The sequence below is a fragment of the Dryas octopetala genome, chromosome 1, assembly GCF_963921425.1.
Source record: "Dryas octopetala chromosome 1, drDryOcto1.1, whole genome shotgun sequence".
Taxonomy (NCBI): Eukaryota; Viridiplantae; Streptophyta; class Magnoliopsida; order Rosales; family Rosaceae; genus Dryas; species Dryas octopetala.
Window position 1 is genome coordinate 12,574,920 of NC_141366.1, and position 112,545 is coordinate 12,687,464.

The following is a 112,545-nucleotide window of genomic DNA, read 5'->3' on the forward strand; positions in this document are numbered from 1 at the left end:
TTAATTTTATAAATGACTTATATATTATGTTAAGCTCAATTAGAGCATCTCTAAGAACTTAGCTAAATTTAAATTCTTACCTATTTTAGCTAGACTTTTCAGAAAAAATCACTTCAACAGCTTCTCTATCTAATTGGCTATTTTAACTTTTACTTTTTTATCACTCAAATCTAGCTCGCTAAAAGAGAGAGAATAGAGCTATTAGCTAAACCTCTATTAATTTCACATTAAAAAATGACATTGCTTTGGCTTTGTTGCCATTTTTGGGTATTTGTGACTTTTTTATATGTTAAAAATAATAAAATATTTTTAATTAGCTAATATAGAGAACATTGTTGGAGTGAATTTTAAAATTGATTGGCTAAAATAACTTTTCAACTATTTTAGAACAAATATAGCTAAAATTTTGCTATCCTTGTTGGAGATGCTCTTAATGTTCATTATGAAGAAATTTAGGCATTCATCTCAAAACCAATTGATAATAGGAGGAGTAGCTCAAACCCTATCTTATAAGCCACTATGTAAGATTATACTTTTCTAATGTGAGATAACACTCCACATTCTCACACGCCCCCGCACGTGTAGCATCACTTAAGCCAAACATGTGGATAACTCATATCGGGTGACATAGAGCACGTGTGGCCACTTGGCCTAACACACGTGGGTTATACTTTTTCAATGTGTGATAACACTTCAAATTCTCACACGCTCCGCATGTGTGGCATTACTAAAGCCAAACGCGTGGACAACTCATATTGGGTGACGTGGAGCATGTGTGGCTACTTGACCTAACACACGTGAGCGAACCTGCTCTTTTACCATGAAAGAATTAAGCATTCATCCTAAAACCAATTGGCAATAGGAGAAATAGCTAAAACCCTTATAAGCCACTATGTAAGGTTATACTTTTTCAATGTGGGATAATATTCCACATTCTCACATATTAAGACTCGAGGGCCCATCTTTATAATTTGCCTTGAGTTTCCAAAATCTAATTAGAATTGCATAAAAAATAATTCATTCTCTAAATTAAGATAATATTTTTACCACATAGTTTGACACACTACGGTAGGTTTGATTATTTACTAAAATCATGTGTTCATATGTAGCCTTATAATTTGTGTGGCTGGATATTACTCTCTCTCTCTCTCTCTCTCTCTCTCTCTACGTAATGACAAAGCTAAGTAGGATATTGTAATCCACACAATATATCTTTTACTATTTTCCCCCTTATTTTGAACCAAGAATGTTATTAAAACATAGGAATGAATGACTTTTACAAAATGCAGAGCATCGGTTCTTCTTCTGTCGTTTTGAGGATTGTAAAGAAAAAACAAAGGAATTGAATTGTTAGCATTTAGGTTAGGGTTTAGGGGTAGGTTTAGGAGGATTTAGCAGCGGGTCCCACAAAAGATCCGGTCATGGGTTTGGAGCGAGGCCTGGGCCGGTCAATGCGGACTACAGTGAGCCCAACGATTTAGATTGATGTATAAATTTTGTTATTTTCTGACACATCACTCCCACGCGCAGCATTTCTACACGCAGCGTTACTCTCAAGGTAGGCACTAGGCAGGAATAGTGCAGGACGTCCTACCAGTCTACCACTTTCAGTTTGTAGGGCGCGTGGATGTAGGGCGCGTGGAATGAGGGAGGAGGTTGTCGCACGTAGAGGACGCAAAGCCCGCAATTCGTGGGCTTGGCTTTCTTTAGCCCATTTCTTATAAAACTGGTTTTGTCTTTTTTTAACTTTTTTTTTGCTTGCTGTACAAAATTGGGTTGTTGGGGGAGCTTAGCTGTGAGAGTTGGTGTGATTGACCCATTCATTCATTCAAAGGATTGAAGAGCATGGTAATATATTAGGTCAGAGACAGTCAGACAGATGAACCCAACCTAACCTTGCCCCAAAACTGACAACAGTTTATTTATTTTTATTTAACAAACACTGTATAACATACAAATAGATTTAATTATATTTAAATATAAATTAAAATTGTTAAAAAGTGAACTTATCCTAATTTACAAATTATATAAGTGCACTTGCATGGTATGTGTGTTTGTTTTCCATGCATACAACGTGTGTATATAATTCTCTCTTTCATACATTTGATTCTTACATATACTAGTACTCATGTGACTAGGTTACTGTGAGGACATCTAATATTAGAGGAATTATATTTGTATATCACATTAATTAATCATATAATATTCTAGTTGATGTGTTAATTATAATAATTGACGTAATAAGGGTACATCAATTTGTGATCCTTTTGCATTTTGCAATACTTATTACAACCCAAAAACCCTAATGTCCCTCACTTTGCTGCTCTCCATTTAACCTTGACTTTGTCATTAATTTGTCAAAAGTACCAATCTTGACTCTGCTTGGATAAACAAAAACAAGAACAGTGAAGAAAGAGAGGCTTGCTAACAAAGTAAAATAAAATATAATCAAATCGAAGACAGAGATCATGAAGAAATGTGTTTTTTGGCTGGTGGCCGGTTAAGCAATGTGGAGGTGCCAAATAAGATAACAAATTTAAGTTCAGTAACTTCAGCTTAAGAAGAGTAATAGCAAAGTACCATACATATATAAAATCATAGAGAATTAGAGAGAAGGTAAAAAATAAAGCAACTCTTGCTCTGACTATAGCTTTGGTTAACTAATTTGATTTGAAGCTGTTTCCTTTTGGGGGTCTTCATTAATTTATTTTGTTGCGGGATCGGAATTGGCAATGGCTGCAAGGTTGGGGATGATAGCTTGCAAGTATATATGGTTGCTTATGTAACATAGGAATGAATAGAATATATGAAATATGATATTTTGAACTACTAAGCTAAACTTAATTATTTAGCTTTGTAGTTCAATTCTTTGAACTGTTTTCTTTTTTGCTTCTCTTGATTAGAAAGCAGAGAAATTAAAAGAACAAGAGGAGCCAAGGCCATGATATTGGTTTATATGAAGATGAATATTTTTTATTTTCAAATTGCATAAGAGGAAGTAGATCGAAAGTTTAATTCTTCTAGTGAGTGTGAAAATTGAATCTCTTCTCATGAATATGAGAATAAAGTGTTTTATCTATCATTATATTTACAAACCCTCAAACCGTTTGAAGTGTATTATAACTTTATAAATGATAATGAAAATACATTTTCAAAATGTACTTATATAATAGAATACATATAATTTACTTATAAATATGTGGCAATAAATGTGAATTCTTGTAAAGTCAATAGAATGCATATCATAAAAATGGGTAACTTTCAAATGTTTGGGCCCTAAGGGAGTCTAAAAGCTCGGGTCAAATTTTGTTTAATCCGTTTAGGATTTAGTGTTTTAGGTTTGGTTGTAGAGTTTAAGGAGTAAGAGTTTCTATATCCCAAATGATAAATTCATGTTGAGAAAAAATTATTAGAATAGTTTGGGTGTTCGAACGAGAGAAAAACTTTGCTATAACAGTATATACATCTTTTCTCTTACTATAAGTGGTCACAAAATTTGCGTGTGAGAATGTATTAATACAAGTGTATACTTTAGTCTCGTCCAAATGGACACTCTCATGCACCTGCATGCAAACTCATTCACACATGAGCTTATCCTATCGGTATACTCTAAATTTTTGTTTTATTAATATTTGAACAAAAAATGTTTTTAGAAGTGTTTAATCAAATTATTAAAAATGAGACTTAGAGTTCAGTTCATTTTATGAGTTGTTCTCAGTTCAATTAATTAAATTCTTTTATTTTTATTTTTTGATGGCTTTATGTTAGGTTTTAATTCATAAATTTTAGACTCGGAGTTAAAACCTAACATGCATACTTTACAAAGCCTACTCTATATCGTAGGAGGGAAAATACCTTCCAAAACGGAAAATGACTTTATTATAAATTAAAATTATTTTTTTATAAATTAAATTATTTTTATTATGAATTAAATTTTTTTTATAAATTATTATATTTTAAAATAAATTTTTTATAAATTTAAAAACACTCTCGATCTTTATCTAAAAATTATTTTTAAAAAAAATCAAAATTTAATTATCTCTTATCAAAACACTCCCTAAGTCACTAATAACTTAAAAAATTGCTGTTTCTAAATTCTAACAAAAAAAATCCTGAAAATTACTGTTGAGAAAATAAACAAATAAACAAATAAACATATAAGATTAATTTCTTTATCAAATTTCGTGCACACCCCGGCACCCCGCAATTCGTGCGCTTGGCTTTCTTTATGAGAAACGATGCACCGACTCACTGCCATGGCACGTGCGCACGTGACCCCTTAATCTCCCTTATTCTTTTTCTCAGTCTCACCTTTGCCAATTACTATTCTTTAAGTGCAAGTGTGAGTAGAGCACCGTCCCAAAATTTCAACTCCAGGGGCATTGTTTTGACTCAAAAGACAATATTACCCATTCTCTTGGCAACATAAAAATGAAATTATTAAAATTTATTGATTGTGAATTGAGGGGCAAATTTGAAATTTTGATTACCTTGGTTATGAAGAAAGGGAGTGCTCAAAATGTTTAAGCCCTTATTATACTTGTGACCGTACGATATTTATTATGATTACTCTATGCTTGTTCTTACAAACTGACATAACAACAATATCATATTGTCTTAAAATATTAATCCAAATCTAAGCATCAGTATCCACCTCATCACCTTTGACTGGTAAAGATGCTGTGCCATCCCATTGTTTTGGTTATCCTTCATCATTGATATTTGAAAAGTTATTAAGCAATTTTGGCCCAAAAAAAAAAAGTTATTAAGCAATGTTGGGTAACTTTTGTCGGCAAATTGATTTACCTTCATATACATTATTAACTTATAAGTTATCCAATAACTTAAATTTTTAGAATTAAATAATTATTTTTTATCAGAAGCGAAAGTACTTTTAAATTTGAAATATAACTTACTTTCTTTCTGATTTCATAAAATTTTGAATTTGAAATCTTCAATCTTCATCTTCACTTATTTGTTAACTTATAATATGAGGTTATACTCATGTTGTTTATATATTTATTTGTCTCTATATATGTGATGAGATTGCACACAAAATAGAGTAATAACTTGATATATATTGTTCATTCATTTTTAAACAGTCTACATTTTTTTATTTTAGTTAGCAAGTACCTAACTAGGATGTAACAGATATGTGTAATATACATAGATAGCCCAATTCAAGAAGCAAGAAAAAAGAGAGAAAAAACAAGAAAGAACAACCATGGCTTTGTCCTATACGCCTAGTTAGTCCAAATGCAAGCTAGCTAACTGGCAAACTCCAGCTTCAGAGCACATATAGGAGGCTTAGGAGCCCAATGTAGGTGAAATTGAAATTGAAACTTTTCCCAAGCATAAAGTTCAATTCAGTACTATTCACTATTCAAATTCACCGATATTTTCTGCTTAATCAGTGGCTTAAAGTGAAATTGCATTACAGCAAAATCATTAATGATGTCTCTTAGACTCTTACCACTTACCAGTACCACCCAAAATTAACTTTTTGAAATTTTTTTTGGTAAGGGCTCTTCTCATCTTTTCTATGCTTCCCTTTTCCTTTTTTTTGTTGTTGTCGTCGTCTATTGTGCAGTAATTTTCTACACACAGTTAATGGTGTAATGATAGGCCTATAATTTTGACATTATACAAGAAAAGTTTGATATGATGCTGAAATGTGGTTGGCTAATGTAGCATCATCAAATATATATGTATTAATAGATTACCAATAATGCTAATTGTCTCACATTTTTTTTCCACATCTGTATTTTATCTGATGTGTCATTATTTTACTGGAAGGATATATATTTTTTTTTTTAGGTTTTATTTTTTAATTTTTAGTGTCCAATGTATGAATCCCATGTAAGATGGTATAAAATTATGGTATAAAAATGTGGTAAGTATAGCATTACTGATAAATTACATACACAGCTTTAGTCCATTTAACAAAGATTTTCTTGTCTTAATTGTAATTATTTTTTCCTTTTTCATTAAGCCATAAAATCCTTACAAAAATGGGTTGTTGGGAGCTCAGTTGTTTGACCGAACCAATTCACATGTTTAAGCAGCATGGTAAAATATTAAGTCAAGTAAAGCTTTTTTACAAGAGGTGTATACGTTTTATATGATTATATCTAACTCTTTTATCACTAAATAATGTGAAATTTGACACAAAAAAAGAAAAAAATAATGTCATAAAAAAGATATACAACGAGCTGTTTACACTCATGATAATGAAACAAAATTTCGGTTAAAAATAGAGGAATGAGAAATGCTAGCTACTTTATTTCTTTTTTGGTTAATTTTACATTGTAATATCATGATTAGAACAATTCATTTTATAGATTTCTTTTTTAAAATCTTATATGTAAGAAATTAACTGAATGAAAAATTGTTGAGTTATTTAATTATTATCAAATTAATAGATGATTTTGATAATATTCATTGTATATTTATTTAATAATAATTAAATGACTTAATAATTTTCAATTTGACGTTAATTATTAATTTATGAATGTTTTTTGAATTTTAATTTAAAAGAATTTTTGAAGAGATAACTTTTAGAGGGTGATTTCGAAAAATTACCGAGAAACGACGATCCTAAGAGAGGGGTAAAATGGTAATTGGAGTATTAAAGATGACAGCCACACAAGCTCCTTTTACTTTTTCCCACGCACAGCACAACACAACACTCTATCTCTCACTGTTGTGCTTTGCAAGAGACAGAGGAGGAGGATAAAAGCTGACCCCACTGGTTTTTCAATGCCTAAATACTTACAACAGCAAAAGCCCCCCAAAACCCCCACTTTCTACTCCCTCTCCTTTTTACCTCTTCAACTCTGTCAAGAATACCAAACCTGACTACTTGGGACAAAACAAGAACAGTAATTAGTAAAGAAAGAGGAGGAGGAGAGAAGGTTGCTATTGCCTATTGCTAACCAAAATATATAAAAATAAAATAAATAAACTCGAGAGAGAGAGAGAGAGAGAGAGAGAGAGAGAGAGAGAGAGGGTGTGCTTTGTGGTGGTTAAGCAATGTGCAGGTGCCAAAGAAGATAAAAATAATTTGAGTTCAGTTCAGAAGAAGAAGAGTAGTGGGCTGGCTAGCTAGTAGCAGTGTTTCAGTTTCAGACATAGATAGATAGATAGATAGATGTGACTCACAGAGAGAAGGTAGAAAAAGGAGAAAGAGTGGTGGTCTAAAAATTGGCCAGGTGAAAGAAGAAAAGAAAAAAAAAAGTCATAGAGAGAGAGAGAGAGAAAGAGAGAGATAGAGATGGTGGGCTCAGGAGGAACAGATAGGAGCAAAGAAGCTGTTGGGATGATGGCCCTTCATGAGGCCCTCAGAAGCGTCTGTCTCAACACAGACTGGACTTACTCTGTCTTCTGGACCATCCGTCCTCGCCCGTATGTCCCCTTCTCCCTCTCTCTCTCTCTGCTGTTGTTGATCTCTGTCTCTAGCTTTGGACACTTTAATTTCAAGCTGTTTCTTTTTGGGGGTCTTCATGAATTTTATTTTTACTGTTGCAGGAGAGTCAGAGGTGGTAATGGCTGCAAGGTTGGGGATGATAATGGAAGCTTGTAAGTATATATGGTTGCAAAAGTGTTTATTTGAAGTTTGAACTGCTAAGCTCAACTTAATTAGCTTTGTAATTCAATATTTCTACTGTTTTCCCTTTGCTTCTCTTAGAAGCAGAGTGAAAACCAGAGGAGCTGACTTGAAGATGAGTTTTTAGTGTTTTATGACTTTGTAAATGAGTCAAATGACAGTAAGAAATGTTTTTTTTTTTTTTTTTTTCTAATTCTTTTTTTATAAATTTGGTGAAGGATGTTGATGTGGGAAGATGGGTTTTGCCGAGGAAGAGTTTCAGATTGTCTGGAAGATATTGATGGAGAAGATCCTGTCAGAAAAGCCTTCAGCAAAATGTCCATTCAGCTGTATAATTATGGAGAAGGGTGGGTACTGGGTATGTGTTTTTTTGTTGTGGTTTATCTCTCTCCCTCTCTCTCTCTCTATGACAATCTTGTAGGACATAAAGTATGGAGTTTTATGGGAAATACAGTCTTGTAAGTGTGCTCTGACTAGTTGCATTGGTCCTAAACAGGTTGATGGGGAAGGTTGCATCTGATAAGTGCCACAAATGGGTCTTCAAAGAACCCACAGAGTGTGAACCCAATATCTCCAACTACTGGCAAAGTTCCTTTGATGCTGTATGTAATAAAAGCCACATATTTAATTATTTATTTGTCAAAGTACACAAACTGGAACTAGCACAACTCTCTGCTTAAATGGTATTTATTAATAATTGATGGTAACCTTCCCTTTTTGATGCTATTTATTGCAGCTCCCTCCTGAATGGACTGATCAGTTTGAGTCAGGCATTCAGGTCAGCACACAAACAGTTAACTGTTCCTATTATTGGTCCCATTGTTTAGGAATTTTATTTCCTGGGTGTTCTTAGTTTTTTTAAACAGTTAATTTATTTCACCAGACAATTGCTGTAATTCAAGCTGGCCATGGGCTTCTGCAATTGGGCTCCTGCAAGATTGTGAGTCCTAGCTTTAATACTTGCTTTTATGTTATATGAAAAAATGTCCCACTGACTATTACAAGGACATGACCAATATACTTCATCAGATACCTGAAGACCTTCATTTTGTGCTAAGAATGAGGCACACCTTTGAATCTCTAGGCTACCAATCTGGTTTCTACCTCTCCCAGCTGTTTTCTTCAACCAGGAACAACTCTTCCTCCTCAGTACTTCCTTCAAAGCAGTCCCCAATTCCGATCCGCCCTCCTCCTCCTCTCTTCAATTGGGCTCAAAGGCCTCTTCCATCTGCCAATTCTATGCAGCTGCCTTCACCCAATTTTCAAAACTCTGCAGCCAGACTTGGATACCCTCAACCTAATAAAGATGAGACCCATATGTTTCTGCTGCCTCATTCAGCAGAAACCCAAATGGGAGACATGATGGGAGAGCATGAAAACGATATTAAATGGCCAAATGGGTTGTCTTTCTTCAATGCCCTCACCGGAAGGACCGATGATGCAAAGCTTCTGTTCAACCCAGATAGCTTGGGAAACAAGGCAGATGAAAATCACCACCACAACAACCCAAATCCAAATTCAGATGCCTCAAATAATCCCAATGAGTTCTTGAGCTTGGACTGCCATCCGGATAGCAGTGCAAGGAAAAACATGGAGAACAAGTACAAGCGGAGCTTTACTTTGCCTGCAAGAATGACTTCATCGTCTTCAACTTCAGTGGACCATCATCACCATCATCAGCAGCACCAACCTGTGGGGTATCGGAATTCTGAAGCTGGTATGTACTCTGATGTCATGGAGACCTTCTTAGAGTGAAATGCGAAGGACTAGTTGTATTAGAGGGACAGTGGGGTGAGAGGAGTTGTATCTAGGAAAAGCTTTTGAGCTCCTTTGCTGCTTATACTCCTCTGTTTGGTTTCATATGCTCTCAGCTCTTTATATCTTTGTGTTTCTTTCTACCAGTTAATGAGACTTAGTTATTGACCATTTGTACTTGCAGTTCATCCAAGAAGATTTTTTTTTTTTCAATTTTCCCCCCCAAATGTCACTAAAATCATGGAATATTAAATATAAAAATATGACATCAAGAAAAGCAACAAAATAGTTTTAAGGTGGTTCAACTAATCAAGCTTACATCAGTTCCCAGCTACAATGGGCTTGCACAAATCCATAATGTTACCCAAAATGGATTTGTATTTGAGTCTTTGACACTATGACCAATAGTATTTGAGTCATCCCCACACACGTACTTATAGTTGGTGGTGCGGTGGTGAAACCCCTCTTTCTCTATCTCTTTCTTTTATTTGATTGATGGCTTTATTACATTTTATTCACCTAAATTTTATGGTTGATTTCACTTTACCACCTAAAAAAAATTGTGTCAATTTATCATTTAAATTAAAAATTTGTTACAATGTATCACTTATGCTCATTTTGTCTAAACTTTTGTTTAAAATAAGGGTGTTTTAGTTTTTTTCAAGTTAGTTTTCTATTGTGTAAAAGCGGGTAAAGTGTAAAAAAACATTTTTTCCTAACAATAGAAACTTGAAAAGACCCAAACACCATTATTTTTGACAAAAGTTTAGACAAAATGAGCCAAAGGTGGTACATTACAATAAATTTTTAATTCAGGCAATAAATTTGCAAAATTTGTTTTTTAAGTGGTGAAGTAAGATTAACTTTAAAGTTCAGATGGATAAAATATAAAAAAGCCTTGATTGTTTTAGTTTTTATTTTTTACAATTTTGTTAGAATTATTTTACTATGTAGAGGTTATAGTCCAAAACTTTAGGTTTAGGGTGTCCGTCAAAGAGTTTTTAGCCCAAAGCCTAATATGGCCTCAACAACCCAGGCCCAATCAAAGTGGTGTATGTTTTCTTATTTTTTTGATCAGACAAGTGGTGTATGTTTAAATATTCGTAACATATTTTATCTGACCGTAATATTACATGGTGTGTGACGAATACTAACACTTATTATAATTTAAATTGATTAGTCACAACGTGGTCATCAAGTGTTGTTTTTCTTTCTGGAAGATATACGAATGATTGGGAGATTAACAATTTAACATGCTTGAATTTTAAAATTTATCTCATGCGATCGAATTTGTTTAATTTATGAAATAATTATCCTCTAAGTTTAAGATTAACGCTTGCTCTGAATTTGAAATAACTATCAAACACATTATGACAACAAAATCATTATCAACAAGCCCATGTCTTCTCTTCTCTGGTACTCAACGTTCCCAGAATATATACACCTTTTCCTTTCTTCAAAGTTCAAAGCCAAAAGCCAAAGCTCCAAAGCTCAAAGCTCAAAGCTACCCAGTTAATTACGTTTCTTCTAAAAACCCACATAATTAATAAACAAACTAAACAAATTAAATTACAAAAATTAACAACAACAAAAAAAAATCATTGTAACTTCACATTAATCCCATCTGCCTTTACATGATGATCATGCTCATGAGTAGTTTTCTTGGACGGTTCCATTGCGTGGCACTTTCTGCAGGCCGAAACCAGCCACCGGAAAAATCTCCGGCCAAATCTCCGCCTGACCACCCCCGTCTTCACCTGGTGGCGCCGCCCTTGTTTCTTCCCCTTGATGGGTTTTTCTTTCTCTGCAATTTGGTCCACCGCCTTCTTCCGTGACGTGTCGCGACTCAAAGCCGCCGCTGGCAAAGGCGTTATGAACTGCCATCTCTGAGAAGACCCATAAACTTGAGAAGCTGTTTTGTATCTATCCGATCTGCCCATGAACGACGTCGTTTTGGTTTGGTACACCAACTTCCTCTCGGAGTTGTCGCTGGAGCTGGTCCTGGCGCTGCTGGTGGCGCTGCAGCTGCTGCTCCTGCTGTTGGTGCTGTTGCTTCTGGAGGACATGAGAGAGTCCTTGCTGCTAATGCTGTTTGTTCGGCTTGTTTTACGTGAATTATCGAAGACGATGTTGATGTTGTTGTTGGTGTAATTGCTTGGTTGAAGAGGGAAAGCGTGAGGCAGGAGCCTGCCATTGAAGAAGAGATGGTCGGCTGGAGAGTCCTTGCAGGGGTCGCTGCTGGAGGCTGAGTCCGGGGTCAAGCACCCGAACTCAAAGTCCGAGTCTTGCTCCTCCGCCGGAGTGCTCGGAAACGAGAATGTGTCGCCGGAGGTGCTCTTTTTCCGGCGGGTTTCCATGGATGGTTTGTGGTGGTGGTGGGGGTTTGTGTAATGAGAGGTTGCATGGGGGAACATTGTTATATTTATAAGAAGCTTTAATTTCATGGGGGGGACACGTGGAGTGATCGGGACCCTTTGTTGGGTGGTAGGATTTGGTGCTGTGAATGATGAAGTCCTACTTGCCAACTCAATACAATTGGTGGGGTTGCAATAACACTCGATAGTCTCATAGTGCGGGATGCTAGCTTCAAGGAAGTGTGTCGAATCATAAATGATGTTAGTGAGGTTTAGCACTTTTAGTCAACATACAACCCACATTGTATAGAATGGCCCACAATAGTTATTAATGACCGTGACGAACTTAGAAATTTTTCTTCATAAGGTGTGATAAGAAAAAAATAATACAAGTCTCAGTCTCTTTGACACAATTGTCCAGCAACTATACCCCATCCTTAAAAAAAATGTTAAAGTAACACTGGGTTGTTACTTGTTAGCTAATTTAATGTGTAAAAAAATGTTGAATGAGGTCAACTGCCTTCATATGAATCAATCACTATTAAACGAGTATGATCTCCCTGAATATGAGTATGTTAACCAAAATTACTTCATTAGATAATGTAATAGACTTTTATATATATATATATATACCAATATCACATTTACTCATCGTAATAATAATTACTTTTCTTATATATATGTTACTTATATGAAATGTCTTTTATTTTTATTTTTTTATTTTATCAAATATGCAATTATTAACACGACCAGTAAACATGGTACATACAAAGATAAATCAAACCGCCAGAAATGATTCGTCCTTGGTACCATGTAGGGTAGGACCAATGGAGCGGCTAATACATTTAATCAAGAGGTTAGTAGATCAAAATTGTTGATTATCTTGTATCTTGGACACAAGATAGAAAATCTTAGAAACATATATAAAAATGAATACTCCAAAACCCTTGTTTGTTTATTCCTAACCCAATGGATTCCCCTTTAACCTTTGTCCACTTGCTTTTGTTTTTGGTTCAAGACACATCCCCCCAAAAATACTTCTTCCATATTTAAAGCAGAAAGGGGTTGTGATCGGGAGAGAAAGAAGCGACAATATATGATAACAAGCATATTGGGTTGTCTGGGCTTTTACAAAACCGAGCAATGATGGAATCACCAAGCATACATAACATAACATAGCATAGCCTTCTTTGTGCTGTTGAAGCAAAGGCTCCTCCTCCCTTCCCTAGTGACTTGAAGAGAGAGTGGAAGCTAGTTTATGGAGGAATTTGATCAAACACTTTGATTACTCTCAAACATGGAGACAAAGTGGCTCTTAGAAAATTCTTTGGTCTCCTATTTGGGTTTCTGTGGAGAAACCCATGGGCCCATTTCAGCTCATCATGCTGTTGGGACCACAGGTCAGCCAGATTTAGTCCTCCCTCCACCCCACACACACTGACACACACACACAAAGCAATGCATTTGCTACTCTTCATTCCTTGGATGATACTCTAATTATGCAATGTGGTAGGTCCATATATACTATTCCTTGATGAGTGGCTATTTTAGTTCTTTTTCTTGAGCTTAGGTTAGGTACCAAGTGGTTTTGAGTAAAAAAAAAAAAAAAACAGGAAAGTACCAAGTGATTTTGCTTTGTTGCTTTGATTTCAAAACTCTTTGTAAGCTGTGTTGGGTAGCATCTAGCCATTGTACTAGTTAGATTGACTCTTCGATCACTAAATATACAATTCATACCTATAGTCTAGCAAAAGGCATTACCCTATACACACAACTTTCTCCTCAAGCAACTAGAGTTTTCTATTTTGCTCTTTAAAAAAATCATTAGGGAGAGGCATCTTCAAAAGATTAAAGCATTCCTAAGGTCCATTTGAGGTAACAGTGCACATTGGAATAGTATTTTGGGCTCGGGTAACTTGCCCGGCCCAGGTATGATTTGACATGGTGGCATCGGTTGAATTCAAAATCCAAAATCTAAGTGGTCTTCTAGTCCCACACCAGTGGGCTTATAGGCCCAATTTCACGTTATACTATCACTCCTTTTAAATATGCCCCTATTATTTGGACCATGGACCCGAATTCCACCAAAACAAAACACAAACCTCAAGTTCAGACCCTACACATGATTTGATATGTCTTGAGAGGACTTGATGTATTATGAACAAAATTTAAAAGTCTCAACTTCCAACACATCCACATGTATTGCATGTGGCATACATTTTACTTGATTTAGAAAACAGGAAGTCAATAAGTGGCCAAAAATAAAAGAAAACAGAAAGTCAATAGTGTATAATTATAACTCTATATAAAATAAAATGTTGTATTGCTCATTTAAAATATGTTACTATGTTACCTACCATGTAATCCTTACGTGCGTGTCATCCATGCAAACGACCCACTTACACACTTTTTTTTTTTTTTGATAAAACCCAATTACCCACTTTGGCTAGTACTGTGGACCAGACTGCTAGAGGTGGCTGTTATATGCGCAGGACACTACTTGGGTCACCTCTTGGAGGTCACCATTCCCTTCAAAATAACAATTTCGGTAATAACGGTGCATGATCGAAATCGTTCACTTTTTAGATCACATATTTAGATCATCTTTGCAAAAAATCAACTCAATCGGAAATCGTTTGATTATATAACTGTTGTTGATTAAATAGAAAAAATCTACGATTTGGTCAAAAAATCACTCTTTAATTGAAAACCATCAATTTTTTCTACTTAATTGACAATAGTTATATAATCAAACGATTTTCGATTGATTTAATTTTTTGTAGAGATGATCTATAATAGGTGATCTAAAAAGTGAACGGTTCCGATCATGCGCCGACATTACCGAAATTGTTATTTTGGGAGAATGGGTAATCTTAGGATACCCCAAGGGGTGACCCAAATATTTTCCATATGGGTATGTGTGATTTTAAATTCGTATGTCTGATTCAAGTTCGTGTTATAAAAGTCTCCTTCATTTTTTAAGGAGATGGTTCTACCTAAAAGAAAAAAAAATTACTTAAAAGTATCTAAGGTATCATAATGATAATGATGATATATATGTTTGATACTAATTTTATTTATTTATTTATTATTTATATTTAATTTGTTATATTATATTTATTTTTATGTAAAAAAATAGTCACCAACCCAATAAATTAATTTAATACACAAAAACTGATTTTCGATTACCAAAAAAAAAAAATTAGTCAACTCAAATTCAGTAAGTTCATGTTAAATCGGTGTCATATAAAATTTTGTCACCTCTGGAGCGCCACTACCTACGTATTTACCATTATCCTAATCATCAAAAAAGGAAAAGAAAAGTATTTATTGTGAACAATAATGATATGAATGAACTCATTGAAGTCAGCACAAAAAGAAAAGGCAATAATTATAGGATGTGAAAAAAAAGAAAAATTTAGAAAAAGGAAAAAGAAAGACAAGTCGCGGCGCGAACGCGTCTTTGATTTAATGCAGAGAACGCGGCATAGAATTGGAAGAAGAGAAAACGCTGAAACAGAGGAGAGGAGGGCGTGTCAACGCAACCATCATCCTCATCCTCAACTCTGCACACTTGTCTCTCTCTCTCTCTCTCTCTGTGACTCTCTGTGTCATTGTCCCTCTCCTCCTCCTCCTCCACCTCCCTTTCTTGGCCACTGTGTTCCACTCCACAATTTTTATTAATATAATCTTATAAAGCAGCCTCCACATCAGGACAGCCATGACCGGCAGAGAAATCCTCCACAAGATGAAGGTATCTCACATGACTCACATCACATGTGTTTACTGTACTATACTGCTCCTCCATAAATATCATATCTCTTCTTTCATGGGTTTTTCAATTGCCTGACTGCTTTGCTCATAAATTGGCTACTTTTGGCTCTTCCCTGTCATCTTTCTGATCTACAATTTGATTACATCCACACCCATATGGTGAAATCTTGCAGATCTTTGTGTCATATATGTTATTGAAAAAATCCCATTTCTCCAAATTGTGTGCTGCAACTTCTTATTGTAATTTGTATGTATTTCTATCTTTTTTAGAGTTCAAATCTTAGATCTGAAACTCCACTCTTCCTCTTGGTCTTGCTACCTTGGGTTTATGGATGTTGCAATAGGAAGACCCTTTTTTATCTCAAACCCCACTCTTCCTTTTGCTCTTGCTACTTTGGGTTTTTGGGTATTGCAAGAGCAATAAGTTTTCTCTCAGTATGTACTATGTAGTCAATTTCATGAAGATCATGTTTTTTTTAGTTCACGTATGAAGATTAAAATGCAGTATGGAATTTTAGTGCTTTGATCACATATTCTTCATTAAATTAAAAGAGAGGAGTATGGGAGCTGGAGCCAAGACAGAACATTTAGAAAAGATAAATAATAAAATAAATGCATCTACTTTTTTGTTGTCTTGCTTTGATTAATTTGTGGTTTGTGGAAGTGAGTGACAGGGCTTGAGTTCTCAACTGCTAAAATTGAGTGGAACTATTTTATAGGCTTGCCTGAAATTTGATATTTCACAAATGATGAAATCTACTTTAGAAGCCACAATTTTTTTCCCCCTAGGACTAGGTAAGCTATATCAAATAATTGTAGTATGCTTTATGGCTAAGTTCATTATTTTATACCTGGCAATTTGAAAAATGGCTTCTCAAAATATGAAAGCTTTTGCTTTCTCTTCTTATCGTTTGTCTTTGTAATTTTCTTTCTTTTTCAGCTTAGTCTTGCTGGTTGTCTTTTAAAAATAAATACCTTGATATCTTTTGTTTAGTTTTCTGCTTGCGAACCTCAATTTGTGCTTGTTTATTGTAGGAAAAAGTTTTAGGTCCATCAGATCCTGACTCTGGAAAAGGAAAGAGCAAGATGTCAAATCATGTAACACATGGCTTCCACTTGGTAAAGGGAAAATCCCATCATGCCATGGAAGACTATGTTGTTGCACAGTTTAAGCAAATCGATGAGGGTGAGCTAGGCCTATTTGCAATATTTGATGGCCATTTGAGCCATGAAATTCCTGAATACTTGCAGTCTCATCTCTTTAATAATATCTTGAAAGAGGTAATATATGCAGTTAGCACAACAATATCACATTCGTTCATTTTGTAGTTCAATTGAAGCTCTTGTAGTTAAATGATGGTACACATCAAAATTCATATCTTTGTACTTTTGGTATTCCATTTTCCCTCTCCTCAGCCTAAATTCTGGACAGACCCAGAGAATGCAGTCAGGAGAGCTTATTGCATAACCGATACTAACATTCTGGAGAAAGCAGTTGATTTGGGAAAAGGGGGTTCAACTGCAGTTACAGCCATATTAATTAACTGCCAGAAGCTGGTGGTAGCCAATGTTGGAGATTCCCGGGCTATTATCTGCAAGAATGGCGTAGCTAAACAACTGTCAGTTGATCATGAGCCGAGCACGGAAAGAGAACAAATTGAAAACAGAGGTGGTTTCGTATCAAACTTTCCAGGTAAACATTCCTGATAATACAAATTAATCTGTTTGGACGCCACATGAAGAAACTATCTGTGTTTGTGTACCATATAAAATGGTTTAATGTTTGAGCTTGATGTTTAGAGTGAGGTCACTTGGCTTTTCATAGGATATACCAACTTACTCCATGCCGGACCAAGTGTTTAACTGCTTGGACTCGAAATTCACTCTATAAATACACTAGCTTGGTTTTGGTGATGAAATATGAGTTTCTATGGTCTTTGGACCTCAGGTGCTTGCAGCATAGCGGCCATAGTTGAGATTGATTACCAAGCCTAATCAAATTTATTGTTTTCTACTTCTCCCCATCCTCATCATAGCTTTGTTTCTTCCATCTATAGTTGTATTAAGATTATGGTTCTGATGAATTCAGGGGATGTTCCACGTGTTGATGGGCAGTTGGCAGTAGCGAGAGCATTTGGTGACAAGAGCTTGAAGAAACATCTCAGTTCTGAACCTTATGTGATGATGGAGACGATAGATGATCAGACAGAGTTCGCTGTCTTGGCAAGTGATGGACTTTGGAAGGTTGGTTTATTTGAAATTATGACAACAGTATATTCAATTACACACTATCAAGTATAATATAAGGCAGAAGCAACATATTAAATCCAAAGAATTGGAGTTCCTCATTTTTTGCACTTTGAATGAACCTAAAATTTGTTTATATGATCTGATGTCAGGTGATGACGAATGAAGAAGTTGTGGATGCTATCAGACAGATAAAGGATGCCCGGGCAGCAGCAAAGCACCTTACTGAAGAGGCAGTCAATAGGAAGAGCTCTGATGATATTTCTTGTGTAGTTGTAAGATTTCGGTGAATGTATAATTTCTCTTTGGTATGACTTTTGTCTGATTTTAACTTGGTTCAACTTTTGTATTAGATATGTTGTATTCATAAACACCTATGGCATTGAAGTGTGCTTGATGTGTATCTTGTGCCCTTTTCTACTGTACTCTTTCATCATTGTTATTGAGAATTCATACATGATGAAACCATTGGGAACTCAATCCCCTTTGAGTAAAACTAAAAGGGGGTTAAAAGCATAATATCTTCTAGAAAATAAAATAAAATATATCATACTAAATATTCTCTAATTTCATAAATATCGTCATAAAGTCCGTGACATGGTGACAAAGATAAAGTAGATAGTCCTCTAGTGTGCTGAATAACAAAAGGAAAGCTAATATTTGCAGACAATAAGACACCCAAGGAAGCTGAAGCTTTGCAAGCGAAAAATGTATGAAAACGAAGCTAACTTGTCGTTTGGTATGGAAAATATCTGAAATAAGACATCCCATAGACGATCTTGGTATGACAAATACAAAACATATCCTAGTGGTCGTAATATCCATAATGCAAGTCATATAAAAGAGCAGACTACCAGCCATGAGCTATGCACTCATTTTCAGCATCTTATTATCATAGACTTCAATTATGCTGAAAACCAAGTTCCAAATTAAAATGGCTTGTCTTGTCAATGGTCAAGACTCAAGAGTAACTTGGGGTAAAGTATTAACAAGAGGCATTTTAATGTTTTAAGTCGTCGCATAGATATTTCAGCAATTAATATGACACATTGACACCCGCTGTTGACTTACATTAATTAAAGGAGACTTACAGTTGTGTTCATAAGATGAACACTTTTTAGATAAACACCAATTTTACTCAAGTCCAATTTTTAAACATCCTAGCATGTAGATCCAACGGTTTACAGCACTACTCTTACATAAACCAATAGTTAAACTAAATAACTACATAATACAATAGCTCCAAAGGCTTACATAGTCCCCATGTAATGTCCTACATTCTACAAACTATGAGTTCAGAAACAAAGCACCAAGTAAACTTAAAGGCTTACACATATAGTACTTCCCTAGAACAATGTATAGGCATTATTCTCATTGTTAAGCCTATAGAAGAACAATCATATATAGAAAGCCATGGATGACAGAAGAGAGGGAGCATGCAATTATATATGGCCTCATCTGATCTGGAAATGCTTGGAAGCAGAACTTCCAGATGGGGGTGTAATCTGATATCTGACTCTTTGAGTTTGATCATCAGCCTGCAGTCTAGTCTGAGATTCTCTGTATTGAGGACCAACCCCTCTGCGGCTTGAGCCTTCTCCATAAGGTTCAGCTGAGCTCTTCCTGCGGCGCTCATTGTGGCCTGCCAAACGCCGGCGACAGCTTCTCTTTGCTTCGTCAAACTCGGTTAGCTCATGGAACCTGTGCAGCATCCCCACATTGAAAAGTACTTGTTGAGGAATATATATGAATCAAGGGTTACTAACAAATTCTGGAATCAAAGTACACAAGAAATAGCATTTCCCCAAGCAATTTCAGCTTGTGTGTCAAAGGAAAATAAAATGTTGCATGATTTAGCATGAACAATGCTAGTCAAAGGTTAATTTAACTAGAATTCAAGGCTCTATAGACTAGAATCTGAGTTTGTTTGTTTCCAAGGAAAAATGCTTTCAGAGAAGATAAAAAAACATTTCCAAGACAATAATTTGCTTAGAAATACTGTTGCGTAGCTGTAAACCCATGTTTTAAGTGTCATGATCTATAAAGGAAAAATAAATCCTTATGTACTAATGGAAAATATATAGGTTTTCAAGTACTTTCTCCATGGAAAATTAGTTAAAAGCTCTATTTTTATTTATTTATGTGGATAGATCTTTTGCTTTTTTGAGAGTGTATCAGTGTATCACTCATCTTACTTGCCTGGACAAAAACCCACAATTTTATTCCATCAAAATAAACAGAGAGACCATTTTACTAACAATCACTAGGGAAACAAGAAAGAAAGAAGTAGAAGAAGAAGAAGATGGGATGCAAAACCTGCTGCATTGCTGGCAAAACCGTTGTCGAAGCCCGGAGACGATCACAACAGCTGCCTTTGAATGGAACTCACAGACCTTATGGCGGCGATGGTACCTCTTTGCATCAATCAAATCAGCACCACACCTCTCTGCTTGACAACATGGTGGTGACACTCCACCTCCACCTCCACCAGCAGATCCTTTCCTTCCAGCAGAAGCTGCTGCTTTCTTCTGTTTCTCACTCTCTTCAAATCTCATCAACCCACCACCACCAGTCTCTTCTTCCTCTGAGTCATCCTCTGCTTCATCAAGATCTGCTGCTGCCTTGTTGTTGGTCACCTTTTCTTTCCAACTACTCTGCCTCCCTTCAAACTTCGTAGCCTCCATTGAGGAAGCTGCAGCTGATCACAATGAGGGTGCTAATTGTGGTGGTGATGGAGAGTGGTGTACTTGGTGAGCAAGATGGTGTGGAACATGGAGTTATGAAGGTGAAAGTGTAAGCAATTAATAGGTGAAAAAGGTGGAAGCAGAGGACCACAAACTACTCCAAATTTTTTGTGTCCGGGGGTGTCAATATCATATAAGGTGGTGGAAATTGGGATGGAACAGTGACTAACAAAGAGTTCAAAGATGGGAATTTGATTGCCATTAAAACATGGACAATGGTTTTTGAGCTTATAATTTGTCTCAATGACAACGCTAGTTAGAGGTTATGATTTATTGACATTAATGGGATGATTAATATGTTATACAACTATTAGATTCCGAAAACGTAAAAACCCGTTAGAGAATTAGATGTTTTTACACGCCTAGCTAATGTGTTACATGACGAAAGAGAGATAGACTCATAAACATATAAGACGGTTATGTGAAAGTTTTCCTCTTCACCCTCACGTGTAGCCTCCTCATCCTGTAAGTGAAGATGCTTACACAGAAAAAAAAAAGAGAAACATATATGTGCAAACAACTAACCCTACCCTGCACCTTGCAAATCAACAAAGAAGTTGAGATTTCAAACTCAACATTGCTTGCAAACAAAACTATATGCTAAAGAACCATTGAAAATTTGAAACGATTAGAGAATAGACAACATACTGTAGAGTTGTTCACATTGGTAAAGTGTATTAATTGAGAGGAAGATGTCGTTTCCAAGTGAACATTAAAGGAGTAGATAGCAGCAATTGCATGCTTTAATTAAATTCATCACGTACTGGGTGCATGAGTAAATTAACATGCAGTACAACTGACTACTTCAGTAGCTTTTTCCAATCCAACTGGCCTACGGAGGTAGTAGATCTTTAATCTCTGGTGCATGCCTTGTCTGCCATTTATAATTTACCTTTACAGTTACACATGCATAGTAAAATCATCCATTTTTAACCATGCATGGGTTAAGTTCTTTCTCTCAAGAGGACCATGTGTTATGTCAAAGATGAATATTGGGGGTACAAGCTCACGGGGCATTGGATATATATGTGTTATCTTGAGGTACATATATAGGCAGAGTTATTTAGCAAGGAAAAATCAAGTGTGATATGACCCTGCACCCTAATTCACATGGCCATAGTACCAAGTACTCCGATATGGTTGATGTAAGCGTTTAACAAGTCATGGTTTCTGTCCCCTGTGGTCCTAAAGATTTAATCTATAATCTGATCTTCAGGAAAAAAATAAAATAAAAAAGTGAAAGTGAAAGGAAGAGAATAGCAATACTACTTCCAACTGGTATGCAATAATATATGCTTTGGGTTCCTTTGCACTGTGTCTATTTCCAAGCTTCTACTGTGACTAAAGTTATTTTGAACTATTGTTGTCGCATTGTTGAGTTCATCATCTCTTATAATTCACAAAGACGGAACTTATTAGTTTAACATACATTATTGACTCATTTTCTAACAGTTTAAGTTTTGAAATTCAAGAGTTGTCTAACTTAATATCAAAACTTTTGTTGTAAAAGGTCCTAAGAGTTTATAACCTTGAATTCTCATTTTCCAAATTCTTTGTTGATCGATTCGTAAGTTACAAAATGACATTGCACATATATGTTTCTCTGTCTGCATCTGTTTGCCTCTCCACGTGCAGGATTGGAATGCTCGTGAGAGACAAAATAAGTGTTAGCTTGATACTTACACCCCTAACAATTTAAATTTTTAGAATCCAATGCTTGTCTAACACATACTTAAACACCATTTATATACCACTGTGACCTATACATGGTGTTCACTATACACAGTCTAGAAGTTATGACCTAACTGTTTGGTCTTTTCTTTCCTTTTCAAGTCGCTTATACCATGATTAAGGAATACATAAGACCACTGTGGTCCTTGCTAGCTAGCTTCATCAAGCATTCACCTCACCGGCTTCCGCGTCGCCTCTGTACTTTTCTTGCTAGCTTGTAAGAATCCATAATTATATGCGTCAGTCACACCAATTAAGTTATTTTCACCACAATATAGATTAATTGTGCCCATCATTCTCAGTACCCTTGAGTTGGGTTTTGGTCCCAAAAGTTCTGAATTCCTGGATTCCTCTCTTTGTCCTGGACTTCTAAAGCAGGGCCAAATCCTAATCATAAAGCCTTTATCATCAATCATTCCTCAATATTGAGTGGTCAACACATAAACAATACTTAAAGGCATACAGGTTTGCACCACACTATTACTCAAAAACATAAAAAAAGATTGTACATTTGTACTGGGTGAGACTAAGTTGTATGGACATTTATGCCATGTCTATGCAACATTAGACTAAGAACCTGAATTAGTTAAATGGTGTTATTTATGTGTTTGGTATATCATAAAACAAATTAGACAAGTACTAGTACTGCCTGATGAAATGGAGGTCACTAGTAGTAGGTCACTCTCAAGTTGCAATCTTGAGAATTACTTGGTCCCGTGGTTTTGGCCAAACATGTAAAGCACATCGTCCCTGCATGATTCCTTTCCCCCATGGATAAATTTGGTGATGAGTTTCAGTCCCTTTTCCGCACACTAAAATGGAAGCATTGGCTCTTCTCCTCAGACTGCTTTAATTTAATTCTATATATCGCATTCTCTTTTTCATCTTCTTTTCCCCTATCCTGAAACTTTATTGGATGCATTCATAGTAATGGGGAACAAATAGACTGAGCATTGGATTCCACAACACAAATATTTGACACATGCAAGTCCCACAACAAACGACCTAGGCACCTTCTATTGTGACTTGTGTGAGGCACAATATATGGAGATATTTCTGTTTTATATTTTGAGAAATGCTGGCTACATAGTAGTATAGTCCCTTATCTTTTTTATCTTCTTTTATGACTTTTTCTCTTATTATTTTTATTTTGCAGTGCATTATCATAATCGAAATTGTTCAATATTTTTAGACTCTACAAAAAAAAAAAAAATAATCAAATAAAAAATCATTTGTTTATATAACTTTTCAAATAAACAGACAATTTCTTGTGTCTATTTATTTGATAACATTACATGAGCAAATGATTTTCAATTTAACTGATTTTTACAAAGATGATTTTTCAAAACTGATCTAAAAAATGAACAATTTCAATTACACTATTGTAGCACGAGAAAATAAGAGAAGGTTAAAAAAAAAGGCAGAAAGAACTAATTGCTGATTATGGGCTTGGGCTTGGGCTATTCAATGGGCCCTTAAGCCCTCTCACTTTGGGTCAGGCCCATAACAATGTCTTACTTAATAGTTGGTACAGCTAGTCAAAAACATTATCTATCGATATTTGATCAAACTATTCTGATTTTGATCGGATGCTTTATAAACATCAATTTCACATCTGCTGGGTCTTCTGGGTCATTATATGTAACATGAAAACTGAATTTATGTGATATAAAATGTACCAAATATAATTTTATCAAATTTACAAGTACCAAAAGGTCCAAAACCTTTGAAAAGTCATATAACATAATTCTGTCTCCGAAACCAGAGTCGTAGTTTAGTACTACAAGTCTACAATATTACATTGTTCTCAATATTTCAAAGGCTTCAATTAATCATCTGATTAATTAAGCTGATGGTGATGAAGATGATGATAATCAGGATCATGATCTGCGAGCTTAGTTTGGTCCTCAATACTTCTATACTCAGTTGTATCAATAACGTTCTCATCTGCCTCTGCAACCAACGTGTCCTGGACCTTCTGGGTCTTGTTGTTGGCAGCGTCCCATGCACTGTCCATAGTCTCCTTGGCCAGGTCTGCCATGTCCTCTACAACCTCTGTTGCTTTCACAGGGCCTTGTCTTGCTGTGTCTGCTACGAATCCAGTGACACCACTCATACGGTCAATATTACTATCTGCTTGCCTCTCTTCTCTGCCTAGTTCATGCGTGCCTGCCTCTGTTGTTGTCCTGTTTCTTGGGTCCTGTTTCAAAGTCATAATGAGTGAGAATATAATTTTACCCAAAAAAAGAAAGAAAGAGAGACAAAAAAAAAAAAGATGTATATATAAAAGCTATAAATATATATACGTACTTGGGCACGTTCAAAAGCAGTGGAGAAGCAAGCCCTGGATAGATGCTGTTTAGGCAAAGAAATTGAGATATTGAAAAGAGCTCTCTTTGTCAAACTCAAACATATTGCTGCCATAGTTTGTTTGAAGCTGTTTTTTTCTCAATTTTCCTCTCTCTATTTTGTACTGATCTCCTGGTTCCTTCAACTATATCCTCAATACCCCAATATGCGTGGAGATTATATACAGTGCAAAACACAGCAAAGTGGTCTATTCATTGAGCACCACGTGCACATACTTTTGACACGTTTTGGGTTTCTTTAAAAATGACTCACTGTGGTGCTTTAGGTGTTCGACACTTGTCCCCCTGCGATATTTAATAATCAGGGCGGTCTTTGATTCATTAACCGACTCCATCAGGCCTCTTTGAGACCAAGACCATTGCTAAATTGAAGCACTAGTACTCCAAAGAGTTTAAGGGTTGGGTCTAAGAAGCTTGATTCCCCTGGCAGCTGGGATGCCAATGCTGTAACCATAAATCTTTTCACTATTAAATCTACTTTTGTATATATATATATATATACTGTATTCGTATTCGTACATAATAAGTGAACATTAATTACACTTTCTACACTTTCTTTGGTCGAGTACTGCAATTAAAGTTCATTCAAAAGCAAAACTAAAGACTCATATACAGCTCGATCAACACCATCTGAAACTAATTACCTCAGAACGTTCAAAAGCACCGGAGAAGAAAACCTTAGAGAATCTGCTGGAGGGTTGAGTCTGAGTCAAAGCTCTAGAGGCAATACTAGCTCTTGCTGCACTTCTTGCTATGAACATTGTTGCTGCTATGTTTGGTCACTAGCTAGCTTTTTTTTTTGGTTCTGGCCCTATTATTTTTCTTCCTCATTAACCATGCTGGCGGTCGATATAGTGCCAAATTAATATTATGGAAAGGTGGCACATCAAAGAAAGAGAAACGTGGAGGGGTTGGACACGTTTTGAAAGCACAAGAATCACCCCATTTTGCTGATTTAGCAGCTCAACACTTCTGTTTTTTATTTTTATTTTTTGGTCTCATGCAAAAGTGGGCCTAAATTAAGGCCCAAAATAGATTGGTCTTGGACTGGTCACTCACTGTTAACCTTTGCTCCATCACATTGAGTAAAACAAAATTCTGTATTTGCAATAATGAGACAATACATGACAGAGAGAATACATGACAAAGAGAAAAAAAAACACAGCATAAAAGATTAATGCTGTTTAAAAGCTCGTTAAATACATGACAGAGAGAATTCATTAAAAATATAGCATCAGTTTAAACTCTTTTATTCCATCTCTTCCTCATTTTGCATAGTCTTTGTAGTTTCTCATTTGCATCTGTTGGCACAAGCATTAATGCATTATGCAATAATATTGGATAAGCTAAGAAAAATGAGTTCACAGAATACAAGGCCACGATAAACAGACTATGAGTAATCCTGAAAGTTACTTATTCCACAGAAAAGATTTAGAGTAACACTTGTGGCCAGAGAAGATGAAAGAGTTTCAAAAAAGGTCCTTCTGATGCCACCTTGTTGCATTGAATTAGTCATGTACTTGTTCAAGTCATATATGTGCAATGAAACAAAATCAGTTCAAATACTAAGGAACACAAAAGTTAATGCATTCCAACTGCTCTGTCTTGCACAATGGAAACCTCATCATCAGAGAACACAGAAATGCCCAAAATTCAGAAAAAAAAAAAAAAAAAAAAAAAAAAGAAAAAAAAAGAGGACAGTTTCTAGAAATTTTGTAATGCTTATTTCAAGTAGAAGTGGCCAACATAGCCTTTGTATACATATTACATCTGTCAGTATATAGTACCAAAGGAGTTTTTTCTATATGAAACGAAAGGAATGGAGATTGCACCAGCCATAGACTTGCAATAGCATTGCTTTACAGGTATACCTTACCATTTTGGACCCCAACGGAACCTCAATTCCAAAAGATGGAATGCAGCAAGGATATTCATTGTTTAACACTCTCAAATCCAATACCATCAAGCCACGAGACAACTTCTTCAATATAAGGTCTCTGCCTTGGATTTGGATCCAGGCATTTACAGGCAATGCCAAGCACCTCTAAAAGCTGCTTCTCATGGTCCTTATTCCAAATTGATGAATCTATAATCTCCTCCTCTCTCTTCTCACATTTCATCTGAAACATCCATGATACCAAATCTCTGCAGTTTTTTCCTCTGCATACTTCTACCGGCCTCCTCCCAGTTAAAAGTTCAAGAAGAACAACACCAAAACTGTAAACATCACCCCTGCAGGTTGCAGTTAATGTCTGACTATACTCAGGAGGAATATAACCCAAAGTCCCAACCAGATCTGTTGTAACATGAGTGTCGTAAGGACGAAGTAACCTTGCAAGACCAAAATCTGCCAGATGAGCTTCAAATTTGTCATCTAGAAGAATGTTGCTTGTTTTTATATCTCGATGCACTATATTTGGCTGACAATCTTTATGCAAGTAAGCTAATCCATGAGCTGCACCTTGAGCTATCTTAAGTCTTACATCCCATTTTAGAAGTGAAACCCCATCAACACTTTCATGCAGCCAATAATCCAAGCTTCCATTCTCCATGTAGGAGTAAATTAACAACCTGTCATTACCATGACGGCAATAACCTTGAAGAGAGACAAGGTTCCTGTGCTGAGCTCTTGAGAGGGCCTCCACTTCAGCTTGAAATTCCCGTTCCACCTGTCCACAATCCCCAGAAAGTCTCTTGATTGCAGCTTTTGTGCCATTGGGTAGGTTGGCTTTGTAAACAAGACCATAACCACCACAACCAATTATGTTTGCTTGGTTGAAATTGTTTGTAGATTTTAACAAGTCTGCAACTGTGAGATCCTTACAATCTGAATTCTGAAAAGGCACCAATTTTGAAGATGCAAGTGCTCCAGATAACCTGTGCGGCAGGCCGAGTTCCTCATCAAAATCATCAATTTTATGCTCTACTTCCCTCCTTGACATTTTAAATAGACCAACTGCAAGAAGAAATGCAATCCCAATTCCTATGCTGATTGTTACACAAAGGATGCTGTTTCGACCAAATCTACTGTTTGAACTAGATGGCATTACAGGCTTGAGACCTGTATTGAGGTCACCACATGGAGAATACATTTCCCCACAAAGTCCAGGGTTACCCTCAAAGCTTGAGTTGGGAAAGCTTAAGAACTGTCCTTCGTTGGGAATTACTCCATGCAAGTGATTATTTGCCACACTAAACTTTGACAAGAATGTGAGCTTGCTAAGTGATGGAGGGATAGAACCATATAGATTATTGCCTGATAAATCCAATGTTTCCAAGTTCTCCATCTCTGAGATGGTGCTAGGGATGGTCCCTGTAATGTTGTTCCTGCTCCAATCCATAACATGGAGCTGTTTCAGCCGTCCAATTCCAGGCCAGATTGTTCCATTTATTCTATTATTGCTCAAGTATATTGAAGGAGGAAACTTCGATGCCTGGTTGTATTGCAGACCACTAGCACTCTGATTTCGCTTTACAAATAGTGGGATGCCAGCAGAGGCAGTAAGATGTGATTGACTGCAATTTGTAGATATGAGGCTTTTCAGCTCTGTCAGACTTTTCGGGATTTCTCCAGTGAGAGAGTTATTTGAGAAGTCCAGATAAAAAAGGTTCTCCATCTGACCAATCCATGGAGGGATACTGCCATCCAAGTGATTCCATGACAAATCAAGGACTTGCAACTTCCTGCAACTCAATAACCAAGCTGGAATCTGGCCTTTAAGAGCACAATTCCCAAGTGCTAAAACCATTAAGCTTTCAAACCCATTGGCATCTTTCGGAATCTCCTCACCAAGGAAATTTTTTGTAAGAATAAGAGTTGTGAGATTTTTGCACTGCTGCAGCACAGATAATGCCCCAGATAAGTTTACAAAACTGTTATTTGACAATGAGAGAAAGAACAGGGATGTGAGTTTTGCAAAATCTTCAGGGATTGAACCCCTCAATTCATTCCTGGCAAGGCTTAAAGTTGTCAACTCACGGCAATTAGACAGTGAATTTGGAAGGAAGCCAAAAAAACGATTAGTAGCAAGATCAAGTGTGCAGAGATTGGGAAGCCCAGTGAAATTTAGATCAATAGAACCTGATAAAGAATTGTTACGCAGATCAAGCACTCGAAGATTTGAGCAGAGTGACAAGGTTGAAGGTAATGGACCAGATAACATATTTGAATGTGCAACTAACTGTTCTAGTCCACTAAGATTCCCAAATACATTTGGAAGTTCACCCAAGAATTGGTTTCCAAAAATGACTAAGGTCTTGAGGTTAGAGAGCTTACTCAGATCCTTGCTTATCTGGCCGGAAAGATGGTTCCCAGAGAAAGAAAGCTGCTCCAAGGCTGAAAACGAATATATAGATTCAGGTAGATGGCCTGCAAATGAATTGAAGTCCAAGTGCAACTGTTGGAGAGACACGCTGCAATTGTCTAAGCCTTCAAGACTGCCCGTGAGACGGTTCCAAGATATATCAAGAATATGAATATCATTGGAAGAGCTACAAATTTGAGGATTAAACTGACCAGTGAATGAATTATTGCTTATGTTGAACACAAGAAGATGAGAGAATACTCCAAACTCAGATAAGCTGCCATTGATTGAGTTGCTTGAAATATTCAGTACTTCAATCGACTTCAAGCCAGCAAGCGCACCTGAAACTGGTCCTGACAGCATGTTATGGCTCAAATCAAGAACTTCTAGCTGCTTCAAGTTTGAGAGCTCTGCAGGCAATCCACCTTCCAGCTGATTCAGAGAAAGATTAAGCAATTTCAGCTGTTCTAATCGACCCAAAGAGCGTGAAATCATTCCTTTGAGACTCATGCTGGGCAGAATCAACTTGATGACTCTACTTGCAACTGTCCCATTATTCACATTCGCACAGACAACACCATCCCATTGGCAGCAAACTGATTTCTTGGACCATGCTGTGATAATAGAACCATTTGTAAGGTTTCCTGCAAACTCTTTCAGTGCAAGAAAATCATTTGGATCACAGGATCGGATTGGGGTATTAAGACCCAAAGAAGAACCAAGAAAGCAAGCCAAGAATATCCATTTGAGGAATGTCATTGGAAGAAACCCCAGTAGCACCATTACTGAAACCAAAGCAGATCCCCAACTCAAGCCAAGGCCAACACTCCCATGAAACTCAGCTGAATCAGATATTATATGGCATGCGCTGCTCTTCAGAAGAAAGGAAGAAATCCAAATGAAGAAACTTCCACACCCAAATTCCAAGAGAGCTTCCCTTTAAAATCCAGCTTACAACTTCAATTGAAGCAACATTTACAGTAAAACAAATGCAATCACCAGTGCCCACTTGGAATCAGATCCCTGGACCATAAAAATGGAAGCGCAGAAACTTACTTCAATCTGAAAATGTTGCGCAAACAGTGGCCCCTAATTGAGAGAGAGAGAGAGAGAGAGAGAGAGAGAGAGAGAGAGAGAGAGAACAGGGCCAAAAGAAGGAGCTTAAATACCCACATCCCAAAGCACCTCAAAAACCACAGAAAAGGGTTAACTAACAACTTGCAAGTGAAGCAATTAACACTGACCGCTTAAAAAACTGAAGCAGTAATTAACACCAGTTGAACGACTAAGATCCCCCAGTCCCCACCAGAACTCAAAACCCTTGACCAAAAATCACCAAACCCAACCAAAACCCCTTATTTTGCTGAACAAGCATCCTCCCCAATTTTACACATCAAGAGAAAGACGCAACTGCAGAAACTTCAAAACCCACATCCCAAAACCATTACAAAATACCAAACATGAAAGAGAAAGAGAGAAGCATAACAAAGGAGAGAGCTTTTCTGGCCAAAGTTCAATAGTGAAATGGAAAAAGGTTCAGGATTTCACAAGCATTGCCCATTTACTTTGACAGAAAAGTAAACAGAAGTCCCTTTACGTACCTAACATCAACAGTGAGTGACCACTTTTTCCACAAATGGGTGTTCTCCAATTTCAAAACCCAGACGTCTCCATCCCCTTAATTTTCAAAGCAAGAAAAAAAATAAGCAGGATGAGTGAGAATATAATAAAAGACGAAGAAATCAAGCAAAGCAGAGATACTTCAAAATCAAACAAACAGTAGGACAGAAAGAAACAAACTTGGGTAGAGTGGAGTACAGAAAAGGAAACTTCTTTTTCTTTCCTGAGAATCTTTATTTTATTAGACAAACACACTACTGGGTAAGTGGGTTTTTTGATTTTGAACTAGAGGGGGGGACACAGAGATTGAGAGAGCTGACTATTTGGGCAAAATTTTCTCTTGGATTTTCTCACACCCAGTAAAAGTCACAACTGATTTGTCAATACCCACTACCTACATTTGTCTCTTTGCTTCTAAAATAATCATTGAAAATTTGGGTTTGTGGGAATGCGGGTGGGTGGGACCCGGACCCGGTTTGATGAGGTTGGACATATCTGGTGCGGTCTAAACGAGGATGGGAGGGATCTCATTAGCTCACGCGTGCATGACGCGCGTGGAAGCACTCTATTTCTTTGTATGACAGATGTGTATAGAAGAAGATGCGGGTGTGGTGTGCACGCGTTGTGTGGGCGCGTGGGGAATGAAAATGGGGAGGTCAAAGAGCTGAGATTGGATGAGAGAAAGCGAGAGTGGATGGAGCCGGTGGATGAGCGGCGGTAGGCGGACGTCACGGGCCACTGCCGTGATCCATAACGTGTCAAATTTGCTCAGCACTGGATCTTCTGGTCAACTACTCAACCTTCCCTCACGTGAATTCACCCAACCCATCTTTTATTTTTGTTTTTTATTTTTTATTTGCTTTTCTTAAAAAAAGTTGGCATAATGCTTTTTTAGGCTTAATATTTTATTGTCTTCTTAATTATGATTCTTGTGTTGATTTGTCCCTAACATTAAAATTTCATAAATTCAAGCATCAAATTTTTAATGAGTCAAAGTGGTCATTTTCTTAGATTATAATTGAGGAGACAAACTGAATACTAATTTTTCAAAATATCAAATAGTCATTCGATCTTAAAACTCACCAATATTATGAAGATAAATATATCACTAAACAACAAGGTAATCGGTTATATTGGCATAAATCTTGCACATGATACTAAAATTGATATATATCGGTTAGAATTTAGAAAGTCATTTTATCTCAAAAAAAGTATTTAGAAAGTCATTATGTTATTTTGGCAGGTTACAATTTCTTTTTTGCTTTAGTGCTTATAACTTTTGGTAATCCTTCATGATTAAGCCTCACAAACTCACAAGGTGACAAGGATTCATCCTTAAATTGTTGACATACATTTCCCACGATACAGAACATTACTGATAGCTAATTGATGGCCCTTAATTAACTGTCAGCTTTAAACCTTTAAGTCTGTCGTTGACAAACACCCAAAGTAATGGTTTGGGTCCTTTGGGAAAAAGATACTACACTTTTCTTTTCCTTTTTTTTTTTTTGCCAGAAAAGCCATAGTAAAGTTTAAATATTGAATGGCTTTACTATTGAGTATCAACTTCACTAGCCATAGTAAACCTTTCTTTTCTAATTTTTTTATTAATTTATTATTTTTGGCCAGGGGTTGAGTGATCTATTTCCCTTTCTTTGATCGATGAGCTAGGATGAAGTTGGGGTTTGAGTAATCAACTTTGAGTATCACTTGTACTTATCATTAATTATATGAGTTTATAATGTAGTCCATCATCTCCATGTAATTAGTGATGAGTACAAAATTGAGTACCCAAGCATTTTTCTTTACTAATTGAAAAAACGCACGTAATAGCTTTTGCAAAAATCAAAGCGAGCAAATTATCAAATGTCAAAGAAAGGGTGCTGCTCATCTAACATTTTCAACACTAGCCAAAACTTATTGCATTCAACAATTATATTTAATATAATGAATCAGCAGTATTTACAAATTTAACCTAATAGTAATAAAACATGAGGAATGCTAATTGCATTCCCTCTTCTTTTGTCCATTACACAGTGTAATTAAATTATCGAAATTATTCATTTTCTAGATTATCTTTTTAATATTATATATATAAAAAATTAATCAAACTGAAAATTGCTTAGTCATATGACTATTCTCAAATAAATAAATAATAAATCTAACTGTTATTAAAATTGTCTCTTTATTCGATAATTGTTAGATGACTACACGATTTCTAATTTGGTTAAATATTTGCAGAGGTGATTCGGTTTTGATCATGAGACTATACTGTTGAATGAACATGAGGAAAGTATAAGCATAAAAAGACAAAGAAACTAACATTCCTCATTAAACAATATCCCACACATATAGCTCAAATTTGTCCATTATTTGAGGGACTTTGGTCAAAACATTTTCAGCATCTATTTGTCAAGAATGATTCGGGCCCTCCCCTCTTAAGCCTGGCTCAAATGATTCTAAGAGCGCGACGGACTTGGCCCGGCCCAATTGAAAGCCCAAAATTTCGGACTTGAGATCGGGCTGACCCAACATTAAGCAATCCTTTAGCTACCGCCAAAGGAAGATACCACCACGGACTTACCCAGCGCGTGAGGCACCCAAAGGCCATCCACTTCTCCCTGGCGAATCCATATTGACAGCTCGCGGTGGCGTTAATGGCGGAGATCAAGACCATTGGAGTGGTGGGCAGCGGCCAAATGGGCTCTGGAATCGCCCAACTCGCCGCCATGCATGGGTTCGACGCTTGGCTCCTAGACACCGACCCGGAGGCTCTCTCCAGAGCCACCAAGTCCATCTCCAGCTCCATCCAGCGTCTAGTTTCCAAAGGGCAACTTAGTCAGGTTTGAATTAAACTTTCTTCGTCTTTCACTTTCTGTTTGGTTACCTTTTGTATGTCTGTTGGCTTTACCTTTTGTTAAAAGTATGTATGTGCGTAGTTCAAGTTTTCGGAAGAACCCCCGATGTTTTTTCGTGGAGCGCAGAATTTGCCTTAATCTAGAGAGTATATACAATCTATGTCACTGGCAAGAGCATGATTGAGGGCTTATACTGTAGTCTGTAACTCTTCAATTGGTTATTGGCTCTACCCCCAGCCCCCAGAAATTTATAAGATAGAAGAAAAAGGGAGGACCAAGAAATGAAAAAGATACAGAATTTTGGTACTTGTTTGAGTTTGATTGGTTATATATATTCATCTGAGCTTCTGGTTGGTTCGTTGTTTGCCCTTTTCCAATTGAACTTTTTGAACATTTCTGCGTCAAAGTCTCATGCTTTATCCTTTTTCAATAAAATTAAAGTTCATAACATGTTCCATTTGTTGTTCCTCTTAATTGATCGTTGGCTTTTCTCATTTCCCAGTTGAAGATTAGTCTATTTGTTTTATGTAAATTTGTAGAATACCCATCTCACTTGTTCAGGGTTTTAACAATAGCATAGAATACATGTGTTTGAATGAGCTTCTTAGCAGTAGAATTCAAGCTGTTTCTAAGATTTGGTTTTATAACAGCCTTAGTGAGGTATTGTTGAAGAACAACATAGTTACAATCAATGCTACTTTCATCACATGTATAGAATGAAATGGAACCATACACATGTTCACATACAGACACACAAGGGGAGAGAGCTTTGTGGTCCAGTTGTGGAGAACTTTTTTATTTGCTACGTTTGTCCTAATGACTCTTGAGTAATCGTGCTTCATGGGCTAGTATCAGACACCAGTTGGTTGATTCTGTTATTTTGAATTGCAATCTTTATTATATACTTGAATTATAAAGGTTACGTAACCAATAACCATATACCTTAAATTTTGGCTTGGGCCAACTCATCAAGTTGTTTCTTCATGTAATATGACAGTGTTGGCAGTTGGAACCATGGTGAGAACTTGTTAGAATGTGTATGCATATATACTATAATAGTACAATTTTAAGCTGAATGGACTTCTGATAAGGAATTACATTTGAGAGCTTTACAGTGATAATGGTTTCCTTGAAAACTAATACCATCTTTCCATTTTTGACGCTGCATGGTGAGCTCTTGGCATACTGTTAATTTGAAATAAAAAACTACTAATGAGAAAAAATTTGGAACAAACAAAGAAACATTTCCTCTATCTTTCAAAGTTTGTCATGTGTGACTCACTTGCAAAAATTTTTCCCTCCTGGTTGGTGGATTCATGCAAGTAAGCTGTTCAATTCTTGATGTTTTGACAAATCATTCCATTTCCTTTTAACAGGCTGTAGGTAAAGATGCTTTGGGACGTCTATGGTATACCTCAAATTTGAAAAAGCTTTCTTCAGCAGATGTTGTTATTGAAGCTATTGTGGAATCTGAAGCTGTGAAGAAAACGTTATTTCTTGAACTAGATAAGATCACAAAAAGTTCGGCCATACTGGCATCTAATACAAGTTCCATACCCATTACTCGTCTAGCGTCAGCAACTAGCAGACCACACCAGGTTATGCTCGTAATATGCTTCTTCTTTTTTCCTGAGATTATGCTTATGATGTTTGTCATAGATTATCCTTTGGTTTAAAATTGTCTTGAGTTGATTCACTTTCTAGCAAAACCTGTGATTTCAGAAATCTGATTGTCAAATTAATATTGTAATCTGCAGGTCATTGGCATGCATTTTATGAATCCTCCTCCTATAATGAAACTTGTTGAGATTGTGCGAGGGGCAGACACATCAGATGAGACATTTAATGCCACGAAAGCCTTGGCAGAGAGGTCATTGACTTGGATACCTTGAATTGCATAGAGAAGGAGAATTTTCCTTCTGTTCCCCTAGCAGTTTTCCCTTCCCATTTGTGATAAAGCTACATTTCCCACCCATACACCCAAATAAATTTTCTCCCTGGCATCTTTTTAACTGCTGACCGTTGAATTTGCAGGTTTGGCAAGATAGTAATATGCTCTCGGGATTACGCTGGCTTTGTTGTAAACAGGATCCTAATGCCTATGATAAATGAAGCATTTTATGCACTCTATACAGGTGTGGCAACAAAGGAAGACATTGATACAGGAATGAAGCTGGGAACAAATCATCCAATGGGCCCTTTAGAGCTTGCAGATTTCATTGGATTGGATGTCTGCTTATCAATTATGAAAGTTCTTCATACTGGCCTTGGAGACAATAAATATGCTCCCTGCCCCATTCTTGTACAGTATGTTGATGCAGGTCGCCTTGGAAGAAAACGAGGTATTGGGGTATACGACTACCGTCGAGTTCCTGAATCAGTAAAACCTTCACCTAAACTTTGAAGTCCTGGCGTTTCCAGAATAGCTGCCTGCCTTTGTATATGGAGTACATTGCGGTTCACTTGAAATAATTGTGCAGCAAATTTCTGCAGCTAAGCAGGTTATCATAATGTTGATTATGATCTTGGGCACATTGAAATTGAAGTGGCATTTCAATCTTATCCTGCCAAACATAATGCAAAATGATGTTTGAAGGTTCCAAATTCTATTCAATGGGGACTCAATGATAGGTATCTTACAAAATTAATAGGAGAGGGGAAGAGGCCTCAGATTTTTTCCATCCCAAATTAAAAACAGGGGATCTTGATAGAAACTTGCTTTGATAGGTCTGTACACTGGTTGTGGCTTGTTTCCAATCAAAACATCAACCACCTTCCCTTTTCATCGCCCGGATTATTACCTTATCCCCTTTTTTTTTTTTCTTGTTTAAATTGTTTTTATGGTCGAGGCAGTGGTTGGTCATAATGTGAAGTGCAAGTGCAAAAGTAGCAATGCTAGGTAAAACGCATTTTAACTAGACAATTCACTGTGAAGTGGTAAATCAGACAATGTATTGTTCTTACAAGTTTCTTTAAACACTCTTTTGATTTGGGTTGGAAGCATTTTTCACCATCCATACGTTTAAAATCACAAAAGAATCAGTTACCATTTGGCTTAGGAAACCAATAGCATGGTTGTAGTCTTGTAGATAGGGCAGTGAAAATCACAACCCAATTGATCAATCACCTCCAAATACTTTATTTCCTCAAGCAGATTCACATGGCTCCCTCACCTTTACCCAAAAGCGGGGGAGCAAAAAGGGACCAATAGTCAAACCACATTATGAAAAGAAAACACTAAAAGTCTGCATTATTTGTTTGCCAAACATCATCCTAGGGTCTGCCTAAGGCCGCTCTAGAGAGTGCAGGAAATGACACTATAATTAGGTCATATAATAATAATTGTTTCTTTCATTCTAGGAATGAAATTCATACTCACTCTTTACTTAAAAGACTGTAAAGTGTCTTGATCATTCTATTGTAGAAAATTATAAATGCATTATCTATCTAATGTAAAATGTATTTGCTTTTACTGCTTGACAGCTCAGGAATCTTTAGTGTAAGAAAAAGATATCAAGAAAGAACAGTTCCTCTTCTTCATCATGCAGGCTTTACCATGACCCACAAAGGAGAGCCTAGTGAGAGATTTTAGCTTCATTGCTGATCATGGCCATTGGCCATCCCCACAGACCCTACTCCCACTCCAACTCTGGCATTATTAGGCAGGCATCTTCTTTATTGATAGCGATTGAAGTGGAATCCAATGGGTATTTATTTACTTATTATTATTATTTTTTTTTTAAAAAGCCCAACAACATTAATTATTAGACACAAAGAAGATAGAAAGGGGAAAGCAATTCAAAGCTGAGGTACTTTTGCTACACACAAGATTTTCAGTACAATTTGAGAGCAGAGAAGGTGAAGGTAGCTAGCAATGAAGTTCTTGTTCCAGTGCCCCTGCTGCTCTTGTTTCTGCTTCATGAAGCCCAAGAAGGGAAAAGCAAAGGTGCAGGCAGCAGCCAAGGTAGCAGCCAAGGAAGATAAGGTTGAAACCAAGGAAGCAGCCAAGGAAGAGAAGAAAGAATGATATCAATGCAGCTACCTACCCACCTCCATATTAGTACCAGATAATGCATATCACATGAAAGCATGTACTTTGATTGTTGACCCTTCTTTCTTTCTCTTCTTCTTGTTGATCCTATTAGTATGTACAACCAATTGTATGTAGCATTTTCAACCACTATGCTAATAAACGTTTGAGTGAGTGTGTCTACTTTTCAAATGCTTGCTACATTTGGATCATAAACAAGTGCCATATATACAATTTTTTACCTAATTAAGTTCCCCATAATGCAAGTGAATCCACTCATTTCCTAACTACATCGTTTAATGGGTCATAGCTAGATCTGTCTGTGTCACAAGATTTCCTTATATAATGATCTCGTGAAGGACCCTTTATGGTTTGCAGGATGTAGCTTATACTCTATATTTAGTGCATTCGATGATATATGTTGCCTGGATAATCTGGCATATGTTTTGAGCTAAATTTTCTTCAATTATATTACAGATCTGAAGGCTTAAGACAAAAACTCCAAATGGATTATCCGATCTACTTCAAAATTATGTTTAGAGAGTATAAATTTCACAAGTAATGTACATATCCTGCCCACTTATAAAATATGTACCACAAGAAATCTGTTCTTGCTAGCCTTACATGATGCAAGAGCAAATATGTGTGAGTGTGTACATTTGAGTGTAATGTATGCTTTGTTTTTTTTTTTTTTAATTATCTTGGAAGAGATTGAGTTCTCCACAGATCTTAATCCTAAATTACTTTTCACCTTTCCGTATCACTTGGACCACTTGGACTAGTTGGGATAACGCAAGGGCTTGTAATGTGTGTTTTTTTGGGTTTCATGTATCCTCCTTAGTAGAGGTAGGCGGCACAAGCATAGTTAATTGAATTTGGAGTAGATTTGCAACAAGGTGTTGGTGAATGCATTCAATATGGCTGGTGCAATCACTCACTGGACATGGATTAGCATTCATGCATTGTTGACTGGCTGGTAATAATAGGTGGCAGGCTTTGGCCTTGTTTGCATCAACTCATTTTGTGCAGTTTCAACTTGTATCACACATAGAGTTAAAAAATTAGACAGTTCGGATCGTAAGTCTTGATGCTTTTGTGATTTTTCTTATTTTTATTTCTTGGCTAATTGATAATGGTTGTAAGAGGAGATTTATTCCCAACAATTTGTTGCCACTTGCCAGCAGATGCAAAAAAAATTCATTTATTTGCTTTGATATTCTGCATATTCCACAATTATGTAAATTAGTAACTAAATTCAAAGTTTCACACAGTATCTGCTTTACAATCTTCTTCGATCTGCACGGTCGATCATTATCTGGGTTTGAGATTGAGTGATATCTTAGATATATAGAATGGTCAGATTGAATACTCAAAGAAAGATATACCTCAGCTCTTAGTCAGATTTCTATATATTTTTAAAGGGAAAATATAAAGTGTGGTGTAATAATTTATGTAGTAAGTTAAAAGGTACATGCATGTGATATTAGTGGATTTTTTACTTTATTGAATCTTTTACAATATCACAAAACCTTTTGGACCGTAAAAAGAGACAGATTTAGGTTACATGCAGTGTCATATCATAAGTCAATAATTCATCAGTACTATATTCATGTGGTCTCACTGGTGTTGGTAGACTCCATCCAATTCTGTGTCGCTGGGCATAGACCACTTACAAGGAAAAAAGAAAGAAAACAGAGGCAGCAATGACACAAACAAAACCTAAGCCCTATGTTTCTGACCATAATGAATGCATTGTGGCTGAGAGGCCACAAATATTTACTTGTCAATTAATTTTTAATCTTCAATAAAAACTAATATGGATTTTTCACAAAAGATGGATTATGAGATGATCAATCAGGTGAGATTTTCAGTTTCCTGCATGAAAATTTCCATTTATCAATAAATTTCTTACTCTTGAAGAAATCCACGTATATTCTTGATATGCATGATATATATATATATATAAGTGTTCTAGAGCTAACCAGTTAGCAAGATAATTCGATGCTAACTATTATTTTGAGCCCACTATACAATGTAATTTCATGATCTGGACCGTTTATTTTTTAGGCTCTCATTCAAAAATCATCCTTAAAAAAAAGTAATAAAATCAGAAATCATTTAGCCAACTATTAGTAAGCTAATTGTGCTCATGTAAATGGACGAACACAAATTTTTCAATAAAAGATGAAATGATTGTAATGATAATCAAATGGCTAAATGATTTCGGATTTGGTTGATTTTTTGCAAGGTTAATCTTTGAATGGAGACCTAAAATATGAACGGTTTGGATTATGAGATAACATTGTGTACTGAGCCCAAAATAGTGGTTAGTATTATATTATCTTACTAACTAGTTAACTCTAGAGCATTTTTGTATATATATATATATTTTATGTTTATATAAAAAGGGTGTTAGTTTTAGTTCTCACAGGTATCCCTCCATAAATTTCAAGATTGGCATTGACTATTTTGTATGGTTGATTGTAGGGATAGATCCATGAATTAGAATTTGGGGGGCTAAAAACAACCTCGAAGATATGAGGAAATTTCATTAATAAACATAAAAGATGCGCCTAATCAGGAAGGACATAGTGAGTCTTATCCCTCAAAATGCATATTTATACAAAAACATAGACGAGAAAAAAAAATACGACGAAAGAAAACAATGAAACATGCAATGCAAATACAAGATAAGTCTATGAAAATTGAACCATGCGCTTCTTCACAATATAGAAATTCTTAATTACTAAATATGTATCTATATTATTGATAATATATTATAAACATGACATGTAAGAATATTCTACAAAACAAAATCACACAATAGCTACCTATTTTTCTAGCATTAATATGCAACTACAATTTAATATTGAAATTTAGAGATTACTTGGTTTTCAAACTTGCACTTTCAATAATTGAGATTGAGCTTAAAAGCGATCACATGCACATCAACAAATTAAACGAGTTTTCCTTGAGTTTCTGAACAATTTGGATAATTAAATATTAATTCTCATTTAATTTTACAAACATTTAAGAGTAAATTAGAAATACCACAATTATTACATAAAAATTGAATCCCTAAATCTTTAAATCCCTAATTAAATAGCTAAATCCCTAAATGGCTACAAAAAATAAAATATAAGAGCTTAAATAGATATATTAGTAATTAGTATAATAGTATTACTGTTGGGCTTAATTTATAACATATCTTCTATCCCTAAATTATACATTTTAGTCATTATTTTTAGTATTTTAATTGTTGGTTTGATTATTTAGTTAATTATTGATTTTTACTAGTTTTTGTTTTATTTCATAGATTTTATTAGATTTTATTTCATTTTAAGTTTTAACTAAATTAGGGTGTGCTTTACTTTATTTGTTGTTGAGATTTTATTTTATTTTATTTTGATGTGTGTTCTTTTATTTTGTAGAATTAATTGTGGCCCAAAAAGAAACAAAGAATAAAAAAGGCCAAGAAAGGAAGCCCAAGCTGCATGCATGCCTCTCCAAGACTCCAACTCTCTCCAGTTCACTAGCCCACGTTGTTGAACAAAGCCAAGTTAGCCAACAACAAATTGATTAATCAAAGCAAATAGAGAGGGTTAGGCCTTTGCAGCCTAAATCTAATTCCCAAACTCATTTTTTGGGTATAGAATGAGTATAGTCCAGCTACAATGGATTGAAATATAATTTTTATAATTTTTTGAGACCCAAAAGCTATTCTTAATTTTGGGTTAATGATTTTATCAAATCAAATTAAATGGCTGGTCTATCAACAAATAAAAATTATTAAATAACTGGCCTACCAACAAATAAATAAGTTAAATATTAATATTATCATATTTTGACCTCAACACTATTGTGTTAATGATTCTCAAAATTTAGGGCCTGTTTGGTATTCTATTTAAAAAATATTTTTTGTTTTCAAAAACAAAAAAACAAGTTTTAGTCAAGAAAACGTGTTTGGTAGACCATTTTTAAAAACAATTTTTAGAAAAAAATTCAAAAACATGTCTCTTTTTAAAAATGATAAAATATTGTTTTTCTAAATTTTTTTTTATACTTCCTTTTTTCTTAGATGTCATCATTTTTTAAATTTCATACCAAACACATTTTTAAATTTTAAAAATTAATTTTGAAAACTCACATTTAAAAAAAAAAAAATCTTAATTTTTGAAAAAAAAAATTTGAATAGAATACCAAACAGGCCTTTATATTTTTCTATTTTTATATTTTTTAATACTTAAAATTGATTAAAATTGATTTGAATATTAGATATTTGAAAACCACCCTTGTAGAAGGGTCTTAGAGGAAACGAAAGGGAAGGGGGTGGGGACAAACTATTGTTTTTGGTCGAATAAAATGCTGGGGCCGCATCCAGGGAATCGAAGAGTGGGGACAAACTGACAAAGGAACTTTTTTTTTTTTTTTCTTCTGTCATTGGTGGGCTAGCTGGGCTATTAGCAGGTGTGTATATATATATATATATATATATATTTTTTTTTTTATAAAGATAGGGGGTGCTTTAGCCCTCCTAGCCCACAACGTGGTTCGGTTGATTGGTTGTTGTAGTTTATCTCTGGTGGAAAGTAAATTTTTGTTCCAACTTTAAAGTAATATAAAAAAGAATCAAAATCAAAAGGAAACAGAGAGGAAACACCAAAGAATCAAAACAAAATGTGCATATATTAAACCACTAAGATTTAAGACCATAAATCCCAGCCGGCAAAAGTCTCAGTTTCTGCCTTTCCTCTTGAAGGGTACATATATTTCTTCTAATTTAAGCCCTCAACTTGCCAAAAAATCTTCAATGCTTTGATAACTTTTCTCTCTCTCTCTCTCTCTCTCTCTCCTCCTTCCTCTTGTCTAGACTCGAACACAGGTGGAAGCAAGGAGGGAGTACAAGCACTAGAGATGTTATCAAACACAGGTTCAGATGGTAACACTACAACAGCCACCCCCTTATTGGAGGCAGGTGGTCAAGAAGGGAATAGGTGGTGGAAGAAAGTGTTGGACTTGGAGGAGGCCAAGAAACAGGTGTTGTTTTCATTGCCAATGATTCTTACCAATGTTTTCTATTACATGATCCCTTTGGTGTCAGTCATGTTTGCTGGACACCTTGGTGAGCTTGAGCTTGCTGGTGCAACCCTTGCCAATTCATGGGCCACCGTCACCGGCTTTGCTTTCATGGTAAGGTAACTCTCTCACGACTCACTCACTCTTGTCATGCATGTCATCCCTGCCGGCCTGTCCATTATGATAAATGTTTGTTCAAGCTTTTGAGATTAAGTTATGCTAGTAGGAAAAGTACTAATGGAACAGTGTTGGAGTACTATTCCTAGTACTAATCATATATAGGGATGTTGGTCATTACGCATTAGCTAGGCTCGAGCAGGTAAAGGGTTCAAGGATTTAGGGGTATTGGTTTTCCAAAAATGATTTATGTGCCCTTTTCAGTTGGCCCTTTTTTAACTTGTTTTTTTCTTTTGGTTGTCCAAGATAGTAACTACATTTCTTCTGTGAGAAAGAATGGAAGCCATTTTAATTTGTGTTATTCAAGTTGCATGTGTGGAAAACCGTATACAAGAATTGTGTATCTAGCAAGCAGTCTATCCAGTGCAGGAAATGATCACCAATCTGAAGTTGGACTAACATTTACCTTGTCTTTATATTTTGATATTCTAATAGCTAGAAATTCTGAAATAGATGTTCAAAGTTCTTGTACTTGTATCCCATATGACATAAAATTTAATAAGATCACAGGCCTTTTCTTTTAATTGTTTTCCTTGTCTATTATTTCTTGGTTCAGATTGGGTTAAGTGGAGCTCTTGAGACACTGTGTGGGCAAGGATTTGGTGCAAACTCATACAGAATGTTGGGGATTTATCTACAAGCTGCTTCCATCATATCCGTCCTCTTCTCTATCATCATATCTATAATCTGGTTCTATACAGAGCCCATACTTATCTTAATCCACCAAGATCCTCAAATTGCAAAATCTGCTGCTCTTTATATGAAGTTTCTGATTCCATCAGTGTTTGCATATGGCTTCCTGCATAACATCCTGAGATTTTTTCAGACACAATCTGTTGTCATGCCATTGATCTTCTTCTCGGGGATCCCTCTGGTTCTTCATATTGGCATTGCATATGGTTTGGTACATTGGACAGCTCTTGGTTTCAAGGGAGCTCCACTAGCAGCTTCGATTTCATTATGGATATCGATCCTTATGCTGGCCTTGTACATTATTTGTGGAAAGAAGTTCGAGCATACATGGAAAGGATTTTCATTTGAGTCATTCCATTATGTCCTTACTGACTTGAAACTTGCCCTCCCTTCTGCAGCAATGGTATGGTAAGTGTCCTTAGATTTTTTCATTACTTTTTTCTGTATGTTAGTGTTTAAAGCCCCACTAGAGGCATATAGCCTCATTCAGCTATATACAAATTACAAAGGCTATAAAAGTACTACAAATTCTCTGTCAAGTTCGATTACAAGAAAGACTAATTTCAATTTTCAAGATTAGTTCAGTAATCTAAATTTGTTAAGTTCACAACCCTCAATTAATTTGTAGTACTAAACACTTCGCATTTTAATCTTTCCAGTTTGGAGTACTGGGCTTTTGAGATTCTGGTGTTGATGGCAGGACTGATGCCAAAAGCTGAAGAAACCACTTCACTAATTGCAATTTGGTAAGCTCCCAATATATTTTCCCTTTCTTCTTTTCTGCTCTAAACATGTTATTTCTACCAGACTCAAGTAGCCTTCTTTTAATTACATCTTCAGTGTGAACACAGAAGCAGTTTGTTACATGATTACATATGGCCTCAGTGCTGCTGCAAGGTTGGTAGAACAATAATTCCCAGGTTGTTCTTATCCCTTCAAGTTTTTTCAATTTCTTCATTCTGTTTCATGCCATTGAATCAAAAGATTACTTATTGTGGCAGCACAAGGGTGGCAAATGAATTGGGAGCAGGCAATCCGGACCGAGCTAAGAAAGCAATGGCTGTGACTCTCAAGCTCTCTGTGTTTCTTGCTTTGGTTGTTATTGTGGCTCTAGCAGTTGGTCACAATATCTGGGCTGGCTTCTTCAGTAGCAGCCAAACAATAATACAGGCATTTGCTTCCATGACACCATTTCTTGCCATTTCAATATTTGCTGATTCTGTGCAAGGTGTCCTATCAGGTTGAGATCATCCATTTCTTCTATCTGCTGTTTTGCAATTTGAACTCTGTTTTCATTTCCTGCTTTTTCTTTGGTGTCTATAAAAGTGAGTTTTGGTATTTCAGGTGTGGCCAGAGGATGTGGGTGGCAGCACTTGGTTGTGTATGTAAACTTGGGCACATTCTATGTGGTCGGTATGACAATTGCAAGTCTTCTTGGGTTTAAGTTGAAACTATATGCCAAGGTGAGAAAACGTTGTGGCTGTTTAGCACACACAAATACACATAATGCATATTAATTCTAAACTCACCAATTCCTTACCTGCATAGAAAAGTGAAGAACAAGCATTTATAGTTAGTAAGTTGATTTTATTTTGTTTATGATATCTATTCCAATTCACATTTTGTGCTTAATTTATTTTCGTGCAGGGCTTGTGGATTGGTTTGATCTGTGGACTTTCATGTCAAACTGGGATACTTTTGTTGATTACTATGCGAATAAAATGGAGTCAATTGGTTTTATACAGTAATGGAGTTTCGGTCTAAATGAAGGTCAGGCAGAAATAAGACCTCTTGGGCAAAGCATTTGACCGGTTTATGGAATTTTGTTGTCTTGGCAATGCATGCATTTCTTAGTAGAAGATAGGTGACTTCAATAAATGATATCCATGTAGTATTATGTATGTCAAAATAAAAAGATATATTTTGTTAACCACTTTTGTAGCTTCAATTGTGAGAGATAAATTTCTGGGCACATTTTGAGGTCCAACACTTTCTAAAATCCACTACAAGGATGATTTACGGAACAGTTGATGCAGCCATTGAGGCTAATACCCCCACACAAGTTCTACGATAGGATTGTGTGTGGGTGCTTGCTCAACCACTAAATTGGAGGCATTATTTGATTTCTCCATTTATTTCATCGGGACAATCATTCAATTTATTTAACGAAAATAGCACATTACGTGGGAGTGAGGAATCTTGAAGACTTTTTTTTAAAGTGGTTTAGTTTCGTTGTCAAAATACTCTCAATCGTGCTAGTCATATACTATTTTCATGACCCAAATTAACAAAATAAAAAATGTGTACTTGGATTGCAACTATTTAAGAAACTACATGCGCGTTATGAACCTATGACCGACAAAAACAAAAGGAAACTACATGGCTTGAGATTCGGCCTTTGGCTAGGTTGGGCTCAAATTGAAAATGCCAAGTCCTAACTACGAAAATTCTAAAAGGATCCCATTGCTTGCTGTCCAAACCCCACGTGAGAAGTTTTAGAAATCAACAACAAACAATGGGGTCTTTTTAAAATGATCAAATGATACTTTTGGTCTCTATATTTTTATGAAATTTTCACTTTGGTCATGTTTTTTTAATTTTGGCAATTTTAGTCCTATACTTTCAATATGATAGCAATTAAATCCAAAACAATAACTCTATTTAAATTGTTGATGAAAAATCTGACGATGCTTATGTAAGTCTCTACTTGCCATTGAACATAATACATTTTCAAAAGTAAATTAAGATGTTCGAAATGCCACTCACGTGGTTCCATGTCTGATTTTTGTTAAATAATTTAAACAATGTTAATAATTTAAATTTAATTGCAATTGTATTGAAAGTATATAACTAAAATTGTCAAAATTTAAAGAATAAGATCAAAGTAAAAATTTTGTAAATATACAGAACCAAAAGTATTGTTTGGCCATTTAAAATTTCTGGTCCTAACGGATCATTTCAATCCATCCATAAAATTGGATCAGTAAGCCCATGGCCCTAAAAAAAAAAGGTTAGATAAGATCAGATGGGCTGATAAGACTTGCATCATGTTGTACATGTATAGTAGGTAGTCTTCGATCGCGGTGCAATATCAGCCACTAGTGGAGAATAACTTGCCTACCCCTGTAATAGGGTAGATTTGTGTAACGGTAGTGAGAGAAAGAGAATAGAAGAAGAGGAGAAAGAGAGAGAGAGAGAGAGGGACAGAGAGAGAAAGAGGGAGAGGGATACCAGCTGTCCAGCTGGTATCCCGGTTTCAGGTAAATCCTTCTCCCAGTAGTGATATGTTTGGTGGGCCTCGTGGATGTCACTATATGTCTATAACAGTTGGGTAGTCAACTAGTCCCCATTTCTTATAATTATATGCTACTCGTAGAGAATGTATGTGTGATTATTTTTGTTTGTAATGCCTTTATTACAGAGGGTCCATTAGGTCCTGTTAGGTACATATGGGTCCTTTGCAATAAAAAGCATAAAATAAAGGCATAAGAAACACATGTAATGGACTGTTCGAGAGGTTGAACTACCCTCCAAAACTGCCTTAATCAGTAATGCAATTTAATTGATGAAAATATTTTTTATTTACATTTTATATTATAGATCTTAGAACAAATTTACACATGCAACATGAAACATGCGTGTGTTGAAGGCAGCAAAACTTGTGTGAAGATACTTCTTGATAGTTAATAATACAGTTTATCGATTAGTTATTGATTTAGTAATAATTTTCTTTACAATATTGGAGATATGATTAGTTATTGATTTAGTAATAATTTTCTTTACAATATTGGAGATATATCATATATAGAAAATGAGTAACATTCTCTTGTTAAATAATTGATAATAAAATAAACACTAAAATCTCTGCTATATAACCATTTTTTCATCGTTAAATGTTGACGGGTTAGTCTTATTCTTATGGAGTTTTTTCAACATTTTTTTATAAGTTTTTTTCGTTGGTATAATTTTATTTCATAAATAGAATAAAAAAATAGAACAGAAAGATTGGGTGTGCATAGCAAACTGCAGGAAAAAACTAACCTATCTCAAACATACACACTTTATTTGTTTATTTTATTTTATTTTTTATTAAATATATCTCTCTTAAAAGAGTTACTTACACTTACAGTCCTTGAGGTTTATTGTTTTTTTATATATACCATTGGGGTTTCAATAATTACATATACATCCCATGAGGTTTCAAAACTGTTGTATATAACCCCCCATATGAGATGAAAATAATGAGAAATTATGTAAAAAAACATGCTAAGGGGTGAAATGGCCTAATAAAATTACTCAAGGTGTAACGTCTAACCTCAATACAAATATTTTCTTTTTTATTTATTTATTTTTTTCTCTTGTAGGGGGTTATATGAAATAATTTTGAAACCTCAGGGGGTGTATGTGTAATTTTTGAAACCTCAGGAGTATATGTGAAAAGACGATAAACTTCGGGAGGTGTAAGTGTAATTAACTCCTCTTAAAAATATAAACATTATTAATATATTAAAAATTGGGATATGACATCCTGTATCTGAGTTGTTTTATCGTCTTCTCGGACGATTTGTTGCTTGTGGCTACCGGTCGTAGCTTTTTCTTTTTGTTGTCGCGATTCTCATTATTTCTTCTTCACGTGAAGGTTGTTGAAGGTTGTCAGACTCAGCTAACTACAAATATTTTGGCGTTTACATTATTTTCTTCAAATAAATGTGTAGCTACATTTCTAATAAAATTGTGAACCATTTATATAAACGGGTTTACCTTTTTTTTATTTTTTTATTTTTATTTTTATTTTTGTCGAAATAACACTTCATAGAAGTCTGAAACAACAAAGCAGAACAACTGAAAAAACTAACAGAAAACATAAAGCCGAAATCCAAACTTAGATGAGTGCAGCATATTGCTCAAGTATTTATGAGCACACTGCACACGCATTGAAAAGAAAGAGCTAAAGCTGTTGGAGTGATTACTCGGAATGGCAGGAGGGATATGGAAATGAACCAATGAACCAAGACTTTTTCAAAGTCCATTTAATGCAGAGTTGGAAAAGCTAGCCACTGCATTTGTGTTGGGCTGTAGACTTTGCCAAACAAGATCAGACTAGCTAGGCTGGACCAATTAATTAACCAAAATCATATGCGAGGGAGTCTAATTAAATTGACTCTATCAACAAAATGGGGAAATGAACAAAATCCCAAATGAGAAATTTGGCCTTGAATCATATATAATATGTATATATATGTATCAGCCTTAATTAATTTGATTTGCTGAGTGCTATTATTTGTGAGTGCCTGCAGAAGTTGGACACGTGAATTGGATTGCAAGTCCTGCTACTTCATTTCTGACATTATCCTGAATTGGATTATTATGATTATGTGTATGACACCTGTAGTAGTTCAGCTGTTGTGCTATAATATTTTATCTTCCACCGTTCCATGTGATAAAAGTAAAGAAAAAAAATAGAAAGCAAACACCAATGATCGAATCAAACAGAATATATGAGGATTAGTTAATCTCTCAATCTGCCAGAAAATCTTCAAATGCCACAAAATACACACATTGTAACATCTCTGTCTACATTGTCTTAATTTTCTTAGATAACTCTCTCTCTCTAATCCCACTCCTTCCTGTTGTTTAGATTAGAGTTTGATCTCTAACTTCTATTAATATGCCACTATATATGCACCGCGTACATCTTATGTGTTACCATCATTATAGCCATCTTGGTAAGAAACAACATTTAGGAAAAATATAATTTAGAAGCAGAGAAAAAGAAGGAGAAGAAGGAGAAGAAAAAGAAGGAGAAGAAAAAGAAGGAGAAGGAATAGGAGAAGAGAAAGAAGAAGATAGAAATGTTCGCAAACACAGGATCAGACTGGAATACCACTAGTACTAATACTACAGTACCCTTATTAGAGGCAAGGGGTCATGGAGAAGAAGGAACAAAACCAAGGTGGTGGAAGAAAATGTTAGACATGGAGGAGGCCAAGAAGCAGGTGTTGTTTTCATTGCCAATGATTCTTACCAATGTTTTTTATTACATGATCACTTTGGTCTCAGTCATGTTTGCTGGCCACCTTGGAAAGCTTGAGCTTGCTGGTGCAGCCCTTGCCAATTCATGGGCCACTGTTACTGGCTTTGCTTTCATGGTCTCTCTCTCTCTCTCTCTCACTCTCACTCTATAATATCTCTGTCACTCCATTCTATGTTTCTTCTGACTCTTAATGCTAGTATTGGAGTACTATTTTCTATATCTCAGTTGTAATAAACATAGATAGGTATATTTTTGGTAATTATAGGCTTCAGCTGGTAGAGGGGGTTCAAGGATTTGGGGGGTTGATCTCAGCCTCTCAGGTATTGCATATTTTGGTGTTTGCTTTCTCACTTCCACTTAAGTATTTGGACTAGCCTATTGAAAAGTCATGTACAAGAATTATGTATCAGTCTATCCAGGGCAGGAAATTATCACCAATCTGAATTGGGATGAACATTTTACCTTGTCTGTATATATAATATTCCAAATTCTGACACAGATGTTTAAAGTTATTGTATCTGAGATCACATAAAATTGGTATGAGTGCAGGCCTTTCTTTTAACTGTTTTCTCGTCTGTTCTTGGTTTAGGTTGGGTTAAGCGGAGCTCTTGAGACTCTCTGTGGGCAAGGGTTTGGTGCAAAGTTATATAGAATGTTGGGGATTTATCTACAAGCCTCTTGCATCATATCCTTCGTATTCTGTTCCTTCATATCTATAATCTGGTGCTATACTGAGCCAATACTTATTTTACTCCATCAAGATCCTCAAATTTCCAACTCTGCTGCTATTTTCATGAAATTTTTGATTCCGGGATTATTTGCATATGGCTTGCTGCAAAACATCTTAAGATTTCTTCAGACACAATTCATTGTCCTGCCATTGTTCTACTCAATGATCCCCGCTGTTATTCATATCGGCATTGCATATGGTTTGGTACATTGGACAGCTCTTGGTTACAAGGGAGCTGCACTAGCAGCTTCAATTTCGTTATGGATATCTGTCCTTATGTTGGTCATGTATGTTGTTTGCTCTAAGAAGTTTGATCATACATGGGAAGGATTTTCATCAGAATCATTCCATTATATACTCACTGATTTGAAACTTGCCCTCCCCTCAGCACTAACGGTATGGTAAGTGTCACATTTTTCATTGCTTTTATCTTTATGCTTAATGTTTAAAGACTAACTAGTGGCACAGCCTCAATTGTTCTGCCAAAAGTTAGTTCAGAAAGGTTCATCAAAAAAGTTGGTTCAGAAATCTAAATTCAAAAGTTCATAATGATCAATGAAAGTTTTTTGGAAAAACCTTTTCAGCATCAGGTTTAAAACCATAATTAGGAAGATACCATAACCATCCTGGAAGGATATTGGAACCGAGTTCTGATCCAAATTAGCACTCAGACCTATTTGCTTCAAGAGATGAAGCCATGGACACATTACATCAATTAAGGGTTTAAACTTTTGAAGTATTAACTCAGATGCTGCACAATAACTTTAACATAGCAGCATTATTATCTATAAGAATATGAGATAGGACTTGCATTGTTAAACTCCACATTTTTTGATCTTACCAGTTTGGAAGAATGGGCTTTTGAGATTCTGGTGTTGCTGGGAGGATTGATGCCAAATTCGGAAGAAACCACTTCACTTATTGCAATGTGGTAAGCTTCAATATACCTTTTTCTTCTTCTCTAAACATTTTATTGCCAGTTGACTCAAGTATCCTTTGTTTAACTATGTCTTCAGTGTGAATACAGAAGCAATTGCATACATGATTATGTATGGCCTCAGTGCTGCTGCAAGGTTGGTAGAATAACAATTCCCAGGTTAAGTATTCCTTAAAGTTTTCCAAAATCTACATTTGTTTTGCACATTGAAACAAAAATTACTTCTTGTTGCAGTACAAGGGTGTCAAATGAATTGGGAGCCGGAAATCCTGACAAAGCTAAGAAAGCAATGGCTGTGACTCTAAAGCTCTCTGTGCTTCTTGCTTTCGTTATTGTTCTGGCTCTAGGGATTGGCCACAATGTCTGGGCTGGCTTGTTCAGTGAAAACAATACAATAATAAGGAAGTTTGCTTCTATGACACCATTGCTTGCAATTTCAATAACTGTGGATTCTGTGCAAGGTGTCTTATCAGGTTGAGATCATCCACTTTTCTAGTAGTAGTTCTATCTGCTATTTTTCATTTGAATTTTTTACATTTTCTTGCCTTTTTCGGGGTGTCAATGAAAGTGATTGTTGGTCTTTCAGGTGTGGCCAGAGGATGTGGTTGGCAACACTTGACTGTGTATGTAAACTTGGGCACATTCTATTTGATTGGCATGACAATTGCCACTCTTCTTGGATTTAAGTTCAAACTGTATGCCAAGGTGAGACAACCTTGTAGTTTTTATTTTATTTTTTATTTTTTTATAACAACCTTGTAGTTTTTTATTTACTCATACACACAGACACACACATCAACTACAAAATTTCCATTCCTTAACTGCATACATAAGTAGGAGAACAAGCAGCTAGTACGTTGGTTTGTTTTGTTCATTGCTTTCAATTCACATTTTGTGCTTTATTTTGTTTCAGGGCTTGTGGATTGGTTTAATCTGTGGTCTCTCATGTCAGGCTGGCACAATTCTGTTTATTACACTGCGCTCCAAATGGACTCTGTTGGATTCCTCTGAAAATGAAGAGGAAGAAAAACCAGTTTTGGTTTGAGTGAATGTGAGCAAATAGTAAGCATACACCTATAATACCACTTGGGAAAACTATGAGACTAGTTCATCATGCATTGTCTAGTAGAAGATGGGTGAGTGGAACAAATGAAACCTATGTGTTCTGTTAAAATAAAAGCTAAAAATATCTTATATTATGTCAACCAATTTTGCAGCTTCTGAGAGACAACTGTAAAGTTCTCTGTCTATAAATTTCCAGGCTATCTTAGGCCATTTAATCTATCCATGATATTGGGAGCAAAGTCACCGCACAGTTTGAGACCAAACACTTTGACTAAATCACACATCAGTCTTTGATTTGCTGAGTGTTGTTATTTGTGAGTGTCTGCAGAAGTTTGGAACATGAATTGGACTGCAAGTCCTGCTAGGCTGCTACTTAATTTCTGACAATATCCTGAAAGTACCGAATTTATACAAATACATGTCACTAAGAAAGATAAATAACATAATAATAAATTAATAATTAAGGAGCAAATCAAATTGTTAATGGAGGTGATCAAGGCATGACGGATGCAAGGGGTAATGTGAATGAACAATTATCTACGACACCATCCCACTTGATAAAAGAAAAGAATAAAAAAAAAAATAATTAGAAAGCAAACATCAAAGAATCAAACAATATATAAAATCATTAATCTCTCAATCTGCCAGAAAATATACATATTGTAACATCTCTGTCTAGAATGCCTTAATCTCTTTTTACCAATTGATGAGGAAATAGCCTGCGTACAGACTACAGACTGAGACAACTCGCTCAAATCTCACTCCATCCTCTCGTACGTTTAGAATAGTGTTTGATGTGATCAACTAAAATTCCATTAATATGCCACTATATATCTACCACATCTTTTGTATCACCCTCAGTATAGCCGTCTTGGTAGGAAGCAACATACAAGAAAAACATAAGAAGCAGAAAAAAGGAGGACAAGGACAAGGAGAAAGAGAAGGAGAAGAAGATAGAAATATTAGCAAATACAGGATCAGAATGGAATACTACTGTTACTGCTATTACTACTACACCCTAATTAGAGTCGAGAGGTGATGGAGAAGAAGGAACAAAACTAAGGTTGTGGAAGAAAATGTTGGACATGGAAGAAGCCAAGAAACATGTGTTGTTTTCATTGCCAATGATTCTTACTAATGTTTTCTATTACATGATCAGTTATGTTTGCTGGCCACCTTGGTGAGCTTGAGCTTGCTGGTGCAACCCTTGCCAATTCATGGGCCACTGTTACTGGCTTTGCTTTCATGGTAACTCTCTCTATCACTCTAAAATGTCTCTTTCCATTATATTTGTTCCAACTCTAATACTAGGAGAACAGTATTGGGCTACTATTTTCTATATCAGTAGAAACAAACATATATAGGTATATTGGTCATTATTAGGCTTTAGCTGGTAAAGGGTCAAGCATTTGGGAGGTTGATCTCAGGTATTGCTTATTTTGGTTGTTTCCTTCTCACTTACTTTCCTATTAGTACTTGGACTAACCTATTGAAATGCTAGATACAAGAATGGGTGATTCTCGCATCCACACCTGGTCCGGAAAGAATCCTATACGGGAATCCATTATGCTTCTATATAATAAGCTTTTCATGCGTAAAAGATTCCCTATAAGATCCCGGATTCCCGTATAGCATGGTGTCCGGACAAGCTTCCTGTATAGGAATGGCATAAAGGATACCTGCATCAGTCTGTCTAGTGCAGCAAATTATTACCAATCTGAATTTGGATTAACATTTGCCTTGTCTGTATTTTTTAATATTCTAATTGCTTGGATAGATGTTTAAAGTTATTGTATCTGAGATCACATAAAATTGGTATGAGTGCAGGCATTTTCTTTTAATTGTTTTCTTGTCCATTCTTGGTTTAGGTTGGGTTAAGTGGAGCTCTTGAGACTCTCTGTGGGCAAGGGTTTGGTGCAAAGTTATATAGAATGTTGGGGATGTATCTACAAGCCTCTTGCATCATATCCTTCATATTCTGTTCCCTCATATCTATAATCTGGTGCTATACTGAGCCAATACTTATTTTACTCCATCAAGATCCTCAAATTTCAAAATCTGCTGCTCTTTTCATGAAATTTCTGATTCTGGGATTGTTTGCATCATGAGATTTCTTCAGACACAATCTGTTGCCAAGCCATTGATCTTCTTCTCAGGGATCTCTGTGGTTCTTCATATTGGCATTGCATATGGTTTGGTGCATTGGACTGCTCTTGGTTACAAGGGAGCTCCACTCACAGCTTCGATTTCTCTATGGATATCTGTCCTTATGCTGGTCATGTATGTTATTTTCTCAAAGAAGTTTGATCGTACATGGGTGGGATTTTCATCAGAAATTCAGAATCATTCCATTATGTACTCACTGATTTGAAACTTGCCCTCTCCTCAGAACTAATGGGATGGTAAATGTTAAATTTTTCATTGCTTTTATCTTTATGCTTAATGTTTAAAGCCTAACTAGTAACTAGTGGCACAGCCTCAATTGTTCTGTCAAAAGTTAGTCAGCAAGCCAAATTTCGAAAGTTCACAATGATAAATGAAGGATTTCTAGAAAACCTTTTCAGCATCAGGTTTAAGATTATATATAACTTAGAAAGATATCATAATCATCCTGAAAGTACTATTGATTGAAACCGAATTCTGATCCAAATTAGCTCTCTGACCTGATTGAATTCAAAGGGTCTAAACTTCTAAAGCATTAAGTCAGATGCTGCACAACAACTTTAACATAGCAGCATTATTTTCTATAGGAATATGATCAAGATAGGACTTGCATTGTGAAATTCCACATTTTTAATATTTCCAGTTTAAAGGAATGGGCTTATGAGATTCTGGTGTTGCTGGGAGGATTGATGCCAAATTCAGAAGAAACCACTTCACTAATTGCAATGTGGTATGTTTGAATGTACCTCTTCTGCTCTAATTCTGTTATTGCTGCCTGACTCAAGTAGCCTTTGCTTAATTATCCATTCTGTGTCAATACAGAAGCAATTGCATGTATGATTATGTATGGTCTCAGTGCTGCTGCAAGGTTGGTATAATAACAATTCCCAGGTTTGTGTATTCATTCAAGTTTTCCAAAATCTACATTCTGTTTTGCACATTGAAACAAAAAGTACTTATTGTGGCAGCACAAGGGTGTCAAATGAATTGGGAGCTGGCAATCCTAATAAAGCAAAGAAAGCAATGGCTGTGACTCTAAAGCTCTCTGTGCTTCTTGCATTTGCACTTGTTCTGGCTCTAGGGATTGGTCACAATGCCTGGGCTGGCTTGTTCAGTGACAAACATATAATAATAGAAAAATTTGCTTCTATGACGCCATTGCTCGCAGTTTCTATAACTGTAGATTTTGTGCAAGGTGTCTTATCAGGTTGAGATCATCCCACTTTTCTAAGTAGGGGTAGTTATACTTCTATTTGCTATTTCCCATTAAAAATTTGCTATCTTTCAGGTGTGGCCAGAGAATGTGGTTGGCAACACTTGACCGTGTATGTAAACTTGGGCACATTCTATTTGATTGGTATGACAATTGCCACTCTTCTTGGATTAATGGATTTAAGTTGAAGCCATATGCCAAGGTGAGACAACCTTGTAGTTTTTGATTGATATACTCATACACACAGGCACACATACCATATATAAAATTACCAAACCAACTCCTTAATTTACTGCATAGATAATTAAGTTGGAGAGCAAGCAGCTAGTATGTTGATTTTGTTTTGTTCATTGCTTTCAATTCACATTTTGTGCATTTTTTTGTTTCAGGGCTTGTGGATTGGTTTAATATGTGGCCTCTCTTGTCAAGCTGGCACAATTCTGTTTAAGTGAATGTCTAAGTGAAGGTCTAAGTGAATGTCAGGAGAAAATAATAAAGCATATACCAATAATACCACTTGGGCAAACTATGATACTAGTTCATGTATTGCCTAGTAGAAGATAGGTGAATGAGAACAAACAAAATCCATGTATAATGTTAAAAATAAAAACTAAAAGGATCCTAATATTATGTTAACCAATTTTGCAGCTTCTGAGAGACAACTGCAAAGTTCTCAGTCCATCAATTTCAAGGCTATCTTTGGGAGCAAATTCAATGCACAGTATGAGACACAACACTTGGGCTAAAAGCCACTAAAATGGTCCATGCTTATCCTTTGATGAACCCCCTGAGGCAAGGCACGTACCCCATACAGTACTCCCTCTAACTTAGAAGTTTGATTTGATTGCTCCAAAGGAAAAACTAATATTTATTATCGAGGATATATATGGAAGAGGGGAATTAATTATGTTTTTCAAACCAAAGGGTCTGGTTTAAGTTACAAACTTACAATTAGTGCTCTAACAAGTTAGAGCATGTGCAATGCAAGGTCAATAGAACGAAAAAACACTTGCAATGGGAGGTCATTAATTGACTATTGAACTAACTTATCAATAGCCAAGTCAAAAAATTGACACATCTATTGCCAATTGACATCCTTGGAACCGAGACAAGTGAGACCTGGAGGCAGAGTGCTTTGAAATTTAATTGGCTAGTGCCTGCGTGAGCGAACCTTTTAGCCAAGCGATCATTGGATTGCTAAGCAATCGATAGTGGCTGAGCGATCACTACTTGTCATGAGCCGTTTTTATTATATGAATTTTAGTTTTTTATTAAATTTGGCTATTAATTTAAATTATTAAAAAATATAAAATATTATACTCATTTTAAAGATCTCATTGAGATCATTTCAATAATATGATTTTTTAAATAAATAAACTTTAAAATTTTAATTTGTAAGAGAATATACGAAAATATTAAAAAATATATAACTATTGACTTGAACCATTGCAAACAAAACAGCTTAAGAGCCAATTTGGTATTGGTGTGAGGAAAAACAATTGTGAAGTAAAACAGTTGTAAAGTAAAATTAGTTGTCAAGTAAAGCAGTTGAGTGTTTGGTAAACTATATTTTTAAAGTGCTGTGAGTGCAAAAAAAAGTATCAAAGTGTTTGATAAATGTTAATATAAAAGTGTCGTGACTGTGTATAATTACTAAAAATTATTGCTGTGATTCACTGCAGTTTTCAAAAGTATATTGAGAATTGTGGGTAGTTGAGAATTGTGGAGAAAAGTAGGTTTTAATTTTTTTATCAAACACCAAAACTGTTATAGGTAATTGAGAATTGTCATCCAAAACAGCTTTTGAATTCTCCACTACAATCCAAACGAATAATTAACTTATTTAAAAAATGAGGATGAATAAACTTGTATCGATATGCCAATTCACATTTTGCATCGCACATACTCTTAGATACACGTGCTAAATGAATGTAAAGGGTTCAGTTTTCCCAATGAAAGACTTACATCCAAAATTCCATCAACCCAAAAATACTAGAAAATAAAAGACAAGAATAAAACCAACTTGCTACACAGTGCCATTGCCCCAAGAATGATCTTGATACAGGGTTAATTAATTTGGGCACTCCTGGTCAATCGATACAGCAGGTTCAAATGGGTAGGAAGCTAATTAAGCGTTCGCTAAAGAAACAATCTTTTTTCAAGGTCTTAGTTGGTGACTTCTCTCAGCATCTGGTAAAGCCCTGCTATGTTTTTCACTTTAATTTCAAGATCAATTGCCTACATTCATGATTGAACGCATGCATGATTGCCTGTTTCATTTCTGTTTGTTTCTATCTTCTCCGGTTCAATTGGGTATGTTCTTAATTTTTTGCATGGGTTCAAGTTTGATCAATATGTTAGATTCTAAGCGCTGCCCACCAATTTCAGTTGAAGGTTGTTAATACCCTTTTTCATGTTTTAGTTCAATACTTAATTAGGAATTGTGAAAATAGTGTTGATGACTGCAATATCATTGTTTATTTGACTGATTATGGGTGAGGAAGCCACTACTGCATGTTAAGGCTTGTAGTTTATTAGATTTTGAATCTTTTGGTAGTGATAGTAATCATAGTTTGCTTACTTACAAAAATGAAAAGGAACAAAGTATGAAAAAGGAAAAAAGAAAAACACGATATGTGTAGAGAGAATGTTGATTCATTAATAGTCCCTCTGGGACAGTGGAACTAACCAATGCCTAGTTCAAGAAATTTGCATGTTACGCAGCTCCATAAAATAGTTCTCCATCTTTGGTTATTACCATTTGACTCATTGACCTCACCAAAGCAAAGCTCAATTAGTCAAATTGTGTTTGATTATTTTCTATGTATTAATATTATGATGTTATAAGACATACTGATGTGAGAATTACTTGATTTTAAGTATTACGTTTATTTAAGAAGCTATTAAATTTTGTAGCGTATACCGCCTGCATTTATCAAGAACTTCAATGGACGAGTACATTGCAAATGTGCTCTTACAGGCCCAAGTGGAACATGGTGGGCTGTGGAATTGGAAAAGAGAGAGAATGGCTTGTTCTTCCATGATCATGGTTGGAGGGGTTTTGTTAAGGATCATGTTTTAGAAGTTGGGGATCTTTTGGTTTTCAGTTATGATGGTGAATCAAAGTTTGATGTTACAATCTATGATAGAAGTGCCTGCGAGAAGGATGTAGAAGTAGCCAAGAGGAAAAGTGTCAGTTCTCTCTCCTTGGTGAAAAAAGGAAATGAAGCTCGAGTGAAAGATGAAATTGTTGATTCAGAAACTGAAAACTACAACGACAGCTGTAAAAACCAAACAACCATTAATGCTGACACAAGAAGCCGTAAGTTACACACACACCACTATTTTTATTCTCTACAGCTGTGGAAGTTTCGTATGTGCTATTTTCTCTAACTGCTTGTTCCATGCAATTCTTAAATCTTGTTTCAATTTGGAACTGTATAGGCAATTATATCATATCTGGAAAGAGACCTGCAACTGATTGTCTCGAAGAAACTTCAACAGGACCCATTGTGTTCAAATCAGAGAATTCATGTTTTATAGTAAATTTCAAGAAGAGGCATTTTCAATATCGCATTGTGAGTACTTCCTTACCCAATTCTTAAACCAATTATGTTTTTGGAAACCTCTCCCTATTCTGATTGGAAAATAGTAAAAGAGATCTTTAATTAGAATACCTTTTGAATGACTCCAAAATATGTGACTTAAGTGGCTGAGCATTTGAATATTATGACTTGTGAAGATGATATATAAGAGAGCTGCACTATGGAAGTTAATGGTGTTTTTCAAGAATATCTTTTTGAAAGTTCCACCACTTATTGGAGGCCGGCAAGTATGCGGCCCCCTCAAGTGAGAACACTTGTAGCATGAATATGTTTCGTTATTTACTGTTCTTGGTCAGTTTCTGTTAAACCTATTTAGTAACAGTATGATGCCTAATTGTGTGTAATTACACAAAAAGTATAGTGCCTGTGTGATTACACAAAATCAGAGCAAATGACCGACTCTAAAAGGGTTTAACAAATTCCAAGCTAATTTATCTTATAGTCAGCAGTTCCCATCAACACTATATTCTTTTTCCCCTTTCCTTCTGATATCATGATGTTCCAAATTGTAGCTGATTCCGAAGAAACTGGGCATAGCTGAAGGTATTATGAAAAAGAGGACTCTAATGGTTCAAGATCCAGCTGGGAGATCATGGAATGTTCACCTTGATGATGTCAAACGACCTCATAGTTTGGTTATGACACTAGGATGGTCAAAATGCTGTAAAATGAACCAGATTTCACACGGGGACTCCGTCATATTTGAGTTTGTCAAGCAAGGTGTAATGCAAATTCATATTTTCAAAGGAGCAGTGGGATGCAATAGGCATCCTGTGGTACTTGCTGCCCCAGATGCCACAAATGAAAGCTAGTACGTTGATCCCAGAGTCTTACATTGTGATTATGTTTTTTTTTTTTTTAAATGTTTTGACTGCACTACGCCTATCCATTTTGGGTAAACGATGGACTTCTTGTAGGTTATTTTGCATTCACCAGACACTAATCCTCTATATCTCATCGGTGCCTGTAAAATTATCTATTGACTTATTGTTTGTGGTTGCTTTTTCTAGTATGTGATTCAGATGCACTTGCATTGAGATGTGTTTGTACAGTTGAGTTTATATCAATTGGTAGTTGGACTTTGTGTAAATGTACATTAGGCATTTGATTTGGTACGTTTTGTTTTTACCAAATCATTTGGTTTTGGTTCAATGTCCGTAACCATTCTCTTTTTTCTATTTTTGGTAAGAGTGGCGGTAGAATTATTTTTTGTTATGTGTTACATTATTTGGTGATGAAAAGTTAGGATAATAGTTTATATTTTTAAAAGTAAAAAAAAAATATTAAAATTAAAAATTAAAAGATGCTCTTTGTTTTATTTTACATGTTTAAAAGTGGAAAAATATTAAAATTAAAAATTAAAAAAAGAAAAGAAGCAGGAAATATGTTTCAATACTATAGTTGTCAGTTACCAGAAAAGAAAAGGCCGGATCACATTTTCCATACAGCTGAATCTGAGCTGCATGTTATACACATGGCAGCAGCTCATTCCAAAACCAGTCAGACAGTCTAAAGTCTTCATTGCAATTACTCCTAAAATGCTTTGAATAGCCTCTCGAAATATATAGCACCAGGTTCTCTATCCCTTTGATTCTGTGAACTCTTCACTCTGAAACTCAAAACCAGAAAGTGCAGGTTTGGGAAAACTTTTCTTTCACAGATTCAAATGGATAGGATGCCAATCAACAGTTCACCAAAGAAACAATTTGTCAAGATCCTGAGTCGTGAGGTCTCTGAGTTCTCTCAGCATCTGGTAACATCCTGCACTTTTTTTCACTTTAAATTTCAAGATCAATTTCTACTTTCACGATGCATGATTGTGACATATATATATATATATATATATATAATATAATATATATTTCCTACATGACCTTACCCCCTCCCTCTGTTAAATGAGTCAGTGACTAGTATTGTCACAATTATTTGATGAGTTCCCAAAGATTTGGTTGAATTAATTCAAAGTACTGTTTGATTATTTTCTATTATTAATTAATATTATGATGTCTTACATTTTCAGTTCTGTTTATTAAATATTTTTTGTTAGGCAAGCCCTTATTATTGCACGTAACAGTCACGACGGTTATATGTAAATCTTAACAGCCACAACGGTTTCATGTAAATCTTAACGGCCATATGTAGGTCTTAATAGCCACAACCGTCACATGTAGACCTTAACGGTCACAACGTTCACCTATAGACCTCAACGGTCACATGTAGATCTTAACGGTCATAGATAGATCTTAATGGTTACATCATATGTAGATCTTAATAGTCATATGTAGACATTCTTCTCGCTACATGTACGTTAGATCCACATGCATTGGAGGTCACGTTTCATGGTCACTCACACAAAAACTCCTATGCGAGACTCGCTTGATTTTATGTTATATGTTTATTTAAAATGCTATTAAATTTTGCAGCGTATACCACCTACATTTGTCAAGAACTTTGATGGAAAATCACTTGGCAAATGCGCTCTTAGAGGCCCCTGTGGAACATGGGATTTGGAATTGGAAAGGAGAGAGAATGGCCTGTTCATCCATGGACATGGTTGGCAGGGTTTTGTGAAGGATCACGTTTTAGAGAAAGGGGATTTTTTGGTTTTCAGTTACGACGGGGAATCAAACTTCACTGTAACAGTCTATGATAGATCGTGCTGTGAGAAGGATGTAGAAGCAGCAAGGAAGAGAAGTACTGGCAGTCTTGTTTCCTTGGCGGACAAACGAACTGAAGCTCGAGACTCAGGAACTGAAAGTGACAACCATGACTCTGAAAATGAAACCACCATTGCTGACAAAACAAGCTGTAAGTTATAGTACTCTATTTTACATAACTTCTTACATGCTCTCTAGCAACTTGTTTTATTCTTTTTCTTCTTGAATCGTGTCTCAATTTGGCACCGTGTAGGCGATCAAGTCGTGCTGGAAGAAAGAGGTCCAAAAGGTTATGTTGAAGAAACATCTACCGGATCCATGGTATTCAAATCAGGAAATTCATGTTTCATGGAAACTTTTAAAAAGCATTTAAAATATCGGATGGTGAGTACTAAGCCAACTATATTTTCTAAACCTTTACTTGTTGTGATTGGAAAATAGTAAATGATATCTTTATAATATCTTTTTAATGACAACAGAATATGTGATTCAAGTTTAAGGCTTGAGTACGTACGAAATACTTCTAGCATGAATATGTTTTGATTTTTAGTTTTTGGTCAATGTCCAAGCTGTCGTACTCAGCACCATGAATTTTTTCCCCTTGATCTCAATGATGTTCCAAACTGCAGATGATTCCGAAGGACATAGCTTTGGCTGAAGGTCATATGGGTAAGAATAGTGTACTACTCGAAGATCCATCTGGTAGGTCATGGCCTGTTAAACTTAGAAGCGGCGGCCAATTCGATCTTAATCGCGTGATCATGACAAAAGGTTGGACAGAATGCCATAAAGCGAACAAGATTTCATTTGACGACACCTTAATCTTTGAGTGTGTCAAGCAAGGTGTGATTCAGATTCATATTTTCAAAGCAGGAGACAAGAGGTGTCCTATGGAACTCGTTGGTGCCTCCTGATCTCAAAATTTTGATGAGCTAGTTGACTCATTGGAATTTTCTTTTTAGAAAAATGTTGTGATTGCTATGTTGACTCCTTGCAATTTTCTTTTTCGGACATGGTTGTGATTGCTATATTTTCTTAATTTTGGGTTAAGGATGATCTTGAATTTAAGGTTATTTTTCATTCCCCCAAAACTCTTCCATTTCTGTTCAGAGCCTAGCTATATATGAAATATTTTCTAATGGTTCTGTGATTCAGAAAACAATTCATGTGTTACTTTATATTAGTTTACTTTCCAAATAAAACAATTCATGTGTTACAATTAAGAAAGCAAAACTAAGGTTTAAAGGTAAATAAAAGAAAAAAAAAATCAAATTAATTATGCTTGGTGTCTGTGAAAGACTTTTCTCCTTGGCTAGTAGCTGTCCAGAAAAAACTTTCAATGTATTGTTCATTTATATTACTTGGATATGCGTATTATACATGTATGATATCTGTATTCATGTGTCTTTTTTCATATAATTGAAAAGCATAAAAAAATGAGAGTTTGATTTTTTAAAAGAAAAAATACCTTCATATGCATATAATTATACCCATACTTACTGACTAGGATTGTTTGTGAAGTGCTTTTTCCTTAGAAAAATTGGTCAAAAACTTTGTCCTTTTTAGATTTTTCCTGAAGTGTTTTATTGGTATAAGTGAGTAAATATGTATGGAAGATATGATTAAAAAGGCTAATATAAAAGAAGGAAATTTAAAGATTAAGATAGTCTAACTCGTTTTCATCCTCACATGTTTAGAATTGTGCTTTCTGTAACCATGATCGTACGTAAAAATTTATATCGACCATTTGTTTTCTGCATATCCTTTTATTTAGATATGGTGTTGTCTCATGGCTTCGATAACGTCCAAGGCAAATAGAAATCAAAGACGGTGATTGATATTATTTCTCATAAGGTTCAGGTGCCATGGTGGGTGCAATATTTGGTTAATAATATTTTCAGCTCGTTAGTTGTTTTCTAGAGCTGTTCAAACACATTTTTGGGAAGCTAACTCCATTACGGATAAGCTTGGTAAGCTGGGTAAATTCGAGGATAGGTTATCCTACGGGTTATCGTAGTTAGTGTTATTTTTTTTTATAGCAAAAACAAAGAAGGAAAGCTGTTTTAGAATACAAATGTTACCAAAGAAGACAGCTCAGTTTTTAAACTACATGATACACATATGGCAGGAGGCAGCACATGAATGAGAAAAACAGGAAGGTTAGGCGTTTCTGTTCTGTCTTCCCCTGCCCATGAATTTACTTCCAAAAACAGTAACACAGTGTAGAGAGCAGTCAGTCCTGACGGTCAATACAAAAACTATTGCATGTAACGGTCACAATGGCCACATGTAGTCACATGTTTGTGACGGTCATATGTACATAACAGTCAAAACAGTCTCATTTAATATTTACACAGAAAAATCAATGGTATTTTACATTAATTATATTGAATATATATAACAATCACAACGGTCTTTTTTCAGTCCACATTTGTATGTACTGGTTAATATTTGTTTGTAATGGTGAAAACATATAGTCACATGTAGACCTGGCCTATCTTTCGCAACATGTACTTGAGACCCACATGCTGGGAGGTCACATGTAACAGCCTCACGCAAAACATTTCCTCTTATTGATCTTAGAGCCCAAAATTGTTCTTTAAGATATTGATGTGAGACTTGCTTGATCCTTTGTATTATATTTATTTAACAAGCTATTAAACTTTTGTAGTGTATACCACCTGAATTCGTCAAGAACTTCAATGGAGAACCACCTTGCAGGTGTGCTCTTGTTGGCCCTAGTGGGACATGGCCTGTGGAAATGGAAAAGAGAGAGAGGATGGCTTGTTCTTCCATGACCTTAATTGGCTGGCAGTGTTTTTTGAAGAATCACGTACGCTTTTTTGGTTTTCAGTTACAAAGGTGAATCAAACTTCAATGTGACAATCTTTCATAATTCATGCTGTGAGCTAAGAGGAGAAGTAATTCTATTTCCTTAGGAAATAAAGGAAACCAACCTGGAGCAAATTAAGTATGAATATTATTGACCTTGAAAGTGGAAATGACAATGAAGAGTGTGGAAATTAACAATCCTGTTTCCTTAGTGAACAAAGGAAATCAAGCTCGAGTAAAAGTTGAAGTTGACTTTGAAACTGAAAGGGACAACGAAGAATCTGAAGAAGAAACCACGTTGTTGAGAAAACAAGTGGTATGAGTTATAGTACTCTATTTTTGTTAACTTCGCTACATGCTCTCTAGTGGCCGGGTACTTGTTTTATTCTTTGTCATCTTAAATTGTGTCTTTGGCACAGTGTAGGCGATCATGTCGGACAAGAAAAAGGACGTGCAAAAGGTCATGCAGAAGAAACATGGTCGGGATCCATCATGTTCCAATCATAGAATTTATATCTTATGGCAAGTAGAGAACTCTTTACAATATTGCATAGTGAGTACTGACTTGTAACCCAATTAATCCAAGTATATATATATATATATATAAAGGGGTCTTCTAATGAGGGATCCCATCTTGTGGGATCTACACGAGTCGTTTTGTGTCGATCCGAATCGTTTATTTTTTACATGTCTATTGATAGATCATTCTTGCAAAAAATCAACCAAATCAAAAATCATTTGCCAATCTAACTTTGATCAAACAAATACACGAATTAAATATTTTCAATGAAACCGTCTATTTGTTTGATCAAAGTTAGATAGACAAATAATTTCCAATTTGATTGATTTTTTGCAAAGATGATCTATCAATGAAGATGTAAAAAATGAACGGTTTAGATCGACACAAAACAACTCATGTGGTCCCCACAAGGGAGATTTCTCATTTAGTGTTAAATGATGGATCCCTAATTGGAAGACCTATATATATATTCGTCTATTTGTTTGATCAAAATTAGATAGGCAAATAATTTCTGATTTGGCTAATTTTTTACAAAAATGATCAATAAATAGAAATCTAAATAATAGGCGGTTCGGATTGTTGAAAATATATAGGAGTGGGCCCCATAAGGTATCCTACAATGGAGCCTTCCTATATATATGTTTTCTAAACCTCTCCATCTTGTGCTTGGAAAATAGTTAATGACATCTTCATAAAACCTTTGGATGACTCAAAATATGCAACTCATGTTTTAAGGAAATATGCAACTCATGTTTCCAAACTGTAGAAGATTCCGAAGGATATTGCCGTAGCTAAAGGTCTTATTGTTAGTTTCACGTTAGTGACCCATTTAGCCACTACATGTTTCATGTATGTTGGACTCCACAAATTAAGGAAGCCAGTAAACACATAACTGCTTTTAGATAAAAGTCCATGATGGGTGGTTTTCTAAATAGCACGTTCTTATCATTTTCTGTGGCCCTCTACTCTCCTCTATAATAGACACAGACTCTTGAACATATTTGTAACTTAAGAATTCCATCAGTATAGAAACAATCTGTGTAAAGAGAGACAGAGAATAGAAGAAGTCTCAGAGTTAAGGTTTGTCAAGAAGTTTCAATCACCAATCTCCATCAATTCTCAATGGCCAACAACGGTATGTAACTCTGATTTTATCTTCATTATCCTTGAGATATATATTGTACACTAATTCAAGACACTTCCGCACAGTAAGTAATTTTTACTGGAGTTTGATTTCCAATTGGCATTTAATTTCCAATTGACATTCGAGTGCTTTCGTAATTGCCATATGAGATGTCGTAATTGCCATATAATATGTCAACTGTTTCATTACTGAATGTAAATTACTTCATTAATATTAAAATTCTAACACTTATTAGTAAGGAGAGTATAATTCTTGAAGATATCCAGATGGTAGGTCATGGCCTGTTAGAGTTATAACCGGGGGTAGTCCGAGCCCGATCGTGTGCTCATGGAAAAAAGCTGGGCAAAATGTTGGAAAGAAAACCAGATTTCAAGTGGAAGACACCATCATTTTTTAGTGTGTCGAGCAAACTACAATGAAAATGCATGTTTACAGAGCTGGAGACATCGTGGTATTGGAAGCCCCCACTCTAAAAAATTAAAGCTAGTTGACTCAGGAAGTTTCTTTTTTTGTTTTTGGTCAATTAATCCCAAACCCATATTTCAATTTTCTTTTTCTTTTTTTTCGAAATTTTTTTGTGATGACTGTATTTTTTTATCCATTTTGGGTAAACTAAGGGTATTTTCATTCCCTAACAACTCTTCTACTTTTGTTGAGTGCCTCTGATATACTTGAGTGCTTGTGATATATTTGATTTGATTAATATATAATATGTAAAACGACTGTTGCACTCTAAAAATAAAGTAATGTGCTTGGCGCACGATCATATTTAAAACGAGCATGACATCAACATTGGTTAATTTATGAATATCATTTTCCTCAAAAAAAAAAAAAACGAGCATGACTTGATTAAACCCAAGCAAAAAATGGTCGGGTGAGCACGAGAACAACACAAGTAAATGAGCCAAGTTGACTCAAAGTTTTTGTCCCATCAAATACAATACGAGCACCAAATTGACTCAAACTAGGCATGACTTGTTTAATATGTCTTAGAAGAAATAAATATATTAACAATAGTTAGCCAACGTGATAGTTGATGTTTCTCCTTTTTTTGGTCTGAGTTGGTGTTTCACCTTGGCTGGAAGTCCATAAACAATTTTCAAGTATTTTTCATTTATATTATATGGATATGTGTATTATACATGTATTTTGTACCCAAATTTTAATTCGTGTTCTATTTCGATACCAAAATTTTTATTTGATTCAATGCGATGCCAAAATTAATTTTTAGCGTCCAATAAGTACCTAATCAATTTTATGTTTAAATTGTTAATATATGCTAGGAACAATGTGGCCACATACTTTAAAAAATTATAATTTTATTTTTTCTAATATGTTTAAAAGTTAAAAAATAAAAATAAAAAACTTAAAGCAGAAAGAAAGAGCCATCACCAACAGGCAGAGGTGTACAACGGGCCGGCCCGGCCCATTTAAAGTCGGCCCATTCGTGCTTTGTGCCGTGCTTGGGCCAATCCATTTAATAATCGGGTCGGGTCGGGCCGAGCCATTTATTTTAAACCTTAAGCCCAGCCCGGCCCATGGCCCACCTAATAATGGGTCGTTCCGGGCTCGTGCATGGCTGGGCCGGCCCGATTAATTATTTTAAGTTTCTATTATTATTTAATAAATCAAATAATTTTTGATGTCATTCCATTTTCTATCCAATTTTACCATCAAAATCAAAATTAAAAATTGAAACAAGGCTAATAGTAAATTAAAAAAAAAAAATACTAATATAAACGGGCCAGCCCAAACCCATAACGAGCTTGGACCGGCCCAACACAAAACGTGCTCGGGCCGGGCCAACCCTACGGGATAGAAAACATTGGGCCAACCCAGCCCACTTATTAACGGGCCGGGCCCACTTTAAATAGGCAGGGCTCGTGCCTGATTCGGGCTGGCCCGACCCATTGTACACCTCTACCAACAGGCCCCAAACCCAATGCCGTGGACTCCCATCAACAAGCACCTCCTCACCAAAACGTGCTCATCATCAATGGCAAAGCTAGAGAACCCAATGGTGATGACCAAGATCATCTCATTTCTCTCTTCCCTAGTCCGGCCGGAAGTCCTCAGTGTTCCATAGTCTAAGCAAACCCACAGTATCAATTCAAACCTATGGAGAGAATGAATTTTCAAGTACCCCAATTGCAGCCTATCTTGCTTAATTGTTGCATACTGGAGAGTTCATCACTTACTCATTACTAGTGTCATGGTCTTTGCAAAATTTCCTACTACCTGGAGGTTCATATTTATATGTATCAGTCACAATGGTTTCTTTTACTTAATATATGTATGTAATATTCACAACGGTCGCATATAGACCTCCCCTACCTTTCACAACATGTATGTGAGACCCGCATGCTAGCTTGGAGGTCACATGTAATGGGTTCACACACAAAATATTAAATTTTGTAGCAACAATTAAGAACTTTTGGAGAACCACATTGCATATGTGTTTCATTGGCCCTAGTGGAACATGGCCTGTGGAATTGGAGAAGAGAGAGAATGACTTGTTCTTCCATATGTACGTGATCTTGGTTGGCAAGGTTTTGAGAAGGATCATGCTTTAGAAATCTTGAGATTTCTTGGTTTTCAATTAGAACGGTGAATCAAACTTCACTTATAACCTTGAAAGTGAAAATGACTATAAAGATTGTGGGAATAATCCTGTTTCCTTAGTTAGGAAATCAATGCAAATTCGAGTGAAAGTTGAAGTTGACTTTGAAACTAAAAGCGACAACAAAGAATCTGAAGAAGAAACCACTATTGCTAAGAAAACAAGTGGTAAATTATAGTACTCTATTTTAGTTAACTTCTCTACATGCTCTCTAGTGACTTGTTTTATTCTTTTTCAACTTAAATTGTGTCTTTGGCGTGGTGTAGGCGATCATGTCAAGCCAGAAAAATGAGGTGCGCAAAAGGTCACAAAGAAGAAACATCTTAGGGATCCATTGTGTTTACATTGGAGAATTTATGTTTTATAGCAACTATGAATGGGTATTTACAATATTGCACGATGAATACTGACTTGTAACCCAATTCATAATCCAAGTATATATGTACTTTTCCCTCTTGTGCTTTGAAAATGTTAATGATATCTTTAGAATATCTTTTAAATGACTCAAAATATGCAACTCAAGTTTTAGGCTTGAGTTGATGGTCTGAGATAACTCAAAGTTTTTAACTCATCAAGTACAACACGACATGAGTACAACACAAACACGAAATAGGCTCAAATTAGGCACAACCCGTTTAACATTATTTTTTAATAAGTTATACAATAAATATATTAAAAATAGGGATTTGGCTTCTCTCTTAATCCATCAAGATACAAATATATGGTAGATAGCCAACATGATAGTTGGTGCTTCTCCTTTTTTTTTTTTTTTTTTTTTTTTTTTTTTTACGGATTTGAGTTTGTGTTTCTTCTCATCTACCGGTCCATAAACAATTTTGAAGTATTTCCCATTTATATTATATGGATTTGCATATTATACATGTATTTTTGTACCCAAGTTTTGATCTGTGTTCTAATTTGGTGCCCACAATTTTATTTGATATCATTTGATGCTTAAATTAAATTTTTATGTCTAATGAGTAGCGTATCAAATTTTTTTGTTAAAATTGTTAACATATATTAGGGACTGGGTGGGAGTGGAAATAGTGGGGGAGGGAAAGGAGAAGGAGGATGAGTTGGTGGTGGTGACATGGATGAGGAGATGGTGATTTTTCATTTTATCCCCTCAAATTAATGAAAGTTTTTATGAATTTAACAAAATAGACTAAAATGATACATGAAAAAAAAAATTTGATGACCATAAATTAAAAAATTTGATGACCATAAATTAAAAAAATTTGGCTAGGCAAGCCTTATATTATTGCATGTAGCACAACAGTTATATGTAAATATAACTTCCATAACAGTTCCCTGTAAATCTGGACGGCCACAACGGTCATGTGTAGATCTTAATAGCCACAATAGTCACATGTAGACTTTAACGATCACATAATGGTCACATGTACACCTTAACGGTCACAACAGTCACATATGGACCTTAATGGCCACAACGGTCACAGGTAGATCTCAACGGTCACAGATAGATCTAAAGGGTCACATCATATATAGATCTTAACGGTCACATGTAGACCTTCCTCTTGCAACATGTATGTTAGAATCACTTGCATATAACTATCACACACAAAAATTATTACGTGAGACTTGCTTGATTTTATGTGTTATTTAAGAAGCTATTAAATTTTGCAGTGGATACCACTTGCATTTGTCAAGAACTTCGAAGGAAAATTACTTTGCAAATTTTCTCTTAGAGGCCCCTGTGGAACATGGGATGTGGAATTGGAAAGGAGAGAGAATGGCTTATTCTTCCATGATCATGGATGGCAGGGTTTTGTGAAGGATCACAATTTAGAGATATGGGATTTTATGGGTTTCAGTTATGACAGGGAATCTAACTTCGATGTCACAGTCTATGTCTCTATGATAGAACCTGTTGCGAGAAGAAGAGAAGTACTGGCAGTCTTGTTTCCTTGGCGGACAAAGTAATTAATTCAAGCTCGAGACGCAGAAACTGAAAGCGACAACCAAGAAACTGAAAGAGACATCCAAGACTCTGAAAACAAAACCACCATTGCTGACAAAACAAGTCGTAAGTTATAAGTTATATTGTACTCTATCTTACTTAACTTCTATACATGCTCTCCAGCCACTTGCTTTACTCTTTTTCTTCTAAAATTGTGTCTCAATTTGGCACTGTGTAGGCGATCAAGTCATGCTGGAAGAAAGAGGTGCAAAAGGCTATATATGTAGAAGAAACATCAACGGGATCCATAGTGTTTAAATTAGAGAATTCATGTTTCATGGAAACTTTTAAGAAGCATTTAAAATATCGCATGGTGAGTACTAATTCGCACCCAATTCATAAGCCCACTATATATGTTTTCTAAACCTTTACCTGTTGTGATTGGAAAATAGTAAATGATATCTGTAGAATACCTTTTTAATGAGAACAAAATACGTGACTCAAGTTTAAGGCTTGAGTACAAAATCTATGAATCATTCAAGTGAAAATACTTCTAGCATGAATGCATTTTGTTTTTTAGTTTTTGGTCAATTTCCAAGCTATTTTACTCAGCATTATGAATTTTTTCCCCTTGATATCAATAATATTCCAAAGTGCAGATGATTCCGATGAATATAGCAGTAGCTGAAGGTTATCTGAATAAGGAAAGTGTACTACTTGAAGATCCATTTGGTAGGTCATGGATTGTTAAACTTAGAAGCGGCGGCCAATACGATCCTAGTCTCTTGCTCATGATAAGAGGTTGGACCGAATGCCGTAAAGCGAACCAGATCTCATTTGAGGAAACCATAATCTTTGAGTGTGTCAAGCAAGGTTTGATTCAGATTCATATTTTCAAAGCAGGAGACAAGAGATGTCCTGTGAAACTTGTTGCTGCGTCCAGATCTCAAAAATTAGAGCTAGTTGACTCATTGCAACTTTCTTTTTAGAAATATGTTTTGATTGCTATATTTGACTCCTTGCAATTTTCTTTTTCGAACAATGTTGTGATTGCTATATTTGCTTATCCATTTTGGGTAAAGGATGATCTTGAATTTAAGGTTATTTTTCATTCCCCAAAAGCTCTTCTATTTCTCAGAGCCTGTGGAATATTTTTTGATTCTTTTGTGATTTAGATCGACACTTGAGTTTATATTAGTATGCCTTCCAAATAAAACAAATCAAATGTTACAATTAGGAAAGCAAACAAACATTGTTTAAAAGTAAAAAAGAAAAAAATACCAAATGTGCTTGGTGTCTCTGAAAGACTTTTCTCCTTGGTAGTAGTAGCTCATAAAAAAATTTCATATTCTTTTTCATTTATATTATATCGATATGCTTACTATACATGTTATATCTTTATTCATATGTGTCTTTTTTCATATAATTGGAAGGTATACTACAAGAAACAAGAGTTTACCTTCATATGCATATTATCTGCATTTAAAATATACCCATACTTACTGACTAGGATAATGAGTGAATTGCTTTTTTCTTGGGTAAATTAGTGAAGATTTTTGTCTTTTTGGATTTTCATTAGGTGATTTATTGGTATAATTGAGTAGAAGTATTTAATGAGATGGAGTCATGGAGATGGTCTTTTCTCATTTTCCTCCTCACGTGGTTTTGAATTGTCTTTTCTGACACCATGATCGAAAAACTGTATATCAACCATTTGTTTTCGATTTGCATGTTCTTCTATTTATATGGTGGTGTCCCATGGCTTTGATATATAAGGTCCAAGTTAAACGAAATTCAAAGACGGTGATTGATATTATCTCTCATAATGTTCATGTGCTATGGTTGATGCAAAATGTGGTTTATTAATATTTTCAACTCATTAGTTGTTTGCTAGAGGTGTCTTTTCAGAACATGTTTCGGGAAACTAACTCCGTAACCTGCGTGGGAAGCTGGGTAAATTTGATACTTTTTCCAATACTTCGAACAATTCTTTTACTTCAGTCATGAAAAATCGATGTCGAAGAGATAGTATGAGGATAGGTGATCTTCGGGGTTCTCGTAGTTTTAATTTTTTTTCTCTGCAAAAACAAAAAAAGAAATTTGTTTTCAATATAATTGTAACCAAAAAAGACATAAGGTTAAAATTGTATGTTGTACACATGGTAGGCTGACAGCAAAGGAATGAGAAAACTGATGTTTCTCTGTTCTGTTTTCCCAAACTCATAAATTTACTTCCAAAACCAGCCACACATTGTACAGAGCAGTCACTCCTAAAATTCTTTGAAACATACATATGCCTCCAATAGGTTCTGTCCCTGTGAACTATTTACTCTGAAACTGAAAACTAGAGGTTAGGTTTGGGAAAACTCTTGATACAGCAGATTCAAATGGTGGGTGGGAAGCCAAATCAGCCTTCACCAAAGGAAGAAACGTTTTTCAAGGTCCTAGAAAGTGACTTCTCTGAGTTCTCTCAGCATCTGGTAACATGTCTTTTTGACCTTTTTTTTTTTTTTTGAAGATCAATTACTCCAGTCTGATATGCTTGTCTGTGACATATATGTATCCTCAATGAGTCCATGACTAGTATGGCACAATTATTTGATGAGTTTCAAAAGATTTGGTTGAATCATTTTCGACATATTAATTTATATTATGATGTCTTGCAGTTTCAATTATGTTCATTAAATTTTTTTGGCCAGGCTAGACCTGATTTTAAATGAAAAATTATTGTATTTAACGGGCACAACAGTCTATCACGTGCACATAACAGTCACAACGGTCTCCATGTCACTTCATACTTTGTACATAACGGTCACAACGGTCTCTATTTCATATTATTTTGTATATAGCAGTCATAACTGTCTCTTTCACTTAATATTTCTATGTAATGGTCACAATGGTCACATCTAGACCTGACTTACCTTTTGCAATATGCATGTGAGACCCACGTATAGCCTCACGCACAAAAAGTTCCTACTTCTATTGATCTTAGAGCCTAAAATTATTGTTTTAAGATGTATTGATGTGAACTTGCTTGATCCTATGTTTATTTAACAAGCTATTAAATTTTGTAGAAAATACCACCTGCTTTTGTCAAGAACTTCAATGGAAAACCATCTCCCAAATGTGCTCTTATTAGCACTAGTGGGACATGGCCTGTGGGATTGGAAACAAGAGAGGATGGCTTGTTCTTCCATGGTCTTGGTTGGCAGAGTTTTGTGAAGGATCATGCTTTAGAAACTGGGCATTTCTTGGTTTTCAGTTACAATGGTAGAACAAACTTCAATGTCACAATCTTTGATAATTCGTGCTGTGAAAAGGATATAGAAGCAGTCAATAGGAGAAGTACTGGCAGTCTTGTTTCCTTAGTGAACAAAGGAAAGCAAGCTCAAGTAAAAGTTGAAGTTGACTCTGAAAATGAAAGCGACGACAAAGCCTCTGAAAACAAAACCACCATTGCCGAGAAAACAAGTGGTAAGTTGTACTCTATTTTAGTTGACTTCCCTACATGCTCTCTAGTGACTTGTTTTACTCTTTTTCACCTTAAATTGTCTCTTTGGCAGGGTGTAGGCGATCAGTCGTGCCAGAAAAAAGGATGTGAAAAAGGTCATGTAGAAGAAATATCAACAAGAGCAATCGTGTTCAAATCAGAGCATTTATGTTTTATGGCAACTACTGAGAAGTATTTACAATGTCACATGATGACTAATGATTTGTAACCTAATTCGTAATCCAATAAAATTTATATGTTCTATAAACCTTTCCCTCTTGTTGTTTGAAAATAGTAAATGATATCCTTAGAATTTCTTTTGAATAACTCAAACTCAAGTTTTAGGCTTGAGCACGAAATTTAATGAATCATTAAAGTGAAAATACTTCTAGCATGAATAAATCTTTAGCTTCTGGTCAATTTAATTTCAAGTTTTATTTTTCTCTGGATACAAATGAACGTTCCAAACTGCAGATGATTCTGCAGGATATAGCTGCAGCTAGCTAAAGGTCTTATGGCCAAGGAGAGTTAACTCTTGAAGATCCTGCTGGAATGTCATGGTCTGTTGAGTTAGAGCCCAATCGTTTGGTCATGACAAAAGGCTGGGCACATTGTAACAGGATTAATATATAATTTGAATTGATTAATATATAATTTGTAACAGGATTGTTGCACCCTTAAAATTGAAGTAATGTGCTTGGCATGGTAAGATAAAATGAGCACAACACACAGACAAACACAAATTGAACTGAGATGATCCAAAATTTTAGCCTATTAAGCACAACACGAGTACAAACACGAAATGTCGAATTAGGCACGACTGTTCAACTATTATTTTTTCCTTTTTTGAAGTACTCTCTACTCTCTAGTATGAAAATTCAACTTTCCAAGAAAAAAAAATATTAGAGATTTAATTATAAAGAAACAATAACATAAAAAAGAAAAAAAGCCTATGGTTTATGGCATAAATACAAATGGGCCTTGGGAAGTGAATAAACCCAACTCAAATAGGGAACGGCAAACACGTGTCGTGAATGGACCCAACTTAAATGGGACAGAATCAGTCCGTTTGAGAGGATATTTTAAATACAATAGTTAACAAAGAAGAAACTAGAAAAAGAAGAAACTAGAAAGGCTTGCATGAAAGAGAAAAAAAGAAAAAAAAAAAGACAAAAGACAAAGGATTATAGTTTAATAAATACAGCTCAGTTTGAACCGCATGTTATTGTTACGGCAGTAGAGGAGCGAGGAAAGAAGGAAGGCTAGCGTTTCTCTGTTTTGTTTTCTCCTGCTCATAAAATGCTGCCTCCAATACAGCACAAGTTTCTGTCCCTGTGAACTCTTTACTGGATCTGAAACTGGAAATCAGAAGGTTCAGGTTTTGGAAAACGCTTCATCACAGATTCAAATCGGTAGAAAGCCAATTAAGCGTTTACCAAAGAAACAAACATTTTCAAGGTCCTAAATGGTGACTTCTATGAGTTCTCTCAGCATCGGGTAACATCCTGCCCTCTTTTTCACTTTAATTTCAAGATCAATTACTATACTCATTAATGCATGATTGTGACAGATATATTACTCAATGAGTCAATAACTAGTATGACACAATTATTTGATGAGTTCCCAAAGATTTGGTTGAATTATTTCCAAGTACTGTTTGATTATTTTCTACATATTAATTAATACTAGGATGTCATGCATTTACAACTCTGTTCATTAAATTTTTTTTTTGGCTATGCTTGACTATGTATATCCCATTATACATGTACATAATGGTCATCAGTGACGGTGTCTGATGTCCAAGTTTGTATGGGCTGATTGGGCTGTATGATTAGGTGGGGTTGTGGGCTCATATTTACTTCATATTTGTATGCAAAGGTCAGAACAGACTCTTTCACCTCATATTTTCATGTAACAGTCACAACGGTCTCTTTCACTTCATATTTTTATGTAACAGTCACAACGGCCATATGCACACCTTCCCATGGGAGGTCACATATAACAACCACACACATAAAAATTCCTCATTCTTTTGATCTCATAGCCCAAAAACGTCTTGTAAGATATACTGATGTGAGACTTGCTTGATTTTATGTATTATGTTTATTTAAGAAGCTATTATAGTTTGTAGCATATACCATCTGCATTTGTCAAGAACTTCAATAGAAAATCAATCACCTTGCAAATGTGCTCTTAGGGGCCCTAGTGGGACATGGTGGGCTGTAGAATTGGAAAAGAGAGAGAATTGTTCTTCCATGATCTTGGTTGGCGGGTTTTTTTGAGGATCATGATTTAGAAAATGGGGATCTTTTGATTTTCAGTTACAATGGTGAATCGAACTTCAATATCACAATCTTTGATAGAACGTGCTGCATTAAGTATCGGCAGTTGTGTTTCCTTGGCGGGTTTTGTTGAGGATCATGATTTAGAAAATGGGGATCTTTTGATTTTCAGTTACAATGGTGAATCGAACTTCAATATCACAATATTTGATAGAACGTGCTGCATTAAGTATTGGCAGTTGTGTTTCCTTTGTGAAATGAAACTAAGCTTGAACATATTATGAAATTGTTGACCTTAAACTGAAAACAACAACAATGGGAGAAAACAGTCATGTTTCCTTAGTGAATAAAGGAAACCAAGCTCGAACAAAATATGAAATTGTTGACCTTGAAACTGAAAGCGAAGACTCTGAAAACAAAATGACCATGCTGAGAAAACAAGTCATGCCAGACAAAAGATGCACAAAAGGTGACTTATTTTACTCTTTTTCTTCTAAACTTGTGTCTCAATTTGGCACTGTGTAGGCGATCATGTCATGCCAGACAAAGGATGCACAAAAGGTTATGTAGAAGAAACATCAACAAGTACATCGTGTTCAAATCGGAGAATTTATGTGTTATGGCAACTTTGAAGAAGAATTTACAATATTGCATGGTGAGTAGTAATTCATCACCCCAATTCATTAGCCAACTATATAATATATATGTTTTTCTGAAACCTTTCCCTCTTGCAATTGGAAAATAGTAAATAATATCTTTAGAATACCGTTTGAATGACTCAAAATATGTGACTTAAGTTCTAGGCTTTAGTATGAAATTTATGACTCATTCAAGTGAATTCTTCTAGTTTTTGGTCAATTTCCAAGCTAATTTATCGCACTCGACACCCAACAGCATTATGAATCCCCCCTCGTCCCCCCCCCCCCCCCCCCCTTTTTTGATATGAATGTTGTTAGAAGCTGCAGATATAGACGTAACTGAAGGTCTTATAGGTAGGGAGACTCTAATAGCTGAAGGTCTTATGAAGTTTATGAATCTTTCAAGTGCAAATACTTCTAGCATGAATATGTTTTTATCATTTTCTTTTTAGTTTTTGGTCAATTTCTAAGAATCATACTCAACACCCAGTAGCGTTATGGATTTTCTTTCCCTTGATGCAAATGATGTTTCAAAATGCAGATGATTCCGAAGAATGTACCCATAGATAAATGTCTTATGAGTAAGGAGAGTGTAATGCTTGAAGGTCTAACTGGTAGTCATGGCTGCTAAACTTAGAAATGGTGGCAAGTTAGGTCCCAATTGCTTGCTCATTACAAAAGGTTTGGTAGAATTTTGGAAAGCAAACCAGAATTCACTTGGGGACAGCATTTTTGAATATGTCAAGGAAAGTGTAATGCAAATTCACATTTTCAGAGGAGGAGACAATGGGTGTTCTGTGGTACTCTTGCCCCTAAAATTAAAGGTAGTTGACTCAATTTTTTGTTTTTTTGAAAAAGGTTATGATGACTATATTTGCTTATCCATTTTGGTAAATTTAAGGTTATTTTTCATTCCCCAACCACTCTTCTACTTATGTTGTGAGATATTTGTTTTGGAGAGCTAAAGAAGCAAGAGAAGGGATTCATATGCTTGGCACATTATGATATTTCTATATTTTTAATTAATATTTAATATATAAAAAGACTATTGTACCCTTCAAAATGGATTCATATGGCACATTATGATTTCATCCTCTTTTTAAAGATGTCCTCAACCCAGTACACACCTTCATTTCTTCCTCAACTCTTTAATCTCTCCTCTGAGGGATAAATGTGGAAGAAGGAAATTTTTCTTTTCAATACTATATTACCAAAAAAGTAAGGAGTAAGAAAACTAGGAAGCCAGACTAAAAAATGAAAACTAGGAAGTGCATGATATACACATGGCAGCAAAGGAGTGGGAAAACAATGCAGGCCAGCGTTTCTGTTCTGTTTTCCCCTGCCCTTAAATGAACTTCCAAACCAGTCACACCGTCTTGAGACCAGTCACTCCTAAAATTCTTTAAAGCATCTGCCTCCAATAGGTTCTGTACTCTGAAACTGAAAACCAGAGGTTAGGTTTGGAGAACTCTTTGATACAGCAGATTCAAATGGCGGGTAGGAAACCAGTCGAGCCTTCACCAAAGAAACAAACCTTTTTCAAGGTCCTAAGTGATGACTTCTCTGAGTTCTCTCAGCATCTGGTACATCCTGCCCTCTTTTCACTCTTTTTTTTTTTTTCAAGATCAATTAATACAGTCTTGATTGTGATATATTACTTTGCTAGCTACATGAACAGTGGTACAGTTTCATTATTTGATAAGTTTTAAAGATTTGGTTGAATCATTTTCAGTGGTACAGTTTAATTACTTGATAAGTTTCAATTATTCAGTTGAATTATTGTTAGGGAGCGTGGTGTTTATTTTTGGTTAGAGGAAGGTCCTTCTTGGCTTATGGAATGTATTGATAAAGACTGCCCTGTAACTTCTTTGTCGAGCGAATAAAAGAATTTTCTTCTTTTGACCCTAAAAAAATTATTTAGTTGAATTATTTCCAAGCGTTTGATTATTATCTATGTCTTAGTATTATGATGTGATACATTTTCAATTTTGTTATTAAATAATGTTGGCTAGGTTGGCCCTTATATTAATGCAAAAATTATTGTGCTTAATCGTTGCAATGGTTGCACGTAGACCGATCCTCTCGCAAAATGTACATGGGATTCACCCACATTATTACCTTGTGAGAGGGAGGTCGCATATAACTGGGATACCCAAAAATTCCTCTTTCTATTGATCTCACTGCCCAAAATTGTTGTTTAAGATATACTACTGTGAGACTTGCTTGATTTTAAGTATTATGTTTATTTAAGAAGCTATTAAATTTTGTAGCGTATACCACCTCAATTTGTCAAGAACTTCAAGGGAAAATCACTTCGCAAATGTGCTCTTAGAGGCCCCAGTGGAACATGGGATGTGGAGTTGGAAAGGAGAGAGAATGGGTTGTTCTTCCATGATCATGGTTGGCAGGGTTTTGTGGAGGATCATGTTTTAGAAGTTGGGGATTTTTTGGTTTTCAGTTATGACGGCAAATCAAACTTCGATGTCACAATTTTTGACCCATCATGCTGTGAGAAGGATGTAGAAGCAGCCAAGAGAAGAAGTGCTGGCAGGCCTGTTTCCTCGACGAACAAAGGAAAAGCTCGAGCAAAAAAGGAAATTGTTGACTCTGAAACTGAAAATTATAACACAGACTGTGAAAACGAAATGAGGATAGCTGACAAAAGAAGTCGTAAGTTATGCTCTATATTTAACTAATTTCTCTACATGCAGTTTGGGAAGCTTTGTGTGCGCTATTCTCTCTAACTAATTGTTTCACTATTTTTCTTCTTAAATTGTGTAATCGTGTATATAAAATTTAAATATTACTGTCAATTGGGTGGTTTTCATTGAAACTCTCTCAATTTGGGATTGTGTAGGCAATCATGTCATGTCAAAGAAAAGACATGAAAAAGGTCGTGTAGAAGAAACATCAGACGGATCCATGGTGTTCAAATCGGAGTTTTCATGTTTTATAGCAACTATGAAGAAGCATATGCAATATCGCGTGGTGAGTACTTTGCCGCCCTATTCGTAAGCCAATTATATATGTTTTTGAACCTTCCTCTATTGTGATTGGAGTGGAAACTAGTAAATGGTATCTTTAGACTACCTTTTGAATGACTCAGAAATGTGCTACTGAAGTGATTGAGCATTTGTCTTTGGGGCCAGTAAATTATAAGTTTTCGGCTTGAGTACGAAATTTATGCACCATTCAAGTGAAAATACATCCAGCATTTTTTTTTTCTTCTTGTTTTTAGTTTTAGGTTAATTCCAAGCTTTTATCTTACAGCGTTATGGATTTTCTTTTCCCCTTGATATGAACAATGTTCCAACTGCAGATGATTCCGAAGGGAATAGCCGTAGCTGAAGGTCTTATGAGAAAGAAGAGTGTAATTCTTGAAGATCCAACTGGTAGTTCACGGATCGTTAAACTTCGATACAGTGGCGAGTCTGATCATAATCGCTTGCTCATGACAAATGGTTGGGTAGAATGCTGTAAAGCGAACCAGATTTCACATGAGGACACTGTCGTTTTTGAGTTTGTCAAGCAAGGTGTGATTCAAATTCATATTTTCAAAGCAGGAGACAAGAGGTGTCCTGTGGCACTTGCTGCTGCCCCTGATCTCAAAAACTAAAGCTAGTTGACTCGATGAAATTTTATTTCATTTTAGAAAAATGTTGTGATTGATTTGCTGTATTTGCTAATCCATTTTGGATATAGGATGATCTTGTATTTGAGGTTATTTTTCATTCCACCAACAACTCTTCTATTTCTGTTCAGGACTTGTGAAATGTTTCCTGGTCCATGTTTTATCAAGATATTAATTAAATAAACTTTTTATTAGTGGATAGTGGATACAATGTCTACATCTTAGTGGCTTTAAGGTATAGAATCCCAACATTTTAAAAGCATAAACTAGGTTTGGCCAAGTGACCTATGTTGTTTAACTATTACTTTTGGCCAACATTATTTAGGCAAAAGTTGGGTTTTCTTCCTCTTGATTATGAGATAAATTCGACGGAGTCCATTTCTTGAGTACTGTAATCAACAAAAGTGTGATTGCTTGACAGGAGAGACCACAGATTATGCCAATCCACAAGCCCTGTATCAAAATACAGCACAAAATTGGAATTGAACTACTAAACAAAATAAATCAACACCCTAGCAGCTTTCTTCAAACTTAATCTATGCAGTTTTAGACTGACTCTGGACCACACATTCAAGCGAAAACAACATATCAAGGATGCAGATTCACAATTTGGTAAGAGAACATGGTCTTCGGTATATAAATCAACAATTATAAGGTTGTCTCACCTTGGCATATAGCTTGAACGTAAATCCAAGAAGAGCTGCAATTATCATACCGATCAAATAGAATGTGGCCAAATTTACATACACAGCCAAGTGCTGCCAACCACATCCTCTGGCCACACCTGGAAGACCCACAATCATTATCATGCGTACCAGGAAAGAAAACAAAGTTCAAATGGAAAATATTATTGTTTGATAGAACTAGTCCTACTAGAAAAAGTGGGTGATCACAACCTGAAAAGACACCTTGCACAGAATCAATAATTATTGAAATTGCAAGCAATGGTGTCATGGAAGCAAATTCCTGAATCAATACTGCATAATTTGCGCTGCTGTCAACGAAGAAGCCAGCCCACATATTGTGACCAAACATGAGAGCCAGGATAATTGCGAAAGAAAGAATCACAGAGAGCTTAAGAGTCACACCCATTGCGTTCTTAGCTCGGTCCGGATTACCTGCTCCCAATTCATTTGCCACTCTTGTACTGCCAGAGTATGAAATTTTTGGTTCAATGCATGCAATAGAATGTAGATATCCAAAAACAGTTGAAGGAACAGAACAACCAGGGATTTTTTATATTAATATACCAACCTGGCAGCAGAACTGAGGCCATATGTAACCATGTAACCAATTTCTTGTGTATTCACACTGAAGATACAATTAAACAAAGGCTGCTTGAGTCAGGAGGAAACAACAGGTTAGAGAAGAAAAACCTATGGAAAAATGTATTGAAGCTTACCACATTGCAAGTAGTGAAGTAGTTCTTGCTGCGTTTGGCATCAATCCTCCCATGAACACCAGAATCTCAAAAGCCCATTCCTCCAAGCTGAAAAGATTGTAAAAATAAATAAAAATGTGGGCTTTAAACATTAACTGGAAAGGTAAAAAGATATAATATTATGCTGTCAGACAATTTGGCATTGTACTGCTGCCAGACAAGTCTGACATCTTCATGTTGCCAAACAATCTAACATGTTATGTTGCAACCGTGTTATGATTTTCAATCTAGTAAGATAACATAACATCTCAGGTATCTAACAAGAGAACACTTACCATTCCATTGTTGCAGAGGGGAGGGCAAGTTTCAAGCCAGTGAGGACATAACTAAATGATTCTACTGAAAATCCTTCCCATGTTTGCTGAAAGTTCTTTGCACAGTTAACATTGTAGGACAACATAATAACAGATATCCATAGAGAAATCGAAGCTGCTAGTGGAGCTGCCTTGAAACCAAGAGCTGTCCAATGTACCAAGCCATATGTAATGCAAATATGAATAACAAAGGCGATCGCAGAGAAGACCATTGGCATGACATATACAGATTGCGTCCGAAAAAATCTCAAGATGTTTTGCAGGAAGCTATATGCGAATAATCCGGGAATCATTAATTTCAAGAAAAGAGCTGCAGATTTTGAAATTTGAGGGTCTTGATGGAGTAAAATAAGTATGGGCTCTGTATATAACCAGATTATGGATATGATGAAGCAGAACAGGAATGATATGATACAAGAAGCTTGTAGATAAATCCCCAACATTCTATACGACTTTGCACCAAACCCTTGCCCACAAAGTGTCTCAAGAGCTCCACTTAACCCAACCTAAACAAAAAACACAGTTGGAAAAGATATCGTACTATGTTGTCAGACTACTTGGTAAGAGAACATTTCCCAAGACATATATACACTTTAGAGGGACATAGAAATTACCAAGACTGCAAAACCGGTAACATTGGCCCATGAATTGGCGAGGGTTGCACCCGCCAACTGAATCTCACCATGTTGGCCGGCAAACATGACTGACACCAATGTGATCAAGGAAAAGAATACATTGGTGAGAATTGCTGGCAATGAAAAGAAGACCTGTTTTTTGGCCTCCTCAATGTCTAAAAGTTTCTCCCACCACCTTCTTCTCCTCGGCCACCTGCCTAGCTATAAAATGGGTGCATTAGTAATGTCTTCAAAATGAAACTTTTCGTGCATGTTTTGGTTTTAATATCCAGAATAGAAAACCAAACTTCATTCTCATGTTTCATTTTGTTAACATCCAACAGGAGAACTTAGGTTATTAAGTAGAGAGGCTCAATAGGTACATCGATATAGACTATAGTTATAGGAATCTTCTAAATGCATGCATCCAAGAATTTTATTAGTAGGACCATTTAGCATCAAAAATATTCTCCGATATTTCTAATTTTGTCCATATAGCAATACTCAATGTTACATTATGTGAGCCTAGTGTCCAACATATTTGGTTTTCGAGAAAATGCTCAAGAAGAAAAGGTAACAATAAACAAAATAATACCAAAGAAACGTTGAATCTCTCACCTTCTGCAATCATTTTCTCCGCAACCTAGAAGATCAATAATAAAGATGATACAAATTCACTAATAAAACAGCGGAGTTGCAAAGGAAAATTCAATAATAAAGATTGAACCAATGCATGGCACATGAGAGGTCTCAGAAAATTATACAGCACATGACAGGTCCCAGAAATTTATATGGCACATGAGAGGTCCAAGAAACTAAATGTGAGTTTGGTATCTTACTCACATTTGGCCCGTTTGGTATCTTACTCAATTTTTTTTTTTTTTCAAAAATTAAGATTTTTGTTTTTTAAATGTGAGTTTTCAAAATCAATTTTTAAAATTTGAAAACTTGTTTGGTATGAAATTTGAAAACAATTTTTAAATTTAAAAAATGATGATAAATAAGAAAGAAGGAAATGTAAAAAAAAAAAAAAAGATAAAAACAATGTTTTATCATTTTAAAAAAAGGCATGTTTTTTAATTTTTTTTCTAGAACCTGTTTTTGAAAATGGTCTACCTAACACATTTTCTTGACTAAAACTTGTTTTTTTGTTTTTGAGAGGTCCCAAAAACTTATAAATATATTGTCATGAATTAAGTAAAGAACTTCAACTATAGACTTTTGCTCTTTGATCAATTAAATTCAATCATAGACTTAAATTTGATCCCCCGTTACATATGAATTTGGTTCAACTATCCTCATAGTTTGGCAAAGTTTATAACTCAATAAGACTATGGGGCTACCTGTATTCTTTCTTCCTCCACGTCCAACACTTCCTTCCATGACCACTTGGTTCCTCCATGACCACCTGCCTCTAACAATGGTATAGTAGTTTTACTATCTGTTGATAACATCTCTTTGTTCTTTTTTATTTTCTAAGAAAAAGAAATTACAACACAAAGCCCTGAAAAGCAATCCAAACCCGCACAACCAAAAGTGAAAGCCGAAGCAGCAAACATGGGGAGAGAGTGGATCCAAAATCTTAACTAGCTAGAAGAATTTTGAGAGTGCCCGCCACAAAATTTGCTTCTCCGAGGATATGACCAAGTTGAATAGTTTCAAAGGAGGTGGCCAAATGATGAATATCTCTAATAATGATACAACCAGTAAGCAACTTGGAGTATTCTCCAAGGCATAGAGCAGAGCCCGAGAATACAATCAATGAGCAACATGGAGTCTCCTTCTATCGAAATTCTGATGTAACCCGCATGAAGAGCATTGAGAGGAGCATAGGATGCGTTCTGTTTTGGGAGCAGTGGGAGGCAATAGGCCGCTGTTGTGTGGTACATTCTTCGCCAGATGTCACAAAATAAAGCTAGTTGACCCCAGAAGTTCACATTTCATTTCTTTTTTTAAAATGTTGACTGCCATATTCGCTTAATTATCCATTTTTGGGTTTACTATGTATACTAGTTGATCCCACAATATTGAAATTTCATCTTCATGTAGGTTATTTTTCATTCTCCACCCACTGATCTTCTTTTTCTCTTTAGTGCCTACGAAATATGTACTTATATATTGTTTTGTGGTAGCTCACTAGCTCCTCTATTTTTTTTTTTTGGTAAATTACAATTTAATACTTCAACTTTACCTTGGATTTCAAGTTAGTACTTCAACTTCAAAAAGTTACAATTTTATGCCTCAACTTTCATTTTATTTCAAGTTAATACCTCCGTTAGTCTTACCGTCAAAAAGGCCGTTATTTGATAACGTGGCACACCACTAAAAAGCTTTATTTCCATTTAGTACCTCAACTTTATTATATTATTTTTTATTAATCTCATCATTTCCTTAACGATTTCGGCAGTGGGTATTTGATTAATCAATCATTTCTTTAAGGAGATGTCGGCAACGCAACTTGGGACTTGTCTAGTTTGATTAATCATTTTTTATTAATTTTTTCTTAAAATTAACCATTCCATTTCCTTGAGAAGAATTCAACAATGGACGTTAATTGATGTTTTTGGATTGATTACTCAATCCTTTGGCAAGATTCCTACGAATCTTGGACTTTGGTTTTGTTAGTTTTTATTAGAATTATAGTTTTTAACTAGATTTATTTGTTTGTTGGTTTATCATTTGCTAAGAGCTTGTTTGGCAATTCCTTCGCCCATGGTGGTGGTGAGGTGGTATAGTGTACGTATAGGATGCACGGAATCTAGGTGGGTGGAACTGTGTATTTGTTTTGTGTTATTTCCAATTATTTGCATGTGTGCTAGAATTTGGTGTAATTCTAGAATTGGAATCTTGTTAGTGGATTGATGATGATTTTGGAGCATCAGGATTAATTGGTTTATCCTAGAATGATATTGAGATTAATTATATTATTGAGAACTATTTTTACTAAGGTTAACAGTTGATTAGGCATTTGATTTGCCAGCCGAATTGATTTGTTGGGATTGTTGTAATTTGAGGATATAACTTGGTGGGCCAGGTGAGTCGGACACAAGGTATTGAACCGGGTAGTTCGAGGTACCAAGGATGATTGTATGTGGCAGTGAGCTCCAAATGTGCACTCAATGATTGTCTGTGGCAAATAGCCCATTTTGTACAATCGGTGAATGTGTGCATGGTAGTTAGCCCAAGTTGTATAATCAGAAATGGTTATCCTCACTACCAATGCAGTATATATGATTTACCCAGGTAAGGTAGTGATTGGCCAAAGTGGATCGGTCATGGTACGTATTGTTAATTGTGGTGATTAGTGCTTTGTTAAGCACAAGTACGCTTTAGTAAGCGTGAATGTTGGAGATGATTTTTATCAGCATAGTTGTTACTAGCTGAGCTGGCTGAGTTGGATTGGTTAGTGGTTGGTACTTTGTTAAGTACAAGTACGTTTTGGAGATACGTGATTTGTGTGTTTGTTATGAGTGTGAGTCGGTTTTACCCATACGAGCTTGCGAAAGCTTATCGGGCTTGTTCTTTAACCCGGTGTACTATTCAATGGTGCAGCGATTCGTTTTGCAGGTTAAGTAAGATTGATGAAGCATTGTGGAGGAGATGAAGCAATTGGTAATCCAGAATTGGTTTTTTTTTTTAATTTTAGAAAGAGTGATTTGTATTTACTTTAGCTCATTAATATTCGAAACAGTTGTACAAGATTACTATTTATTTATATAATCTTGGGAGTTGGTTTGAAATCAAAGTATTTGATTTACTTATTATGCTGTGTAATTTTTTATTCTGATCCAACTAGGTATTTTGTTTTTAAACTCAGCCTTACATTGATTGTTTGGTTTTAGATGTGAGTTGTCGAGCTTAATAATTTCATCTAAGACTGAATGGTCAGTGTAGCGTTGTGGTGTACCGAATCTTTCAACATGAGGATTTAGGGCGTCACATGCGCATTAAGAAGCTAGCTAGTGTAAATTAAGGATTCAATAGGCTAGCGTAAATTAAGGATTCGATATAAGTGTTTTTTTTTTCACCTCCTCTTTGGCTTGTATATAGGTGTATGATAATGTTTCACTTTTTTTCTTTGTATAACTGAATGTATGTGAAAAATGAAAGTATTTTCATTTAGGAAAGGGAGATTCGAACTTGGGACCTCCCCATCCTTGGCCACTAGACTAACGGCTAATTGGATATTATATGCATACTTAGTGACTAGGATTCTAAGGGAAAGTATCTTTTTTTTTTTTTTCAGTAAATTAGTGAAGAGTTTCTATTTTTTGGTACAACTATACTTATTGTTTGCCTTCCTTATCAGTGGGACTAGCTCTACGTGATGAGGGAGGGTTGATTCGTTGTCCTTCCTTATCCCTCCTCGTCCAGTCAAACCTACAGCTGTCTTTCTTCTCTTTACGATGTCCTATCCTATGTGACTGTGCGTGCATCAATATTCTGCTACCTAAGATATATATATTTTGGATTCCATGTTCATCAACCAAACAAGAAAAACATAAATACCTGTTTCTTTGCCTCCTCCATGTCCAACACTACTTCCTTCCACGACCACCTGTTTCTCTTTGTTCCTTCTTGTCCATGACTACCTGCCTCTAACAATGGTGTAGTTATAATTCTATCTGGAACCTGCAGTGTTTGCTAAGATCTCCATCTTCCTTGTTACTTTCTTCGATCTTCTATATATGGGATTCGTTTTCTTTTTTAGCTTTGAAATCCTCCGGTCCCCTAGCTACTTCACACGCAAATATGTGCACATACACATTGTTTAGACCAAAAGTTTGTGATCACTAAAAGGAGAGGCAGTAGGCAATATGGTGACCCATATGTTGAATTCGATCTGATTTAACATATGAGCTATTCGATACTACTCCATCTGCTGCTGAAATTAAGAATAATGACAGGCCATTGATCTCTCCTGCTGCAATATTCCAGAACATGTCAAGCCGGCCTTTGATATCTCCTCAAATGACAGCTAGATCCACAAATCATTCATCTTGATTAGTGCAAACTGTTTTAATTCTAGGGATTCCTTAAATCTTGCCCTTTTGTAAAGCCATTAATTGTCTGAATATTTTCCTACACAAAGTGTAACGTGTATATATATATAGCTATATATCATCTAATGAAAGTCATTCAAGTCAAGCTCTTTAGTTTCTATATCAGTCACCATATGTATTGGTCATGGGCCACCATATGTATTGCATTCTGATGTAGCTTAATTATGGGCCGGCCACCATATTTTTGTACGTTCTATGTATAAACCATATTTAGTATTAGATGGATATGATATTGTATCACAAACGCAAATATAGAAATTTAGCTATCAAGGCCAATATCTCACAACAATAATAAGCATGTAGCCTAGTTAGTCAAAAACTTAATGGCATGTTTACTAATCCATAATCGGATTAGGAGGAATTGAATTGATGAAGAATTGGATTGAGGAGGAATTGAATTCTCATTGAAGCTGTTTACTAAACTATCTAGAATCAGAGTATGAATGATATTATGTGGGCATTTGATTACTAAAATGCCCTTGTTCTAAATAAATTATTTTATATGCTAGTTAATAATGTGAGGGTATAATTAGAAATATATAAGGAATTGGATTCCTCCAAAATAAGGAGTTGAATTCCTAATTTCATGTGGGCCTCACTTATATTTGTATTACCATATGGTTAGTAAATAAATGAGTAATCCGTAATCGAAATCCAATTCCTTATTTTGATTCCGATTGCGGATTAGTAAACATGTCATAAAATAATTCAATAATGGGACTATTCCAGCTTTAGTTTTGTGAAGGGACCACCTCCTACCAATATGTACTTGTGGTTTTGTCATACAAAAAACAATGTACATTGTTTTGTACCAAAAGATATATCAACTTCTCTCAGTTAAGATGAGGCTGATGAGCCGTGATCAATAGAAAACTCCCACCACTCAGGTCCCTTCCATTGAGGTATATTTTATAATTTATGGAACTCACTCTGTATTGTAATTTGATGATCGAAGCTGTCGAATTTCTAAGTCTCTATACAATAATTATCCTTGTAAAAAATTAGGCAAATTGAAAACCATTAAGATATCTAATTTTGATAGAATAAATAGACGAATATATGAATTAAGTTAACACTTGAAATGATGACCTTTTAATCAAATGGTTAAACGATTTCTAATTTGTCTAATTTTTTGTAAGGATAATCCTTGTATAGAGACTTAGAAAATGAACGGTTTCGATTATCGAATTACAATGCGAAGTAGGTCCCACAAGTCATATCTCATCATGTTTAAAATAAAATATACCTCAATAGAAGATGCCTCATATATATGCGGATTTGGATCCTCTATTATAGTATAAACGATTCTGGTTATGAGTCTATATTGTAAAACACGACGATTAAATGATTAGTTTATATATAGTTAAATGATTAGATAATTTCCAATTTAGTTGATTTATTGCGAAAATATCTTTGAAATGGCACCTACAAAATGGACGGTTCGAATTATAAATTGACATCATGTCATTAACCTAAAAAGATGGTTAACGTGGTATTAATTTACTAACCAATTGGCATTTGAGCGCTTCTTAATTATAAGGATTGCTCTAATCTACTTATGTGCTGAGCCAATAGTACTTAACTATTTACTACATCGATCCTCAAGCTGCAAGCATCTTGAGATTTCTTTTGTCATGGTTATATGCCATTGTTTCTTTCAGCGATCCTGATTGCTATTCATATTGGAATCCCATATAGAGGAGCTCCATTAGCAGCTTCGATTCACTTTTTCTGTGTCCTTATCCATATCTATCCATTAATGTACCAAACTGTATGTAATTCTAATATGGATAACCATGGGGATCACTGAAATGACCCACGGCAATACGGCATGACAACATACTGTGTCTACAGAAATCATAAGATGTTATCCAGGAAGCCATACACAAACAATCCCGGAATCCAAAATTTCACAAAAAGAGCAGCAGATTTGGAAATTTGAGGATCTTGATGGAGTAAAACAAGTATTATGAGTTATGTATAGAAACAGAATATAGCTATGTGAAAGAGAATAAGAAAGATTGGTAGGTAGGCTACGTACAAAGGGTGCATAGCGGCGCGTGGATGCTAGCTGCTGCAGTTGGTTAGCTGGCCAGTGGCTGGAGGCTTGCTGTTGGCCTGAATGAAGGAAGAACTCCTCTTGCTGTTGGCTTTCAATAAAGGAATTGAATCCCTCTTTCTGTAGTATGTTAATTTTTGTTATTTTCTAGAGATCTTTGGGCATTACCAGTAACACATTTGAGTATGAAATAAAGAGCTCCTTTGAGTAGTTGAATGACATGTACACCAACCCCTTAACTACCTATTATTATAGTTGTCAAATTCCTGATCCTCCTTAAACCAATATTCTTTTAGATGTGGTTGAAGAACATGTATTCCAACCTCTTCACTATTTATTATTTAGTTATTAAATTCCTGATCCGGATGCTTAGCTGCCTAAACCAATATTTGTAGAAGAGAGAGAGAGAGAGAGGGAGAGAGAACTGCTATACATGGAGGTTACCTCAAAATATACAAGAAAAATCCACACAACAACAAATTCCAAAGCCCCTAATTCAAGCCAGTTCAATCCTCAGCTATCTCTTCAGTACAATAAAGTACCAAAAACAAAATGAAAAAATGGGTACCATAAATTCCAGCTCACCACCGCGACAGCCTGCATCCAATACATTGTTTTAAAATGTTAAGACATTTCCTCTCAGGGACAAAAGGTTTTAAAATTGCAAAGAAAAAAAGCACAGGATACTAATGCCAGCTTGAACACTTTGTTGAACTGAAATATAACATTTAAGAGGAACCAACATAAATCTGAATACTAGTACGTTAAACACCTATAACTGATTTCATTTTCACAAAACAAAAGGCTTCTTCCCTGCTTTTGTAAATAGACACACTTTTTCTCATTGCATTAACTTTGGTAAACAGACCCACTTTCATTTGTTTTTCTTTTTGAAATGTCATTATATTTGTCTATTTTACTTTATAACTTTGTTAAGCACATTACAACCAATGAAATGGAAGAAATTCACAAGAGCCAGATGTTGCACATCAATGCAATGACACACACCAGGATTTTTAAAAGTCTCTGATGTTGGTAGTGCAGGCAATGACATCTCTGCAAAACACAGTAGTAGCAATGAGTACATGGACTTCATATAAAAAGACAATATGCTATTTATAGGATCTCAGTATTATTTGTCATATAGTAGATATATGAAGGGAAAGAGAAACAAAAATTATTCTTATCCAATCAGTTACCAGGCGCACAAAGGGACATCGATGAAATTGAGGATGACGAAGGCCAAGGTGCTGCGATGTTGTCACTCAAATCACATGTAAAGCTGAAGCCTGTTGAATTGTCAAATATCACATCTGCAGGCAAGCTTCGAAGTAGACACCCTGCATTTGAGCAAAAACAAAGATTATCAATTTTTCTGAATAATGAGACCAACTTCACACTCAAGGAAATTACTTCCTTCGCTGTCAAGTACATACAAGGGAACATGAAAGCCAACCTCACACTCTAGAACACCTTACATTTAGGATACATACATTAACTGCCTGAACTAATTGATATCCATTTAACGTTACACTATTTGGCATTACAACCAGCATTATCATAAAGCATCCACAATGCAGCCCATAGAAAATGCCCAGACCATCTTTTGGTCAACATGAAGCATGCCAATTCCCAGACACAGTGCCCTCAGCACCAGGTATTCTGATATTTCTTGGAACATAACTACTGGAAAGAATAAAACTATTCCCAATGCTAAAGCACAACATTGGATATCAAGCCATTGAAAATGAACATAATCAATAAATAAAGGAATCAGGAAAAAAATTTGAAAATAGCATACCTTGTTGTCCATATGCTGCTCCAGTGCCCACAGGGATCCAGAAAAAAAAAAAAAAGTATCAGATCAGATATAATAAAGGAAAAGAGGTGGAAAATTTAAGGAATGACATGGCAGGAAAAGTACCTTGAATGCTAAAGTCTTTCAAATCAACATCACAAAGCTCATAAATATTCGCCATTACCCCGCCTTTCCTCAACATGGATCCAAACACGGTAGCACAGATTATAGCCTGTTTATTTGTAATTAACATTTGCTTTTGTATTCCCGCAATGTAAGTGTTTAATGAGCTACAGCAGGAAGGACTGGGGGCAGCAACATTGCGACATGCTTTAATTACTTCCGAAGGCTGCTTAAAATCCAAAGGACAAACTGCACAAGCAAGAATCATTTTCATGAGAGAGATGGTATGGTACAAAAAAAGTCCAAGAATACAAGTAAAACGTAACCATCACACTGCTACAAATCAAATAAAATGTTTACTAAAAAGTTCAAGAAAGCTAAATCTCAAACTTAAAAAATTCCAGAGCAAAAGTGGTAAATAACTGAAAATTTAATCATTTTTCTGTTTGCAAAGCGAGGGCACCTTAATTTCTTTTTTCTCAAGAATGGATTCACTTAACTTCTCTTTTGGCTCTTAAAATTTCAAATTTCAATTTTTTCTATTCCTCATTTCTTCATTCCACACCACCAAATATTTGGGGACCAGGGGTAAATCACTACTAAAATGACTGAAACTGATGGTGCAATGATAAGAGCTAGGGAAATGAAAAATAATACTATCTAAAAGTTATTGCATGTTGCCTACACTTTGATACCATCATATCCAAATTGCACCCTCATAGTGCTTGAAAACAATAGGCAAGAAGAAAAACTTAACAAGAAAATTAGATGCTCAAGCCATAGTTCCTAAACTCTAAAATAAATTGGTCTTAAACCCTGTACCTTTGTTAACTTTGCAGGCAGACAATATTCGAAATGCAGTATTTGCAGCATCTGATGAGAGTTTCCTTGAAAGATACGTAAAAACCACTCCTTTACAATCACTTAGTGTACCAGTATAATTAAGCCCACCCACGAGATTTTTATTCTCATTCATCATCAATTGTCTTCCTGAGATCTTAAGTGCAGCATCCATGATTGCAAGCTTGCAAATTGGTCTGCAGCACTCTTTAAGAGGATCAACAGTTGTGCAGGCCTCCAGTAATCTACTTGTATTTACTGTTTTTTCAAAGGTATTAATATCCTTCACTGGACAGGACCCACCCGTAAGATTTGATGAGCTTATGGAGCAAAGTGTATCTATTGTACTGTTCGCACCCCTGCTGGCTAAGATACTGATGATATCTGTAAAACAATGATTTGCGACCGAATTTTGCAAAACCAACTTATCAGAGTTGAACCTGTAGAGGCCCTGGAAGATGCGGATCAAGCTACTAAACTGTGGACAACATATTACATTTCCCACAAGTGCAGCCAAAGGTTGAGAACAATCGGATGCTGTTTTGTCCATTACACTTGATATAGCAGAGAAATTTACAGGACATTTCCCAGTTAAAACAGGCTCATATCTTGTCGGAAAAGTAGGGTACATTGGTGGCAAAGATTCATATGCAGGATTTGGGTAATGTGGAATAACAGCCGGTGATATATCTATGGGATCAAAGAGCCCAGTAGTAGGCGGACTAGCTAGCTCTGGCATGGAAGAAACGTGACTCGGCTCAAACAGTGTCTGAAATGCCACAGCATCTTGAAAATTGGACAACCAGATTAAGAGTAACAATAATTGACAGCACAAAGAACCTGGAAGCATATATAAGCCTGTATTCAGAAAGAAGTAGCAAGGGCATATCACTACTTGCCTGAAAATTAACTACACAACCCATTTATTTCAAGTTTAAAAGAAAAAAAGATACTAAGAGAATCAATTTAAGGGATATTTAACTGATACCTATCTTATGGTCATAACAGCACTACACTATTGAATGAGACCATAATATATCACCACATATTAAGTAATTATATTAATCAAAAAACCAAAATCATGCTTTAAGAAGCACTGAAATTTCCCATCTTTTAAATACAAAATTACCTTTAAGATGGTTACCAGTCTGAAAACAGTCCATAACTCCCCAAGCCCTCGGGTAACATTGACATTTACATAAGTAAATGGTACAGTAGTTGGTGAAACGCCCAAGAATAGCTCACTTCAATGTAGCTCAATACCTATGCCATCTTCAAACATCAAACCAAATACCATGTAGAAATACCCAAATTTTCATTTCTCAGCAAAGAAAGCCGATGATTAATCATAAAATGGAAATTTATTTCAAAAAGAGATACAACAAAATGTAGCTCAAAAGGAACAAAATTCAGAAACAAATTTAACATTCACATTTTTATCATATAAAAAATAAATAAAGGGAAAGAAATGCAACTCAACTAGCACCAAAAAGTTGCATCTTTTTCCTTGTATTTTCTCACACTTTCTCAGCCACCATGCTGCTGATAATTATAGATAGTCAAGCAAAAACAAACAGAAAGGTACCTGAAGATGTTGAAGCACGCATGTTTTGCGGGTTGATCGAGTGGGAAAACGGGTCAATTTGGAGACCCGAAATCCGAGCTGAGCTGAAATGGTGGAGGTGGACTGGTCTCTCGGACTGTGTCTTTTAGCTACTGCTTTCAGGGTGGATAAAGTGGACGACAGCAGTCTAACTTTACTTTTTCGGCTCTACTCGTTTGACCCCGGTCCGGGTTGTTACGCGGGTTAAATTCGATCCGGATCGTTTAGTTCAAGGCCCATCATTGAAAACGGTGCCTTTTAAGAACAGTTAAACGGCGCGTTTTATGATTCGTAGCTCGTGAGGGTTTGGGGTTTATATCTGAATATCTGATTATACTTTATAGCATCTCACACACTCTCTCTCTGAAATCAAATCCCATTCGTTCAATGGACCATGAATGATTTCATTTTGATTTGGGTTTGGCTTCAATGAATTGATTCCTACAAGCTCCAGCAAGAGACTCTGTATATATAACTCTATTCAAGGTATTCTTTTTTTCTCTTCTGACCATTTTACTATACAGACGCGTATACATATGTTATTATGTATTTCGATTTCTTTGTGTTTGGTTGCTGAGAAAATGTTAATACAGAAAAGTTTATGAATTTCTCATTTCACACATTTGTGTAAGTGGTATGTGTTTTTGTGCTTGTAGATATAGATGTACGTGCTTTCTATGTCGGATGAACTGCGGTTCAATTTATATGTGTATGTGTGTTTGCTCTTGTTTGGTCTTGGGAAAATGGAACTATTGGTTGCGACTCATATGAACGTAAATTCAATTTAATTTCTTTAACAGAGTTGGGATTTGGGTTTTTTTTTTCTCTTTCAATGTATATGTTGAAGTTGATTGATTAAGGAATTACTTTAGTGTATTATGGATGATGCTTAATAGGTTTGTTTATGGTTTTAGGGTATTTTGAACCTGTGGTATAGCAAAGTAGGTCACTTCCTGGGCAAAATACTGGAGCTATGCAGCATCTGCACCGTGTTATATCCCGTCTTTCGTCAACTTCGCTTGGCACAAGCACGAGTACAGCAAAGTTTCTGAGAGAGAAAAGGAAACCCACTTTGGGAAACAAGGATGTGCTCTCGTTGAAGAGTGGTATTGAAGCTTGTCAGTTTATCACCTCCCAATTTTTTTCTTTCAGATCTGGAGGTGATGGTGAAGATGATGGTAAAGATGAGTGGGATAAACCCCCGGCTGGAACATTTAGCAATGATGGATCAGATGATTTGGGGTGGGATACTTTATCCTCATGGTCGACAGGATTGACCAAGGAGCATTTTGATGGGCAGGTGGCAGGCCGACGGACAAGTGGAGATGAGACACCTCAATCTTCAGTTATCTCTGGTTTGCAAGAGATTGAGGATAGAATAAAGGAATTGGAGGCAGAGAATCGGAAAAGTACGGTATTTGTAGATGGATGGGGAGATAGATTGAGAGAGATAGGTGTGCTGATGAAGCAAGTGCGCGAGCCTGGTGCAAGAGGGTCTTATCTCAAGGACTCAGAGAAGGCTGAGATGTACCAAAAGCACAAGGAAAACCCTGAGGTTTACACTGTTGAGCAGCTGGCTAAAGATTATAGGATTATGAGGCAGAGAGTGCATGCCATTCTTTGGCTGAAGGAGCTTGAAGAGGAAGAGGAGAAAAAGCTTGGTCGTCCTTTAGATGATTCTGTTGAGCTCCTGCTTGACACCTGTCCTGAGTAAGATATCAATTTGGTAGCATTACTCATTTAATTATATGAAAGGTTTCTGTAGTTGCAATGACCTTTGTAAATGATATCAATCATTCTATGCATACTTCATGCCTTCATGTTGATAGTATGCTTTCCTGATGTGTTAATTACAGTTGCAATGATCTTTGTAAATGATATCAGTTCTGTTTTCTATATTGGCTTAGTGGTGCGTGGCTGATTTAATCACCGAATTGTATTTCTCATAGTGCCCAACTTCTTTTCTCTTTCAGATTTTTCAATTCTCATGACCGTGAATTCCATGTTGCATCCCTTTCTTACAAACCTGACTTCAAGGTTATGCCAGAGGGTTGGGACGGTACCACCAGAGATTTGGACGAAGTACACTATGAGATCTCCAAGAAGGAAGATGAAATGCTTTATCAAGAATTTGTTCAGAGGATGAACTTCAACAAAAAGAAAGTAAGTTCCAGAATCCTGACTTTGCTATGAGAAAAGAAAGAGAAATCAAACATTTTTAGAAAACAAAAAAAGTGTAGTTCTGTGTTACAAAGGTTTTACTGTTACTTCTACTCATTATTATTAGCTTTTCTTGCTCTCTGTTCATATATCATCTTCAAGGATGAATCCTTGAAAATTATATTCTATTGTTGCCACCCTGCTTTTTTCTTTACCAAAGTGGCCTCTTCTAGGACCTCTACACAAATATTGAATGCAATTTACACTGCAGAAGAAAAACTGTTAGGCTATCCTTAAGTGGGTTTCTATATATTAGGTGAAAGATTAGGCGAGTCCTAATGGGTGATGTGAGATGACAGATTAGATGACTGGAGTTAAGTGCCATATTCAATTGGGTGTTTGCAGCTTTTGAATGTTTTCCCTATAGATTTGTCTGTGGTTCCGCTTTCTGATTCTTAGGATTTGAAATTTATTGGGTGGGATATTAGCTATCTGGTGATTATGGAGTGATTGATGGGGCAACAAGATGGTGTTTTTCCTAAAAGAAAAGGTTGAAAAAGATGGCAAGTAGTAAGGAGCATGGGAATTTTTTTTTTACTCGGGTTCCATCGACTCGCCAAAGGAAGAGGCTTACTGCTTGTCCTTCCATGCTCCAACGATTTAAAGGGAGAAGCACTTCCATTGAAAAATAAAAGACAGTTTCGTTTTCATTGAAGAATGATGATGACCAAGGTTTTGCATAGTGACTCAGCTTGTTCCTTTGTCTATGTTTTGCCATTGGGCTACAGATTGACTATTCAGTTGTGTATTGAATTCCACTCATATTTTCTGTTAATGCTTTTTCTTTATCCCTTTAAATGATGGTTTCACTTGTGTGCAGATGAAGGGGGAGGTTTTTCACCACAAGTACAGTCGCCGTCGTTCTTCAGACGGGTGGAATTTTACAGTGGAGAAACTGGGACCCAGAGGAAAGCGTGGAGGTGGTGGCGGCTGGAAGTTTGTCAGCCAGCCGGATGGTTCCAGCCGACCACTGAATGAAATGGAGAAATTGTATGTGAAGCGAGAAACACCCCGCCGCCGACGCAAGATCCTTCCATGATGACCAAATCTTTTGCTTTTGAGTTAATTTTGGTATTTATTGAGAACAATTGTATTTCCATATTTTTGTGTTGTATGCTTAGGTGGTGCCCTGGTGATAACATCATCATCATTTCCACCATTGCTCATCATGTACTTTTCTGTAAGCACCATTTTTGGCATTGTTTCTTTTGCTTAGAATTATGCTTCAGCTAACGGCCTTCACCAACCTTTTTTCATTCCCAGTACAACTCATTCACTAATAATAACCACGGAACGATATTATGCTTAGATTGCATTTTTTTTAATTAGTATCCATTAATGAGATGTTTGTCCAAAAAGAATAATTAACTGAGATTGATGGGTGATCACTTTTATTGTGACTTTATCAACTCCTCTCTGTCACTTTTTTTTTTTTTGTTTATTTTTTCCTTTTTAGGGTGTGGAGTGTGGAGTGGAGTTTCAATCACGAGTCCGTGACATGTAAAACGCTTTCTTGTAGGTCAAGAACTCAAGATAAAGCTGGGAGCAGGTGATTTATCTGAAATTCGAAAGCTATACCCAGATCAAGATTTAGCTGGCTAACATAGACCAGCAGGACAAATGCTCTGTGACGTTTGTTATCAGTTATCACTATTGGTGCACAGTAATATTATTGTTATCATTATTTTTTCTTTTGCATTCGTCTGTATTTAAAATTAATATCTACAGCTCCATCCCAACCATTAAAAGTTAAAACAATATATGGTAATGTTTTTCCGTCGACGTGAGTAGTGAATATTTTTGTATAAATATATATCAATAATGTTAGGAATTTTAAATTTATATTCCAAATATACATGTTAATATTTTATTTGTTATAAAATTAATAATCATTTAGGTGGGTCATATATAAATCAATAAAGTACTGACACATCATTTAAGATCCAAAATTAGAATACAAATTTATAATCTCTAGCACTATTCAATATATATATATATATACAAGAATGCTCCAAAACTAACTAATTAGTAAGTTAATATGAAGCTAACTACCCTGTTGGGCCCACCACATAATGTAATCTCAAAATTCGAACCGTCTATTTTTTAGGCTCTACTTCAAAGATCATCCTTGTGAAAAATCTCCAAAATCAAAAGTCATTTAGTCATTCAATTATCATTACAATCATTTCATGTTTTATTGAAAAACTTGTGTTCATCCATTTACATGAGCACAATTAGCTTACTAATAGTTGATTAAACGATTTCCGATTTTGTTACTTTTTCTAAGGATGATCTTTGAATGAGAGCCTAAAAAATAAACGGTTCAGATCATGAAATTACATTGTGTACTTGTGTAGTAGACTCAAAATGATAGTTAGCGTTATATTATCTTTATTAACTGGTTAGTTCTAGAGTATTCCTCTATATATATATATACACACATATATTTAAGAAGAGTTTCTTCGGAGTAGCGTTTGTATGCCTGGATAGATTGAATGGTTCAAAATTTATATTCTACATGTTAAAAAAAAAAAAAAAGGGGGTGAATTCATTGAATCCAAAAGTTATATACTTGTCTACATCACATGTGTCGTATACTCGTATGTTAAATTTTTTTATATTTAAATAGGTAATGAATATTCGTATGATACAACTATCAAAATCATGAGCATTGCCTAAGTTGTCTAACTTTTTTATTCTTTTGGTGACTGTTGTTGTTTTAGTAAAAAGAATGTAATGTTGGTTAAATTTCAATTTTATTTTAAATAACAGTTATTTTTGTATGATTTGGATTGAAAAAAAAAATAGAAAATAATATCTAGCATGAATTTGTTATGGTTATTCTTGTATGTGAATTACAACTTGTTCAAGTCTAGCGGCATAGGATAACTATAAATAAACAAAAGTGCCGGGACAAAAAAAACACACAGGTGACATAAAAAAAATTAGAAATCAAGTTAGGATGGGATAAAAATTAGAAAAAAATTTACAAACAAGACACATATTTTGATGGTTGTTTCATTTTAGGACATTAATTTTGCTTTGTGTTAATAAAGGACACATACTTTCATTTTGTGTCAGTTAAGGATCATGTTTTTTTTTTCAGTTTTTATCTCAACTTTAGCCCGACGTTGGACCCATCAAAAATCCACCAAACTCAAAAAAATTATACTGGGTTTAAAGATATGCATCTTCTTTTTACAATCATATAAAGATCATTCAAATTGGATCTCTACAACTCCAGATAATCAGCCCCAAAATAGAGTACCCGAAACTGTCCGATTTTCTAAATTTTTTCCCAAAGATCCGATTGAACAGTTTCGAGTTTATCTGGAGTTGTAGATGTCCAATTTGAGTGATCTTTATATGGTTGTAAAGAGGAGATACATAGCTTTAAACCAAATATAAGTTTGCTAAATTTGGTGGAGTTTTGATGGGTCCAATGTTGGACCAAAGTTGAAATAAAAAATGGTCTTTAATTGACACAAAATAAAAGTACGTGTTCTTTATTAACATGAATCAAAATTAATGTCCTAAAATAAAACAACCATCAAATATATGTTATGTTTATAAATTTTTTCCCAAAATTTAAAATACATCATATTTCAAAGATAATATCTTTGTAAGGGAAAAAGTTGAAGACTTTTTTTCTTTTTCTTTTTTTTTTTTTTTTTTTTAATTATTTCCTCTATTTTTGTTGTGTTGCTGCCTTTCTTTTCTTCTCTAGATGTAGAGAGAAAATGACCAAAAGCACAGAAAAAGAAAAAGCATGCTCATTGTAGAGCAACCATGAACAACAAGAGCAATCAAGGCTTTGACAGAGACAAGAATCACTCAAAGAAAGAAAGTGCTATCTCAACCCTGGATTCAAGATTCAACCAAACCCTCAGAAATGTTCAAGGGTACCAATCCAGTTCCCAATACATTTTATTTTTATTTATTTCTCAATTCTTATGGGCATTTGCTTGTGATTTTCCTCAGATTTGAAAACCCATTCAGCAAAAGGTTCTGTCTTGTAATTTAACTATTGAACTGTTATAATTAGAATTCTAATTCATTGCATTTGGGAATCCAATTCTTGAATTCGTCCCAACACGTGTAGCTTTTGATTTGTCAAATTCTAAGAGTTGGTTGAGAAAATGAATATGGGTTTTGTTGACTTCGATGTGTTTGATAAAAATCAGCGAGAATGGTAGTGCAATTTGGAAGATCTGTGTGCTTAAATTGGATAAAATCGTTAATGCTCTGTTCTTCTTGGTTGGTGGGAAAATGTGAGAAAACAGAAGCAATCAGACTAATTGAATTTAGAGTTAATATGTGATTCACAGTTTTGATCTGTTTCTTGTGCTTAGTTTCTCAACTCTAAGCCTCCTGACAACATGACTCCTCTCCATTATTGCATTATATAATGCTCTATCTGATATCCTTAGTGTCTGTCTGGAGGCTTGGCAGCTTGTGATGAAAGCTCAGTGTTTGTGTCAATATTTCTGATAAAAATCTTAGCTATTTTTAGTTCAGGTCACAAAGTGAAGCAACCCATAGCTCTTCTGGTAGCATATCATCAAATTCTTTAGACTTGGTTGCGTGCTTCAGTTACAAAATGTTGTTCTGTACAAATCAGATGTATTGTTTGCTTTACAATTCGGTCATCTATTTATATATGTTTGATTATATTTTTCTGATATTTAGGTTGCTCAAAGGTCGTAGTATTCCTGGTAAAGTATTACTCACTAGGAGAGCAGAAGTGCTAGATGATCCAAACTTGCAAAAACCCTCTCAAAAATTTGAAAAGAGCTTCTCCTTCAACGATGTTGAAACAAGTGATCACATGCACAAGGCATTTGAGGTTTCTCCTTCTACCCTTTTTGTCTAATAAATTGAAGAAACATAACATCTGCTATAGTTAATTAACTGAGAATGTAACAAACGGTACTTTTACTTTAAAATAGGAAGAAGTTGAGAGCTCGGGCAAATCAATCAATAATGCAAATTTAAATAAGTCAAAATCATCAGCCTCTCATCTTGAGAATACCTTCAAAGGATCCCAAAAGTCCACTATGGGAGCTAGAGCTACTGATTCTGCCAGAGTTATGAAGTTCACAAAGGTTCTTTCAGGGACAACAGTCATATTAGGTACAATCATTTTCTCTTTACATTCCCTCCCCCCCCCCCCCCCCCCCCCTTCCCAAATTCCTTTCATTTACAATGACTTGTGACTTGTTAGAATGTGTTCTTTTTGTATTATGAGAAACAATAGAATTTTATTAATATGATTTAAGCACAGAGACAAACACAGGGAACAGGCTGTCTACTGAAAATACAATGTCTTATAGCATCTCATCAATGTTGCAAAACATCTAAACTAAACAGAAACTTAAAAAACAACCACATGCCAATCCACATGAATAAAAAAGAAAGGTGTATCTCGAAATTCAGTGGAAATCAAAGCCCACAACATATTGTTGCTTGTATGATAAAGCATTTCATTCTGTTAGCCTAGATTATTCTTTTATTAAGTCTACTACCACTCCAAATTTTGTTTTAGTGGTAATTGAGCTCTGGATCCTTCTTTTCCTTTCTTTTTTTAATTTTAATTTTTAATTGTTTGTGTAGAGAGGTTGCGTGAGCTGGCTTGGAGTGGCGTACCACCATATATGCGACCTGATATATGGAGGCTTCTATTGGTAAGCTTGATGCTTTGATACTTCTAGGAAGCAGGAAGCACTATGAAATTTTTTTTTTTATTTGTTATCAATTGTTGATCAAATATTTAACCATAATTATTTATCTTTTTTAGATGCCGGAAATGTAGATTTATTGCCCATATGGCTGTATAGTACCCACTTTGTATGGCTTGCATATAGTAATAGGCTTGTGAAAGGCCCGAAGGCAAGTGCTTTTAAAAGCTCCTGAAAGTGGAATTCCCACAAAAGCCATTGGTTGGGCTGACCTTGTGAGAGGGAGCCTTAATGACATAGAAGCTGCAAGGTTGTCCTTGTGGTCCACTAGATTTTATTTACCTTGTGTTTTCTTTTGTATTCTATATTTTTGTTCATTACAACCTTCCATGTCTGCAGCTGGGTTTATGTGTCTAGTTTATTCAGTGGTGTCCAATGTTCAGCCGATGGTTTGAACTTGAGATTTTATGCATGTGTTACTTCTTTCACTTTTCTGTTAACTTTTTTCTTTTGATATTTTGTTCTGTAATTGGAATGGAAGTTCTAAAGCATGTATTGAAGATAGCATCATGTCTTAGAAAGGGGGTCATTTTATTTGCCCTTTTGATAACCTGGGTTTCCTTTATCTAGTAAGTGTTGTTGCTTGTTTGAAATTAAAATATGAACTGACAACAGGGATATGCACCATCTAATTCAGATAGAAGGGAGGGAGTTCTAAGAAGGAAGCGCCTTGAGTATCTTGACTGTGTTTCTCAGTACTATGACATTCCAGATACTGAGCGTTCAGATGATGAGATAAACATGCTTCGCCAGGTGTTTTAAATGTTATCCAATTGCCTATCTTAGTGCTAATACGTTATACCTGGTTCTGACAATTACCTTTATTATCCATGTTAGATCGCTGTTGATTGCCCAAGAACTGTGCCAGATGTCTCTTTTTTTCAGCAAGAACAAGTCCAGAAATCCTTGGAGCGCATCCTTTACACATGGTTAAATACTATATTGATCCTTATATTGTTGGTCATTGTTGAGTTTTTCATGACATCGAATATGTTCATGAGAAATGGTTGCATTATGACCCCCCAATCTATGAAGTCCTTGATAATTCTCCAAAGGATTCCCCATATTGCTCTAATTTGATCTTTTTCTTATTTCTTTATTTATTTTTTATCTTCATCCCAATAATTAAGTTCCACGAAATTGAAGTTGCTTCAGTGCTGTACTGCTACTGATTGTGCTAAGTTTGCATATACTGGACCGCTGATTCCTAAGAACAAGAGTGTAAAATCTGCTAGTGATTGAAAGGTGTATTGTTTATCTAGGAATTCCAGACCAATTGTCTTAGTTGTAGGGTTCAGTCGACGGGCTTTGGTTCATTAAACACTTGGGTTTTTATGTTGCAGTTACAGTATGAAACATAGATGATTTTATTTCTGCATTATTGTCCTGTTTAGTGCCAAAAACCAGCCCATGTCCATACCAATAATGCTTTAACATCTCTAGTTTTCAGAGGTTTTTTATTTCTAGTCAGACGTCAATGACAGTTTCTGTCTTTGTCCTATTGGTTTTACCAAAGTAGTTCTAGCTCTAAACTGTTTGGGATAGTAGTGTCAAGTTTATAGTGACTCGTTTCAGTTCATATGTGCATGTTCTCTACACTCTTATCTTTTGGTAGGTTTGATCTTGGCATTGTACATTAAGAGGGCTGGATGGGGCATGATTCTCATACTGTAATTGTCACTTAACTGAACATATTTGTTACATCTGCACTGTTACGTAATCATTTGATCAGGATTGTTTAAAGGTTCTAGGTTAATTCTGTGGGCTTTTCATGGTAGATCTCTATGTAGATTATGTAGATGTGGACCATGCATAGATTATTAGTGAGTAGTGACAAAGCTCTTCTACTCCAATGACTATCCTCAACTATGTGAAACTGTTTTTTGGCCCTCTTCTTCCCATAATTGAGAAGTTCAGCCTATCAAATGCAGATAAACAATTCCTGGTACCTTGATAATGTGAATTGTTTCTATTTTATTTCTCCACAATTTTGGATTGTTCTAGGGCATCAACGCACACTACATGCACTTTTCCTGTGCTCAAATTCATTATGCAATGAAATTTGTTTTTAGATAAATGTTTACTTTCCAAAGTAAAAAGATTATGCCAATATGTGCTATCATGATGAATTTTCTGAGCAGTTTTGGGATTCCAATATTTTAGTTTTCAAAAATTATTGATCTAGAATGGAGTATGGTTTTAAGATACCATAATTTTAAGTTTTTTTTTTTAACTATTTAATTCTTAATTTCTTATGATTATTAGTGAAGTCTTTTCAAGTTACTTCTCCTCATGTCTTTCAGGGCCATTCGACATCCTGCAAGTGGATATGTTCAGGGAATAAATGACCTTGTTACTCCCTTTCTAGTTGTTTTCTTGTCAGAATACTTGGACGGGAGTGTCGATAATTGGTCGATCAATGATCTGTCTCCTGATAAAATATCTAATATCGAGGCTGATTGCTATTGGTGCCTGTCAAAGTTACTTGATGGTATGCAAGACCATTACACATTTGCTCAACCGGGAATCCAGAGGCTTGTGTTTAAGCTAAAGGAATTGGTCAGGCGGATTGATGGTAACCCTCATTTTCTTGCATTTAGTTTCTGCTTCTTGCACAGTTTTCCCTGCATGAATTGATACTTGCATATGTACTTATAAACTGCATTTGGTTAATTTTCTCTGCCATAATTTTGAATATGGCTCTTTGCTTTTCTTTATGTATATCTGGACTTATGGATAGCAACCAGTGGTGAATAATAGAGCCATGGCAACTGGCTCCACTGCCTGCAGTGGTACTTTGAGAAGAGTTGATGGTTTGTACTACTGCGTGTAGGTTGCATATATAGTCAATTGAGATGAAATAAAGTCTGGATGTATGGAAGGCAGGAATCATCTAGAGATAGGTTTGGCATGGCATGGCTTCACATATGGAGGCTTTGGCTGGCTAAAGAGTGGAATGCTCTAAACATGTAGGAACAGTTCAAAAGAAGTTTAGTATTTGTTGTATTAATTCAGCCACATTATACTAAATAATTAAAGCAGAGGGCTCTTCTTAGGCTAAATTTGGGGTTGGTCGCGATATGTTATAAAACTATGAAGAAGGTGATGTGCTTTGCATTTACAGTTTTTCCAAATCTCCATGTGATGCAATGAAATGTTGTTGCATATGTCTGTATCATGTTGTAGGTAGAGATTCTTTGTTTTAAATTTTAGTTTTGGAAAGGGTATTTTAGGGATGTTGGTTTTGCTGAAGGTAAGACCAACTTTTGCTTGTATACTCCACAGACTTGTATGTAATATCTTTAGAAAATGACAATACCTCATGCTCTGGGATGTAAGAAACATGTCAAAGTTCCACTATCATCTTTCATGTGTATACTCATATTTTCTTCCCTACTGCACTAGAACCTGTATCTAGACACGTGGAGGAGCAAGGGCTGGAATTTCTTCAATTTGCTTTCCGGTGGTTCAACTGTCTTTTAATACGCGAGGTTTGCTTTTAGAGATTCTTCTCTGTACTCTGCTGTAGTTTCCTGTATTTAATATATTCATGTACAGTGGACTAAGTGACCCCAACTGTAATCTTGTCCAGGACCTTGTGCCTTCATAATGTAATGCAAAGCTAATTGCAGTTATTTCTTTTTCCTCTTAGATTCCTTACCATCTTATTTCCCGCCTCTGGGATACGTATCTTGCTGAAGGAGATGCATTGCCAGATTTCCTTGTGTATATATTTGCCAGTTTTCTTTTGACGGTAAGATCAAAATTCCTTTCTTTGCAAGGATATAATTTACTTGGTTACATGCTTGGATTTTCTTTTTCAACTGAGTGGATGTCAATAACTTAAAAATGCACTATGATTTGATATTCAGTGGTCAGATGAGCTTAAGAAGCTTGATTTCCAAGAGTTGGTCATGTTTCTTCAACACCTTCCAACTAGTAACTGGACTCATCAAGAGCTGGAGATGGTGCTTTCAAGAGCTTTCATGTGGCACAGTATGTTCAACAGCTCTCCAAGACATTTGGCCAGCTGCTAAAAAGGAATTTGTAATATCGTTATCTATCTTCAGCTTTGAATTTTGTTTTTTCTTTTAATTATAATCTCTCACTTTGTTCTTGATGTGGTTTACTGCACATGTTTTCTGTTATGGTTGAGGCCATTGCCCATATCAGTTTCCTGTAAGGCTGTAATATTTGTATTCTTGAAGCATTTCTTTGTAGAATCGCCTTTGACCAATAGAGGAAAAAGAAAATTGACCTTGTATGGAATATTTTATTTCTTTCAATGGAGCTGAGGGAATTGGTAATCCAATATTTCATATAAATGTTATTAGATGTTGACCACAAAGCCCTTGTACGAGAATAACTTTCTTGTAACAAGATACTGACTTGACATCACAAATATGAGAGGAAAGAGAGTTGAGACATTGAGATGTGGGACCCTCCCTCTTGTCATGTTTGTGATGTCACATGAAGTTCTTCTCGCCCTTGCACAATCCTTGCCTGAGGAAAACATATTGTATATAGTTTGTGTACCACTACTCTCTCACATTCAAAATAGTCAAATAACTAGGTTTGTGAGAATGTGGTTGTATACAACAGTTGTTTGTAAGAATTTCTTCTGCCTGAGTAACCAAAGGGTAAGAAGTTGATAGGTCCAAAGCTGATACCTTAGTATTTTTTTCTTTTCTTGAAAAAAATAATTGATGTCCTTTTAGCTAATTTTAATGGTCCAAATTGTAATTAAAATACTTGAAAGGTAGTTGGGATGAGAAGTTTATGGATGATAATAGAGTCAGTTTTTTTTTAAATAATTGAGCCTAGTGTAGTACTCGGCCAAATTTTTAATTATATATACTTCAAATAGCCCAACCCCAAACTCTTTATTTTTTATTTCTTCCTTCTTTCTTTTGGTCATTTGTTTTGTGTGTGTGGTTTTAGAAAGAAAAAGAGATTGCAGTTGTTGAGTAGCCTAGTTGGAAGGGCCGTAGAATTATCTACAATGCACCCAAGTTTGATCCTCCTTCCCCCAAATTAAAAAAGAAAGAAAGAGAGATTCCTAACATGCACTAGTTTAAGGTTAGGGGATGTGAATTAAAATACATAACCAATTTACCTTTTATTTCTTTTCTCACATGAAAATTTAAATTGTCCTGCAACTTTTACATATTTATCTTTATAATTATTTTAGTACATTGGATGAGATTGAAACTCCAACTTTTGGGTTGCAAATTAAGAAAACATAGAATTGTTAAAACATATTATTTATATTTAAAAGCATTGTATGCATATTATATAAAGATAAATATATTGTATGCATATTATTTAAATAGTGTAGCATGTTATGTTATTACATTTATCAATTCAAATTACATATTAATGAAGAATCCACCTGATTAATTGTTTAGATTTCTCCTTTTGACATATTTTTTCGGAGCCAGACTGTCTAGCTTGAAAAAAAAAAAACTTTATTTGTAGGATCTTTAATGGAGAAACATGGAAAGCAACGGTCATATATATAGATATTCTTCTTTCTTTTCTTACAACCAAACCCAAATCCTCCTCATCACCTTTGGGCCATGACACACCCACAATAAATTTCCCACTTATACAACCGTTAGGTCGATACGATCGTGCCACGTGTAGGGTTTCAACATGGCATGCAATCAACCACAGCTACTATTTTATTGAACGTACCAGTATATATATCAAATTCCACATATGCTTTTGTACACACCCCTCTCTCTCTCTCTCACTCCTCTGCAACGGTAAAAGGGCCAAAAGGCTTCTTGGGCAACTCTGCAACTTGCTGCTTTCATTTCATTTTCTAATGGCGTTTGGGAGATTTCTTTGCCTTGTGTTCTTGGTTTGGTTCTCTTGTTCTTTGTCCGCCACGCATGGCAATAGATTCAATGTTGGTGGGAGAGATGGGTGGGTCTTGAACCCCTCTGAGAACTACAACCACTGGGCTGAGAGAAACAGGTTCCAAGTCAATGACACACTCTGTAAGATCGATGCACAATTCTCTCCTTCTTTCTCAATATATATTTTCGGGTCCTTGTTGTTCGTTCTGAACCATGTTTGGCTTCTTACATGTAACGAGTCATTCCGCCTTATCAGCAAATCACAGACGGTATAAACACGAGTCTGTGATTTGCTGGTAAGAAGAGAGGAATGGCTTATCCAGTGTTTTTCTTTGTTTTTTGCTCTTATTTTGCTTTTGGGTATTTTTCATGGCAGATTTTAAGTACAAGAAAGGGTCGGATTCAGTGCTTGAGGTGAACAAGGACGACTACTTCAACTGCAACACCAAGAACCCAATTCAGAAGCTGGAGGGTGGTGATTCCGAGTTCAAGTTTGATAGGTCCGGCCCATTCTTCTTCATCAGTGGGCAAAATGGTAATTGCGAAAAGGGTCAGAAGTTGATTGTCATTGTCTTGGCTGTGAGGCACCACAAGCCTACCCCAGCTCCTCAGGTTCAGCCTCCTGCAGCGGCTCAGCCATCTTCTCCTCCACCAGCACCAGGTCCATCACCATCGACCAGCACCCCAACAACATCTCCAGCTCCATCCCCATCAGGCCCATTAGGCCCATCACCATCGACCAGCACCCCAACAACATCTCCAGTTCCATCCCCATCAGCCCAGACTCCTCCACCTTCACTATCTCCGGCGGAGCCGGAGGGCCCCACACCGTCAGGTGCCACGTCACCACCACCGGGGTCCTCGGACTCGACGGCGCCAAATCCATCAGGAAATGCGTCGCATGCTGTAACGCCTTCGAGCCTGTTGGTGTCTTCGGTTGTTCTTTTGGTCAGTGTGGCTCTCATCAGCAGCAGATTTGGGCAGAGTGGTGCTCTTTGAAATAACTCTGTGGGGGTGTTTTTTCATTTAGTCATTTTATTAGGGGGTTCTTAGTTAAATAATTTCATTTTTTCAAAAGTTCATTGCATACCTTAGAACTTATATTATAAGAGAATTTAGTTTTTATTTGTTTATATGCTTCAATAATATCATGATAAATTATCAATAAACATGGGCGTTTATTTTCACTTCTCAAATTCCTACAACAATGTAATTCAATTATTATTTTATTTACGAGTTATTGTGTTAGTAATTAAAATTAATTTTATAAAAATTTATGCCACATATAAAAATAAATGATTCGTGTGGGTAACACAATCTCAATTAAGATACAACACGAATACGTGGATCTCAAGATGTCCGTCACACAAAAAGATCCATTTTACACTTTTAGAAAGTAAGTAGATATTTTTTTGGTCAAGGAAAGTAAGTAGATTTTAATTTTACTAGTTTAGTAAGGAAAATACTATAAAATCCAACTTCTTACCCATATCTCACATAGAGCGACACCAATATTATTGGTTCACCTCATGTGAGAGACTTGTTAGGAGAAAAAGTATTTTCTTTTATTGTCAATAAATTAGTGTGACTCGAGCTACTGTTATTTTGAGTAGATGCCCCATAGAACATGCCTCGTACAACAATTAATACGAGGATATATAACATTTTTTGGTATCCATACTCTTTAATGTATTTGTTTCTTTCTCTCTTTTTTTTTGCCTAAAAAGAGATTGATAAGAAAGAAAAAAAAGTTAGCAAATTGCATAGTTTTTCTATCTTTGGTCGGTGGTCCTATGAAGGACAAGGGAGGATAACACATCATCTTTTTTTTGGCCAAAGGATAACACATCATCTTAATCACATGAAGAATCAGTTCTAGCTTCTTTATTTTTGTCTTTTTAATTTAGATCTTTAATAATAAATTAGCCTTAAAAAAAATAACCATGAATCCATTTCCTCGAGGTTTAAAATATTTTAGTAGAATAAAATCCAATTTAGTATATTACCTTCTTCATATAATCTTTTTCCTCAAATTGAAAGGAAAAGCAAGGCTAAAATCAACAACGGTTACCTTAATTATGATGTAAGTATTTATAATTATTATTGTAAAACTATGCAAATAGTGTTAAGAAAGAGCAAATTATTAAATAATTAATTATTATTAGGTATTTGACCGTTGATGGAGTAACTGTACGTTGGAACTATCAACCCCCACCAAAAAAGATCAGCAGATTAATTACAAGATAAATATTGTTTCATCTATCCGTTATGTGTCCTCAACATATTATTTTTCTCATTATATATGCTTTAATGCCTCAGCAAAGGAGCGTGTGCTGGACTTGTGGGGTATTATGGAGAAAAATTATTGTATGGGACTTGGTCATTAATGGCTTTCTAAGTTTTTCTATATTCAATGGCCAACGTATAATCTTCATGACCAACTAAAAATGGATACTGCGCGCAATTATCTTTTTCATAGGGTGGTAGATAGTGCATAAGGCATGACTCATGAGTACTTCCGATCATTAATTCTTTTATTTTCTTTTAGTACTTCCCAACTAAAGCCTAAGATACATGTGCATTTTATAACAATCTTGCTATTAGGAATGAAGATGTTTGATTAATTTGTATCACAAACCAACTCAAATATATAAAAATAAAGCATAAAACATAGCTCTTAAAATAGAGAAACAATTACTAGACCACCCTTTTTTTTTTTAATTACTAGACCATCTTAAGTTTAGTGAAATATCATCTGGACCATGAAACTATTGAAAAGGGGCATTAATGATGTTTTTTTTTTTTTTTTCTCTTCGATCATTTCTATTTGCATATATGTGTGCAAGTCTGACTGTAGAGACAGATAAGAAGTGGCTAATTAATTTGGGCATTGAATACATGTTTCAGTAGTCAATGCAATTAAATGGGTTTAGTTGCAACGTGCCTCAAACAAATAGACCCAGGGGACCCTTCTAATCTCAAACAGTATGTACTCATCTTCATACTTGATTAGTCTCCACCTTTTGAGGAGCATTCACATATATTAGCTACATATGTAGTTGTAGATGTTGAGAAGTTGATTTATAACACGAATATTGTATAATATATAAATAGATTTGAGGGTTCACAAATTGATATTGTAATATAGAAAAATTAACTAGTGAAAGTTAGAAAGTTAAAGAGATATTTATATGAAATCGATCGTACCTTTAAAACTTTCCTGTTAAGACACCTAAACTCAGTCATTGACTGGAATGCTTTGCCTTTTAAAATAATTTAGAGTAGTGACGTACCTTTCGATCAGTAGTGACTTTTCAATCGTGGAAGACAATAAATAGAATTCAAAATTGACCTGGCATATAATTATCCTTGTCATACATCATATCTGAATTTCACACCATCTTCCATAAAATTGAAGCTTGGCAAGTTAGCAGTGGATCTTTACAAACTTATATATAATAATGTCATTGTTTGGTCATGGTTTTTTATCTGATTATCAATAAATCTAAATCATTTATTGATTAAGAAAAATTTGATTTGAATATATCATCTAAATATTAATAGTTTTGATATTATCGAAGCATTATTTTTGTTGTCAATGACTATTTAATCTAGTAGTAGATGACATCAATTTTGTTTTTATTGAAATAGGTCTTGAATTTGAATGTGTTATATAACAGTAAGTTGATTAATAAAATAAATAATAAAAAAACATTATCCTTACTTGCTAGGCTTTCATTTTCATGGAAAAGTGAGGTGACATATTTTGTGGCAATCGTGATTCATTTGCTATATGTGTCGGCAAGAACTAAGAAGATATACGTGCATGGTACGTTTTATTAATAAATGCTTGTTTACTAATAGACCAAAGAGGTAGGATCGATATAGTCTATGACTCTATGGTCTACACTCCTGATGGCAACCAATGACACCTGGGACTCTGGGAGGATGTGATCATTGAGTGATGGCAAACGTTGTTCTTCAACATTTAAAGCTTCAAATTAATCCTGAGAGAGAGAGAGAGAGAGATTGACTTTTGTTCAAATTA

At 35.5% G+C, this 112,545-nt stretch overlaps 16 protein-coding genes and 3 pseudogenes across 25 annotated transcripts; 13 read left to right on the forward strand and 6 right to left on the reverse strand.

Moving 5' to 3' along the window:
- Positions 1–7,022: 7,022 nt before the first annotated feature.
- Positions 7,023–9,574, forward strand: LOC147298002 (Serine/threonine-protein kinase WNK (With No Lysine)-like protein). 2 transcript variants are annotated; one of them, XM_086253680.1, is made up of 7 exons: positions 7,023–7,404; positions 7,528–7,578; positions 7,825–7,953; positions 8,103–8,208; positions 8,343–8,384; positions 8,490–8,546; positions 8,636–9,574. In XM_086253680.1, the coding sequence occupies exons 1-7, from the start codon at positions 7,274–7,276 to the stop codon at positions 9,359–9,361; spliced, it is 1,242 nt and encodes a 413-aa protein (XP_086109806.1). In that variant the 5' UTR covers positions 7,023–7,273; the 3' UTR covers positions 9,362–9,574. The 2 variants fall into 2 exon arrangements, with proteins under 2 accessions (XP_086109806.1, XP_086109814.1); XM_086253688.1 differs by lacking the exons at positions 7,023–7,404; positions 7,528–7,578 and having other exon boundaries at positions 7,836–7,964.
- A 1,204-nt stretch (positions 9,575–10,778) lies between these two features.
- LOC147298003 (uncharacterized) lies at positions 10,779–11,718 on the reverse strand. Its single transcript, XM_086229835.1, has one exon. It carries the CDS (start codon positions 11,716–11,718, stop codon positions 10,960–10,962), a length of 759 nt encoding a protein of 252 aa, XP_086085961.1. The 3' UTR covers positions 10,779–10,959.
- A 3,461-nt stretch (positions 11,719–15,179) lies between these two features.
- Positions 15,180–18,139, forward strand: LOC147298004 (Protein phosphatase 2C family protein). Its single transcript, XM_086253125.1, has 5 exons — positions 15,180–15,469; positions 16,525–16,770; positions 16,906–17,182; positions 17,579–17,733; positions 17,889–18,139. The coding sequence occupies exons 1-5, from the start codon at positions 15,437–15,439 to the stop codon at positions 18,024–18,026; spliced, it is 849 nt and encodes a 282-aa protein (XP_086109251.1). The 5' UTR covers positions 15,180–15,436; the 3' UTR covers positions 18,027–18,139.
- A 669-nt stretch (positions 18,140–18,808) lies between these two features.
- Positions 18,809–20,472, reverse strand: LOC147298005 (squamosa promoter-binding-like protein 4). Its single transcript, XM_086245666.1, has 2 exons — positions 20,053–20,472; positions 18,809–19,437 (listed from the first exon to the last, which is right to left on the reverse strand). Exons 1-2 carry the CDS (start codon positions 20,418–20,420, stop codon positions 19,191–19,193), a joined length of 615 nt encoding a protein of 204 aa, XP_086101792.1. The 5' UTR covers positions 20,421–20,472; the 3' UTR covers positions 18,809–19,190.
- Positions 20,473–23,986: 3,514 nt separating this feature from the next.
- Positions 23,987–24,675, reverse strand: LOC147298006 (uncharacterized). The gene is made up of 2 exons (XM_086229988.1): positions 24,522–24,675; positions 23,987–24,411 (listed from the first exon to the last, which is right to left on the reverse strand). Exons 1-2 carry the CDS (start codon positions 24,633–24,635, stop codon positions 24,052–24,054), a joined length of 474 nt encoding a protein of 157 aa, XP_086086114.1. The 5' UTR covers positions 24,636–24,675; the 3' UTR covers positions 23,987–24,051.
- Positions 24,676–26,296: 1,621 nt separating this feature from the next.
- Positions 26,297–30,540, reverse strand: PSKR2 (phytosylfokine-alpha receptor 2). Its single transcript, XM_086251576.1, has one exon. The coding sequence runs from the start codon at positions 29,665–29,667 to the stop codon at positions 26,512–26,514; it is 3,156 nt and encodes a 1,051-aa protein (XP_086107702.1). The 5' UTR covers positions 29,668–30,540; the 3' UTR covers positions 26,297–26,511.
- Positions 30,541–33,072: 2,532 nt separating this feature from the next.
- On the forward strand, positions 33,073–35,888 carry LOC147298008 (3-hydroxyacyl-CoA dehydrogenase family protein). The gene is made up of 4 exons (XM_086228743.1): positions 33,073–33,347; positions 34,739–34,960; positions 35,120–35,232; positions 35,397–35,888. Exons 1-4 carry the CDS (start codon positions 33,162–33,164, stop codon positions 35,764–35,766), a joined length of 891 nt encoding a protein of 296 aa, XP_086084869.1. The 5' UTR covers positions 33,073–33,161; the 3' UTR covers positions 35,767–35,888.
- Positions 35,889–42,044: 6,156 nt separating this feature from the next.
- On the forward strand, positions 42,045–45,268 carry LOC147298009 (protein DETOXIFICATION 18-like). The gene is made up of 8 exons (XM_086249769.1): positions 42,045–42,152; positions 42,263–42,582; positions 43,202–43,746; positions 43,998–44,084; positions 44,179–44,235; positions 44,340–44,578; positions 44,683–44,801; positions 44,986–45,268. Exons 2-8 carry the CDS (start codon positions 42,307–42,309, stop codon positions 45,100–45,102), a joined length of 1,440 nt encoding a protein of 479 aa, XP_086105895.1. The 5' UTR covers positions 42,045–42,152; positions 42,263–42,306; the 3' UTR covers positions 45,103–45,268.
- A 3,903-nt stretch (positions 45,269–49,171) lies between these two features.
- LOC147298010 (protein DETOXIFICATION 18-like) lies at positions 49,172–52,084 on the forward strand. The gene is made up of 7 exons (XM_086229143.1): positions 49,172–49,487; positions 49,962–50,503; positions 50,947–51,033; positions 51,119–51,175; positions 51,274–51,512; positions 51,626–51,744; positions 51,953–52,084. Exons 1-7 carry the CDS (start codon positions 49,191–49,193, stop codon positions 52,082–52,084), a joined length of 1,473 nt encoding a protein of 490 aa, XP_086085269.1. The 5' UTR covers positions 49,172–49,190.
- A 1,096-nt stretch (positions 52,085–53,180) lies between these two features.
- On the forward strand, positions 53,181–55,932 carry LOC147298011 (protein DETOXIFICATION 18-like; annotated as a pseudogene).
- Positions 55,933–57,559: 1,627 nt separating this feature from the next.
- On the forward strand, positions 57,560–59,897 carry LOC147298012 (putative B3 domain-containing protein Os04g0347400). The gene is made up of 4 exons (XM_086228203.1): positions 57,560–57,673; positions 58,397–58,802; positions 58,925–59,058; positions 59,598–59,897. The coding sequence occupies exons 1-4, from the start codon at positions 57,593–57,595 to the stop codon at positions 59,895–59,897; spliced, it is 921 nt and encodes a 306-aa protein (XP_086084329.1). The 5' UTR covers positions 57,560–57,592.
- An 854-nt stretch (positions 59,898–60,751) lies between these two features.
- Positions 60,752–72,397, forward strand: LOC147298013 (B3 domain-containing protein Os03g0622100-like). The gene is made up of 9 exons (XM_086242753.1): positions 60,752–60,838; positions 61,509–61,893; positions 61,996–62,063; positions 62,372–62,641; positions 64,414–64,492; positions 70,582–70,799; positions 70,846–70,905; positions 71,018–71,152; positions 71,439–72,397. The coding sequence occupies exons 1-9, from the start codon at positions 60,752–60,754 to the stop codon at positions 71,766–71,768; spliced, it is 1,632 nt and encodes a 543-aa protein (XP_086098879.1). The 3' UTR covers positions 71,769–72,397.
- Positions 72,398–72,422: 25 nt separating this feature from the next.
- LOC147298014 (putative B3 domain-containing protein At5g66980) lies at positions 72,423–74,600 on the forward strand. Of its 2 annotated transcripts, XM_086254349.1 has the most exons (3): positions 72,423–73,259; positions 73,854–74,253; positions 74,343–74,500. In XM_086254349.1, the coding sequence occupies exons 1-3, from the start codon at positions 73,167–73,169 to the stop codon at positions 74,378–74,380; spliced, it is 531 nt and encodes a 176-aa protein (XP_086110475.1). In that variant the 5' UTR covers positions 72,423–73,166; the 3' UTR covers positions 74,381–74,500. The 2 variants fall into 2 exon arrangements, with proteins under 2 accessions (XP_086110475.1, XP_086110467.1); XM_086254341.1 differs by having other exon boundaries at positions 73,854–74,600.
- An 890-nt stretch (positions 74,601–75,490) lies between these two features.
- LOC147298015 (B3 domain-containing protein REM10-like) lies at positions 75,491–81,019 on the forward strand. Of its 5 annotated transcripts, XM_086254311.1 has the most exons (8): positions 75,491–75,766; positions 76,053–76,147; positions 77,077–77,206; positions 77,731–78,013; positions 78,614–78,772; positions 79,460–79,859; positions 80,047–80,177; positions 80,509–81,019. In XM_086254311.1, the coding sequence occupies exons 4-8, from the start codon at positions 77,810–77,812 to the stop codon at positions 80,803–80,805; spliced, it is 1,191 nt and encodes a 396-aa protein (XP_086110437.1). In that variant the 5' UTR covers positions 75,491–75,766; positions 76,053–76,147; positions 77,077–77,206; positions 77,731–77,809; the 3' UTR covers positions 80,806–81,019. The 5 variants fall into 5 exon arrangements, with proteins under 5 accessions (XP_086110437.1, XP_086110425.1, XP_086110446.1 ...); XM_086254299.1 differs by lacking the exon at positions 76,053–76,147; XM_086254320.1 differs by lacking the exon at positions 76,053–76,147 and having other exon boundaries at positions 79,484–79,859.
- A 122-nt stretch (positions 81,020–81,141) lies between these two features.
- Positions 81,142–87,846, reverse strand: LOC147298016 (protein DETOXIFICATION 19-like; annotated as a pseudogene).
- Positions 87,847–90,714: 2,868 nt separating this feature from the next.
- Positions 90,715–94,838, reverse strand: LOC147298017 (putative GPI-anchored protein At1g61900; annotated as a pseudogene). Its single transcript, XR_015124187.1, has 8 exons — positions 94,658–94,838; positions 94,202–94,335; positions 93,055–93,930; positions 92,236–92,481; positions 92,113–92,127; positions 91,511–91,651; positions 91,320–91,367; positions 90,715–90,908 (listed from the first exon to the last, which is right to left on the reverse strand). The product of XR_015124187.1 is annotated as a putative GPI-anchored protein At1g61900 (transcript).
- Positions 94,839–95,003: 165 nt separating this feature from the next.
- On the forward strand, positions 95,004–98,657 carry GCD1 (ribosomal protein L20). 3 transcript variants are annotated; one of them, XR_015123333.1, is made up of 5 exons: positions 95,004–95,161; positions 95,590–96,385; positions 96,649–96,838; positions 97,716–98,075; positions 98,415–98,657. XR_015123333.1 is itself a non-coding variant. In XM_086250521.1 (4 exons), the coding sequence occupies exons 2-4, from the start codon at positions 95,649–95,651 to the stop codon at positions 97,932–97,934; spliced, it is 1,146 nt and encodes a 381-aa protein (XP_086106647.1). In that variant the 5' UTR covers positions 95,004–95,161; positions 95,590–95,648; the 3' UTR covers positions 97,935–98,203. The 3 variants fall into 3 exon arrangements, 2 of the variants coding, with proteins under 2 accessions (XP_086106647.1, XP_086106658.1); XM_086250521.1 differs by lacking the exon at positions 98,415–98,657 and having other exon boundaries at positions 97,716–98,203; XM_086250532.1 differs by lacking the exons at positions 95,004–95,161; positions 98,415–98,657 and adding an exon at positions 95,210–95,309 and having other exon boundaries at positions 97,716–98,203.
- Positions 98,658–100,616: 1,959 nt separating this feature from the next.
- LOC147298019 (uncharacterized) lies at positions 100,617–106,947 on the forward strand. Its single transcript, XM_086243233.1, has 10 exons — positions 100,617–100,797; positions 101,585–101,741; positions 101,845–102,028; positions 102,509–102,579; positions 103,249–103,386; positions 103,471–103,562; positions 104,937–105,208; positions 106,039–106,124; positions 106,286–106,387; positions 106,506–106,947. The coding sequence occupies exons 1-10, from the start codon at positions 100,685–100,687 to the stop codon at positions 106,668–106,670; spliced, it is 1,380 nt and encodes a 459-aa protein (XP_086099359.1). The 5' UTR covers positions 100,617–100,684; the 3' UTR covers positions 106,671–106,947.
- Positions 106,948–108,370: 1,423 nt separating this feature from the next.
- On the forward strand, positions 108,371–109,682 carry LOC147298020 (uncharacterized). The gene is made up of 2 exons (XM_086254580.1): positions 108,371–108,638; positions 108,874–109,682. The coding sequence occupies exons 1-2, from the start codon at positions 108,464–108,466 to the stop codon at positions 109,494–109,496; spliced, it is 798 nt and encodes a 265-aa protein (XP_086110706.1). The 5' UTR covers positions 108,371–108,463; the 3' UTR covers positions 109,497–109,682.
- The last annotated feature ends 2,863 nt before the right edge of the window (positions 109,683–112,545 follow it).

Coding starts and splice junctions, on each gene's coding strand:
- LOC147298002 (XM_086253680.1), top strand. CDS start 7,274: ATGGTGGGCTCAGGAGGAACAGATAGGAGCAAAGAAGCTGTTGGGATG. Junction 7,405..7,527: donor TGGACCATCCGTCCTCGCCC/GTATGTCCCCTT, acceptor TTACTGTTGCAG/GAGAGTCAGAGGTGGTAATG. Junction 8,209..8,342: donor GGCAAAGTTCCTTTGATGCT/GTATGTAATAAA, acceptor TATTTATTGCAG/CTCCCTCCTGAATGGACTGA.
- LOC147298003 (XM_086229835.1), bottom strand. CDS start 11,718: ATGGAAACCCGCCGGAAAAAGAGCACCTCCGGCGACACATTCTCGTTT.
- LOC147298004 (XM_086253125.1), top strand. CDS start 15,437: ATGACCGGCAGAGAAATCCTCCACAAGATGAAG. Junction 16,771..16,905: donor TTAATAATATCTTGAAAGAG/GTAATATATGCA, acceptor CCCTCTCCTCAG/CCTAAATTCTGGACAGACCC. Junction 17,183..17,578: donor TTTCGTATCAAACTTTCCAG/GTAAACATTCCT, acceptor TGATGAATTCAG/GGGATGTTCCACGTGTTGAT.
- LOC147298005 (XM_086245666.1), bottom strand. CDS start 20,420: ATGGAGGCTACGAAGTTTGAAGGGAGGCAGAGTAGTTGGAAAGAAAAG. Junction 19,438..20,052: donor TTTTGCCAGCAATGCAGCAG/GTTTTGCATCCC, acceptor GATGCTGCACAG/GTTCCATGAGCTAACCGAGT.
- LOC147298006 (XM_086229988.1), bottom strand. CDS start 24,635: ATGGCAGCAATATGTTTGAGTTTGACAAAGAGAGCTCTTTTCAATATC. Junction 24,412..24,521: donor CTGCTTTTGAACGTGCCCAA/GTACGTATATAT, acceptor ACTTTGAAACAG/GACCCAAGAAACAGGACAAC.
- PSKR2 (XM_086251576.1), bottom strand. CDS start 29,667: ATGGTGCTACTGGGGTTTCTTCCAATGACATTCCTCAAATGGATATTC.
- LOC147298008 (XM_086228743.1), top strand. CDS start 33,162: ATGGCGGAGATCAAGACCATTGGAGTGGTGGGCAGCGGCCAAATGGGC. Junction 33,348..34,738: donor CCAAAGGGCAACTTAGTCAG/GTTTGAATTAAA, acceptor TCCTTTTAACAG/GCTGTAGGTAAAGATGCTTT. Junction 35,233..35,396: donor ACGAAAGCCTTGGCAGAGAG/GTCATTGACTTG, acceptor TTGAATTTGCAG/GTTTGGCAAGATAGTAATAT.
- LOC147298009 (XM_086249769.1), top strand. CDS start 42,307: ATGTTATCAAACACAGGTTCAGATGGTAACACTACAACAGCCACCCCC. Junction 42,583..43,201: donor TCACCGGCTTTGCTTTCATG/GTAAGGTAACTC, acceptor TTCTTGGTTCAG/ATTGGGTTAAGTGGAGCTCT. Junction 44,802..44,985: donor AGTTGAAACTATATGCCAAG/GTGAGAAAACGT, acceptor ATTTTCGTGCAG/GGCTTGTGGATTGGTTTGAT.
- LOC147298010 (XM_086229143.1), top strand. CDS start 49,191: ATGTTCGCAAACACAGGATCAGACTGGAATACCACTAGTACTAATACT. Junction 50,504..50,946: donor CCCTCAGCACTAACGGTATG/GTAAGTGTCACA, acceptor TGATCTTACCAG/TTTGGAAGAATGGGCTTTTG. Junction 51,034..51,118: donor ACTTCACTTATTGCAATGTG/GTAAGCTTCAAT, acceptor CTATGTCTTCAG/TGTGAATACAGAAGCAATTG.
- LOC147298012 (XM_086228203.1), top strand. CDS start 57,593: ATGGGTAGGAAGCTAATTAAGCGTTCGCTAAAGAAACAATCTTTTTTC. Junction 57,674..58,396: donor GTGACTTCTCTCAGCATCTG/GTAAAGCCCTGC, acceptor TAAATTTTGTAG/CGTATACCGCCTGCATTTAT. Junction 59,059..59,597: donor GGCATTTTCAATATCGCATT/GTGAGTACTTCC, acceptor TCCAAATTGTAG/CTGATTCCGAAGAAACTGGG.
- LOC147298013 (XM_086242753.1), top strand. CDS start 60,752: ATGGATAGGATGCCAATCAACAGTTCACCAAAGAAACAATTTGTCAAG. Junction 60,839..61,508: donor CTGAGTTCTCTCAGCATCTG/GTAACATCCTGC, acceptor TAAATTTTGCAG/CGTATACCACCTACATTTGT. Junction 71,153..71,438: donor AGCATTTAAAATATCGCATG/GTGAGTACTAAT, acceptor TCCAAAGTGCAG/ATGATTCCGATGAATATAGC.
- LOC147298014 (XM_086254341.1), top strand. CDS start 73,167: ATGGTGGGTGGGAAGCCAAATCAGCCTTCACCAAAGGAAGAAACGTTT. Junction 73,260..73,853: donor CTGAGTTCTCTCAGCATCTG/GTAACATGTCTT, acceptor TAAATTTTGTAG/AAAATACCACCTGCTTTTGT.
- LOC147298015 (XM_086254311.1), top strand. CDS start 77,810: ATGGCTGCTAAACTTAGAAATGGTGGCAAGTTAGGTCCCAATTGCTTG. Junction 79,860..80,046: donor GATAGCTGACAAAAGAAGTC/GTAAGTTATGCT, acceptor GGGATTGTGTAG/GCAATCATGTCATGTCAAAG. Junction 80,178..80,508: donor AGCATATGCAATATCGCGTG/GTGAGTACTTTG, acceptor TTCCAACTGCAG/ATGATTCCGAAGGGAATAGC.
- GCD1 (XM_086250521.1), top strand. CDS start 95,649: ATGCAGCATCTGCACCGTGTTATATCCCGTCTTTCGTCAACTTCGCTT. Junction 96,386..96,648: donor CTGCTTGACACCTGTCCTGA/GTAAGATATCAA, acceptor TTTCTCTTTCAG/ATTTTTCAATTCTCATGACC. Junction 96,839..97,715: donor TGAACTTCAACAAAAAGAAA/GTAAGTTCCAGA, acceptor ACTTGTGTGCAG/ATGAAGGGGGAGGTTTTTCA.
- LOC147298019 (XM_086243233.1), top strand. CDS start 100,685: ATGAACAACAAGAGCAATCAAGGCTTTGACAGAGACAAGAATCACTCA. Junction 105,209..106,038: donor ATTGGTCAGGCGGATTGATG/GTAACCCTCATT, acceptor CTACTGCACTAG/AACCTGTATCTAGACACGTG. Junction 106,388..106,505: donor TTGCCAGTTTTCTTTTGACG/GTAAGATCAAAA, acceptor TTTGATATTCAG/TGGTCAGATGAGCTTAAGAA.
- LOC147298020 (XM_086254580.1), top strand. CDS start 108,464: ATGGCGTTTGGGAGATTTCTTTGCCTTGTGTTCTTGGTTTGGTTCTCT. Junction 108,639..108,873: donor CCAAGTCAATGACACACTCT/GTAAGATCGATG, acceptor TTTTCATGGCAG/ATTTTAAGTACAAGAAAGGG.